General features: G+C 41.6%; 1 protein-coding gene across 3 annotated transcripts; it reads right to left on the bottom strand.

The window, feature by feature from the left end:
* Positions 1–4,189: 4,189 nt before the first annotated feature.
* On the bottom strand, positions 4,190–96,593 carry TRAF3 (TNF receptor associated factor 3). 3 transcript variants are annotated; one of them, XM_019481567.2, is made up of 12 exons: positions 96,303–96,593; positions 77,999–78,146; positions 44,730–44,991; positions 41,789–41,840; positions 39,072–39,176; positions 37,890–38,057; positions 30,491–30,571; positions 27,132–27,206; positions 25,136–25,228; positions 20,528–20,668; positions 14,272–14,446; positions 4,190–12,081 (listed from the first exon to the last, which is right to left on the bottom strand). In XM_019481567.2, exons 3-12 carry the CDS (start codon positions 44,969–44,971, stop codon positions 11,510–11,512), a joined length of 1,704 nt encoding a protein of 567 aa, XP_019337112.1. In that variant the 5' UTR covers positions 44,972–44,991; positions 77,999–78,146; positions 96,303–96,593; the 3' UTR covers positions 4,190–11,509. The 3 variants fall into 3 exon arrangements, with proteins under 3 accessions (XP_019337112.1, XP_006276317.1, XP_006276318.1); XM_006276255.4 differs by lacking the exon at positions 96,303–96,593 and adding an exon at positions 95,866–96,032; XM_006276256.4 differs by lacking the exons at positions 25,136–25,228; positions 27,132–27,206; positions 96,303–96,593 and adding an exon at positions 95,866–96,032.
* Between the last annotated feature and the right edge of the window lie 25,303 nt (positions 96,594–121,896).

The following is a 121,896-nucleotide window of genomic DNA, read 5'->3' as shown; positions in this document are numbered from 1 at the left end:
CCATCCTTTACCTCATCCAGGCAAGCAAAAAACTTCTTTGCCCACTCTGGTCTGAGCAGATGCAGAAATTTGTAGAAGGAACCTGTGCTTGTACTTTTATTCCTTCAGGGGATCTTATGCCTGAGGCTGGCCCATTGGGTTTTACAAGGAGGCAGGTCTGTATGGCTGTTTAGTTAGAAAAGACTTCATGAGGCCATAAAGTCGAGCCCCCTGCTCAAGGCAGGATCATCACTGATTAAGCCATCCCAGCCAAGGGGTCTGTCCAACATGTTTTTGAAAATTTCCAGGAGTTTTCAGAAGAGTCCACAGTTTCTCTAGGCAGCTTGTTCCAATGCTTCATCCCTCTCATAGTCATTAAATTCTTCCTAATCTCCAAACTTTATTTCCTCTGCTGCAGATTGAGGCCATTGCTCCTAGTCCTGTCCCCTACAGCCATGGATAAAAGTCGTTTTTCATCCTCTTTGTAATCAACCTTCAGGTATTCGAAGACTCTTAAATCAATCCCCCATTAGTATTCTCTTTTCGAGACTAAATAACCCTAGTTCTTTCAGCCTTTCAAGTCATACTTTCCACACCTCTAATCATTTTTGTCACTCTGCTGGACTCTTTCCAATCTGTTCAAATCCTTCTTGAAGTCTGAGACCAAAAACTGGCACTTCTCCAGATGAGGCCTTACCAATGCCAAGTAGAGTGGAAGAATCACTTCCCTGGATCGGCAAGTGACACTCCTGTTAATATGCGTATTGCTGGCTTTTTTGCAACAAGAGCACACTGCTTCTTATATTGAGCTTATGGTCCACTGTATCCCCCAGGTCCTTCTCTCCAGTTCTGTAGGCTAGGTAAATCTATTTGAGATAAAATCTATATTTGTGCATGCAATTATTCCATCCCAAGAGCAGGACTTTTCACTTGTCCTTGCCGAATTTCATCTGATTGATTTTTGGACCATGTCTCCAATTTATCCAGGTTGTTCTGGATCCTTGATCAAAGAGCATTCTCCTGGCACATAGACGACTTGCAGGCAGTGAAGATAGTGCTCACTATTAACTGATGGTCTCACTATCGGAGAGGTAAAACTTTAATCTGGGTGACTTCAAGGCAGCCCTTCTGGAGGAATGTTTTAGAAGGAAGGACTCACAAACAATTTAGCTTAGATTTAGTAAAAGTTGACCTAATGTATTTACTAGGAAAAGTGGTAAATGGTAAAAAAGGAAAAACTAGTAAAAAAAACTGGGAAAAGATTAAATAGTAGAACAAGCAGTTTCCTGAGGGGCTGAATACAGACACAGCAAAAGCAGTAGTTACAGAACTGGATCAATGTTAAGCTCCTAAATCCAAAAGTAGGTGCCTAAATAAGTGGCCTGGTTTAAGAGATTAACCAAGGCACTGGTGACCTCTCTGCCAGAACAAAACTAGTCAGGTCAGGCCCTTTCTTCCATCTTGAAGGCTGTGCTTGAACACATATAGCATCCACAATCTCCAGGGCACCAAATGAGCATTCATACCATTCAGCCTCATCTTTTATCCTGGCTTTTAGTTGTTCTACCAATATCTCAACAACAGGCACTAGAAACAGACACAGGTGCAGTTGATGTTGGCTATCCACTTGTGGTATTTCTCTGATAATGCACCTCTTACATGAAGGTCTTGATGCTTCACATTTCTTCAGCAGGACCAACCTCCAGGGAATGAGCATAACTGCTCTTGTAATGAGTATGGTCTACTGAATCAAAAATGCTACCTTGCTCTCTTTCCCCCTTGCACCGTGGAGTGTTTTTTGAAAGGTAGTTGTTAGGGTAGAATTAAAACTAGCCAACTGTCATAAGTTGGTCTCTAAAACAAATGACTGAGTTTTAAGTTAAAAGTAAGCTTTTCGAAGACTGGTAAAACAGAGGAAAGTTGGCTACCTGGGGAAGGCAAAACCTCATTTGTTTAGCTGAACAGTCAAAGGTTTCAGGTATGTACAAAATGAAATAACACAACCGTATTCAATGACACCCATGAGAGCACAACCCAGTGGGGTAAAAGAGAAGTGCAAAATTGAATCAAATAGAACAGACGAACCAGGATGTCATTTCTCGTGTTTGACCAGCAGATATCACCTCCGATTTCTCACTGCTCTGTGATTTTAGAGATGCAGGGGCAACATGCTCTTACATAATATTTTTAAAAAAAATACTCAAGTTTCTCAGAAGTCTGTATTTTCACTAAAACTCAACAAGATACATTAGTTTTTGAAAATATTGCCTTGGATCTTCCAGTCCAGACAAAGTTGAGGGTCCCATCTGCTGGCAGGCTCAAACATGATCTTGTAACTCTTGCAAGGGGGCCCAGTGTCCTGGCCCAATTCTAACTTGAAATAAATTTTGTAGTCAACAAATACCCCACCCACTGAATAAGGTTTTCTTCACTCCCCATTCTAAGCTACTGCTATGTTCTCTATTAGAGAGCTTTCTACTTCTGCCAGGTGAAATTACCTGTAACCCTCCTGGGGGAAGAGACTATATAAAACTAAATTACCTTCTGTGACTGGTCTTGCAGAAGTACTTTCTGGTATAAACACTCACTTCTCACCTGGACCAAAATAATGCATCATTCCAAGTGTGACCTGCTGTTAGGGGAAAAATCCATGTTAGTTTTCATATTTAATAGCCTTTTCTCTACCCACTTCAACATATGGAAGTGATAGAAAGTTAATTCTTTAAGCAGTGCTAAATACAAAACATCCAGAAGAGGCCAGGTCTAGAGAGGGTCCAGAGGCTAGAAGACTACCCTTAGTCAGTGAAGACTCAGCTTCAAGGTAGTTTGTTCCACTGAAGAACAAGAAACAAAAGCATTACTTTCCTTCCCATTTTCTGTCCTGTAAACCAACACACTTGGGGCTTGATCCCACGCAGCATTTGTACCAACTGCCAGACACAGAAATACAAAGAGAGAAGGTGACATGCGGGATAGGGCACACCAGAGTGCCCAGAGTTGCATTTGCAAGTAACAAATCACTCTATATGTGTAACAAAGGAGAAATATCTAGGTCAAGAGTGTTGGAGAAGAACAAGTATTATGTTTCTATCTCCCCCTCCAAACAACCTGCCTTTTCAACCATGCTATTTTTATTAAAAAGAGTTCTCCCTACACTGTGCAGAGGGATGTAGCTAACACTTAACCTTACCCACACCCACAGATAGCCTCTGCTCACATTTCTGGTAAAGCCCAACACCTTCAAATGCCATGTTATGCATCTTGCTGACCTGTTAAGTGCCTTGAATGGCTGGACCACCCTTTGCTTCAGTTGTTGCTTCCTTGACTACCAAGCTAGAGCTGCTTTCATACTCGAGTGAAGAAACCAGGTCCAACGAAGAAGCTCTCAAGACCTGTACCTCTATATATAAAGTGTGCTGCAAGTAGAAATCCTCATATCACTGAAGGACTAAGCATAGAAATTTTGCTTACAAGACATAGCTAAAGAGGCAAACAGCTAGTGTGGTCTGGGGTGGTTCTATCAATGTATTTGTAAGCACAGAAAACATGTTCCTGAGGTCCATAATAAAGAATGTATTAAAGACAGAAGAACAAGGAAGGGGGCAAAATAAAAGCATTCGAGAGAGAAGGGGGAGGGTGGTGGACAGGACTGGAAATGGGGAGACAGCTAAGAGCCAGTACCTTTGTCCTGCTTGACAAAAAAAAAAGAATCACATGCTTGATACCTCACTGTCGATAATCATGGTATTTCACTTGACCGTTACACCGAAACTGAAATGTGGCTGAGCAACAATATAATTTAAGTGGTTTCAAGAGGATGAGTGACTTTGCACAGACTATGCAAATTGGTTGCAGCAGTCACAAATTACCCATGGTTATTTTTGCTTTTGTTCTGATATTCAATTTACCTGTTGGAGAAAAAAGAAAGCTATGTTTTTTGGAAATTCAAGCCATGCTCTCCCCCTTTCATATATTCTACAAAGCAGTATCACACAAATGCATGAAAAAACATCTTAATTACATTGACTCTACCTGCCTAGGGACTATGGCATTTACTCATGCCATTTATTCTAATTGTGATTCATAACATGGAAATTGGGATTCCATTAAAATCCAAAGCAAGCTATTTGAGAGGAATGTGATACATGTCCATCAGCTGCAAGTGTGAACGGAACACTAAAGTGTTGTTATACAAATGAACACACAAAGGTGAAAGAGTAGATGTTTACTCTGTTTATAAGTAAACTGCAGACATTCAAATTCCAACACACTTTTAAAAAAATATGATTTCCTACTTTGATTTATTTTCCTTTAATAACACAGTTTAGCATTTCAAAGTTTTGCATTCTACACTCTTAAATGCTGTCCTTGTTTATTAGCATTTAAAAACACAAAAAAGACATAGCAAGACCTCCAAACACAAATAAATACCAAAACACAATATACAATAAACTGAAATACAACATATAATAATGCTATTGGAAAATTAAGACATGTCGCTAATTTTTTTTCTCATTAGCAACATGGTTATTGCTGAGCAATAAATTACATTTTAAAGGTCTTTTTTTCCTAAAAAAAAAAAGTATGAGAACCACTGGTTACCAGATCACTTGCACTGTATCCGTACAGCTATTGATAATTAAGACAGGCAGAATATACACAATCAAATGAAGTTGGCCTTCTTTGGTCTTTGTTTTTGGATCATAAAACTGAACACAAGAGGTGTACCATTCACTGAAGAGTATGAGACAAAAAGTAGTTACACAAGTTTTTAAAACATTAATTTATACATTATTCTTGATTTCCGATGTATTTCCTATAGGTTTTTTTTTTTTTTAATTTCTTGGAAACAATGTCAGCTTTTTAATTTTCCAATTAGTATGTTATTTTGTGCATCTTAAGGTTATCCTACTTGTCTAAGATAAATGGACTTATCCTGTAGCCCATCATCTCCAAATGGGATGTTCTTCACATTCTCTAGTCAACACTAAGTCATTGGAGTTTTTATATCATCTATAAGAAATCCTGAACTTTCCCTTTTTACTCTATAAAACCCAAAAGTTATGTAATATAAACACAATGCCTACAAGGAAAACATGTGGATCATATGGTGCATCAGCAATGATAAAAGCTGGATTTTTTTTTCCATTCCACAAGTACAGACTATACAACTCTCTGCCAGTGACGCAGGTCATAGTTGGAAAATGTGTCCTTTCATACAAGAGCTATACCTGAATTCAAAGCTCAGAACACTATGCAGGAGGATGACCTTTACAGATGGTAATATGCTGGTTTATCTCAGTAACCCTTAGACAGAGTCAAATTTTATCACTACGCATCACATTGCCAGCAATGGTGCGTGTGGACACTGGCATTGTTAAAGAAGTTAAAAAGTCCTTGCAGAACCGGCTAACCAAATTAAAAGTTTAGTTCCAAAGGACCAAAACATGAACAGCAAACAACAAGAACAGTAAACCCTTCCCTGAAAGGGCAGATAAGTAAGCCACAGAGTTGGAATCCAGATCTAAACTTCACAAACATTTTGAGATGTTTTGATCTGGAATTTCGAGTCAGGTGCACCTTCATGAAAATTTAGATCTTATCTGAACCCTAAGGAACTAATCCTAACTTGGAAAAAACACAGCCTAGTATCAACACTAAGATCATGAAATGGAAGACAAAAGCTGCATTCTTGCTGATAAATTAAAAGAGAAATAGGAATAAACAGACCCCTTGCGTGCTGCATCTCTCAACTCTTCTAAATCTTATAGGATGCTCCTAAACTTGCATCCAAAAATTCTCACTAACCTTCCTTCATCTGGCTCTTCTCAGTTGAAACTTGGATTAGAAGGCAGGAAATAAGAATAGTTAAGCCCTCTTTTTTTTTGGCTGAACAAAATAGATTTAGAAAGGGTCACAGTATAGGCCAAGAGAACCAAAATTAATTCACTTTACAAAGTTGCCCAGATGTGAGCAACATCAAAAGAAAAAAAAAAAACTTGACTTACTCTACTGGGTTATCCTATATAAACAGAAACCGGAAGTTGAGTTTGTCTGCTATTACGTACACGAGTGCTGTACTGTCCCTCCAATCCACCAGTTGTTAGTCCTGTGAAGCAGAGAATTGGTACGGTGTGGACAAGTGGGCTGTTCCATACGCATGCCCCCAAGTCATGACGGATTGTGTGTTTAAGTCTAGCCCTTTCAGTCTTGACTATGGGTTTTCAAGATGTGTCACTTCACTTGTCTCTCAGCTCCATTTAGAGATTACATGCAGTCCAGTGGTTTGAGCACAGCACTAGGAAACTGGAACCTCTGATGTCATCCTGGCTCCAACAGAAACCCTGTTTATGGCTCTAAGCAAGTGATTTAAACTCTCTCATCCTCAATTACCCATCTGTAGAATAGGAGTAAGGATTAGTTACTTTAGTTACACTAAAAGAGCCTGGTAGATGAAAAGTGCTCACTGTACCGGACAAAGCACTAAGAATCAAAAATTGAGACTAACTTTTACCAAAGTAACCAGGAATTTAAATCAACCAGAGCCAAGGGGTATTGGCTGAAGTAGCTATAAGAAAGCCAGGAACGAGTCCAGCTGCTTTACCACTGTTTTCGGTTTTCAAATTATAAAACAAATCCTTTCCAACAAAGTGTCCACCACCAATTTTTCTTTAAAGGAGAATGAACTAAGTGAAAGGAAGGACATGTGACCTAGTTGTCACTCCACAGAACTTTCCAATAAGGTTTTCAGGAGGACTCTGTAAGCTCCATTGGTGAGACGAGGCAGCTTTGATGGGCAGTGGGCTAGCTAGGTCTACAAACCTGGAAAGGAAATCCAAGGTTTGCAATTATCCACAATTCTCCCGTAACAGCAGCAAAATATATTTGGCACCACTAGACCAGGAATAATTGGAGGGCTGGAGTTATTTTAATAATTTCTACACAAAGAAATGACTCTTTGCCTGATGGACAAACCTGGAATATATTTATATATATATATATATAAACATTTTTAAAACAGTGAAAACTAAGAGATTAGGTTTATAATATTTTTTTTCTTTCCACCTATTTATATATTTGCATAGTTAACACAGATCAAGGCATCAAGACTGCAGTAACGTTTTATACTATCACGAGGTACAGACTGCTACTTTTCTGATAATTCCCTGCAAACTTCTGCCTAGCATTGGACAGAACCAATACTCCTAGAAACTGCATTATTTGTGAAACGCCTATTCCACATGATGGGATATAGATACAAATAGGTGGTTTTTAAACTCAGTCCCAACATGCCATAATCAGGGCAGGTTGAGCAACTTGAGCACTACAATCATAACCTAACATGCATGGGGTTCAGTACCTGCTAAAACTGACACAAATCTCCATTATCCTTTATTTGAGAGATTCACCAGGCACAGAAACAGGCACATTTCATATCTTCATCTTTCCTTTTCCAAACAGAAAAATCAATTTGGAAAAGGAATTAAACTGCATCTCATATGTATAAGATAGCTAGCATGTCACCCATTAAATGTCACTATTGTTAAATGTATGCCATCCTTTTCTGTTTTCCTATTGCACATTCTCTTTGAGAAGAACAACAAAGTTACAGTACAAGGCTGAAATCAACATTGCATATTTAAGTCAGCTTCGACTTAAAAGTTGCGAAGGTGTACCATGTCAACAATAGCTGAAACAAGATTCCTCTACTAAGATTAAAGAAGCAATGCAGGCATGGTCATGCATAAGGATCTCAGATTAGTCCTTAAACATTGAAGTCGTTTCATCCTGTTTAAAATATGAGACTGTAAATAACATGTGTATTATTGGTAATATACAGCCACACGGGCAACCTTCAACTTACAGTATATAAGAACCTTTCACTAGATGTAAAGATAGCCGTGGGAGATGCTTATACATCAAGTTGGAGAGTCACTAGTATGAAACAAACAGCAATTGCACTTGGCTGTGCATTGCTAAGGAGAACTAAACAGTGGATAATGACAGGATGCTACTGAAGAATCCTTCTCTACGGTTATTATAAACATTGTCACACGAATGCGATGGCACCCCTCTAGTACACTCATGCAACTCCAGAAGTTAATGGGGTTTCATGGGTGTACTTGAGGGCAGATTATACACGGTCCCCAAAAGATTTCTAAATACCTGGGACAGAAATGTATTTTTAAAAGGCGTATTTGGGGAAAAAACGTTGAATAATTTTACCCAGTCCCCAGGAGTGAAGTACAATGTATCTTTTCACCTCTGTTTAGACTATAAAGAATGGTCTTATTTTCACTAAATGCTACATGCTCATTACTGGAAAGCTGAGGGAATGCATTTCTGAATATGCAATATAAGTCTCACAGCTTAGGGATATTCAGTGGGTTTTGCAATGAAAGATTTTAGTCAAGGCCTTGCGTATTCCATAAGAGGCTACATGGAAAATTGAACTAAGATTCCTGGGTTCTGCAGTAGGCAGGAGGCCTGAAGATCTTCTGCCAGCTTCACAGAGTTTTTAAAATTACTAATAAACCCTAGTAGGCCTCCATTTTATTTATTTTGATATCAAGCAATGCACATGCCAAAATATGTTTGTACTGACAGCAGGTTACAGCATTATAGAAGCTGTGAGAGTGAACCTAGCTGTTTTGACAGATGGGGCTTTTGGCACTTGGGGAGGCACGAAAAGCAGTTTGGGATCTGCAGTTCACCAATGCTGGCTGATGTTTCGGCTGCAGTGATCAGCAGTCAAATATTAACCATGTTGACATTTAATCTTCATCAGAAGATTCCAAGTGAATATCCCACTGAGATATGGTATTCAGACCTTTTAGAGCTATTGTTTTAGGCTTTCTGCAGACTCAGGAAGACTAAATTATTATTTTGCACTTTGCTCATATTTTCAAATTCTCTAACAACCACAATGGTTAGAAGCCATTAAAATACAAGCCTGGATTCAGGAGCACAATTCTATTGCAAAAGTGAGAGTCTGCAGCCACAGATATGCAGAACACACTGGGCCCAGATTATAATACCCATCTCTCCAGTCCCAAATTCAAAACAGGATATAAACTGTCTTCACATGGCCATATGATCTCATTTAAATTTTGCAGTACATGCATTCGCAATGGGAGAAGAGTCCTTTGGACATTTCCACTTGGGAATCCTGTTTTCAGTAAAATTCTGTGATGCACATACACAAAAGCTCGGCTGCCTACAGTCGCTGCTACTGAATGATACACAAGTCAAGTAAATCCTTACCCTAAAGCATAAGTGATGGGTTTACATATGCAGCCTGCGTGAAACTGCAAGTGCCATAAGTTTTTTTTTTCTGCAGAAGTCCTCCTTCTGTGCCAGAAATTAAGTACTAGCACATGCCTCCATATAGTAGGTTGCACCTGTTGACACCTTTGTACCATAAAGGGAATACAGTACCTGGACAATGGAAGGCAAGAAAAGGAAGACGAGTTGCTACTGAATGTTTTGGCTGCCAAGAAGCAGGCAGTATTGTGGCAGGTGCCTGGAAAACCCATGAAGACCACTCAGCATGCACTGTATATTTGTAAGAACTTCTTGCAGGCACTGCGTGTGAAGGCACAGCCATAAAAGACAATGGCAACAAAGACAAAGCTGAACTACAAAGGCATGAATTCAACTGAGCCCTCAATGAAAATTGTGGCTATGCCCCCAGAAGTGGAAAACTGAATGGACACAACCTGACAGCCAAGAATGAGGTGTGCAATTCCCTTTCAAGGTTCACAAAAAAGGGACAAGAGAACATATTTGTCTCCGCTGAGGCATACCTCGGATATTAAGAAGCACCAAATGGCTGATATATAGTCAGGTTATGCCACTAGGCTGACTTGTCTCAGACTATTAAAAAAGGAAGAATCAGCCAGCATGATTCAGGGCTGGGAAATGCTTTCCACTAAAACTCAGGCAGTTATGATGAAGGAACTTGTGCTACGACACTTGTCAGCACTACCATCTGTGAGTGTTTTCAGTAACAGCCTCTTAGCATTCTCAGATGGGCCATTTCAAAGTACAACCACCTTTCATACACAGGCATGGGAGGAAGCATCACTCCTTCCTTCACGTTAGCCTGCGGGGGCGCTCTCAAAGTCCAAGCTCCATAGGAGCACTGTGCATAAAGTTTTGGCACCTGAGTAAGATGGATTCCACCATGGTCAAGCCATAGAAGCTCCGGTAGCCAAAAATGGACTTTGGCTTCTATTTTACATGTTGAAAACTCTAAGGGCTCTGAAGACAAGGCTACACATTATGTCTGAAGTCCAGTTAAGCTACCATTTCAGATATTAGAATTAATCTGAATAAAAAGCTATGGTTTATAAGCAGCACATCACACCTAAGGCACATGTATGCATGCAAGCCACCATCTCTCCATTAAGACATTGCTAATTATGTCCTCAATAAGAAGCAATGACTGCTAGTACAAAATGAACATACAGGATCATGAGTGGCTTTTTTTTCTTTTTTAAACATTACACCTCCTCCCCAATACTGCAAATACTATGTGTTGCACATTTATGCTGTCAGCAATATATATAGCTTGATTGGAAAGCATGGGGCAGAACTTTAAAAAATGTACAGGATTCCGTTTAGAACTCCAAAGTTCAACAAATGCCCTAGTTTAGGGTGAAAACAATTATAAATCTGATAATGATGCACAGCATCCATGAGTGATTTTTCCTTAATTTTGAAATAGTGTCATTAACTACGACATATATTGTAGGTTTACATTTCTAAAGAGAAATAACAGCAATAGTTGAATAGTTTCGTTTCCTATCACAAGTGATAACCAGTGTTTTGATATCTTCTATTTTTCTTCCAAGAAATATCAGTCTATCAACAGTTTTAAAATAAAATGTTTTCTGTAACAATAGAACTTTAAATAAAAATATGATTCTGATTTAGATACTTTAAGAAGACATGGATATTTGTCAAGGTCTTCTGACAAAGTAATTATTAAAACAGAGACCAGGTGAGGCCTTAAAAAGACAATATACTATATTTCAGACAAGATTGCACTTAGTTTTTCAAAGTGATAATATCATAATTGAAACATTACTTCATCATTTCTTCTTTTACTTAACATGCTGACATTTTCCCTCTAGCCCACATGTGAACTTTTTTTGTATTCTAGCTTAAAGGAAGAAAAGTCAAGTAATTTATTCAGCATATACTGTATGTGTCTTTTCACTTCCAATTGACTAGATCATTAATAATTAAAAAAAAAAGCCTCTCTGACCGCAATCATTATCCTCACGAGGAATAAACGATTCTTCAGAGTTTAAGTGTTGCTAGTTCTATTAAAAAATATACCATGGTATGATTTCTTAATGTGTTGCTACTTTCGCCATTGGACCCTAAGCAGTTATGCCTTCAAACTCTTCCTTCTGTTCCACAAAGTGGTTCTCTGAGCTTTAGGACGGCTGATTGAAGACAAACTGATATAAAACCCCCAAATGGAGTTGTCTTCTCTTTAATCTGTCTCCCTGGCTATATGTCAGGGGTCTGGTAGATCCGATGTATCCACTATGACTTTAATAAAAATAGTATCATCTTTAATATACGTTCCATTTTCTAGAACAGTTTGAGCCACAAAGACTGGGCAACCAGATGCAATGTTCATTTCTCCAGTAGGCTTCTTGAAACTACTGCTGTTTGGGTCTGGCTTGAAAGCATCTCCTAAGTGACGGCGAGACGGTCCTTGATCCATTAGCATGAGAGTCACTTTCTGTTTGAATGGCCAAGGAAGCAATGCATCATATTCTCCACGCATTATGACAAAAAACAATGACAAGTGCGTCCCTTTTCCCATGCCATCACCATTAAGGTAAACTCTGGCACACATTTTATAGCCGAAGTATCCAGTATAAAAGGGCTGGCTGTACAAGGACAGTGTCTTTCCCATCACGGCCTCTTGCTTTCGACGTTTATAATCTCGAATTTTCCAAATTAATACTCCATTGTAACTGGCAGTTTCTAAAACTTGGAATCGAAGGTCCATGTCAGCCAGCCGAATATCATGAACACTCAGCATTTGATCGTGTCGAGTTAGCTGTGTCTCCAGCAGACCTAACAGAACATGGGAAATGTGTGTAAGGGGGGAAAAAAAGAAAAATACATAGTTATAAATCAGTATCACCAGCGCTCTTATTGCATATAGTAAAATCTTGTTTTAAGAACCAAATCATGGTTAATCACCTTTGTGACAATTTCCACTGATAATAATTCTGCCATAAAATAAGTAACAATGTTATTTGGGTCTTTAACGTAATAGAGGAAATTGAGGTCACACACCCAGTAAAAATTTCAAGAATTCAAATGATCCAATACAAACACTGTTCAAAGCACTGTGCCATAAAGCCATAGATATCGCCACCTAAATCAGTTTTTATCAATGTTTACTAGCAAAGATTGCTACTGCAGAAGCCTTCAGAAATTACTATTAAACGTATGTGATCCCATCTTAATGTAGGAACATCCTGAATTGCACAGAATCTTTTCTTTTTCTTCTTTTTTTTTTGTTGCTATTAATCCTGGATGAAAGATCAGACAATGTTATATTATGAGCTAAAAGTGAAAAGTGAGGCTATGCTCATAGTTTCATAATGCTTAGGGTCAGAAGGTACCTAAACAGATCATCAGGTCTGACCCCCTGCCCGGGCAGAAATGAGTGCTGGGGTCATAACACTGCAGCCAAATATCTATCCAGCCTCCTCTTGAAGACCCCCAAGGTAGGAGAGAGCACCACCTCCCTTGGGAGCCCATTCCAGAGCCTGGCCGCCTTAACCGTGAAGTAATGTCTCCTGATGTCCAGCCTGAACCTTCTCTCTAACAATTTGTGACCATTATTCTTAGTAACCCCGGTGGTGCCTGGGGGGAGCAAAGCCTCAACCAATTTCCGCTGATCACCCCTGGTGAGTTTGTAAACAGCCACCAGGGTCCCCTTCTCAGCCTTCTCTTGTGGAGACTGAATAGATTCAGGCCCTTTAGCCTCTCCTCATACGGCCTGCCCTGCTGCACCTGAACCATGCGAGTGGCCCTCCTCTGGACCCTCTCAAGGTTAGCCAGATCCCTCTTGAAGTGCCTTGCCCAGAACTGGACGCAGTACTCCAACTGCGACCTGACCAACGCTGCATAGAGGGGAAGGGTCACCTCCCTGGACCTGCCTGTGTTGTATCTGCGGATGCACAACAAGGTGCGCCTTAGCCTTACTGACCGCTTCCTCACATTGGCAGCACATGTTCATCCTGGAGTCAACAATGACTCCAAGGTCCCTTTCTGCCACTGTGTTGCTGAGAAGGGTGTTCCTCCAGTCTATAGGTGTGTTGCTGGTTCCTTCTCCCTAGATACAGCACCCTGCACTTGTCTGTGTTGAACTCCATCCTATTCTCATCTGCCCACCTCTGTAACCAGTCTAGATCTAGCTGGATTCTGTCCCTCTCCTCCAGCGTACCCACCTCGACCCACATCTTGCTCTATTGTGACTAAATATTCTTCTGCAACTGTGGCTGAGCGCTTTTTTATTTGCAGGTTCTTTTTATTGGCTCTTTTGTTCTCTTCTCATGGAAAATAGTATTTGTCACTTTTTTCCTTTGTATTTTCCTACTCTGTCAAAGTTAACAAAAGCAGGGAATGTAGAGAACTAAATGTACTCACAAGCAGCAGACTTTTTACTAAAATTATCTTTACAAAATAACTTCCTTTTGACCCAAACAATATTGTCTGAACTCTTAAGAGCAATCTACACTGTACTGCTAACTTCTGGTTTTCACCACCCTGTTCAAAAAGTAACAATTGACATTATTACTCAAACAGATCTCATTCAGCTTCTTGAATCAAACATTCACCTTTATTGGGATATAAAAGAGTGTCAGCCTATACCTAGAAACACATTTTCAAGTGAATAAGTATAGTAGTGATCTATTAAGGGCAGAACATTAACCAAAAAAAACCCAAAAAAACGACTTGTCAATACTTTAAAATCAGCAGAGAAAATACTTGCAATTAAGTTCCAAGTGTAATCAAGGTCATAGTCACAAGAAAGTAAGATGGGAGTCAAGTCTAAGAAATAGCCTGTAAAGCAGGGTTGTGCCATTAAGAAAAAGATTAGGCACATAATTCCCTTTCAAGATACTGAAGGGTCAACATTATTGATGTTTTCAACAGAGAAATCACAAGAGCAACAAAAATTGCTCATTTGCCTTTCTTTTAAAGTAAAGGCTGCTGGGTCATCCTTCGCTCCATCATCCTTATACTTACTAGTATTTCGTGCTCCTTGCCCTGTGGTTTTATCAACGCTCTCCAGCTCCGTCACTCTGTTCTGAAGGGACTCCACACTGCTCTTCATGCTGTCAGCCTCTTCCCAGTTCTGTCGGAAGGGACGGATTTCTTTGTCCAGTTCTTTCAATTTCTCTGCTTGACTGTCAATCACTCGCTTTATGAAACAGTAAATTAGAATCAAAAGAAAAGACAACTACCATGAAAAGCTCGAAAGAATGAAAGTTATACAAGGTTATGTATGAATGACGAAAGTCACTTACACACACAGGTTGTAGCCATGTTGGTCTAAGGACATAGGCAGGCAAGGTTCTTTGGGTAGATGTGAAATATCATTAGACCATCTAAATAGCTGGAAAAAATGTTATTTGCAAGCTGTTGGGTAAAAGCTTGCAAAGAACTTTTTTCCCAACTATTTAGTTGATCTAATAAAAGATCTTGGATCTACCCTGTGACTTACTCGCACTCACACTCACTTGTGGGTCAAGCATTATAAAAAAGCCAAAATAAACCTTGGTATATAATCTAGAAGAACAGGATTAAAACAAGAACTCACAACTTTTACTATTGGTTCTGCCATACTGAACAGCTGTACAGATTTGGTAAGACACTTAACCTCTCAGGTTTCCACAAGTTGTGAAATGGAGATAACTTACTTCACAAGAAATAAGCCTCAATGTTTGCATACTGCTTTAGAAACCAAACACATGATAGAAGTGCTAAGAATTCTTATGAGACCACTGTAAGGATCTCCAATGAAAGAATCATTTAAAGAAAAAAGTAAATTTCTTTATTTTGGCCCCTAGCTACAGAAGCTCATTTTAACTTAAGTGTAATATACAAGGATATTATAGGCCTCAAAGAAAGTCTGTCAAGTTTGATTTGGGCGATATCTTCACAAGTGCTTTGAGCTTAGGTGTCCAAGGCCTGTTAAATGTCAGGACTCATGCTCCTACTCCCTTAGGCTCTTTGAAAATCCCACCCTTTCTTCCTAAATATAAGGAGTCCAGGCATCCTGAAGGTGCCCACTGGTTCAACAACTTTTTTCTTAAGTTATGCTTAAGAAATGCAAAAAAGTCTTCTATGCCTTGGTAGGCATCTCATCTGATTCTTAATACCCTGGTAAGTATGTTAATGGAAAAAAACCTAGGAAAGAAACAAACCTCCACTACATGGATTTAAATCCAATGCAAGAATAGCAAAATAGTTTATACTGGCAAACTAATTTAGAGCAGCAGGAATTTTAGCAAGAACCCCATATTTAATCAGCAAGTTTAATTGACAGTAAAAGTATCTGAGACAAGAAACTATTTTTGCTACCAGCTACAGTTAAAATTTTCAAACTGACTTTCCAGTTTATCAGCTCCAGCAAATTTAAAAATATTTTTTCACTTCTAAAAAAATGTCATTTAGGAAGATGACAAAAAATGACCAAGTTGGCTCAATTTAATTTTTGTTTGCCTTCTAGATAACTCCATCATTAATTCAATATTCTTTATAGGGAAAACCCTTCCACCTCAGATTGCCTTCTCTCCTCCTGTAGGATTTGTTTTTAATCATTCACTTTCATTATAGACTGCAAATCTGTAATGATTAAGCAAGTTTCTAAGTTTGACAGCCTGCTAACTATCACATTTTATAAGTGTGGGGTTTTTTTTCCTGCTCCAAGTTTTCTAGAATAACCTTTTTTTTTTTTAAATGCCAATGCTTCAAAACAGGTATGTACCAACCTCGAAATTACAGTTCTGTGAAGCAAAGCTATGTCCTGAATCAAAAATGCATGCGTTGTGATCTCATCAAACAGACTGATATTATGGTGCCTGGGGATGCTAATCACAAACCACAAATACACAGCTTTACTTCATCCTCTGTTCTAGGATGAAGGTAGTAGGGGAATAAAGTAGAGACCAGTCATAAGCAGTTAGTGTAAAAAGGAGCACAAGCCAGATGGTTTGCATTCATTTTATAAGAACAACCAATAGGCTGTGGCCAGGAGTTTGCAGACTGAGAGGTGTACTTAAATGTAAAGGGTACCTAGGCCTCCTGCACACATGCAGGTAAAGGCACCATGGGATCTAAGACACGATTCACACAATCACACCTCCTGACATGCTGCACGTTCATGACAGGAGGTACGATTGTGGGATCACACATTAGATCCCATTAAGCCTTATTGCCAGTGCAGGGGGAGCCGATCCCAAGCTCCTCCAGCACCAGCAAAAAGCAAGCTCCCACAACTGGGAGAGACATGCACCCTGGTGGAGGGGCTTCCAGCTGTGGGGGCACCTCATACATACCCAGGACCGGACAATCCCTGCTGCAACATTTTCCCTGACCCAGGAGTGCATGAAACCCCCAGGGCCCAGAGGATCACTTCAGCAATGATCCCTTGACCCCAGTGGTGCAGGGAACCACCAGGGCCAGAGGATTCTTAGGGCTGGGGGAGGAGATGAAACCCCCAGACCCTGGGGACCATGGCTGCCATGATCTTTAGGGCTTGGGGGCACAGAAAACCCCCAGACCCTATGGACTGCAGTTGCCACGATTCCTAGGGCTCAGGGGTTCCATACTGGACATGGTGCACTCCTACTGCTGGAAGCCTGGTCAGCTGATGGGGCTCCTAGCCACAGGGGAGACCCACCTACACATGCAAATTAAAGGTGTATAGAAACCAGCTATAAAGTTAGTACACTTTTTGCAGTCTAACTTTATACCTAGCTAGAGCTTTTTATTGTGTGAAGGCTACTTTGCACAAATAACTGGTCTCCAGGTAACTGCACAATTAACCAGTTAATTGCACAATACCTGTAACATGTAGCGGGGGCTGTAGAAGCTACCCCTTTTTATACTTACACACACTATCATTGGCAGAACCTATCTTTTTGTTAGTGTTTGTACAGACCTGTGGCAGGCAGCCTTGATCTCTGACTGACGCCAGTTGGCACTAAACGTTATATCAACCAACAAGCAAAACAAAGAGCAACTGTCAGATGAATTAAGTGCCAAAAGAACAAAAATACGGAAAAGCTACAAGCAAGGTTTTTTCCTAGAAGAAAAGGGACAAAATGAAAGAACTTTTTTTTAATACTGCTATTTAGAAGCAACTTTTTTCCCTTACCAAGCTATTTTTAATACCCTATTCTTGTCCAAAATATGATCAGGTTTAAAAAAGAACTACAGCTTTGTTTGTTGCCAGACAGTGGATTATATTTTATCTCCCAAAATTGTTCCTGAGAATACCAGACACAAGGAGTCATCAGAAATCAGTCTATATTCCACTGAAAAAGGCACTGGGATCTATATAATTTTTCACTTACAGGGAGGCAGAGGCATCTCACACTAGGAAATACTGACGTACTAAATCTGAATTTAATGCAGCAGGGAGAATTTTATTCTCTCTAATTACGCTATTAAAAGCACGCAGATGTCTCACATTGTACTCATAAATTTTCAAGTAGGTATCAATTTTCTGTATGGGACTTTCTATTCCAGCAACTGACCTCTCTAGATTATTAACCCACACAGCTACGTTTGTGCAGTAAACCATACATGCTGCTTCCAGATACTGATTTTTGTCTGGTTGTTATTGTGTTGTTGATACTCATTTGCTATGCGTTCTGTTATATTAAAAAAAATCTTATATATTATTTTTGGGCCAGCCCCATTCCTATCTACTAAAACATTCTCCAAAACTTTGGAAGCAGGATTCCAAAGGGTTCTTAATATTTCATAAGAAAGGAAAGACATATGTTTTTAATTTATGACATCAAGAAGAGATAACTCACTTTGCCGTTATGACTAGTTTTTTTTCCCTTCTAAATATGGTACTGTTGGATTGAAAGATATATAAAGAATTCCCCAACACAGGAAGGAAAGGGTAAGTCAACAGACAAGTGACTATATACCACACAAGTGGGATTTAGTGTTTCCTAAAAAGTATTACAGGAGGCAAGTAACATTGCTCAGTATCCCAGTGAAGATTATTCTTGTTCTCTGGCTATTTTAACACAGCCATATTGTACACAAATTGCCTCTCCACTCTGCCTAGAGAAATTCTTCTCCCTTAAAAGAAAGCTACTGTAGTAGGAAGGTAATTAACTCAGTGTAGAAAAAAACTTCAAGAAAAGTAGTATTTTGTTACCCAACTAGGCCTAAAGCTCTGGAGAGGCTTTAGGTCACTACCATGTACTGATAATGGAGACTCAACTCCATATGTACAGGCTTCTTTCTAGGAAAAGGTAGCTGACAAATTATTTTATGCCCCCCTCAGCTAGCTGATGAAACTGAACTTGAAGAAGCAGTAAAAATTACCTGGGAGGCCAGATAATTGTTCAGAAAATTAGTTTGAACCAAAAGGTCCTGAAAGCCAAGGTTCTTGTTACTGCCTAAATGCCTTTGATGATTTCATGCTCAGAATTAGGGTTGAGATTGATATTGCTAATGTGCCTTCCAGTGCAGACAATACCAACATCCATTATGATCAATGACACAGCTGTTCCCAAGCTAAGGAAGGTTGTATGGCAGCTGATAATGGAACTGTATCAGAAATTAAATCAGCATTTATAGGGCTTGGAGGCCCAAGCATTTAATGCCCAGCCAGACACAAACTATCTGGGACTATGCTGGAAGTATTTGTGGCTTTGCTACAATGGCTGTTCAACACTTGGGAAAAGAATAGCTCGCAACTGGGAATTAACTTCTTCAGCTCCTACTGAACTACAGACTGGCCAAAAAACTCATAGGAGACCAAACTAGGAGACCAAGCTCAAAGGTTATATTTACTGAATGTTCTTACCAATTCCGATTGAGAAAAGGGCATTAGCAACAGGGAAAGACCAGAGCAAAATAGTGGTATGGACACATTTGGCCTAGGTATGGACAAGTAAGGGACGGAAACATTGTCCAACACCTTTCTAATTCCAAAGAGTAATTAATTTGATTCTGTTAACATGGATTTAAAAATATAAGCCACTTTTAAATACACTCTGGAACCACTGCCACAGTTTAGGGAAGTTTGAAAACTTACAGTAATTTGCCAAAACTTCATGAAACACTGCCATACCTTTTCTGTATTTCCTTTCCTGTCATTATATATTGGAGAGAGAACCACATGCAAGAAGCTACTCTTCCAAGTTAACTTACCTCATGCTAGATTTATGGAGCAATGCCTTTACCCTGAATTGCTTCCGCAGTGGTGGAATTCAATATTGCAGGTGTTGCAGCCATAGCTTGCACCAAATGCTAAAAGCTAAGCAAGGGAAGGCTGGGTCACTTGGAAAGGAGATGCCAAGAAACAGTTCTGAAGGATATGGTGCTGCTGTTCCAAGTAAGTATTCTTCTCGAGTCAGCAAGGGTCCTAGCATGGTAGTGTGAAAGGACAGTGCTGCTAGTCATGGCCCCCCCCCGCCCCACCAGGGAATACAAATCTAATGCCAGTTGCATTCTAGTCCGTACGTTTCCATTCTGCCTAAAACACCTACATTTATTTGGCAATGTTGATTCAATACGGTGTTTCTACATACAGCCTTCTTAAAATTAATATAAACAATTGTACTGTTTTGTTGAAACAGCTCTCCTAGAGGTGGATGCATCAGAACAATGCTTAAAAGAATGGTATTGTAACAGTTTGGAAAGATATTCTTGGGGATGAAAGGCGCTTCAGAGAGATTTTCTCTGAAAGGCTCAGGGACAAGAACGCTGAATATGTTGGAGAAAAAAAATTATTCAAATGTACTGCAGAGAACCCATGCTGACCTGCTGAATTTTACCCATGATGAATACCTTCCCAAATACCAATAAGGAAATACAGAATGAGTATAGGACAAGTTAATGAGTTTTGGCAATAGATTTTCCTTCCAGCGTAGCAGTGGTTGGTCAAGCAGATTTTTTGTTTTCTGGAGCAGCAAATTATAATTATAGGTTTAGGATTAAAGGTGTATTTTAGCTTTTAACTTTTTTCTTTAAAATGCAGAATTGCAGGCATCACTGTTTTATGGTGGGGTGGGTTAGTCCATTTTAATATTTTAGTGAAAATTATTTAAAAACCATCCAAGACATTTCCATATGAAGAACCAGATACTGAGCAAAACAAAATGCTTTACTTCAAAATTTTATGATGTTGTGAATGCCTCCATTTGAATGAAAGTGATATTAATAAAAAAAAAAATCTCATTTGGCAAGTGTAAAGGTACAGAAGTGATTGTCATTTTTGTTTTAATGGGAAGAGTAAATTTCTTACCTGTAAATGAAGTATTTTAGATTCATTATTCCGCAGCATTTCCTTCTGTCTTTCAATTTCTATTTCAAAGCTACAAATCTGATTATGTAAAGTTTGTATACTCTTGTTCTTTTCCAAACTTTCATTCTGGAGCATGGCAACCTGGAAAAAATGCTACAATTACTCCCGCCAGAGTTTATGAAAAAGATCTGAAACTTCATTTGTTTAAACTACCTTAGAGATGTCCCATGAGCCCAGAAGCGAGATCCTAGCAAAATCCCTCTCCATACCTATAACATATCTATAACATTGCAAGAAAATGTGAAAGTTCTAATACCTATTTTTCCACTCCCACCGTGTTGTACTTAGCCTAGGTAATTGAGAAAATGGTATCTACAAGAGCAGCAATTAATCTTAATTCTAAACACAGTGGCTTTTTTTATTTAGTTGCTGTTTAACAGGTCAGCTTCCAAGATTCAACTCACTAACTTAAGTGTGGCATATAGTTCAAGAGCAGCCTATTTAGTTCCCAAGTGCTGACAGGAGGGTTAGAACTGCAAAGAGGAATGCCAGAGAAAGGGAGCATTGAAAAGGCCTAGGTAGGAAAGACAGAGATTAGTGAAAACTGCTCCTCCATGTATGGTCCAATTGAAAAGAGTTAACAAGGTAATTGCATGGGATTGAAATGGCCTCATACTAAGAAAGGTTGTCAAAGCAGCTCAGTTGATATAACTGCAGATGAAGTCTGTGCATTCTAGAAAATCTAAAAAAACTCCCAGCCCCCAAAGAGGAAGGAAGCACTGAACATCACTGTATTTTCTCCCTCTTTGAACCCATCTTTTTATCATTACACATTAGTGACTGTTTTTTGTTTAAAAATACCAATCATGCTATTAGACTATTACATGCAACCTCTATTTGGAGCCATGAAGATAGACTCAGCATTCCCATCACTGTATATAACAGTGCAAACAATCTTTACAAATTGTATGCAAAATGTATGCATTAACTATATGATATTCAGCAGTGCTCTAGAAAGAGCCCAACTGATCTAAGTATCTCACCTCTTACATGGACAAAACCCTACTTTTGACCATTAAAAGTGAAAATTGTTCATTTGCGCTAATTATTCTACATCACATTCAAACAATAAAATGGCACTCAAAGCAACCTTTATGTGCCAAGATAAAGTTTGTTTTCCATCTCCCCCCAAATGGAACAATAGTTGCTGAAGACCCAAACAGGTTGACGATGCTCAATGGGGCAAAAGCCTAACAGAAAGACATGGATATTGAAACAACACCTATATAAACTGTATAGACAAGGGCCTTAAAAAAGAGCTGGTGGAAATAACACAATGTTCTTTTTTTTTCCCCCCCTTGCATTACAGAGAGAACTGTGCCTGTCACTGAAACAATGCATGCCTGATGTACTGGAGATAATTTTCAAGTACAGAGTTAGCCTGACAGTCTCCTAGTTCTACTCTTGCCTCCCACATATATCAGTTCTGCTGAGCAGCTACTCTTAACATGCGTATCAATCTTTTCCTTAATGAATCGGAGTTCTTTACTTAATTGTGACGTTTACATTCTTTCTTTTCCCTCTTGCTATCTCCTGACAAGCAGGACCTGATCACAAGCCAACCTTGCTCTGAATTGTTGATGTTAGTTTCCCGTTTTTGTGGATGTTACAGTCAGTGGGGCCTGTCTTGTGCTGAGATTTTCCACCAAGTTTACAAAATACAAAAGAGGGCTACATGCTGTAATCCCCAATCAGACAAAACTCTCATTGATAACACACCACTCAACCTGAAAATAACAGGCACAAGGAGAGGACCCTAATAAAATAAATATACAAGGTTATAATTTTATTTGGTGTACTCATTTTAAATTCAACTAAACTAGTTTTAAAATTAGGACAAAAGACTACCTGTATTTTGCATAATGTACCTCAATTCAAGAGTCCATGAAAAAAAGCATGTTAAGTCATATTTCAAATATTCAAGTGCAATCTTCTTAGCTGTTTTCCAATAGTACTAAATCTAATTGTTATTTTACTATTTGAAAATTAACACAAACCAAATTAAGAGTGAAAAATTCTTTGGGTGCTTGTACATGAGCATGGAGGCTCCAGGACGCTGATACACAAGATGCTGCAGCACTTTAATTAAAGCTGCTTTTAGAGTGGCTCTAATTAAAAGCACCATCCCATTCTCCCCCCTTCCCTCTGTCCCTCCCAAAGCACATGTAAAAGCATAGGCGACTGGTAAGGGGGGGCACAGGGGGACATGTGCCCCCCCCCCCCGACAGGGCCATCCCTGCCGGTGCCACCGCTGGCAGCTTCTGCAGGTGCTCACAACCCCATCCCCGGCGCCAATGCCTCTGCCAGCTTCTGTGGGTGCCCCCTCAAGACTCAGGAGGTACCAGTTACCCATGTGTAAAAGTTCCCTTTCATCCCAGACAGAACAGCCATTTGCCTGTTTAACTCATGTCAATTACTTTTGTTTTGAAACATACATGGTAGGTTTCGGGAGATAAGACCAAGCCATGAAAGTCTGGATTGAGTCATAGTTGCCAAAACCCCAAATTCCAGATGTTCAGATTCAGGTGCTTAGTCTGGCCCAGCAGGAGGATGCTCTCAAAATCATGATTTTTTTTTTTTTTATTTTAATTTTCCAACCTCAAAATAACCTTCCGTTTAAATATTAAGACTGGGGCTCTTCAGTCTGTTTTTTGTAATGTAATAAATTAATACACACCTAATCTGAAGACTTAGTTTTCACAACCTTTGAGTGCTGTGTTAAAGACCCAAAGTGATGGGGGGAGAATGAACTTCTCTTTTTCCCTTCCATACAAATCAACTTGAATATACAGGGTGCATTAAGATGACACTTATTGCCCTCAATGATATCAGGATTTCTCCTACATTTTTAAGTAGAAGCAACCTTTCTGCAATAATTTAATTCAGGGCATATTTCACTTTAATGCCTAGAAAAGGATACCTACTAAGTTGCAAATAATTTTATCACACCTCTCTAGAATAGAATTACTGACATATGACGTCTGGTTAATTATTCTGGTAACTTGGCACTTTCCTGCAATTTCCAGTAATGCAACTCTATTATGAATTGGAAGAAGTCTACAAAGCAGAAGGTGAAAAGAGAGACAATGATAAGCCCTAAAACAAGGAAAACTACTAAGGGGTTTATTCTTTTAGCATTAAGAGGGAGTTTCAGAACTGCTGAGCACCTTTCAGGATGATTTTAACTCTGCTCTTAAGCACACTAAAGAAAACTGGAAAAGAAGATGACAGGTGGTCCTTAGTTCAAACAACATGCTTTATTTTGCATCAAGAGACTATTGAAAAAGGAACCAAGAATATGAAATTGGATTCATTAAAACTGAAATATTTCATCTACCTACACGGTCACTATCTTATGACAATTTTTGCTAGCTTGACATGTGAGTGTAAAGAGCAGCACTGTTTGTCTACAGTGAAACTATAAGATATAATTAATAGATTTGTAAGAGAATTTTGCTGGAAGAATTCTCCCACATACAAAAAAATATTTTCTTATTGGGTTCCGAGCTAAAACACTTGCATAATGGGAAACTTAGTCTCCAGACTGTGCTCTAAGCTCCAACAAATAAACTTCTGTACAAAGACTGAAACCACAAAGTTACTTCTCTGTTTGTCAGTAGGCTAACATCTACATTGTTTTATTTTGCTGGTACACTAATATTACACCTCTGCTTGAACACACTACAATACAACTTAAAAGGGCTCCTGACTTTTCTGTTTTTAGATTTTGGGCAATTTGTTGAGAAACAAAGTATTTAATTAAGCCATCCAAACTTGTATTCACGTTAAAATGCATACAGACTCTCAAAATGGTTTAAAATATACTGAATCTTTAAAAAAAACAAAAAACAAAAACCTGGATGCAATATTTTAAAGCCAAAGCTTCTAAAGGATCTACTCTCTAAATAAAAACAAAGGGCTTTACTTTAAATTAAACAAAGGACTTTATTAAGGCAATCTTCAGTACCTAGGTTCTCAGTAAATTCTCTCAAATTCCAAAAATACATTCTGTAAAACACAGGAGTCCCAGGGGAGCGTTGCAAATCCAACTTCAATTAGATCCAGCACCAAACCAGAAAGCAGAGGGCTTCAGAGTAACAGTATGTTCATTTAGTTACATTCTCTTCAAATCAAAAAGCTTGGAGAGCTTTGGATAATTAAAATTTAAAAAAAAATAAAGCTGGGTCATTAAGTGGAGTTTTGCAGGATCTTATTTCCAGAAAAACAGAGGCTGGTGCAGCTCCCAACACTGCAGGACCTTGCCTAAATCTCCTGCCTAAAAAGAGGGACTTGAAACTTATTGTTTGTCTACTTGACAGCTTAAATATTAACATACCCTCTCACAACAACCAATGAAAAAAATTTATGTATTTAATTGTGAAGCCAAGTTTCTTATGGCGTTCTACTACAATGAAGAGGCGAGCACACTGATGATTTGATTAATTTTTGAGCCTCGGACATTTTAGCTGTATTTCCAAACAGCTATGGGAAAAAAAAAAATCAGAATTTAAAGAAATGAATGAAAATTAAAGCGAGTAGAAGATATACCTTATTTTCTAGAGCATTACTCCACTCTTTCAATAAGTTAACATGCTGCACTGCCGAGCTGGCTTCATGTGCTTTAATTTGCTGATTTGTTCCCTGTGACAACAAAGAATTTATACATTTTAGCCAATTTTGCTTTTAAAAAAACCTAAAAAGAAAGAATATAACAAGAACATAAAACCAGCACTATGCATGTTGGTACATGGATGCATGTTGCAAGAATGTGGAGAGAGGGAAATCTAGCTGGGAACCTATAAAAGTCAAAAATTAATTAAAGAACAAGTGTTCCATGTAACTGCTGTACATTTCCATACTGATCAACTAATGCAACTTGATATATCAGAGGAAATAAAGAGGAAGTAATTTACACAAATGAACTGTGTTTTAGAATTATCTGTATAGCCTTTAAGCTAAGGAAAGCACAATAACACACTCAAATTGTACAATCACTAATGTCCAATTCCCCAAAGAGTAATTTAAACATATGTTGCATTTTATGGATTATTATGAAATTCCCTTAGTGAGAATATAGTGAGACTAGTAAGGGAAATGGTTAAGATAAATTCTCATAACTAAACTGCCAGCTTTGTTATATCTGTCAAAGGAGTTTGCAGAAGCTAATTTGCCATTATAAGAAGTTAGCAAGATACTTCCATGTCTGCTTTATGATGTTCAGATTAGCTGCCCCTGCACAATCTGCAAATGTTGTTACAAATAACCACTATATAAATTTACAAACACACATAGATATTATATAGAGTACATAAGATGCAGACCATAATTACCTCTACATCATTTATAATATACTGCAATACAGTTATTTTTTGTAAATGTTTTGCAATGCAGATTACATTAGTTTTAATGCTAGACATGCTGCAAAGCAACTGAAAAAGTTTCAATGATCTTCAATGTATGCACTCTATATAAAATATTCAAAATATATATGTGAATATATGTACATATATGCACACATATACATACAAAAAAGAATGAATGGCATACATAAGACATAACAATGGGCAGTGCTAGATCATTGATTACTTTACATGTAAGAGCAAAATTGTTTTTTTGGTTTAAACTGTTGAATGCTTTCCTTATTTTTATGGGCAGAACATTAAGGGCCTCATCTAGGTCACTTAGGGACAACTGGAAAGACTTTTGATTTCTTCAGGGTTAAGAAGATCAGGCCCCAAAACTCCAGGGGGGAAAAAGTTTATTTAAAAGTGCTGTTTCTTATAATCCTGATCTCTTAGGTCATCATGGATTTACGAATCTATGATGTTTTATTTGATAAACTCCCTTTTTTCCTGTCAGCAGTTTTTTTTAATTCTCCAAGATACCTCTTTACTGGAAAGCTGTCAAAAATACATTGACAGTCTCAGTAAGAAAGGCATAATAGTGCAAAATACAGCAATAATACCATTAAAACTATCCTCAAGGGATTTTTTTTAGTGCTGGGGTGACCTTTCAGATTTAAATAGCCATTCTTTTATTAAATGTGGCACTGTAGTTTGACTCTACACCTCTCTGCACACACATGTATCCGAATGCACATAAAATACACATTTAAAATGGGCCAACCTATTTCTAAATCATATGGTAGATACACAGACATGAGAAAGTATAAACAAGTTTCATTCAGGAACATAAATGAGTACTTTCATAGACACTACTGACATTACTAGTCTACCATTTTGGAGAGCAAAAAATGACATTTTCTTTTATTTCTAAGAAAAGTTAAAGTTCTTGACATAATATATTCAGATTTCACAGAGATGTATCTGGCTAACTGACATCCCCAAACACTGCTAGAGGGTGTTTTTTAATATTATATTTAATAAATGCAAAAATGAACACCTGCTGCATAATCACTCATGCAACTAGATGAATGTTTCTTAACCAAGACTAGAAAAGTCAAAAACTTTCAAGTCAAAGTTTATTTAAGTTTTATTTATTGCAGACTTTCATCAACTGGGAATCATAATTGTTATATACTGACCTGAAAAGTGCAGCCATAACGCTTAAAACTACAGGTACTTGGGGCATTAATACATTCTGACAAATGTGCATTCAACTGCAATAGGAAAAAAATATGAGTTTTGGCAAAAACGTTTGCATGATAATGCTCAAAACATAAAGAGCACATATTATTGGATTTCTATTATTTGTGCAATTTGTAGAACATACAATATGTGTGTATATTTTCTACAATCTGACCCAGAGTCCATATACTGTATATACACATGTAACCACACACACATGCCAGTACAATATACAGAATGACACATTTAATATACAGTGAAACTTCCAATAAAGACCATTTCAATAAGCAGTCTAATTGGGGACAAAACACTTAGAAGAAACTTAAGTGTTGCTGTACGTTTTCAACTTACTTTAATTAAAAGCTATTTTTTCCTTGAGCAATTATTTTTGCTGGTCCCCTGGGTGGTCACTTAGGACCAGTTTCACTGTAGTAACATACATCTTTTCTGACTCTCATTTCGTTGGGAACAGATTGTTCAAAACATAGCATGCAATTCTCAATGCCAAAATTTAAAATTAAACTACACAACCAAGACTCTAAACAAATAGTGAGTGAAACAGACAAATAGTTTATAATAGGGTGCAGTTGAGTCACATTTATTATGCAGTGCACAATTAAATGTTTAAGTAGTAAAATGCCTGCATTTTGTACAGATTGAGATGTATGTTTTCTCCAATATTCTGGATTATGATGACCACAGGAGTGTCTCTAAAAAAAAAAGTCATAGAAGTATATACACACAGCCCTATTGACATTCAGCCATCTTTGGTATAAAGAGTAGGAGCAAGATGCAAACTGCTTAAGAATTGGAGCGAAAGGACGTTCTTGGAAAGGACATGACGACAAGCCTCATTTCTTCTGAAAACTACCTTAGTCTATTTTCACACAGAGCAGGCAGGACCTAGGGGCCGACCTTCAGCTGACAAATTCATACTCATATCAAGTTCAAAATATTTAATGTGTCATTTAAAAGACACTCCCCCCAGCAAAATAAGCCCCAAGGTACTCCATTCATCCATCTCTACAAAACGGGCAACAATGGAATCAAAGGCTCTAAGGAAACACGGATTTTCTAAGTTTAATGTTGAGGTGATTAAAGTCATCTACTTCTGATATATACCTACTTTGTTTTATCTCAGCAGGAACATGTCATTTGAAAAAAATACAAACAGCAGCAAGTCAGGAACAGCACATGTATCATAAGAGGGCTTCACTAGGGCACTAATCCTTCCATCTTCTCAATGCTAAACAGTCACAATTTCCACATATTAAGAGTTGTTGTTCTCCTACAATAAGATATTGCATTTTCTTCATTTCTATACTATAGAATTTTCCTCAAACTGTTAGGCAGGCATTTTCCTATGTCATATTATAATTGCTGTCCCTAATCATGCAATTATGCTTCAATTATAATTTTCACAACATTAGAAGCAAGATTAAACAAACAAATAACAAAATGATGATGCAGGGCAAGATGGTGGTTGGTTAAGTTCCAACTCTACCAACAATTTCAGAACTCAATTCTGCCAACACTTACTATTAAGTTCAATGCTTACTAATGTAAGTTGAGCTATTGTCTTTAATGGAGAGAACAACCAAAAGTAAGGGCTAAGTGAAGGATGTACTTATGGTCCATCCCTACTCAGAGTGGCATTGAAATCAGGACTTGGGAACATGCAGAAGCACTGCTCTTACAGGGATCAGGAGCTAATCTCAGTAGTCAGTGTTGGCAGCATGGGCCCCCAAGGCTGGCTTTTCTGTATGTCATTATCAACAGTACCTATGTTTCAATTACAAAAGGATAATGTATATTATTATGCGCAATGCCTCGTGTACTTTTTAGACTACATGTTCCTTAGGGTAGAGGTGACCTTCTATGGTTGGAAGGTGCCTAGCACACTTTGGGCAGTATCAATTATCAATCATACCATAACAATAAAAGGATTTATGCATACACGAAGAAGAGTGTCCAACCCAGAAAATCTAATGGACTACCTATGAAAAAGGAAAGTTCACTCAGATGCTTCAAAGTAATGAATCTAAAAGCAGAAACAAGTGCTGGGGACAAATATGCTCTCCTCCATCTCAGACAATATAATAAGACTGACTGTTTTTTTGTTAAGGAAGAATATGCACATGTGCAGCTGTTGTTCAGATCCATATAAACACAGGAATAGTCACACAGAGACCACATGGTACAAAAAATAAAAAAAAATCCATCTGCCTGAAGTACTAACTGAAGCTTTTACACAAGTTAAATCCATTTTAGTAGCTCATCACACCTGATCACAGGTTGATGCCACACTGGAAAAGACCAACGGCCCAGCCATTCATTCTCTGAAAGCAATCAACTCTGGAGGTTTCAAGGAAAGGTTACAACTTTCTATACCACAAGCAATACCAGGAGCAAGTTTCTTCTTTGTTTTGGGGTAAACAGTTACCATCAATTGAAACAAGGAGATTGATAGCTTTTGAAATTTTATCCCAGTAATATGAAATACACAAGATAACATTATTCATAAAAAGGATCCAACATTTAAATTATATACTTAATATTTATCCTGTGGCAGTACATTTCATAGGTTAATTATCTATTGCATACATGTTTTCTTTCTCCAATTTATAATCAAGGCCTATCAAGTTCATTATAATTTGAACAGCCTTCTACATACCATTCACCATTGTGTATTGGCTTAGTTACTGTTTATGTAAAATACTGCCAACGGTCCAACACTAGTGTAGTATCTGAATATCAGACAGCATCTCTCCCTTCTTTCCAAGTTTAGCAGTCTCATTTTTAATATTTTTCATGGTCTGGCTCTACGTGACAACTATTCTTTTAACAAATTCTCTACTCCCTTTGTCAGCTCCAGTGTTAGTATATGCTACTAGTGTTTGAGATTTCTTCATTTATACTGACACTTCCTTCACTGAATACTGACAAAAATACCCATGACCTAACATTATCCCAACAGACTGCTCTACTGTCTTCAATAAATGCACAGAACTCCATTTTTATGAAGAGTGAAAGCAGAGAAGATAAGATAATCATTCACAAGCCATGTGTAATAAACATAGAAAATTAGGAAATTAATTTCTGCAGATAATTTTCCAAGAAATCATTAAAACTACTGAAGAAGTAATCACACAACTGTGTGGGAGAAAAAGCTTTTCTTTAGCTCTCACATATTAATAAGGAAATGGCTTCTGGCAAAATTCTTGCAAGATCTTACTAATAACAAAGTTTGATGCTGAACACTATTGAATAGACTGCTATTGAATTTTTTAGTGAGGTTCTAGGCATGACTTCTTACCTCGCTTCTCATGAGTGTCTTAACACTACATTTATGAGGACATGAAACCATGACACATGGGCAGTCTGTATCTTCATGTTTCTAAAGAGACAAAAAACTGCAATTAGCTATCCACATGTGAAATAAGCCATTGTTTAATGAGAAGACTTACCTGCCTAAAAAAGGTATCCAGCCATGCTACAATTAAAAAACAAATTACATATATAACAAACAGTAAATAATGAAACTTTGTTTCTGCAATATTTGGAAGAGTTGAACATAAAAGTCATGCTTTCACTAGATACGTATTTCTCAATTGTTTTTGTTTCAGAAAATAAGGAATCTATTGTGCTTTCCTGTGCAGGAAAATCAGTTTGCCTCAAGTTGTATCATGTTCTTACTTATAACAAGAAAACGTCATCATAAAATAAAAGACTTATCCCCATGAATCATTCAAGAGGACGCACATCATTAAGAGTGAATAGAACTATCCGAGACAGCATTCCTTCCATTATCAGCATAGGGTAGACAGGAAAGCTATACGGGCATTTATGCTGCTAATAATCAAAGAAGTCTGCATTCCCATATACAGTACATGCATTCTCTCTTTTAATTCTCTTCAGACTTTGGGTACTGAATTTTTGCACTCTACATCAAGCTACTGCAAGAGGAGCTTTAATTGTATCAAACTGCCATGCATTTTTACTTCATTTGAGCTAACAACTGACTTTTCAGCTAAGCAATTACAAGAAAAAATAAATGGGAAACAGTTCTGTTCAAACTGAACTGAGTTTAAATTTTAATTTTTTCTTTTCCATTCTTCCCACCACAACAAAAACCCAAAACTTTTCATTGCACGTCAAATGCACCATTCAACTCAAAGCAAAATGTTCAATTTTGAGCACTTACAGAAAGTGAAGGAAATAAAGGACTACATTTATTCACAAAACTGCCAGAGGAGGAAAGGGAAATAGTGTCTCCCTTAAACACAAAACTCAATTGTCAGGTCACTTACCTAGAATATGAGAGACCTTGGTTAAAATCCTTTCTCTGAATAAGTGAGTATATATATCACTGAGACCTCTCCTGTGAGCTTTCCAGACACCACACTACAGGTGTTCTATGGTGGCACTCTCTCAGGTCCTCCAGGTGACAGTTTCACTCTGTATAAAACACCAGGATTCATTGATATAGCAAGGGAGAGAGGATTGGCTAGCCTGGTAGCTAGGGGACTCACTTGGAAGGTGATACACTGGGGTCCAGCCATCCCCCAGTTGGTCAGCATGTGCATAATTGCGGAGCCATGCGATAGCATCCTCAGTGGCCATGTACCGTTCCTGGAGACCTCCACTGAACATAGTAAGCAGACAGTCAATCAACCATACGAGACATGGTGTGTGTTTTGCCACAGCTACGGTCTGGATTGTCGTGAAGACCCCAGTGGTGGGGGCTGGCCGCAAACTCTGTCCAGAACTTATTCAGCAAGGCCCACTGATGGCGTGGCAGGTTGAAGCCAGGTGGACAGACTGTAGGATCTGTGATAAGGAATTAGTTTGCTGGTAATGTCGACCTCCATTCCTCGCACCAGAGGGTCTCTGCTATGCAGTCCTGGTGCAGCAGTTGAGACCATGCTGGGTGTCATGATGGTAAATGTGCAGCAGGTGGATTTAAAAGACTGTTGTGCAGCAGCAGACTTGGATTAGCATAGATCTTCTCCAGTAGCTTGCTAGCTGCAACTTTCCATCAGATAAGAGGGGGAACAATGTTGCTCAGGACTGGGAGCCATGTTAGAGGGGTCAGTTGAAGGGTTCAAGATGATAAGCATTGTCAAATGTAGCTGCACGTCAACAAGTTTGGTGTGTGATGACTGGTCCCAGACTGGTACACGGTACTCTGCTGCAGAGTACAAGATGACAAGAGCTGACATCCTTAGGGTTGAGGATCTTGCACCCCAAGGTGACTCAGCCACTTTAAAGAGATTGAGGCACAAAGCATAACCCATCTATCTTAGGCATGATGCTAGACTGAACGTTGAGCTACCATAAATACTTGAAAAAAAACAGCAATGAGAGTTAAAATGCAACAGCCTCTGACCATTCAGGTAGATGCTCAGCTCCCAGGCAACACTGGCACTCTGTAGGTGGAAAAAGCTGGAAGCCTTCTTACTGATGCTTGGCTGGAAGCACCAAATCTTGTCGTAGTCAGCCAGCTTTGCAACATCACTTTTCAGACTGTGTTCTAGCTCAGAGAAAGTCCGAGCCTGTAATTCACAGCAGATGTCATGAGCATAGACGAATTTCTGTGACTGGGTTTGTGCCAGGTTATGGGTACAGATGTTGTACAAGGTTGGAGCAAGCACAAATCCCTGAGGCAGTCTCTTAGACTGTCTTCCCCAAGTTCTTGTCTTCTCACCCATGTGCACCCTGAACCATCTACTGTGAAAGAGCAGTTCAATGTCAGTCAACCATGCAGGTAGGACAGGGAGGATTCTTACTATTTTTTCAAGCAGACCGGTGTGCCAAAAAGTATCGTATGCTGCTGCGGGGTCAAGGAAAACAGTGCCTGTCTTGAGGGCCCTTTGAAAAGTGTTTTCAATAAATGTTGTTAGCGCAAGTACTTGGTCACACATACTTCAACCTTGTTGGAATCCCGCTTGATCGATACTCAGGATGTTCTCTGCCTCGGAGTATGCACTGTAAAATCAGGCACTCCAGAACTTTAAAGCAGACCAACGGCAGTGATATCGGGTGGTAGCTTGACACCTGGCTTAGATCTTTTCCTGGTTTGGGAGGCCAATGACTTTTGACATGAGCCAGATCTTTGACAGCTTTCCCTCGCATTTGACCCTTGTAAAGAATTGACCAAGAATGAGCATGTGGGCCAAGATTCTTCAGGGGAGATGTTGTCATAGCCTGGGGCTGCGCCAGACTTAAATGCTGTCCAAAAGCTTGTTAAGTTTAAAAAGTGCCCAGACAGGTCTGAAAGATGATGGGATGGGCTGAGAGTTCACTCACAGTAATGATATAATTCTCTTTCCGATTCTCCTCTTTGCTTCAGAAGGTGAGTGATCTGCTATTTGTACAAAGTCTACTTCATCTGCAATGAAATCAATAGGAGCCTTTCCAATGACATCGTACACTGGATTAGACCCTATTCCAGTAGCAGAACACTTCTATCTACCACACTGACCAGCAAGGCTCACTCCTTGGCCCTGACCACCTGCTCTTCAAGGATGTTGCTCTCACTCCTGCAGAATAATCTACAGTTTTTTGGTATAATAGTGTAATTGATTCTTTAACTGTCATAATTCAAGTAAATTTTTTGCACAAACGTAGACAAATAGAGGTGGATAGCCAGGCTGGCTTGAAGTGAGGCAGAAGAGTGTCTAAGGTGCCACCATGACCAACAACTGTTTCAGAGAGGCATAAGCTTTCATTGGCCACAACTTACTTAGTCAGATAGCCTTACAGCATAAGCTAAAAATACCCATCTTTTTTTTAAATTTTAAATGCAAGTCCATATTACTGAATAGGCTGTCTGCTGCAAAGGGGATTCCCTACTTTGTAAGGCAACACTCTATGAAGACATGAGCCCATACAACTATTTTTATTTCTATTTGCATATCCTTGGCTTACTTCTCAGTACAATCTAGTAATACATCTGCACATCCCTCTCCATCTTCTGTTCAAGCCTCTGAAAAACTTTCCCAACTTATTCTCACACTGCAAAAACTGAAGACTACAAAGGCCAAAAAGGAATCTGAGCTCTATATGAGCAACTGGATTGTACAAATCAAAAGAGACAATCGCTCTTTCATCTGGTTTTGTGGACCAGTTACAGACTCTTTAATTCCCACTGATAGCATACAATCAGGTATCTTCATCAGCATTTGTGTAACTGCAGCCATTATAGCCATTCCAGCTTTAAAAAAATGTAGGTACAAAAGCATTAGCTATTTGATCAGCAACTGTTCTCAGCTATTCTAACAACATATACTGTAGGATCCTAAATGCATCCAAAAACCACCATGACTAGAAGGAAGCTGTCCTGACTGACCAACTTCTTTCACTGATATTCTGAATGCAAGAAAACCTAATGTTTCTGATTTACTTAACTTCTATTAGCAGGCATTACTGCAAGTCTTCACAGGCTGTTGCTCTCTCCTTTATTTTTTGCCGAAGTGACTCATTATAAAACTTTCTGACAGAACTCAAAATTTTTGCTTTCCCTCCTACTTAAACCAAGTACATTTGCTTAGAGACTATAACCTCACGTACTACATCAGAACCTCTTACAGCTGCTCTTTAGCCCTTGTATAGCCTTTCATTCTGTAGAATAAAGAACACAGAATGGGAAGAAGCTTCCAGTCTTGTTCCCTTGTTATCACAAGTGACCAGGTCATTTAATCCAATTCATAGTTTAATAAGCTCCATCGGCGTTTAAGTTTTTAAATACTGAGTTGTTAAGCCCCATCCAGTGTTTTCCGATTCAAAAGCTGCTTTGCAACCTCACTGCTTGATATTAGTAACTTTCTGCTAATTTTTAGACTGACCTTACTGATGGCCAATGTCTATTCATTTGTTCTTCTGCCAGTATTATCCTTTTTGCTTAAACAATGATTTTTTTTCCCTGGTGCTCAACCTCTAATATGTTTATTTTGCTTAGTTAAGCAAATCAAACTCTCCTAAAACAGGCACTCAATTTTCCTGACCATTTTAGTAGCCCTTCTTTGCACTTCTTCCACTGTAAGTTCAGTTCCTTTTTCTTGAACAGGAACAAACAGAATTGTACCCACTATTCCAGACAAAGTCTCACTAGTGCCTTATCTGATGACACTGACACCGCCTCATGTCTAGTGGAAATACTGCACCTGATACATATTTGCTTTTCTTCAGAGCCACATCACGCTGATGGCTCAGAGTCTTCCTGTGTTTGATTAGTAAACCACATCTTTCTTTTCCAATTGTTTCCAACAGAAATTCCAGTTGTTTCATAGCAGAAATTCTTGCTGTTAGTGTCTAAGTGCATGACTTTGCACTCTGTACAACTGAACTTCATTCCATTTCTGTTCCTGTAGTTTTCAAGATCATCCAGCTCTCTCTGGATATTCTGCCTCCTCTGTACTGATGACTCCTCCCAATTTTGTATCAATAGCAAGTTTGAGTCAATAACAAATTAGTTCGTATCTACTCTGTGGTCCAAGGTCACTAAGGAAACATATTGGCCCCAAGGAAACCTCTGAGAAGCTCTTGTTGCAACCCCTTCCAGCCTGATATTTTCTCTTTCAGCAAAAAGCCTCTACCCATTAACCAGGTCTTTCCCTAACAACTCTTCTGCAAGGTCCCATTTTCTCCAGCTTGTCTAATACTGTTCCACATGGCTCCACATAAAGTGCTGTACTGAAGTTTAGATAGATTAGATCTACTGCATTTTCTTTGTCTTGAATGTTGATTATCTTGTTAAAGGAAGAGGCTGTTTTGATCCAGCACATCTTTGGTAAACTCATACCAAATTTTATCTAATTTTTCTTTTACCTTCCAAAGCTTGCCCTATACATTCATTCAAAATTCTGTTCTAAAGTCTTGTCATCTGTGCCAGATTTAACTTAAGCTACAGTTTAGGGCTTCACAATACAAGGGGTCTCTATATAAGGAAAAAAACTTGATGTTTTCGTTCTAATATGACAAAAATATACATATATATGGTTCACAGTTATTATTCATATTGAGTTCATAAATTTGTACAGAAATAACATCTTCATTTTAAATATTCATCTCAAAATTTCATGAAAATCCATTTTCATGGATTATTTTTATTGTACGAGGTCTCTTAAACTGGGAATAGTTTAGGGCCTCAGCATGTCATAATCTGGCACTGCTTGTCATCAAGGCTACTACCATCAAATTAACAGGCCTGTAGTCACCCTGATGACTTATTCCCCTCTTTCAAATGCGGGTACCACATTTGCTATTCTGCTATCACCCATGTAAACATTCTTGCTCTGTCACCTCGCATGCAACTTTCAGAATCCTGAGATGAAGATTGTGTCCCCCCCAGTTTGAGCACAATGGGCATTTTCACATGTGCTCTGGGACACGGAGCTTGGTGCTTTAATTAGCAAGCCATGCTAATTAAAAGGGCCTGAGCATCATGAGTATCAGCATCCCCATGCATCCTTGCACTGAAAAAATGGTTACAGGGCGTTTTGAACTAAAGCTCATTGAACAGGTTTTATTTCAATGCGCCCCACTGCCATTTTTTCAGTACAGGGATGCTGATGCACATGACACAGAAGGCTGATGGAGCGCATCCATTTCTGTGCTCCAGCAGACTCGATTAATTGATTCTGCTCCAATGCACTGGATTCTCTCTCTCTCAGCATATCAGATTCTAGCATCTCTATAGAGGCACATATAGAATCGCTTTGGACTGGGATGTAATCTTAGTCTTACAAATGTGAGAAAATCTCCATCCACATACACACACACATATATATATATGGATGAAGAGACTCCAAGAAATCTGGGAAGTCAGAGAAAAAGAAACACTGCGCAAGTATGATTTAAAAAAAAAAAAAAAAACACACACAGAGCAAGAAATTATATGAGAATGGCTTCAAAACCATGTGATGCAATGTGGGATGATTCAGAAAAACCACAGCTATACAGAGTCCATATTTTTTTCCATATACAACTAGAATTGAATCCCCCATTTCTAATCCATAGTTCTATCCAGCTTATAATATGCTGCTTACCAGTTATCTTATCATTAGGTGAAAAATAATAATGCTCTGTCAGTACCTAAAACCAATGGGTCACATATGATGTGCAAAGATAATAGGTAGTGTTGGTTTTGATGCTATGATCATTTTCCCCCCCTTTTTCCCCCCATACCAGTTTATACAATTCTCTGTCATGAATGCAGAAGGGTACACTGCTGTTTTGGAATGATATGAACATCTCAAAGAGAAATGAACGATAATGCACTTTTCCTCAGAAACACCTAGTCCAGCATAAGGATGTATTGTTAAGATGGTAACTTTATGCAATGTGCCAATTTAAATGTTGGCGTTCATTTTTCTATTCCACTTATATTTAACTTCAGCACTGAGATTTTTCACTGGAAGATCTGAAAATTCTATATTTTTTAAACAATAATTCTTTGCATTTCTGACACTAACACATTTCCCACTCAATCCAATGGATGGTGAAAGCTTACTCAGCAAGTCTATTTTGACAGCGAGCAGTAAATAATAAATAACTCTTGAAAAAAAGGCAGAAGCAAATTTGGTCTAATTAATATTGAAAGCCCACTACTCTGATATTTCTGATAGCTGCCAAAATAGAAGCCTGCAAAAGGTTAGTTGTTATTCTACATCACATGCAGTAACTGGTTTCAGGAATAGAAAAAAACACTGTACCTGTAATGTAATCATTGCAACTTGGCTTTTACAGTATTTACATGTCGTCTCTCGATATTTACAGGTCTTTTCTACATGGTCTGGCAAGTCTTTTCTCAGTATTTTTTCTTTACAATCAGCACGAGGACATGAAAGTTCTTCGAATTGGCAGTCATTTTTCAAATGCATCTGTAAGATAAAAATAATTGAGTGATCTAAATGTTATGTTTCTTCTCATCATATCTTATTGCATCTCATTAAGCAGATTAACCTTAGATGTACAGCCTATTATACCTCAGACCTATGCATAACTATGGAGAAGTAGATTTACTGAGATGCATGTTCTCAAGTTAGGGTAAGTCTATAAAACGAACTGCAAGGTAGTGTAGAGGCACCCAAGCTAGTCTGCATACCAGGAGTCTAGCTGCAGCAGGATAAACTTCCCCACGGGCTAATTTATCTCCTCACTGTCGTAAACCAGTTGGCATGAAGATCTGTGTAGGTGCAGCCAGAATTGCTTCCAACACCCAAATAAACTTGGCTATATCTAACATTATATAGCAGACAGCCACATAGACATATCCTCTGACTCTCAGATTTCTGGTACTTCATGCCTGAGAGAGCAAAGATTAAAGTTTTTCTTAAGTATCAGGAGATTTCAGACGCTTGACAACTTACAATAACTTTCAAGAACTTTTGTAAAAGAAGTTCAAACCCTACAATAATGAAAAACCAAAATAACTTTTTAAAAGCAAAAATTTCTAAAGCATTTTAAGTGTTTGATAACAGGATGGTAAATTAAAACACAAAACAAATGTTTACTACCTAGAGATATTTGGGAAGTTAAGGCATATTAAAGATTCTCCAAATGGGCAGCTCAGATTCTCTCTTACAAGTTTTGAACATTATGAGCAACTGTTCAAAACCTTTTAGGCACCTAAATAAGTGGTCTGATGTTCACATAGACCGAAGTGCCTGAAACTTTTACTGAGTAGGTAGATACCATAAACTGCTTCTTTACGTGTCAATTAAAAGCAGAATATCACAAATTCTACTCCACTGTAACAGCTATAACCAATCAAATTTCCTCACAACAATGACTTAATCAGGAAGTAAATAAAATGTAATTGAATTCTAGATTCAATTCTGATTTTTCTTCCATTCTCTACCTTGAAAGTAAATGTATTAGGTCATGTTACTTACCAGTAACTGGCCCAGGGTTAATTGTTCTTTGCAGCCCTTGTTTTCATTTCTGCAATATATCTGAAGGGCAAGAAGCTCCCTCCTACAGCAATTATCCTTAAATACCTGCAAATTGAAAAACACTTTTTTTTTTCCAAAGAGACATTTAAAACCGTTAAGAACATAGAAAAATATAAAAACTGAAGACATACAACCCCGTAATACCAACGCTGGTAAATGCTGACTTTAAGCAAAATAGTTAACTGAATGTGTAAGTCAGAAAAACAAACTTTCTTTCTTGATTATGCACAGCAAGGAGACACTTCTGCCATGAAACATGTTTAAAGCAACCTAATGAAAGAGAAACAATCGGGTTTGTGCCTCTCTCAAGTCTTTCTGGAATATAAAAGAAACCTGAAAACCTCCTTCACTCTCCCTTTGGATTTTACAGGACTTTTCTGCTTGTTGTTACAGCAATAACCGAGATCCTGTACCAAACTGGAATACCCATGACAAACAGAGAACTAGCTCATCAGAAATGACACCATAAGACGCAAAAGAGCAGAATGTCAGCTATTCAGAAGGGGACGATATTTTTGTCATTACGTTCAAAATTCTGGTGATTCTTTGACATTTAACATCCTATCTAAACTTCAACAATTAACTTGCATTCAGTGGAAAGAGACTGCATGAAATATTTAAGTATTCACCAGATCTTCAAGTAAAAGCTCAAAGTAAATGGCCTCACACATCTTAAGTTTGTCTTCATATAAAATTAGAGATAACTAGATTTTGAATTGCTTAGTTTAAAAAAAACAAACAAACCACAAAACAAAACAAAAAACAAAAGAAAACCTGTTCAGCAACAAAAATCACAAGTTTCTTTTAAAGTCCCACAGCACTGTAGATGTAGCTTTACAGTGAAGCAGTCAGGGGTATGACGCAAAGTCCTTTGGAGTTTGCAGGTATAATGGGTAACCAAACAGTCACTTTGGCAAGCTACAACTGACTACAGGTTTACACTTCTCTATAAGATTCAAAATTAGTTAGAAAGATCCAGGCGGGTCCAGATCTTTAGCGCAATTCTTACCAAGAAATAACGCCCTGCATTTCATTTGTTTTCTTTAAAATAGATTCTGCAGTACATGTAAAATCCTCTCATAAATGGAGATTTATCTGTGAGTATATACTTTGGTGCTTTTCTTCCTGCACTGTCATCCCAAGGACTAGAGTTTGCCTCATAGTCTCTGCCCTGTACTTCAAAATCCTGAATGAAATTGTTCCTGGTGGAGATTCATTTCTTCCTACATGACTACCTAAAACAGGTACAATCCACAAAAATTGTCACCCCAGAAGTGAAGGGTTGCAAATGTAAGAAAAGAGCTTTCAGAGGAGCCAACCAAAATTTAAAAAGCTAATTCTGGCAAGAAACAAGGTAAATATTGACCTCAGTGTTAGACAGATCATTTCAAGATCTTTTTGACCAGATAACTTGTTTTGGGGTCCTCCCTTTCCATAAGAAGTGCATCACTGGAAGGATGAGGTACCAAAATGAACTGTTTAATTCAGAGGCAGAAACTGTTATTTTTATAATAGAAGTTGTCTTAGGAACTAAAGAAAATGTATCTCCAGGTCCTGCAGAGGGGGAAGCAGCTGCAGAAGACAACCATGACACAAAAAAAGAGTTTGTGTTAAATGGAAAAGGACAGACAGACAAGGAAATCCTAAAAGGGAGGCTACACCCACCACTTAAACACAGCTTTTTTTGTGTGGCATGTGGCAGATCGTGGGGAGTGCAGGGGGCATGGTGACAGATAGGGCACAAAGCAGATTGGCATACGGGACAAAGAGCACAGGGCAGGAAACTGAAAGCAGAGCAGTGTATCAGGTAGGGCTAGGGGTCAGCAAAACAGAGCCCTGGGCCAGACGCAGGCCGAGAGGGGCTTTGTCCAGCCTGTGGCAGGTCCTTCGATCCCACCTGGCCCAGGCACTGTCTGGCCATGGCGCGTCCTGCCACCCCTCTGCACGTAGTGGGGCTGGAGCAGCTGGACTGCCTTTCTAGGCAGCCCAGGCAGCAGCAGCTCCTTCTAGCTGCCACCCCTGCTGACCCCAGCCCTGCAGTACCAGTGGGGACCCACACACACAGCCCCAACCTGGCCTGCCCTGCCCTGTACCTACTCCAGACTGGCCTGCCCAGGCTGAGCAGCAGCAGTGGGGGCAGCAGCCACGCAGAAACTGTTGCTCAGCACTAGGGGAAAGCAGGCCCTTCCCCTCACCACTGCCAGGCCTTTCCTGCTGCAGCTGCCCAGAGCCCACATAGGGCTGCCCTGCGGCTCCTCTGCTACCTCGCAGGGCAGCCCAGAGGCAGCAGTGATGGCAGTGGAGACCCAGGGGAGCCAGGCATGGGCTCCGGGCAGCTGCAGCTCATTTTGACAGCTCGCCAAAGCTTGTTAAGCAGCCCTACAGCCAAAATAATTGCCGATGCCTGAGGTAGGGGAAGGGCATCGGAGTGGCACCCAGGGAAAGCATGGAGCTTAAGTTGTGGCTTGCCTGCTAAAAAGGTTGGCCCCCAATGCTGTATGGTGAACAGGTATACAATAAAACTGTCATCCCAAGAAAAAATTTCAATAAAATCAAACAATAAAAATGACTAAGTTTAAGGGGGTGGAAAAGTTCAATTAAAATAAATTATTCCAAAATACTGAATATGCCACACGACAAATTTTAAATAACAATACCTTGTCTTTAGCTATGTTTTCTTGACACGCTGCACATTTTGGAGTAGAAGAACTGTAAAAATAAATAAATACATGAATGAATTATATTTATCCTGTTTTGAATTTCCAGATTATAGCAGGATTCTGAGTCCTTTGCAAAAATGAAAGGCCCTCTGCTCAAAAAAAAAAAAAAGATTAAAATAATTTAAAATAGTTTTGATTAAGTATATATACACATACACAGTTCACTACAGTGAACTTAGAATAGAATGAAATGGAACAAAATGGGCTAACATTCAGAAAATAACCATTTTTTCAAGAAAATTTCAAAATTGAGGAAACAGTTTAATTCAAACTTAACATACCGTGGAAGTTTAATTTTTACCTGTTAACAATCAATTAACTTTCAGCTGCATGAAACTGAACACACTCTCCCTTTGCCATGGGTTTTAATCTTTCAGAAAAAGTATTATGCATTAATATTATGTGTTCATATATATTCAGTTGTGATGGTTTTGAATGCAAAATATTTAGGTCTTCTTTTTTCTTCATAAAAAGAGCTGAAACTTTTAGATATGTTCATCCACCAGAAGACATGAAGAAATATGAACAGCTATGTTTGCTAAAACCATTCATCCCCTTTATCTGGTGTTGCAGAGGAAAGGGAAGTGGAGAAAAAACCCATATCATAATGTCTCTAGCCAACTCCGCAATGCTTTACATGGAGAAATGCCTAATTTCTGCATCAGATGCCTGATCTATGGCATTCTGGTTACTTCTCAGCATGCAAAATTATTACTGGCATCTATTAAATTATCCAACACTTTTTCTAACGCAGAAGTAATTTCACTAAATCTCCTAAAACAGTGAATTCTACAACATTATTAACAGCATTAAATATTTATTTTAAAAAAATCTAAATTCACCTCATTATCCTTTGCCTCTCACTTTTCCATATAAACTTTTCTGGTGGATCAATCCCTACTCCTTCCCTTAGATGAACTGTTGTGCTGTATCTGTCTACTCTTTGACTTGTAATCCCTTAGGTAAATGAGGAGGCAGAGTAGCCCAGTAGATAAAGAACTGAACACAAAAGTCCTTGGTTCTAGGGCAGTGCTTTCCCCTGGGTGCCCATGAGCAAATTCTTATCCTTCTGTTCTGCACTTTCTTAGTCTATAAGATGGGGCCAATGACACCAGCATCCACTGTAAAGTGCTCTGAGCTGCATGGAGGAAGAGCACTGGATAAGAGCCATCAATTATTTTTGTAAAATGACTCATTACTAACAGTGTGGGTCAGTGGAAAGGCCCGACTGTCACACTGCCATTCACAGCCTTTTACTTCAATCAAATCCTCTCCCTGACCAACACTACTCCTTGAAATTGTTCACTGTATGTAAATCTCAACGTACTGCTGAACATCTTCATTGTCTCACAACTTCCAACCTCTTTGATATTTTTCTTAAGAAGAGGCAAACAACTGTGGATACTGTATTCTACTGGAGGGCATATACAGTTTAATACAATGTCATCATTCTCTAGCTTTTACCGAATGCTCTCAGGCATTCGACTTGCTCTTTTAACTGCTGCTGCATACTGAGCAGACATCTTCACTGAGTTATCTACAACGACTCGCAGCGCCTTGTCCTCAGATGAACCTGACAGTGCAAAAGCTGCTGGCACATAATCAATGTGTACTTAGTAATACATGGGCACTGGATAGGAAATACCTATCAACATTTTAAATTACATTTTAATACCCATTTCATGACACATTTCATTCATATATTTCAAAAGCCGATGTAAACCTGAATTTTAATAAAGTCTCCAATGACCACTTAAACAACCACTTCAGGAAAAGACACGCTGAGAATAAATAATAGAACAACAGAATATTTCTAAATAGAAAATTAATGTATAAAAAAGACCAATGTTTGGTTTATCCATCCCAAAAAGAGGTTTTTACAAATTTGATTGGAAAGATAAAATTGCATATATATTAAAGCTGCATTATAATAGGCACATATGTGCACATTTCACAGCGGGAAAGGAAATTTGCCCAGATAGATCTCTGCCATGCCAGAATCATTACTGCTTCAATTGCTAAGGGTTTGCTTCTTCCATCTGTACAAATTCAAGCATGCTGCATATTTGCCTTTCTATTCTTTCTGTGCTCAGTTATTAACCACAGCAGATGAATGCACATTCGGAAAGAAATACTAGATTTTACAGCACATGCTACACTTTATCAAAAAATATACAGACAATGAAAGACCCTGTTTCTTATTTATTTTAAATCTGATGCACTAAAATCGGGGGGGGAGAAATGATCATTTAAATGCAATTAAATGCAGTAGCATGTGATTTACAATGTATAAACTAATGCTGTATTCCCAAAATGAAACAGTCAGAATCATCACTGGGAACAAACAGAAGGTTCAGAACTCCCAAAAATCAAATCTCAGCTCCCTTACCGCTATAGCAGATTGCCCTCAGCAAGCCCTTTTCCTTCTGTAAAGCATTCGCATCAATAAAAGATGGATATCACTGTTTACTTTCTCTCTCACAACACTTTGGTCAGGATCAAAATTTATACAGTACCCTGAGTAGGATAACTCATATTCTTTGCATCAGATAAAGTTAGAAGTAATACCAAATACAATCAGATCTGGGAGGCAAGTAAGTATCTTTAAACTGTTCCTCAGATATTTCTTAAAAAGCTGGAATTTTTTTGGCTTTCTATTGTTGTTGGTATTACCAGGAGCATCTCTCAGTTGCATCTCTCATAACGTTCAAATAAAAATAAAATCAAGAGCATTCACTGTTACCTCACTCCCTCACACTACACTCTTCATCGTATAAATTCTTTTCCATGTCTCACAAGATGGCAATACAGGCACTCATTCGTACTACTTTCCATTTCAGTAACTTTCAAGCATATTAGTGTAAGAAGCAGCACGCACCTTAACAAGGCATTCATGCAGGTTTCACAGTATCTGTGTCCACATTCAGTCTGTTTGGGATTGCACAAAATGAGGCGACACTTTTCACATTTGTACTTCTCCTCCACTACATTTACAAATTTCTCTTTGTAACCACCTTGTTCTGGAACGTAAATCGATGCTGCAGGGCTACGATCAGGATTTGCCCTTTGTTGGACCATTTCTACTGATATAGGGGGGTCAGGTTTTTTACTGGTGTCCATGCTCTGAGAGAGAGAAAAATCTGTGAAAGGAAAAAGGAAAAAAAGCATGAGAAACTGCTCTAAAAATTACTCTGTGTACACTCACACACATCTTGCTCTTTCTATAAACATGTTAAATTAGTTTCCCTTGATGCATTTACAAACATAAATAAAAAATTCACACCACCATAATATGTATGCAGTGTTAATATATTTGCATAATGTGTTAAAATGGGATAAATCTGTAAAACTACTTTTCTTTTTGCAAGGGAGCTACAAAAATTCTGATCCAGTAAGTAAAGCCTTAATTAAATGTGGAGACCACAATGAAATTGGATGAAGGAAGTGATGAAAGATACATATTCCTCCTCAGTCTACAATGAAGTGTACTGGTACTGGCACAGCTGGCCCTCAGGTACTACTCTTAGTTTCGGCCAGCAATGGACACAGCCTTCTGCTACCCTTTATGCAGCAGCTTAGGTACAGAAGAATCAGTGTGCGCAGAACCACATGGCCATACCCCTAAGCCTATTAACACTCCATCCCCTCCATGGCAAGATGAACATAATGACTGCAGAGCTCTACTGTAGGTGGTACAGCTTGTGAGAAAGCCATACAACTTCTCCACTGCTTGCCTTTTTTGCCATCGTTGTAACCTTTTTCCATCTATTAAACACCTTCCAAGTTTCAAAGATCAGGTTGCATCAAGTCTAGTCCCTGGGGAAGGTAAATCCACATAACATGACTCAAGGTTAATTTCAGCAGGATCTAGCACAACTAACAGGTGGTTAGGAAAGAATTAATGCGGTTGAAGATCGAACTGCAGTCCCTATTATGGGTGACTTGACACTACTTTCAGGTCAATGGACAAAGATATGGCAGAGTCACAGAAGAAAGGATACCCAAAGTTCAATTAATAAAAAGGCTGTAAATAAATTTCCCTACTGCATGAAAAACCAAGAGTTCTTAATGGAACATGTATGTGAATCCAGGAGCCTACATAGCTGGAGGACAGAATCAAATAGATACACAAAAGGGAAACACCTACTTGTTTACAAGAATAATCTCTAGAGGTATCAACACAGCAGCTTTCTTCAATATAACTGGTGCTTGAAGTAGTGCAGTTTTTGAGGTACACATGTACCAGCTAACCCCTACTTTTAGCAGTCACATCTTATACACACCAACTTCTCCATTGACTACAGTAGGAGTCGCATACACAGCAGCCCAGATGCAGCACACTAAACAGAAATGCAACCACAATCTATTTTCTTGTTGCATATACTTCTTGCACTGGACTAGCTTCTTGTGAATCCAATCTCCATATTTGAAACAGCAAAAGGTTCCTCATGGCCCTTTTTTGTATTTACAGTTGCAACCTCACAATTTATATGGCAATACTATGAAGCAGCAGCCACCAATACATTCTTCATTGTAGAATTCAGCAGGAGATTGTGCATCATGGCTAGGTATGGGAAGTCATAGAGCATGAGGCTGAATCAATTTAGTCTTTGCAGGTTAGTCTAAACTGCAGAGATTAAACTGAGAAAGAACTGGACATGCATATTTACTTTTGATTCAGGGAATATAGCCACATGCCTGCAGTGGCTCAGGCCAGATGCCAGGGGCCACTAGAGCATGCCACTCCAGCATGAAGCCAGCATGGGCTGTGTGTTCACTTCCTCTTCCTGCTGCCCAAGACATCTCTGGGATTTGCAGTCCAGAGTCACAACAGCAGAATTCTCCAGGGCTGTTCATCATTTCTTCTTCCTGCTTCCAGGTGCCTCTGGGATTTGTAGTCCAGTCACAGACCGCAGTAACTTTCAGTAAGTTTAGCAGCAGGGCAGCTCTACTCAGGGGAAAAGTGGGTTTAACCCCCTCCTTGGTCCTTAACAGGGTTTGCCTGGGGGGCACAGTCTCTGCCTCTCCCCACTCACCCCCCCCCCCCAGCCCCCAACCCTTCTCTGCTGGAGCAGACACAGCCCAGCCCAGTGCTGGAAAGCATACTGGGATGCTGGGGAACTTTGATTTAATCTGAATTTAGGAAGGGGTCTGGGACAGAAGTTTTATAAACCAGTTTGACCCAAATCATTTAAGTCTACATTCAACCAGGTTTATCTTAAACCTGTTTTAGCCATTTTAAAACTGGTTTATGTGCACTGAGCTTCTGTTCTGCAACAGGTTTTAATCAGTTTCTGATTACTTAAACCAGTTTGTGCGTAACTTCTGTTCCTAGCCCATGAGAGCATACTTCTAGTCAAACATGAGTTTCTACATAAATCAGAAAGGAAAAAAAAATAAAGCAGCCAGATTTGTGTTTATGCACCCCCCTGCCTTCCCACCCTCCAAGTGTGCTCTACTGAAGTGTTCTGCGGCAATCAGAGGGTCTACTACCTTGGTAGACCATAATCTGAAGAGACAGGAAAGAGGGGAAAGGAGAAAGTGAGGAGATATACACCAGCTCTGTGATAAACAAGTAGATCAACAAGGCCTGGCCTAAAAATCTCAGCACTCCACCTAACAAAGCAGCTTACAGGTCATGGCAAAGTAGAAGAGGAAGAGTACCAGAACCTAGTGATCTTGGTTATTTTGAGGAGGGAAGAATAAGAAGGAATTTGGGAGTGACACTGTAATTACAAACCTAGAAGAGAAGTACAAAGGAGTGACAAGGAAGGAAGAGAGTGAAAGCAGCTCCATCTTGGAGATCATGAAATGTATCCATAAAAGAAAATGAAAGGGCTTGGGAAGAGTAGCCACAAAAGGAGATACTAAAAAGCAACTAGAAATCAGGAGATCAGAGTTCCATTAACTGGATGTAAATATTAAAAGAAGAATCTTACTGCAAAAAAATAAAATAAAAGTGACCAGGTTTTAATGGACAAAATGTCGCCCCACAGAAATGGAAAGACACTAAACTTCCTGAAAATGCTTCAAAACCTCTTAATAGTACTTTTTCTTTCTCTAAGAGCTAAGCAATTAGTCACAATTGGAGGAAAAGATAATACTCAAGATTCAACTGAGAACAAGTACTGAATACAGAATGAGCAGCAGGTGAGAGTTTCATAGAGATATGAAACTGCTAGGGGGCTGGATTGTCAGCTGGCAAATGAGATTTCATACTGATATAGCTACACAAGGCTCCACAGGACTCCACTTTCTGAAATGACATATATTGGACATCTATTCGCAGAAAACAGCCAGAAACATACTGGTAAATAATAGCCAACTACGTAACATTCCTCACAGCAAGATTATGGTGTTTTGTTTTAAAGAAAGTTTGTCATATAAGAAAAGCTCAGGACCAGCATACTGTAGCCAATTGGGTGAGGAATTCTCTTTTATAACATCCTGAACTAGGCTGTTCTTAAAAACCAAACATTTGATGCCATTCACAAAGCAACATGGTAAAAAGAAAAAACACAACACTTGCAAAGTATTTTATTATAGCTTAAAGGCCATATTTCAAAAAAGGTATAGAACTCCATGCATATGTATACTTCAGACTGCATGCACAAGCCAACCAAATGCATGCATGTGAAGTTAATCTGCATACGTATGTGTGAGATGTCTACGTGTACTACTAAGCAGGGACACAAATTTGGGCAGCATAAGAGAGCTCAGTTTCCACTCTATTGAAGGTCCAAGCATTATGTTTTTGCTTACGTATCACCACAGATTGTTGTCTGCAGCACCCTTTTTCATTGCAGCCAACCTCAAAAGTAGGAGCTGGGTTTCACCCCCATAAGTGAATTTAAAACTGCCAAAGAGATGTGATTTTAAGTCACAGTCAAACACCTAAGTTATTACTGCACTATAGTGTTAACAATAAACAGCGCAAGAAACACACACTTCCTCAAGTCAAGAACAGCCATGTACCAAATGTTATTTCGGTTTTCATTTACATTTGCCATCTTATACAGTCAATTAAAGGTATTGCTCTTCAATTAGAGTAACTGCATGCCCCAGTTCTGGTGCGAATCAGTGGATCTGCTGAAAAAGAGGACAAGCTGCCAACAAATCAAGGACTATGGTTCCTATTCAAGAAAACATCTCTTGACACATACATCATTAAGATCTGCTAGTCTGACTTCACAGTCATCACAATGAAAAGTCATAGAGAAACAAGCTTTCATTTTAACATTAATCAATCAAGTCAGGGCAAAGTTTGGAAAGAGGAGCTGTCTCCAGAACCAGATACATCTACTGTTTCTGTTATCTCAGGTTTCATTGTTCAATCACCTTTTATAGCATCAGTTATAAAAAGAAGAACAAAATCAGTTTGCACCTCCGCAAAATCTGGCAAAGGAAATAGCTATCCATTTGTTCCTGCCATAGAACAGAAGAGAATGATCTTTTGACTTGATGATTCGTATAGGTGCTGGACACTAACTTGCACCCTGTCTCTTGCTCAACACAGAGATGAACCTACTGGGAAAGGTCATAAAACATCATCTACCGCAGTATAGGCCAACCTTTTTGGCTGGCGTGCCACAAATTTGCACCCCCAACCAAGTACAACCCCAATCCCCTCCCCATCCCCGAACTGCTGCTCAGCTTTCTGCTCCCTTCCCTGGGCTCCCTGACTGACTTGCTGTTTTGCTTTGTGCTTCCATCTCTATCTGCCATAGTGCTCCTTCCATCCCAATCTGCCATGTGTCACAGACAGAGGATGCCCATGTCACTTGCAGCACCACAGGTTGGCCACCCCTGAGCTACAGCATCTTCAGTGTAGTGAAAAGTTGAGACCCTCCTGATTAAATTTAGATGGTTTTCATGGTTTAAAAACCAAGTTTTAAGGAGTGGATAAGAGCTGACAAATAGCAGAGACTCTGAGGAGAAAAAGGGGGCAAGAATTAACCCTAAAGCACTTTGATTTCTATATGCAAATCCATAATTATGGTGCTTTCCAAAAAAAAGAAATAGCAGCAGCTTTCAGATAACAACTTTTAATCATTTAATGCTCTAATTTGCAAGTTTCTATTCCTAAGATAATTGCCAATTGAAATAATTATATTTCTCAAAACTCTGCTTCACAAGACTGGTACCACAACCCCTAATTTGAATCTAGCTCAATAAGAACATAGTATATGCTCATTCTAAGCAAGGAGCTGAGCTGCAGATTCTTCAGGCCATCTATTCTCTCTTCTTTTAAAAATTCCAATGTGAAATAAATTATCCTCCCGAGTACATTTAAATCATAGAATTGTAGAAACGTAGGGCTGGAAGGACCCTCAGTAGGTCATTTACTCCAGCTCCCTGCTCAACATAGGATCATCCGTATCAAAAGCCATTCCATGCAAGTGCTTGTCTAACCTATTTTTTAAAACTCTGAGAACAACTCTCCCACACAACTGCCATATACAATACCCAAAACATTAAAAATACCCTTTTACTTGCCACAGATAAACGGAGGATGGGGGCTCGTCAGTGTCCTGCTATTGCAAGTTTTGGAATGTAATTCAAACAGTGGATCAGCTAACAGGGTTAGAAACTGGAAGCAAAAGCAAAATCTGCTGACAAGTTTGTTCCAAGAACTGGAAAGCACAGGGGATTCCCAGATGAGGAACAATGATGTAAACAAGGAAAACAGTTCTTACCTTAAAGCTGAGGAGGTTTTATAAATATAAATTCACTTGGTTTTTGGGGGATTTGGAGGGGGAGAGGGTAGTTATCATCAACATCCACTAAAAGGAAGAAAACAAAATTTCCAAAACGGAAACTGTTCTTAAAATAAGAAAACTGAACTTTGATCTTTGAACAAAACTATAAGTCAGCAGGCAAATGCTATAACCCCTTCATGAGCTAACATCCAAATCACTACATAATGACTGCATGATCTGAAGATGTGTTCTACATGAGGACTGCAGAAAGAACATATTTCAACTACTGAAGAGGCAGGTTTCTGTTCAAAATCTACTTTAAGATAAACAAATACATTTTTTTTAAATCAAGTAGCTGCCACAATATATTATCATTTTAAGCAACCAAAGCCGAGTGTTCATCTGAAGATGACATCACATTTTATGAATTTATTAAGGCAAAGGAAAGTTATCTGATCAAAATCTTAACATATGGGCTTGAAACACAATGCATGCTTCTCTATCAGAGCTGTGTACAAACCTATATGTCAGAACAACAAAAAAAATCTAAGTTTGAACAGGGAGTAAAAGATTGCAATAGAAAAAATGAGCAGTGGAGCAGTTTCAACAATTCCTCTCCAAACAATGAAGGTTGTTGATCCCTTTATCTAGGAAAGAAGCCAAATGCACACCAGCATAACTCCTTGTCCAAAAGGAGGTGTTTACAGTGCGTTTTGTTTGTTTGTTTTTTAAATTGATAAGATGTTTTCAGAGGATCAGATAAGCAGAGAGAGTTGGAATAGCTCTTTCTAGCTTTTTAATTTTGTTTAGAGACATGCCTCATTACTCTTCCAAGAGTCACAGAAGTCAGTGCAAGTCTACTGTGTAGTAAGAACATTTTCAAACAAATAAATTTAAGAATATCCTTCTGGAAAAAGCCTCAGCTATTTTTGTCGCCTCAGACTTCAGAGTGCTCATATTCAGTGTTAGCACTCCTTCGCAATATTAGTGAAGGGGTGGGGGAAAACCAGGGAAAAAAAAAATGAAGCAAACAGATCAGTTTTAAAACCAGAAACACTGACAGTTTTCCACAACTTCCACTCTAAAGAAAAGGATAAAGGATTAAGCTAAGGAAGGAAAACTTCCCAAGGGAGAATTCTTCAAAACCTATTTGCCTTGCAGAAGCACATTCACTATATCAAATCTATGGAAGCAAGCAATCAAAACCGATACATCTGCAGCAAGTCCTCCATAAAGTAATCATATTTTGCCTCTGGTTTCCAGCCATCAATACTGGATATTAATTCATTTTACACTGAAACACAGGCTGGGCTATTTCTATCTTCCTGTATATAAACCATTAACTCAAAGTCCTATACAAAGATTAAAAGAATGCTAACATTTATCATCGGATTCCCTGTTTTGGGAGTGTTCTTGCAGAATAAACAATTTAAGGTGTTATTTTATGGAGAGCCTATAAACTTCTATGGGTTTCCAAATCCCACTGATATCTTACAGAGCTCAAACACCAAAGGGTTATGAGATAGGACTGACAATTTCTGAAAAGTAACCAATCAATATTAAAGTATAATATTTTGCTATTACCAGACATGAAGGATAACTTATGATATAGAGAATTAGCTGTCTTTTGTAAGAAAAATATTTCCTCTATGGGCAGGTTATTACATAACTGCCTGCTGGTTCCTCAGTGGCCCACTGCAGGGGTGTCAAACTCAGCCTGGGACTGGAGGAGTCCTCATGGACTGTATCAAGCCCAGGATGAGGGGGCAGCTGCCATGGCCACCACAGTGGTGGCAAGTCCAAAAGCAGTGAGGTGTGTGGCAACAGGAATCCTGCAGCAGCAGAAGAGGTCCAGCAGCAGCAAGCCTAGCTTGCCACAGAGAGCCACAACATTTTTGGTGACCCACTAGTAGTGGCTTCCCACAGAATGACTCCACAAGCCATGTTTGACATCCCTGGTTTACTGGTACCAGTTACTGTTTGAGACTGGCGATTTCCCTATATGTTCTCAAGTGACCAGATTGCTTCACTACAATATTTAAGGTTTCTCTTGAACTTAAGACTAGTTACTAAATTTCTATTGGCTTGAAGGGTACAAGCTCTTCCTCATTTTTTTGGATGACTTGAAAACCACAAATTTAACTAAGCAATTCCGGACAGCTCAATGCTTTTGCAAGGAAACACCAACCAAGTTAAAAATGGCAGACGCTGAAACATTACAGCATTCCTATATTGTAAATGAAAGGATTAGCATAACGCAGAAATCTGACTAGTAAAGTTTGTTGAGCTAAGCTTTGGCAGAGAACTGTTTTTGGTATATATTTGCTTGATTTTCTTGGCTAACAAGAGGTTCTCTTTTGCATAATAAATCTGTATGTGAAGGATCTTAAGCGGCTTAAGTAGTATTAAATAAAACAACATCGTACTGTGAGGAGCTAAATTGGGCAAGCTTACTAAACTGGATTGTGCATTGATCATGGAAACTCATTTTCAAACATATGTATGGCTAACATGTTAATTGATCATTTTTATACTGCTCAGGAAAGAAAAACATAGCACCAGGCTACTCAGCTAATATTACATCATTGCATTAGGAAGAATACAAATAGTATTTCTATTTTGTACTTTACATTTATTTATATACTATATATTTATTCACTATATTATTCATTCGATCTGGATCATCCACTGAACAAACGCTAAACTTAATATCAGAGCAAATGGCTCTTAAAAACGTAAATGAAACTATGTCAAATTGAAAGAATTTCTTATCTCTTTTCTAGTTTAAGGGTGAAATAAACAATGGTAGATGGACAGGCAATTCAATATGATTTAAGAAAGATCAGTTTAAAATAATGTCAGCTTTTAAAAAACTGTCTCCATTTCTTTTATACTGTTGCATACTCAATGCCACAATAGTTTTTAAAGATTCAGCCTGAGGCAACAGTAAAAAGAAAATGTTTGTATTTCAAGTTATCTGTGCCACCAATAGACTTTATTAATTACACTGTAAATACACAAAGAGCTGCCAAAACACACTATAAAATGTGACATAAAATGCAGGAAATAAAAGTGTACTTTAAAAATTGTATCATGTAAGCTTTGAAAGCCTGGTAAGGGTAGAAATGCTAACAGATAAAAAATAGTATGTCCTTGCAAAAATAGCTGGCAGCTAGTGTTTTGCCCACTATTATGTATTTCAGGTCCACACTCTCATTAGTAAAGGGGGCAGTGTGTGAGGTTACTTCAATTCAACCTACAAAATTAAGCCAGATCTGTCAGAATACTTATGGAAGATATTAATCTGAAACGTTTGCCTAAAGAACAGGAGAAGAGAGATTAAAAGATGTTCAGGTGATAACAGGACCAGAGGCACTTTAATCTCCCCCCTGCTGCCTGGGGGGGAAATCCATGATTGAGCCATGTCTGCCAGTATCATACTGAGGAAAGGACAAACACATCTAGTTTTCTAATCTTCTTGCCTTTCACTCAAAGAGGAATACTTCATCACTGCAAAGAGGAAGATTAATCTTTTTTTTTTTTTTTTTTTTAAATGAAGACATTCCTGAAATATTTGAACACCAGAATAGTCCAATGGTAGGATGACCATTAGGGGTGTGTGAAGTGGGCCGTATTCGATTCAGATTCAGATTCAGCCCTATTCAGAGGACAGAGACGCAATTTGTTGATTCAAATCTCTATCCTGATTTCATACAGCCAAATCCAAATCTGAAGATTTAATGCCAATTCGGAGAATCAGCAATTCAACCATAGACACAAGTGTAAATGTTTTTTCTACATACCTCGAGGTACTGGGCACAGCTCATGAATGCTGAGATGGTGAGATGCATGGAGCGTCCCACAGGGTTCCCCATATGCCTGGCAGCGGACCTGGAAGAGGACCAGAAGTATTTCCGGTCCACTTCTGGGTCCACTGTTGATCACGCTGGTAACCCCCCCCCCCCCCCCCCCCCCCGCCCCCATGTGGGATGCTCCATCCGCCCCACCATCACAGCATTCACAAGCCGTCTGGTATCTTGAGGTATGTAGAAAAAACATTTAAACCTGTGTCAATGTCCAAATCATCGAATGTCTCTGAATCGATTCGGAGGGTTCCGATTCGATTCAGAGAGCTTAAAGGGTCTCCTGATTCGATTTGGACTCGGAGATTCGGCCACCGAATTGGGCCAAAACTCCACCAAATCGAATCAGCAACTGAAGTTTTGCGCAGCCTTAGTGACCATTAGGGCTGTGCAAAGCTTCAGTAGCCAATTCAGGGCCTCTGGGGGCTCGTGTCAGAGCCCCACCCCACAACACAGGGCAGCGGGGATTCCCCCTCCCCCCCACCTGGCACCCACGTGGCAGCTGTCACATTGCGCAGGTGCAGTGTGGCTCGACAGGGCACCGCATGCTGTCCGAGAGCTGGGGCATCTTCAGCAATCACCCAGAGCCTGGCAGAGCTCAGCCCAAGCAGCCCCAGCTCCCAGACAGTGTGCAGAGCCCCATGGCACCTTTCCAAGCTGCACTGCACCCACATGATACAACAGCTGCTACGCGGGTGCCAGGTGGGGAGGCCGATCCCACTGCTCCCCATGGGGGCTCTGCCACGAGCCCCCAGATATCCCAAACACCGCTGCATCAGCTGGTGAGAGTGTGGGGCTTCTTTTTTTCTTTAAAGTGCCAGGATGCTGAGGCCAGGCGGGGCAGACATAGGGGGAGGCTGGGGGAGCAGGCAGGGGGTGGAGCCTTGCTCACCACGCCCCTGCCACTGACACTGCTGCCCGTCTGTTTGATTTAGAGGAAATTCGTCCCAATTCGGCAGCCAAATCTCCGAATCCGAATCAGCCAAACTGAATCAGGACAGTGATTCAAATCACCAAATCTAATCACTATCCCTCTGAATCGCCAAATCCGAAGCCAAAATTGAATACTTGCTGCCTCACACAGGCCTAGTAACCATACATCCTAGTTTGGCTGGGACAGTCCTGGATTTTGTAGGCCAGCCCTGTGCCCAGCTGGTTGGTGAAAATTGAAACAAAAGTCCCGGAATCAGTCGCCTAACATGATCCCTTCTTTCTCTACTGACTCTACTGCATATGAGTATATGGCAGCAGAGCCGGCCTTAAGGGAAAATGGCACTCTGGGCAAACTTGTATGTTGGTGCCCCACAAGTCAGTGGCACTCCTGCAAGCAGAGGCAGCAGTCAGGCATGGAGGTGAAGCAGCATGATGCACCAGGCAGGCAGGTACCACCGCTGCCGTGTAGGAACAAGGCAGATGGACTGGGGTAGGTATCACCCCACCAACACGTGCCCAGCCCACCTCCTCCTGAGCAGTGGCTGGAGGTGGGAAGCAGGCGAGCTGGGCACCGCTCCAATCTGCCTGCCTTGCTGCCACATAGAAGCAGCAGTGCCCACCAACCCGCCTGCCTGGAGCACCATGCTGCTCTGTCTTCACTTGAAACAGTGTCCTGGATTTCCTTAAAAATATGGCCATCACATTCAGTGACTCTTTCAAGCTGAAAAGTTTTCTGTTACAGAAGTATTAATGCAACATTTCAAAAAGAAGAAGAAAAAAATCTAGTGACTGCTGGAAAGTACAAATAGTCCTTGAGTTCTGCTGGAAACAACTTACTGCAATTCAGTCTCCATCAATTTTCTTTCAAATCTAATCAGACAGCAAGTTTGTTTTCACTATTTTTATTGTACAAAATACAAGTTATTAGATGCTGTGTCACAGAAGGGCAGATTCAAATGACACACAATACAGAAAGCTGATTGACAAATTGGTTGTGTGGCAGTTGCATGGGGGAGGAGGGAGTTGGCCTACTGTGCCTGAGACAGTATTTACATTTGGACTATTGATGAAATTAGATGACCAGCAGGGATCCGGGTTTTCCATTTCCCATGGAAAAACACAGATTTTCCCTCTTAAAGGAGAAAAACATGGATGTTCCCCTTTGAAGAGGGAAACCATGGGTTTCCCCATTTGCAAACAGCTCTCTGCAGGCTGACAGAGTTCCAGCCTGCTGGAGCTACTTGCAGAAGGGCAGAAGACCCTAAGCCCTGTCCAAAAGGGGCAGAGGCAAGGCCTGAGAATCCGAGTCAGCCAGGCTGGCTCGGACTCGCATTTCCTTCTGCGTCCTTTGGGGTAAATGTGGCCTCTGGGGCCAGCAATGAGAAGCAGCTGGGGGCCCCCTCCAGCAGGGCTGGGGAGGCCCTCTAGGTCACGTGAGAGCCACACTACCAGGGGACCAGGGCCTGTGTGGACGAGCCAGCAGTGGGGGCAGGGCAAGGGTGTGTGGATAGCGTTCACCCTGTCCCACACTGCAGGCCAGGGCAGGTGCAGTTTGCCTCATCCCTGGCCACACTGCCTCTTCCTGCTGTGGCTCACCCCGGGTTGGGGCTGGGGGCACTGCACAGCCATGGTAGAAGTAGTGCCGGCAGTGGCTCAATACAGAAGGGAGGGAGTGTGCACTGAACCCCTGCCCACCAGGCTGTGTGCCCTCAGGGCAGGGTTAGGGGCGCTGCCCAGCCAGGACAGTGCCCAGGGCCAGGGCCACAGCACTAGGGGTGAGCATTACCCATTCTCATCCCCATAGCTGCTGCCCCACTGCTCACCATGCTGTCGCGCCACATCCCACCAACCAGCAGCTGCTGACGGCTCTGCCAGGGCTATCACTGAAGGTACACGGCAGGCTGCACAGCAGAGAGGGGAGAGGAGAAGCAGTGTGACGCAGCCAGCCCACATGCTGCTCTTCCCAGCCCGGGATCCCAACAGTCTCGCCAGCCCCAGAGGAGCATGGCTCCTGTGTGCAGCCTGGCCCCAAGCCCACACCAGGACACGAGGCAGGGGGATGCTGGTCCTGGGAACCACTCACAGAGGGTGAGATGGTCTGGGGGTGGTGCAAGGAGATTGGAGGTGTTAGCAGGGGCGATTTTGTGTGTGTGTGTGTGTGTGTGTGTGTGTGTGTGGGTCCAGGGGTGGGGAGGGCAGGGGGCCATCTCCAGGTAGAAGCAGTCACCAGAGCCAGCCCTGGAGCTCCCCACCCCCTTGGACCAGCCTGTGCAGGGGGAGGCTGGCCTGGAAGAGAAAGGGTTTGCCCAGACAGAATTAGGCTCAGCCCAGTCCCTGAGCCCCAGTCAAGGGCTTCCCAAGAAGGTCATGGGGACTGCTGGGGCCTGGGCACAGGCACAGGGAGCAGAACAGCAGGGGCTGGCACTGCTCAGAGACACAAAGCGGGGGGGGGGGGGGGGGAGCCGCAGTTGGACTCGTATCCTGTTGCGCGGGGGGGGGGGGGGGAATGCTTCTGGGAGGGACCCAATGGGGTGTGGGCAAGGTCTGTGGGTCAGGAGTGAGTGACACTGGGGGGCTATGGCTTGGAGGTGAGGGGCAATGGCATGGGCAGGGCATCACGAAGCAGCAGGGGAGGGGAGGAAATGGGGGGGGGGGTCACAGGGCACTCACAGCTGGACCTGCATCCTAGTGAGCAAGGAGGGCAGGGGGAGCTCTGATTTTCTGATAAAGAAACCAAAATCAAATGCCAAAATATGTGTTTAGAATTTATTTTATTGTAATGATTGAGGCACTGGTAGGCTTCTGAATTGCTTTAAATTATAAATATATCAATAAAACACATACACGTACATACATACACACACAAAATGTTTTAATATATTTATAATTTTAAAGCAGTTCAGAAGCATTATATCCACACACACACACACACACACAAATAATGTGGCATTTCATTTTAATTGTGGAAAAACATGGATTTGGGGGGGGGTTTAAGTCAGAGAATTTGGGATTTTTAAACAGAGAAAGCCAGGATCCCTGATGAGCAGTCTCAGTAACATCACATTCTGACAGAAGCAGCAAAGCAAAATTTCTTTGCTAGAGATCCAGAAAAGGTTGAGAAAACCAAGCATCTGTCTCTTAATGGTCTTTAATGGAGAACAGGGAAGTTCTCATCCAAGTGATAAGAGGAAAGTAACTCTTACACTGGTGGAGGTTCTCCCAGACAGAGATTTTGTGCTGGATTTATAGCAAACTCACTCATTAAACCAGATTAACCAATGGTATCAGAGTCCATGGAGCTACATCCTTGCATTGCCATGAAATCTTCACATGACAGGGTAGTTACAAATTCCTGCTCAGTTCTGATGTTATAAATCTGAGTATATCTTACTCATAAAGCAGTGATTTTCTCACTCATGGGCAGTGATTTTCCACTCAGTAAATTGGCTTTTAAGTTCTCAGTCTTTAAGAATGAAGAGAATTGATTGAATGATGCATCTGTACAGTTGAATAGTAACTGAGATTTCTTGATCAGGTCCTGCTGTCTATATGGCCTAATGGTAAACCCAGGCAGCTCTCTTTGCATCATCAGTTTGTAAAAGGAGGCATCAGCGCTGATAGCAGAGCAGAAAAATCCAGCTGAAGAGCCTAGTCCAGCACATCTCCAAATTCTTTACCTTTGTACTTACAGAGATTTTAGAAATGCAAATAACAGACAAAGTACTTGAAAGAGTAAAGTCATATATTAACACCACAAAAACATACTGCAGACATCCACACAACTCTCTAAATAATTATAAGAAAACACTCTTCCTGTCAAGTAATTAATAAATTCTATTAAAAATGCAGGTGATGTTTAACAGACCTGTCCTTCTAGGAGAACTGAAATATACCATACAGGGGAAGTCGAAAAGTGAAATAAATATTTTCACTACATATCTTTGCTTGTTTAAATTCAAAGGTTAGATGAAGTACTATGTGCTAGAAGCACCCATGTAAAAACCTAAAGTGACATCTGACTTGCACAATTAATTACCATCAAAAGTTATAAGCAGAAGCTTTCTATACCTACATTCAGTGATCAAAAACACGGCGATGCAGTTCTGCAAGGGAGAATAACTGCCCCCATGAAAGATTATCTTACTTGGCTCTGGTCTTCTCACTGAAATGGTTGACTATTGAACACCATAAACAGAGGATCAGCAAAAAGAAATATACAAGTTAAAGCTGTCATTTTTAATGCAAATATTATATGCATGCTCACACTATTTACTATTTATTTTACTACTTAAACACACACACACACACACACACACACACTAGCAAGTACAGGAAAAAAACAATTACTGAAATATGTTCTTATTATTAACTTGGCTTGAGGAAATTCTTGTACCTTTTGCAGGATCTTTCAGATGTTCTATGTTATGTTTCACAGATTATAAAGGGGACTTTCAACTTTACCCACAATAATTGCTAGAGTGCACTGAAGGTGCCTGCCATGACTCCTAGTCTTGATCAGAAAAAGAATGAGCAAGATGACTTCCAGTTTAACTGTCTGAAAAAGATCAATAATGAAAATGTTTTTCTACTACTTTGATGCAGTAACGGTATTCTGTTACTGAATTTCAAATTTTCAAGAGCAAACAATGCCTTATCATCTTTCTAAACACTGAATTATGAATAGACCTTTCAGAAGACTCCATGCTGCCTGTGTCAAGTTTTTCAGTGACCATTTTTTCTATAAGATTTAAATTTAGAAAATATGGCTTTGAATAGAAACAAAGAAGAGAAGTGTTATTTTTTGGTTTACTCACTTGAAAACATACTGTTGGAGGTCACATTTTTATTACTAGTAGAGATAAACTCCTCAAGAAAAAGAAGAAAGCTAATCTTATTCACATTTCTGGAAGTAAAGCTTCAGTCAAAAGAGCCTTCTACCTGGATTGTGCATGCATGTTTGCCTCCCTTCTCAGATACTGACCATTTTATTGTGTGGATTTCCCTAGTCTGAGACCTGTGTTAGCTTTGCGTGCTCTCAGCCTTTAAAGAGGCAAAGCTGTGGTGACATTCCTGCCATATCCACAAAATGGCATTTTCAAGGTGTGGTATGATAATGGCAGGGTCATCTCTACTGTCAACCTATTAGTTTAAGACCAGCTGATACTGCTGGATTTCAAAGATTCAGCTGCATTCATATTACCAGTTTTGAAAGATTATTTTTAGGGACACAAGAACTGGTATCTTTGAAGGTCTCTGTCTCATTCTATTTGGGGAGTTATCTGCAAAATAATATTCCTTAGCATTTTAAGCCATAAGGAACGGCTGCACTTAAAGGCTTAACATCTGAACATCAAAGTGTTTTACAAATTTAAATGACTTAAACCTCACAATATCCCCAGCCAGGCAAATAGCTTCAGTAGAGAGGAATGCACAGAACAGGTAAGTGACTAGTGTAGGTTGACACAGTCATGGAAAGGACTGTTGAATCCCTGTCTTTAGATTTAACCACAAGACCAACCTTACTACACTTGAAGTTCTACATGCTGACAGATGCACAAGACTTTTTGGGAAGTCTACCAGCGTATTAGATGGGTGACTTCCCAGATGTTGCAGAGAAGCCTTTCTTCTTCCAGTTACCAAGAACTCAGTGAAATATCACTCTCTCTCAAGACTGGGTTTGTGGTTTTCTCAAGGGTTCTAGATCTTATGAGCTAGTTGTCCACATAAAAGCTTACATAAATATCCTCCCAGAGCTGCTGCTATCACCATTAAGACTAAGTATTATATAGCTGCATAATCCAAAAGGAAAAGAATGGTTGTTTAAAAGACAGAGAGAAAGAGAGACCCAAGACATGCACACTGATCTTGAATTGTGGGAATGTACACCTCCGTACATAAATGCCAAGTGTCCACTTGGTGGATGGCTGTTTGCATAAGAAAAAAAAAATCATCTTGATGCGACTATGTTCTATTTGAGGGAATCACAGAATTTGGCAACAATAGGGGAAATTTTAACTACCTTGAAAAGCAGGAAGGAAAGTAGCAGCCAGCTAGAGGGAGGAACCTCTCGATTTGTTTCTTACTAAAAGGGAGGAATGAGCTAAGCATCTGATGGTAGACAACTTGGGCAAAAGCTGAAATGAAATGACAGTATTCACAACAAAGAGCAAGCTAAAAACATCAGATATTATAATAACTTGACTTTATGGAACTCAAATAACCAAGAGGCAAGATCCCTGAAAGGCAAGGTCTAAGCAAAATAAGGAGTTCAGAAAAGCTGGCTGTTCCTTACAGAGACACAATTAAGACCACAAGAGCATGTTATCTTGATGTGAAGGAAGGATAAGAAGTATGGCAAGAGACTTGCAGGCTAACCAGGGGCCCTTCAGTGACTTGAAACTTAAAAGGAAAAAATGGCCAGATTACTAAAGCCTAATATGAGTAAAAGAGTACAGAATAGGTGCTCTTATACTGTAACAATAAAAAGGAGAAAGGCAAAAGCACAAATCAAGATACAAATAACAAAGGATGTCAAAGCAGCATTAGAAGTAAGAAGAGGAGCAAGGTAAGCACAGGTCTTTTACTGAATTGAGAGGGGAAAATAATAATGGATGAGGTGGGACGGCTGATGAGTTTAATCCTTGCTTCAGCCTTCAAAAAAAAAAAAAAAGGTCAACTCTCAGACAACTGGCACAATTTGTGTCACAGACAGAGGAGACAGCCAAAAGTAGGAGAAAACAAAAAGTTAAGGATTACCTAGATAAATGAAATGTTCTCATAAAAGTACAGCTTTTGGCTGAAATAACCACAGAGCCAGTGACTATTATAGGCTATAATCTGACCAATGTAATATTGGTCAGATGATTTGCCAGAAAACCGGAAAAAGGCCAAATGTAGTGTCCATCATAAAAAAAAAAGGAACAAGGATGATTTAGGGAATCACAGACCAGCAAGTTGAACTCCAATAACTTGGGGTTATGGTGGATCACAAACTAAATATAACAATATCAACAGTGTAGCATTTTGCAAAAGAAATGAATAGCATACTAAGACATACTAACAAAGATACAGACCTAGTAGAGAGTCCAGAGAAGACATCCTTTCCAGTCTTATTTTCCTATGGTTCTAACTAGTATAATGCACTTTAGAAAGTAAAGCCAATGATTTCATTTGCGGTATTCCTAGTCCACACCTAAAAATCAGACCGCTCATCTAGCTAATACTGAGGAGATAGTGGTATTCATTGCCAAATACATATGGAATGGAATAAAATTGCCATTAAAATATATTAAGACAAAATTACATTTAATAATGCATATTATTTTTAAAAATCTGAAACCTGAAAGTCTACAAGTGCTAAAGGATGTGGAGAAGCTTGAGAGAGTTCAGAGGAGAGCCACACACATGATCCAGGGTCAGGAAAACAGACCTTAAGATGAGAGGCTGAGAGCCATGGGACTCTTCAGCCTGGAAAAGCGCAGGCTCAGGGGTGATCTGGTGGCCACCTATAAGTTTATCAGGGGTGCTTACCAGGATCTAGAGGAACATCTGTTCACCAGATCGCCCCAAGGGATGACAAGGTCAAACGGTCACAAACTCCTCCATGACCGTTTCAGGCTGGACATAAGGAAGAACTTCTTTACTGTCTGAGCCCCCAAGGTTTGGAATAGACTGCTGCCGGAGGTGGTTCAAGCACCTACTTTGAACATCTTCAAGAGACATTTGGATGTTTATCATGCTGGGATCCTATGATCCTTGCTGACTTCCTGCCCCTGGGGCAGGGAGCTGGACTTAATGATCTTCCAAGGTCCCTTCTGGCCCTAATGTCTATGAAATATCTATGCTGCACTAGCAATTAAGTTTGAATACTCTTGAGATGCCTTGGGGATTTATGCTGACATGGATTGTCTGCTTACATGGCAAAGATCCACTGAAGCATGCTGCAGGTATGCAGGATGTATACAGATTACAGTTTCCAACTGAGCAAAGGCCAAATTAGAAGGTCTTTAGAGGACTCTCGCCATTTCTTACCTTGTAGATCTTTAAAGCAAGACTTTAGAATCTACCAAAACAGAGGATTTAGCAGATGCGAATGCAGCCACATTTATCCTACTGCTAACCATGACTCCCAATTTTCTCCAGATAATCTACATTATGATCTAGACAGAAGCAGTGTCCAGTGTCACAGGAGTATTACCAATTGTACTGACTCATCATGTGACCTTCAGTCTTCCGTACTTCATTTTGCCCCTATGTGCAAAACAGGAACAATAATGCTCCTCTTTTATAATATCCTTGTCTGAAATGGAATTTGCACTCGCATAGTGCTATAAATTACTTCTGTCATGTTCTCCTCATGAGACTTTCATCTGGGAATGCCAAGCTAAAGCCACATTCTTCTTGAATTGAAACTTGGATAATAAGGATTTCCCCCCTCCTCCTCTCAGGAAAATAAGTAATCTTCCATCATAATACTTCTGAACACAAGGCTGCATCCTGAAGCAATACAAGTGTGGTAACACCACAGCTTTTGCCAGTATTTAATGGGATGAATCTGGTAGATCAGAAACAAATCAAGCACTCTCTCTCTCTTATGGTAGGGAGGGAGAAAGAGAAAGATATAAAAATGGAAGTCTTAAGTTTAAGAGAATACACATACAAATATTTTTAAACTCCTTGGTCCCAGCTGGTTTCCCTGGTTTAGAATCTCTTTCAGTATCATTTAAAAGCAAAAATCTATGATACAACTCCCAAATGAAGAACATTTAACCAAAACTATTTCTTTGCCAGCTGTTTGAGATTCCACTTCATAGAAATTACTAAATACTGGGAACACCTATAGCCCTGAGCTACCCCACCCCAGAGAAAGCACAGGCCTTTGTAATGACAAGTACTAAAAACTGCCATATATCACATGCTGACCTTGTTCCTGAAGATAAAATCCTAGAAGGGCCAGCTCAGTTCTTCATAGGTCAGGTTGCTAATTTTTATTCACAAGATAATAGACAATGTTTTTTTGTTTCACTTTAAATAGTAGAGACCAGGGTCTATGAACACTAGCATTCAATGTTACTGGAGCAATGCTGAAGCATTAACCAGACAAATCTGGATACCTGTGAAAAAGCTTCTTTCCACCATGACCCTTGATTGTTCTGGAAGGATGCCCCCCATTCCCTCCAAAAAAAAATGGTGCTGATGTGATTGATGTCTTTAGAGAGTCTGATAATAACTACCATACTGGAGAAAACCAATTTTGTGTGAAACAGTAACCAGTACCAAATGCTTCAGAAGATGTCAGCATTTACATAGTGGAAAATTTTGAAACAACCCATCCACAGGAGATGTTTCTTTCTGACTGCTGTCCTCCACAAGTTAAATGATTGCCTTACGGCCCAAAGCACAAGGAAATATATCACACATATGGTTTTATTCAATTAATGAAACACTGAATGTTTGCATGCATTAGAGCTCCTTGAAAGTTCCAGCAAAAAGAAATACATGAAAAACTGTGGGGGGAAGGGGGCATAAGACTTACAAAAATGCTCATCTAAACAGCTCTATTATTCACATAGGGGCCTAATTGTTGTATATCCTACTGCTCTTGACCTCCATGCTATCTTGGAATAGCACCTACCATACTGCAATCATGCATCATATAAAACAGCTTGTCCTTAGGGTTTTACAATCTCTCTCTTCTGAAGCCATACCTCCCTGTTTTGTAAACAATGTGACCAATTCAATGGAAGTACACCAGTTTCACATTGTCTCCAGCAACATAGCTCTGCTAGCAAAGGGGGCCACACAAATGTCTTCATTTTGCGTCCTTTGTGCCAACAGTACCAAGAGAATTGAAGATTACAAATAACCTGATGGAACTCATGATAAACTAAGCTTCTTTCATGGGTTTGACAGAGGGAGAATTGCTCAAGATCACAGAGGATACTGATGGCAGGCAGAGAATAGAAACAAACAGTCTCTCCAAGATCCCAGCGTAGCACCTGAGCCAGCCTCTCACCCACCTGCTATTTGAATTTGGGGTATGTTCTCTCAGCACAAAGAGCAGTCTTGCCTGTCTGCAATAGGGAGTGTTATACCAGAGCAGCTACACATGGTGTTACACCAACAACTACTGTAATAAGTGCAAATGCATAATGTAGACAAAACTAATTTAGCCCCACCCTGACCTAAGCAACCCTGGTCTTTTCAACTCTTTATACCAAACTCCCTCCCCTTGCCTCTCGTTACTCATCTCTGGAACTCCCTTTATTTCTACTACATCTTTAAAACAAAAGGTCAGTATTACACATAACATACAGTAGACATCATCTCTTTATACACATGATTTGTTTATTTATTAGTATTTCCCTGTCTAATCTTCATGAACCCGAACTATTTTGTTTGCTTTATCTGAACTCATTGTACCTGGGCCAGGTATTTCCATTAAGCTGGCCAACATGACACAGAGTTCTCCTCTAAAACACCTCAGAGAACTGCAAACATGTGACCCGAATGTAATGCAACAACCTCTTAGGTAAGAGGTAGTCTCCCAGTAAACAACTGACACTGCAAAACTATGGCAAAAGGGGAGATTTGCTCAAAGAGAGCAAAATGTGTTTGACTAGCTGCCAAAGGAAAAAAACACAGGAACTTTTTTAGGGAAGCAACTTTTAACCAGTGTTAGGCAGTTAACTGACATTTGGGTCTTTGAAAAAGTCCCCCAAGGAGTTCAAACCACTGACTCAAGTTCAGTAAAAAGATTTCTCTAGTACAACCCGCAGGTCATTTCATATCAGATCCCATCAAAAGTCCACCCTAAGAAGTCCATATTACTCCCAGCAACTGATCCTATATATTCTCATAAGAAACAGGCAAACTCCAGACTCCCCTGGTGGAAGCAGTGTTCATTTCAGGACACACCTTTACATAAATGGAAAGGCAAGTATTCACCCCAAGGACTGACAGGACATTCCATAACTCCCAGTGCTACCACACCCTAAATACATGCCTAAATTCATCACCAGGACATGCTTTAGTCCGACGTAATGAAGGGGTAAAGCAACAACAGAGAACTCCACCCTATCGCACCACAAAACAGAGATTAAAAAAAAAATAAGCCATGCCATAATGGATCAGACCAGTGTCTACAACAGCAGCAAAAGTGGGTGCTAAAGGGAAAGCGCTGAACTAGATAAAGAGTGATCTAAACACTATTTATTACTTTCCGCGGCATCCACAATTACTGGTTTAGAAATGTCAAAGGAAACATCTCAAATAATTCTGTTCGATATTAATAGATCTATCATCCATGAATCTGTCTAGTCCCTTTTTGGACTTGGCTAAGCTATCTGCCTCTACCACCTGTGGCAAAGAATTCAACAAATTTACTACACATTGCATAAAAAAGTACTTTCTCTAGTTAGTTTTATACCCGTCTCCTACTAATTTCAGCATGTGTCCCCTAGATCTGGTATTCTGGAACATGGTGAACAACAGTTCCCTGTCAACTTGGTCCACACCCTTCATAAGTGAGCAGTTGAAGAGAATGCTGTGAATATAGCGTATCTGGACTTCAACAAGGCTATTGATAAGGTCCCGTATGACCTTCTCTAAAACAAGTTGAAGAAATGTGGGCTGGACAAAACTACTATAAGGTAGACAGACAATTGGCTCAGTAGCCTCAAGCAAAGTATAATTATTAATGGGTCCATGTCAGAATGGCAGGAGGTTTTGAGTGGAGCCCCCAGGGGTCTGTCCTGGGCCCAGGGCTGTTCAATGAATTCATTATTTATTTGGATGCTTGCAAAGAAAGCAAGTTTGTAGATGACTTGAAACTGGGAAGGACTGTGAATACATTGGAGGATGGGAATACAATTCAGAAGGATCTTGAGAGGTGGGAAAACTGGGCTGAAGATAACAGAATGAAATTCAGTGTAGACAAGTGCAACGTGATATACCCTGGGAAGAATAATAAGAAACACAAATACAAAATGGGTGATACCTAGCTGGATGGCAGCCTTCTGGAGAAGGATCTGGAAGTCTTGGTAGACCATGGACTCAAGGTGAGCCTGCAGCACAATGCAGCTGCACAAAAGGCAAATGTCCTTTTTTGCAACTGTAGAATGCATCAGTAGAAGCATTAGGCGCATGATGCAGGAAGTGATAGTCCCTCTATTTGGTAGTGGTTAGGCCTCTACAGAATTGTGTGCAATTTTGGGCTTCACATTTTGAAAAGGATGTAGAGAAGTTAGCAAGGGTCCAGAGGCAGGTGACAAAGATGATGACGGGCTGGGAAAGCAAGTCATACTAGGACAGGCTAATGGAGCCAGGCATGTTCAGCTTGCAGAAAAGACACTTAAGACAGGACATGATAGCAGTCTTCAAATACTTGCATGTCTGCCATAAAGAAGAGGGAAATCACCTTGCTGCAGCGACTAGAATGCAGACCAATGGCTAAAAGTTGCAGTATCGTAGATTTAGACTGGGTAACAGGAAAAATTTCCTCACTGTTAGAAAGTGAGAGAGTGGAATAGACTGCCTAGAGAAGTTGTGGACTCTTCATCACTGCAGGTGTTCAAGAAGAGGTTGCACAGCCACTGTTTGGAGATGATATAGGCATAGTAATGCCTATGTTCTACTATAGGTAGGCTTGGAGAATTTATTTTTTCAATTTTTATATGTGTGTGTGTGTGTGTGTGTGTGTCACCCGATTTTTTTTAAGCATTTATTTTGCTTTTTAATCGATTTAAATTTTCAGGATTGTGCAAAGTTAGAGATGTGGGGGCCACACAATTTATTAATGACAGTATACTATTATTACAGTGCAGTTTAACCATCTGCCACAACAAACATAACTACTGTAGGACTGCCACCATCTGAGCAGCAGAGCTACCATCAGTCCCAGCTCCGCTCGCCCGTAGCTCCCTCGTCCGCTTTGTCACTTCCTATTCCTTTGGGGAGTTGCAGTCCAAACTACAGTCAGCACAGTTCTATAGAACTGCTCTCCCTGTCATCACACACTCCATCAATCACCATTTTTCTTACGTCCCCTTTGTATAAATTGTGATTATTAACGATAGAAATATTTTTGTTGGTCTGCAAGTTCAATGCACAATCAACATTTATCAATGTTTACCAATAAAAATCCTGCCAAACCTAACTATGGGTATTTCCATGCTTCTGGGCTTTGCTGGTTGTCCCCTCCCCACTTTCTGCTACATGTGTCAGGTTGTTTTTAAGCCTCCTTCAAAGGCACTGGGTGTTGGCTGCAGTCAAAGCTAGAGATTTTGACTGGGGTGTACCAGTTCTCCAACTGGGACTTAAAGCTGGAGGTTCCTGGCTAGAGGGTCTTGCTCCTCTGCTCAGGGTCAGGCCAATCACCATATTTGGGGTCAGGAAGGAATTCTGCCCCATGGACAGGCTGGTATAGACTGTGGGGTTTTTTGTCTACCTCTGTAGTGGGGAACGTGGCCCTCTACTTGGGATCTCTTGAGTATATATTAACCACCAGGACGTTGGCCACTGTGGTTCCCCTTCTTTACCTGTGTCAGGTTAGGGTGTTAGGTCTTGCGTCATGTCAGAGTTGGCAGTAGTTTTACTAAGAGTTTAGATTACTGATTTGTATAAGATGGTTTAGCTAGGGATGATTCCTTTGTCAGACAGGAAGTTGGACTAAATGACCTCTGGCAGTTCCTTCCAGCCCTACTCTCTAGGGTTCTATGATTCTGTAGACCTCAATCATAACCCTCCTCAGCCTTCTCCTTTTGCAACTGATGAGTCCTGGCCATTGCAGTAACTCCTAGTATGTTGACTGCTCCATACTACTGGTCATTTTGGTTGCCCTTCTTTGTCCCTTTTCCAATTCTAACAACCCACTTTGAGATGTGGAAACCAGAACTGCACACAGTATTCAAGATCGCTTAGTTCTAAGAGTTATCCCCAAGACCCCATCAAGCAAACTCACTACCTTTTTTTTTTTTTTCCAAGGCAGAGTATTTTACTGCAATATGAACACAAAGTTCTACGGAGTCCACATATAAGCTGCAAGGCTTCTCTTCAGCATAGGTTCGCCTTAAGAGCAAGACTGTAAAACAGGCTTTTTAACCATTTGACCTTAAATATCCTTAGTAGAAATATCACGGCAACTGTTAAACTATTACAGTGCTCTCCTCAGTGCTGCAATCTTTGATAGGATTGGTCTCAGCCAACCCTTTTCTAATTCTTGCCAGTTTCTCCTCACCCCAAGGAGAGTCTCCTCCTCAGCACTGTCCCTCATGATCTCATTCCTCCCTCAAATCAGCACATACCCACCTCAGATCTCAGGGCAGAATCCACTCAGCTTTAAAAAGAATCAATATTAAAATGAATTCAATGATTCATTCTATATTTAAAAGTTTTTACATTATTTTTTAAACAAACTTGCATGGGGGTACTGATCTTCATGACATGTACCTTCTCTCCCTCCATCTGAAAAATTTTCCTGATTGCTTTTATTTCCCTCATTTTTTTTAATTTAAATTTAATTTGATCTTAACTGCTTGCTGAAGCCTTTCTAAATATTCCCTTTAAGTTTACCAATAATTAGAGCTTTCCTTTATTTTTTCATTTTACATTAATAATATCAAAAATATTAATATCACTTTGGTTTACATAGATCTGACAAGACTTTTCAAGATATTTGAAAGGTAGGGTAATGTAACTGGAGAAATAACAGAAGTCAAGTTTTTTTAATTGATAATCTAAAACAAAAGCAGATACTGCATATTCTCTATTCTAAATAGCAGGTACTGCATATTCTCTTAAAAACTGGTTTTCTGTTTCCTTGTTAATGGCTAAAGACGTCTTTTCAATAAAATAAAAAATGATGAAGAAAGGAAAATGAGGCTGAATATATACAGCAGTCATGTACACAAGGTAAAAAATGAGGAATGTTTCCCTTACTTTCCATTTAAAAAAGACTAAAAATGTTTATTATCAATACAGATGGTATACAATTTTCAAAGAAATATGTTTTTCCTGTACTATCTGGAATTCTCAGCTCTTGACTACAGGAACCAGAGTAATTGTTTCTACACATTATTTCCCATAAAATTCCCTGCAAGAAAACTGTGTCAAAGCATACAGATGAAGTATCCAAACTTGTGGAAGCTCATTTGATGGAAATCTGTGTGGTCATCCTTTACTCTGATTACTGTAACCACTAAGTGCAAGGTTAAGGAAGCCAACAGGAAAGTTTCTGACATCATAAGTCTCCCATTCAGTTTTTGTTTTTCATACCCACCTCTCCAGCTCTTTGGTCAAGCTAGGCCTACTACCAGTTGCCTTATCAATCATGTCCCAGTAGAGAAGTCTCCTAAAACCTATGTACATTTTAAAGATAGCTGTGTTTTGTGGCCATGCCGTAATCATCCAATGTGAACCTGTCACAGGGCACAGAGGTGCCCTGCTCCTGAAGAGGGGAAACTACTAGGGAGGGAGCCCTAGCAGTGACTAAGAAGCCCAGCTGTGGGTTGCCGGGGCAACCAGGAGGTCAGCTGACTGAAAGGGGCAGGGCCTGGCTCCTATATAAAGCACAGACAGGAGGCCAGAGGCAGTTGGGCTCCCAGCGGCCCAAGGGGAAGGAACTCTCTCAGGGAAGAAGGGCGAGGCCTGACTATAGGAGCAGCGTTTTGACACTGCTGAAGGAAGGCGTGTTCCCCGGTAGGCCAGACTGATGTTTTAGCCAGGCGGCTTCAATTTATGGTACAGCCCAGGGGCTTGTGTTTTGTTGTTTGTTACACCAGTGGTTTGGGTGAGGCTATTAGGGGTTGGAGGAGGCCTCATAGGGGACCCACAGTAGTGTGGGGACCCCAGCACCAGTAAGGGCGTGGCATACAGGGTGCATAGACCCCAGCCCCAGAGAGGGGACGCTATTGAGAAGCCCCAGGGCGGGCGTGGCGAGCCCCAGAGAGGGGGCAGCATTATTGAGGAGCCCAAGTGTGGGCACTGCGAGCCCCGGATAGGGGGCAGCATTATTGGGAAGCCCAAGTTGGGCGCTGTGAGCCCCAGATAGGGGGCAGCATTATTGAGGAGCCCAAGTGTGGGCACTGCGAGCCCCAGAAAGGGGGCAGCATTACTGGGAAGCCCAAGTTAGGCATGGCAAGCCCCAGAAAGGGGGCAGCGTTATTAGGAAGACCAAGTTGGGCACCGTGAGCCCCAGATAGGGGGCAGCATTACCAAGGGGAAGCCGAAGTGTGGGCACGGAGAGCCCCAGGAGGGAGTGGCATTGTAGATAAGGCCCCAGAGAAGAGGGCACAGAGCGAGATAAGGGCCAGAGAGAGCCGTAGCACCAGAAGGAGTCTGCATCAAAGGAAGAAAGGCCCAGGGAGAATAGGAAGGGGCCAGATAGTGGTAGAGCTGAGACAACAGCTATTCCATCGGTGATGTGTGGACTGCGGTGTAGGGGAGGAAATGGAGCCGCAGATAGCGCCCCCTAGCAGCGGGGCAGTACAAGGGCAGCCTCCCGCTAATTAACACCAGTTAATCAAGTAAGAACAAGGCATGGCAGGCGAGTAGGCGGGCGGTTGCCTCAGGAACAGGTGTGCAGGCCACATTAAGGTCGGCCCAGAGTGGCTACCTGTCACAGAACCATTATAGCATACATGATTAAGCCATGTCCTTTCAGCATCCTTTGCCTCCCCAACAGACATGTCAAAAATGTTTGTCTTCACCTACCACAGAGCCTAAACATGTCAGTGTATTCTGAAAATCTGAGCAGCTATCCCAGAGTGGCATCGTAGCGAAGTTCCCAGATGACATATAGATAGGCTGGCACCAAGAGCCTAGCAGGAAATGGATTCCAGGATGTCATCCTGCACAGTGCTGTGAAGGACCAACCCACAGCAGTTACATAGAACTGATGAAGGGATGCCACACACAGAAAAGAGCACCCTAACAGTATTACAAGAAGACAGCCATGTAGCAGCCAAGGCTGCTGGTCAGGATAGTGCATGGTCAGCAGCCACCACACCACTTCTCAAAGCCTTCCTATTCCCAAGGGCATCAATCATGTGAGTCACAAACATCATTCCATCCCACTCAAATGTGGCATCCTTTCACACACTGCATTATAAAATCATTTTCATCAAAATGAGTATGAAATTAAGGTTTTAAGAAGTATTAGTTAGCCTGAAGGAATCCCACAGCATTCTGCGAGTCTTAAATGAATAATTAGTGACCTTCATATCTTGGGTCTTTGTCATACAGAATAAGTCACATGTGGACCCCAGTACACTGAAATACACAATTACCTCAACTGAAACAGTATCAATGATGTCGTGTTTGGACCAGGACTATGTTTGCTGCCAGCCATGCCAGTAACTGATTACAAACTCAGTTAAATGTATTAGCTTAGACATGGCATAATAATGTGAAACACATTACCAGTTTCATAGTGGGAGCAAAATGTCTTTAAAATAGCCAAGCACACCAATTTAGTGAGATTTAAAACAACGTTCTGTAAATGTAAGACGACATGCACCTATGTGAGTTTTGTTTCCAGGCCCAGGGTAGAATTTTCCTGCACAAAATTCAGTATCTGGACTGGAAATCCCAGATCTGAGCAGTTTAACCCCATGGACAAGTTCCGAGTCACAGATGTATTTTGTGCCTATTGTACATTTAAATTCTCAGGTGCATCACTAGACATTTAACACAGGGTTTTTGTTTCTTTCCCTAATTTATTCATGTAAAGATTGAACCCTCCAAGTTTGAACACTCCCATTATCAGCACTTTGAGCTATGCAGCAGCATTCTGTGGTAGTGCTGTCAGACGCACAGGGCGCATCTACACGTCGCTGTACAGCATGCTACAGCAATGTAGAGATCATGTGCGTCTACATGTGACCACCAGCTACACAGCCAGAGCAACACACTCTCCGGGTATAGTGCACAGCTACGGCAATGTAGAAGCAAAATTTAACCATGCACCTCATGCACAGCACAGTAACCACTTGTACCGCACCAAGCTTTAGTACCTCCAAAAGTACTAAAGCATGGCACTGGAGCAACGCTGCCATACGGTGACATGTAAACATGCCCACAGATAGCTATACATACTTAAACATAAAAGCAAGTAAACAAAAAAATAATCTAGCTAGAAAATTTAGAGACCCGCTCACTGACTTTGAAGATTTAAAAAATGTTTCCAGACTTTATGAGAATCATTCATTATCATGTACTTAGTAAAATAACAGAAAGTATTACATTATATTCAACTGTGAAGTCCAAGTACACTTGGATAATGAAAATAAAAATGATTAAAATAAAACATTTTAGGGTACATGCAAGATAACTAGCAACAGCTGTCAAAGATAAAGTTCACTATCATAAGTTCCCTACATTTTCTAATACTTTAAATGGGCTACAATCCATTCTGTTGCCAATACAAACCGATTAAAAGTAAAATATAGTGTTCTATAATAAAAAGGTATAATAAATTGCTTCCATCACCATTATAAAAATTGTACACAAGAAGTACCTTACCTTGTTATCCACTGTCTGAGCACAGAGAATTAAAAAACAAAGTATTGTTAAACATAAAGTATGAAAGTTTCATATCAATGGAAATCTGTTGCATCAATATCTTGAATAAATATTCTGCATGGCATGCACACATTAGCAATGCTTCAGAGACATATTCAGGTTCTTTTTGGTCGACAGCCAAACCTCAAAACTTTGAACCTGGAGGCATCAATTCATTATCTCCTACTCCACAACCCAGAGTTCAGGTCACAATTGTAAGAGGGGAGTTTTACCACAGCTTGGTTTTCCCTCCTAATAACAACCCTTTCCAATTACTGCAATGCAGACCTTCTGAAGACTACATGTGGAAGAGAGCGAGCAAAAAAAAAAAAAATCACTCAGGAAAGAAACACAAAAAGTTACAATAAATTTTGTTCAAGTCACATCTGAACAGAAATGATTGAGTGGAAGGAACAAGGCATGCAGTTCAGTAGGATCGCCATGATTCTCCCTCCTACTCTTCCTTCCAGGCTCTACCCCTCATCCTCAACGTCTCAGAGGACTGACTGTAGTGGCAAAATAGCAATCAATTTGAAGGCGAAAGTAATGTGTGCATGTGTTTGCACCAGTTTTCATACAAGATAGTTATTTTAAAAGCATGCATAATGCAAGCCACCTATAATCAAGGAAAAAGGCAGTCAGCTGGCATCCTTATTACTACTAAGCCTTCAGACTATTAAAACAAAATTTTTCAAGGTCAAGTCAGCAACAAGTGAGTGTTAATAAGATCAGCTGGCATCTTGTCTATCTTACCATTACTACTCAGATACATGCTCCCTCCCCACTAGCCCCAAACTTATTTGTCAACTGGATTTCAAGGAAAACTTCCAGCACCATAGCACAGACATCTGTTTGAGTTACAGGCATTCAGTCCTGACTGGCTGAAAAAACCACAACAGTCAGCGTTAACCAAAGGGCCATAACAACTTCTGCACCCCTAGATGACTTGTGGCAAACGTGGCAGTTGAAAAGAAAAAAAAAATACAGCAATCTTAGTTAATGTCTGACATTACTTGAGATTGCAGGAAATACAAGCCTAATGCATGCAGTAACAACCAAACAAAACAAAACAACTCATATTTTCTGCAAAGAGCTCCAGGTGAGAAGTTGAAGAGCCACTTGTGGCTTGAGAGTCACATCTGAGTAGCACCAAGTTAAAGCAATAACTCCTTTAGCTAGCAAAAATCAGCAGACTATTATCCTCTAGTCAATCATATGCAAGAAGATGTGACACCTGGCCAGTGTGTTACACTACCACTGCAGGTTTTGGGGGTTTTTTTAACAGAAGAAACAGGACTGGCATAGGCATACATTCAGATAAAAAAGGTGGCCGACGTAACTATAAACATTTTCTTACCCATATAAACAAGAAAAAGAAATCCAAGGTAAAAGACTACTTACAACCCTACTGTAAGTTACCTGTGTACTGCCTGCTGAACTACAGCATTCCCAAGTACCAAGACACTATTTTAAGGTCTGAACAACTAATAATACAATAACATTTTTTAAACATTTCTGTAGCAATTCTTTTTCATATTAAGTTTCAGTCTCTTTCAAAGAACAATTTAAAACTAGCCTACAGGCAGTTTAGGTCCCAGATGGGAGTTGAGGGTTTGTTTTTGTTTTATTTTGTTTTGGGTTGTTTGGGGGGGGGGGGGTGTTAAAGAAAACTTTGTCTAATGCTGAAGAACACTATTTTGTTTCGAAGCAAATATTCTGCCATAGGGTTTGCAGCCCAAACACTGTAACATTTTGTTATGCAAGAGGAGAAAGCCGTTTTGAAAAGAAGCAAAGGCCTGTGATTAAGGAACAGGAGTCTCATGAGAACTACTACAGACTTCCTGCATGTACTTGGGCACTGTGTTATGCCTTCGTTCCCCCCATCTGTGAAAGGTGGATAACACTTTCTTGCTCCAACCTTTTATCTTGTCTCTTTATGCTACAACCTCATCAAGGTGCAGACATGCCTCTCAACAGACATGCATATATACATCCTAGCACAAAGCAGACCCGGTCTTGGTCAGGTCCTCTAGATCAGCGGTTCTCAACCTTTTTAAATTCAAGGGACCCCTCAAAGTGATAGCTGTTAGTTTTCACTTTTTTTTTTTTTTTTTTTTTTACACTATAGAATAGAGCAATTCTTCTGTTACAAGGAACTCAAAAAAGACCACAATAGGTCACAAAGTTTTTAACATTATGGATTCCTATTTGAAATCTATCTCTAGGTATAACTTGTGAATTATGTTTGCATACCTAACAGTGCTAACATTGCACAGCCTCCTGGTTGAAAAAAAATCACTGCTCTAGGTACTATTGCAGTAATCAGAAACCAAACACCTCTCTGGCTGATTAGGGGGAAGTAGACAAAAAAATTACAACCGTCTGATCTACATCTATGGTATAAGGTGAGTAAACAAGAACAAAAAAGTAAACTGCATGAATGGGAAGGAACAGAAGTTTTAAATTCTTTCCAAAATCAGCATCAGGAGGAATTGGTAAGACAAAAGAGTGTTTCAGATGCTTCAATCCATTTATACTAATGGCATTCATAGGCAATTGAGAAGACAGCCAGGCAAAACGTGAGACCAACAGGTTCCAAACTGTAGTCTGTGTACCACCAACTGCACACAGCAACATTGTGAGAAGAAAGCCTCAAGGATTCTGTTGGGGCCTTACCTTCATTCCTGATACCCTCTCAAATACCTTTCCATTCTGCTAAGCAAAGAACCCAGGATCCTCTGCCCACTCTCTAGAAAACAAAGTGCAAAAAAGGAACTGACCGTTCTAACAGGAAGAGACTCTGTCTGGCTCTTCCCACACATGCCACCTCCTCCAGTGGCACATCTAGATCATGACCTTCCAAGGACTCGAAATAACATTCAGCCTATGAGTCTATAAAAAGGACTCTCCTAACTGCAGGAGTGAGGACCTTGAGCATATTAAGATAACAACAGCTTCTATGTTAAAAAGTTTTCTCCTATCAAAAACTCATGTTTTTGCTAGAGCAACTTTAAACTAGTACAAGCCAGACTTGCTTTTTAGAAAAAGGATTTATTTTTTAACTTTTACAAAGGTGTTTCTACTCCTCCACTGGTTTTAAGTGTCTTATCTGCTCCCGAGGTTCATGCTTTGGAACTGCAAGGTAATTATTTCATCATCCTAGGGCACTACCTGCTGGTGCCATATGGCTATACAAATAATCTAAAATTTTCAGCAATGCACAACATGTGTAGGCATCTCCCTGTGATGCTGATCTGAAGTTGAGAGGTACATGTGTTTCACTACTATTGTCAAACCATATTTTAGAGTTGCTATAATAGACAAATAGGAGCAGTGATTCTCTAGAAGAAATGGCTGCTCAAAGTGCCGAAAAAGTAAACTAAGACCAGAACGAGGTAAGTGTCACTGAATAGTTCTGCCTTCAAAAATTCAAAGTACCTCCTCCTCCCTCCAGTCTTGCTAGGATATTACAAAGTTCTCCAATCTGGTCATCTCTTAGTTTACTTAAGTAATAGAAACTATTACATAGATGCCAACAACCAAACTGCTGAATGGTGTCTGCAAAATCTATTTTTTCACCCTCGGTTACTTAATGAGATGCCTACTTACCTTGCTGCAGAGAGAACACAGACAGTTTATTTAGAAATTATTTATAAGCTACTATATCTCCATTCATTTGCAGGAAGGAATAGCTTACAACTGTTGAATTGTTAATGCAGGCAAGCAGAAGATTATATACTTACTAAATACTCAGGTCTTTTTGGGTAGAGAATAAAACGGTCAGATTACAAAATGACTTAACAATAGGAAGAAGTATGAAACTTACTGAGTTTTAAGACCACTGTCCTTGGTAAACAAGGTGTGAACATGAACATTAAGTTAACTTGCAATAAAAGCTTTCAGTTAGCATACAAAAGGAAACAACAGAACAAGCTCAACGTAATTTTATTGCATAAAGGTGTGTGGAACAATAAGACAGCAATATACAACAGATACCAAAAATGCTTTGTCTGTCATGAGATTCTTAAATATGCACAACAAGAAAACAGCACGCACACACATACACACATCAAAAGAATTCTGTTAGTACCTACCTTTTTACATGAAAAAGCCAATTCACAACACAAACCGCAAAGTAATATGTGAGACTTCACTCTGTGCTTCCAATGGATTAATACATTATCTCCCACTGCTGAGCGCCGGTCTTGATACAGCTAAAGCATAAGCACTCAGGTCTTCCTGCTGGGAAACAAACAAGTAAAGTCAGTTTTAAGTGTCTTCTATTAATATGCAGAAACAATTCTAACAAGCCTGAAGGCAGAAAAGATAAATAGTATTAAGTCATGCCCAAATATACCAAAATAACAGGCCATACAGCAATTTACCAATTCATTAGAAACTTCATTGTAAAAATCTACTTCATGCAGGAAGGCACTTCTGCTTGCCACTGCTCAGTGAGTCAAACTAATCTGCAAGATGTTTTACATAATGGGAAAATTTGTATTGGCCAAAAGGTTCAAAATGTTCTTGTTAAGTTTCCAGAAACTGCAGATGTAGAGATACTTCTGTTAACCTGAACCAAAACCAAGAAAAGAAACCATTTGAGATATATGCTCCATTTCACAGCACAGCAGATCTAATTTTACCAGCAACTGTACTTCAACTTACTCAGAGTAGGAAAGATTCATGTTTTCTCCATTTGCTCTTAAAATACAAATTTTGAAAATACAGGTAATTTTAATACTATCAGCACATACTGGCTAGCATGATACAGCTATTTCCAGAATAAAATGCTGAAAATTGAAGTAGGTGAATGATCGCTTCTATTCTTGTAAAACAGTAGTATGAGTGAAACATGTGGAATGGATTTTCCAATATAATCAAATAGCATAGTGATACTATCTTAATTCTTCCCTTTGCATTTTACTATGAAAGAAACAGCAATCAAAAAGAGCCACAAATTCCTACAAAGAGTTGGTAACACTGAAAAGGTTATTCCCCACCCCCCCACCCCCAAAAAAACAACCTAAACTAATATATATCTATAAAGAAAAAAAAAATAGCTCAAACTAAACAAGCCAGCCTGAAAACTGGAATCTATACTCAATACTTTTTAAAATCAACCATATCTTTGCAATTACATTTCTAAATTAGCAAGAAAGAGGGAGAAAAAAAAAGGGAAATGTAACAAAATGAAATCTAAGGGCGCATCCAGATGTGTGTGGACGTTTGGTTCCCTGGGGACAAGTAGCAGTGGCACACCTTGCACCACAGCTACCTGTCCCTGGGGAATGCCTGTGCCACACGCACTTTGGCATGTGGCAAGTTGCCCTGGATGGGGTAGGGGAGGCTGGGGCAAAGACTGCTGGCCCCAGCAGCCTTACCTAGGGTCCTGGGGACCTCCCAGGGCTGCAGTCACAGTGATTCTGCCATGCGAAGCCTAGCCAGGAGCCGCAGCACAGCTCTGAGCTTCCTGGCTCCACTTTTCAGCACCACATGCTGCCCAAACGTGCGCTGCACCAGGGTTTTTTTCTGCAGATTTTTTTGACCCCTGGATATCCAGGGTCAAAAAAACCCGGGGGGGGGGGGGGAGAAGAGGCACAGCGCAAACTCGGGTAGTACACCCTTGAAGCATGGAGAACACCGGACTGTGCAGTATGTGGTGCTGCAAACATGTCTGCAGCGCCACATGCTGCATGACCGCACTCGTCCGGACGCACCCTAGGAGTTCAATTCTCATATATAACCCCACGTTATGGAATTTTGTACAAGCAGAAATGCTTCCCATGTCAAATTATTCTGCTACAAACATTATACATTTTGGAACACTGCTGGTTCAGAACACTATTTTACTGATGCCGCTAAAATAAATACAATCTTGAAAATCCTGTGCATGAACAATTTTTTTTTTTTTTAAATAGCAGTACTCATAGCTAGAAAATGCAAAAACAGTTTGGCATAATTTTGCAGATCAATTACTAGGAAGTAGTACTAGTTAAGCTAAACATGTGTCTAAAATTATGTCTCAAAAATCTAAATTTGAACACTAAAGTTTGCACATGAAGCTTAATTCTATTGTGCATAATTTCATAAACTCCCCCCCCGCAAAAGGTTGCATAATTAAAAAATAGTCCCACCACTATTACAATAGTGCCTGAGGTTCCTGAGATTCCAGAAAGTGTTAGATAAACAGATTCAAAAGTTCCAACCTCAAAACCATGTTAAACCTTATCAAGTCCTCCTAGTCTTCATTTATTTGCATATATGGTATAGCAAACCTGTTCTGTAGAACCTAATGAACTTCATGTTGTGTCCCTCGTTCACCTCTCAATTTCTACCATTCACCCTTTATAAGAGCTTAGTTACCCCATTTGCTCTGTTAATTTCCAATCTGAGAATTTTCTTGTCTCCACCTACTTCTATTTTGTAATGAAAATTGCATTCACGTGCATCAGAATTGGATTTACTTTGAAGGCCACTTTGGCACAACCTGTACAAGGACTTCTAAGGACACAATTTCTTCAAGAGTCACCCCAAGTCTACCTGATAAGTTCTCACATCAAGAAAGAGATCCTCCACACAGGGGCCTTCTCCACTCTGAAAAAGCAGAGACCCCCTCAATTTTAAGGTTTTCCTTCAGGTTACAGACCTACAAACTGCTTTCTCAGCTGAAGAAACCCAAGAATGCCTCCCTGCTCACTATAAAGAAGGCAACATTTTATCTTTGCAGTGGTATTTGGGGCTAGAACTACAGAGCAGGCAGGCCTGGCTGGGCAATCAGAGGCATTACTAGAACTCAACATTCCTCTCTACCAGGACCAAAACTGCCTCTCCTGTAAGACCCCGAATTGTCTAACAGTTGTATAATAGCAGTCAGATTGTATCACAGTTCTCCTCAATTCTCTGGGGATAACCAGTTACTGTCTCTCTCTGCCCCCACCTAGATTACTACCCACAATAAAGCACACTTCCTCTTAATTCTAAGATACCTCACTGTGTCTCTGCTTGCTATATCAGCACCAATCTACAGAGCTTCCAGGATATATTTTTTTCAGTGAACTAGCAGGCCATACATCTCTTATGCCTTTTGAGAAATGTGTTGTCAGTAGTTTATCAGTTACCAAAGGGTGCCCATGGAGGCAATAGCTGCCCTTCAGCTACAAGATACAAGCCTGGTTCTTCCCAAGTCAGTGGAAACTGGAAATCTTTGGTTTTGTGAAGCCAGTAGTTCTTGCCCCACAATACAGCACAGGTATAAAAAGCACATCACAAACACAGGAAATAACAGCTAACAGAACAAAAATGGGAAAGGAATTTTAGAAAAGCAAGGCAGCTTACTAATAAAACATAAAGGACTTGTGAAGAGTAAAAATGGCTGAAAAATTGAGATCAGTTTGGTCTTCTTTACTTTACATTTGTATTCAAAATAAATCCAAGCAACTTAGTGCTTTTATTATAAAGCAGGCATGGTTAAAAATGTGCACTCCAATCTGATCAGTTTTGAATGCTGTTACTCAGAAGCCTGACTCAGGAGTTAAAACTGACAAGGATCTGTTCACCTTCAGCTGCTCTGGAAAACTATGAGAAGCAGGAGAAATCAAAGACAGAAGAGGGAAGCAAGGCAGCATGAACAAAAGCAAGGAAGATGAACAGCAAAACCCCCTATCTGGGAACAGAAAGCTGAGAGATGGGGAAGAGCAAAGATGCTCAACATTTCAGCACCCAATCTAACTCATGGAGTGAGTGAAGAAAGGAAGAAATAATAAATGTGACAACATGTTTGGCTCTCTTGTAACGGGAAGGCTCCCCCACCCCTTTCAGCATCCAGATACACTAGTGCTTGAGGAAGGAAGGAGCAGATAATCCAGTGGCCCATCAGGATTCCCAGAGAGTATGCATGTAATCTTGCATTGAGACTGCTGGATAATAAAGCTGGCAATATTCTTGAAACCTGTTAGACTTAAATGAGCAGTAGGAATCTTTGTATTTAAAGTGAACATTTCCAGATCCCTTGGAGAACTACTTAACTTCAGTATGTGTATCTGACGGCAGAGCTTGTCCTTACAATTCCCGGCTGTGGAATTTAAGATGCATCATGTTCCTGGGGCTATTTTCTCAGTGCACCAAGCATTAACTTATGTATTCATGCCACCTTTGCCATTTGTAATACCTGACAATATCATACGGTATCTTGCAGTGCCTTACAAATTTACATAAATAAGTCTAATGTAGATTCTATCCACTGTTAATTCCCACAAGAAAGGAAACGGCTCTTGGTGTTTTTTTGTTTTGTTTGTTGTTGTTATTGCTATTTAGTATCCCCACCATGGACATATCTTGCATAATATATCCTGAAAACACCAAGACTTTTGTTCATTTTTGTTTTTTGTGGAAGCGTGTTCCAAAGCCATGGACCAGCCACTGAGAAGTCTGTCTCCAGATCTGAGGAGCCTTACATGAACTACCAAAATAATCCTGATCATCTCAGCGTAATGGACATTGAGATGGTCTGTAAGATGACCTGCTTATAAAGGTGCTTACTATATGATCATATTTGCTTTCCTTGTAGCCCCAATGAAGATAAATCATCAGGTAGGAAACAAAGTAATCTAAGACAAGCACAACTGTGTAAAAAGAAAATCCCATTTCAGGAAAAGGCCTAGGAACCAGAAGATCAAAAGAACAGCAGCAATTTAGAGCGAGAATCTACCCAGGGAGAAGAGAGTTAGTTCCTTAAAGCTTTTTGTGGGGGAATGACTGATGCTACTTCAGGGGTGGGCAAAATGCAGCCCGTTACCCAGATGCGGCCCGCCAGGCCATTCTATCCGGCCTGCGAGGCCCTTAAAAAAGATTTAGAAAATGAATATTTATCTGCCCCTAGCTGCCTGTCATGCAGCCCTCGATGGCTTGCCAAAACTCAGTAAGCATCCCTCCGCCCAAAATGATTGCCTACCCCTGTGCTACTTGCTATTGCATACATTATGTGCCTCAGACTTTCAAAGAGAACCACTGCATGTGCCAAATCCAAATGAGCCTGCTAGATATTCTGTTCATACACAGGGCATTTTAGCCATGAGCCTGCTCTGAGAAGGGGAGAACTGCAGACTGCTGCCCCAGCACAGGTACAAGCATGAGGTCTGACACCTCAGAGGTGCCCCCGGACTAAAAAGGAGACACAACTGGGCTCTGTAGCCATGACGCTCAGGACTAGTACTTGGTCTTTTTCTGTTCTTGGTTGTGGAATGTGTCACTGCTTCTACAACACTCTAAAGCTCAATAAGTTCAAGAGGTTCAAGCATGGTAGCTTGAAGTGGATTCAGCATGTGACAAGTAGCCAAGTCTGGAGCACTAGAATGGAAAAATGCTGTTTCCATGTGGAGTACAGGAATACCGTCAGCTGTTGTACCAGTTGGAAATACGATGAAGGAACTTCAAGTCCTGTGCAATGCCATAACAAATCCTGAACATCAGAAGTTCATTTGTGTTATGGCCAAGTCTCAGTATCTCAAGATTGGAATAGGCCTTAAACCAGATGAAAGTCAGAGGGAAGTAAAAGGGCACATTTTGTTACTTTTCCTCTTCAAGCACCTGGCAGCAGAAAATTCAGAAGCACTGCTACTCCTGCACCTCAGCCTGCCCACCATGACAGTGCTAGGACCCATGCTCTTTGTCTAAAACAGTGGTTTTCAACCTGTGGTCCATGGACCCTAGGGGTCTATAGACTATATCCAAGTGATTTGTGAAAGATGACTATGATCATTCAAAAGTATGTGAATACCCACACTTACAACTCAAAGGGGTCCACATCTCCATTTGAAATTTTTTAAGGGTCCACAACTGAAAAAAGGTCTATGATAAAATACTGATTACTTCTAGTATTTCTTTCTGCCCAGTAGAATCGCAAACGTCTTTAACCTTGAAACTTAATTCTGATAAATGAAGGATGGTGTAAAGATGTACAATAGGATGACATCAACATATAGCTGACATTTAAACCATTTTATGGGTCTGATGCAGATCTGAATAGGGAAGGTGAGCAAGAAAAGAAGCATATGAAACATCTAAAGTTAAGCAGCAACTACACACTTTCAGATCACTTAGTTAGTGTGTGAGGACTCAAAGGGATCCTGAGTCATCACATCTAGTTCCCTGCTGTCAGACACAATGACACCACAGAGCCCTTTTATAGATTTAAACTTCACCTCAAAACTAGTTGGTTTTCTTGCTCCACTCCACCTATTGGGAAGTTGTTCCAAAATGTCACTGCTCTGAGGGTCAGCAACCTTTTCCTAACTTCCAGGCTAAATTTACTGAAGAGAGGCTGAAAGTCATTCATTCTTGGGTTACTATTGTTTTTCATTTCCCCTGATGTTTACTCCACAGTGTATATCTAGGCAGCAATAGGATCTCCTCTCAGCCTTCATTTTGCTAAACAAACCAAGCATTTTGCTAAATAAACCAAGAGCTAAACAAACCAAGAAAGCTCTTTTAGTCTCCTCTTCTATGCAGGCTCTCCATTAACCCAATTTTCCTAAAAGCTCCTTTTTGCACTCATTGTAAATTAAGTTAATTCTGCTTCAATAAAGGTGACCAGGCCTGTCAGGCAGAAAACCACCTCCTGCCCTAGCGCCTTGCTTCGTAAACCTGATCGAATTCCATGAAGAATTAACTGCACCTTGTGATCAAAAAGTGAATATTCTAACTCTGCCTGTGGCTGGAAAGCAGTCCTCTACTAATGCCACGATTTTTTTCCTAGGTTTTATTCCACTCAACTAGGAAATTAGTACTAAAAGTTCTGTTGACTTCTTTATCTAGCTTCTCAGTTTGTGCAAGAACAGAAAAATCAGACTGAGTAGTAATGCAACAGGTTGACTGCATCATTTCCTGAATACCACCTGGACAACTGCAGTTCTAAGAAGTAGACAGCAGTCTTCCCTGGAGTTACTGACAAAAACTCTCGATTCATTGCTTTCATCTGAGTAAACCCCTTATTTTTTTTCACTCTATGTAACACATATCCTCTCCCAACAATGGAAGCTACTATCAGGGTAGTCTATCTATACAGTAATTCTCAGTCTCTGATGATTTTGGTACTTGTCTTTCTTCAAAATGAAACTGTTTGCCAGAAATGTTAGTTCTTTTACCAAACTGCCATCCAAAAGGAGTAGTTAGTTGAAGTGAAACTGCTCCGCTCTATTGCTAATAATTTCAGTTGGACTAAGCAGGGCTGAGATTTGCAGCTAGACAGGGAGTTTTTCATCAGCTGAAGTATACTGGTTAAACTCTAGATATGCACACAGACTTCAGCAGGTTACCCAACTGTAGCAGACTCTGGGTTAGATATCTCCTTGGAAACCTTTATCTGCTAGATCCATGGTTCTGACTGCTGTATTCTCAGCTCATTTTAAGATACCTTTTAAAACAGACTTCCAAGCTACAAGACAAATAGTGCCAGCTCTACTTACCCCTTTAAAAAACTTCTGTTAGTTTGCCATGGGGACTGACAAGCTAAATTAAGCTAAAAGGCATGAAACCTGCAACTGCACTGTGGGAAAGGCTGTGGTTCAACCAGGGTGAGCTAATCCCAACAAATTTCTCTCTTTTCCTTGACAAGCACCCTTTGAAAACCTAGTATGTTTTCAAAGGTCTCCCAACAAGCTAACACATTTCAAACTCCACTCCACCCCAAAAAGGACAACAGTGATTTTAATCAGTCACTTTAGTTGATAGTTGAAGCCAGTTAACTTTTTAGGGTTAAACCCTGGCTACACTACCTGCTAAATGCTGGGGAGGGGTGGGTTGTTTGTCTGTTTTAAAAGGCAACTGTGTTCAAACATGCAAGGCAACATGTTTTTTTAAAAAAATACCTGCCCCTCCCCTCTGTATTCAAGGGCCTCAGCTATTTTGGGGATAGGGCCATTATTAAGCATCCGGGGTTTCCCATGTTACAGTATATGTATGCTGAAGATCGCATTGTAGGAATGCAACACAAAAACCATTCAGACCAGCAGTGCTCAACTCATACAGCCCTGCAGACCAGATGTGGAGTGCAGAACCTCATTATCTATGCAGGGAGACTGGAATCTGGCGGCTGCAGAATTAATCACTGTGGCTCCAAGAGCCATGGCACCCGCTGCTCTTCCTACTACCCGATTTCTGGCCCCAGAGGGAGCTCTGTGGGACAGATACCACAGACTGAATTTGGTTCATGGGCTGTACCTTGATCACCCTGACTTATGAAATCCAAAGTAGAAAGGCAGCTGCTAAGACCCAAGATCATCCGTGTGTGAAACATCTGGTATATTTTTCCTCCCTTCAGACAGACCATCTTTTCAACATCTGACTTACTGAAACGCTTTCTCAAAACATAACACACAAATTGTTTGCAAGTCTGTCTACCCATTAACAATATTTTTATAAATAAAAATCCTTAATAAAACACACGCTATGAAAAAAACCCCAAGCAGAGACCCATTTCCATTAGGCTGTACAAGTATTTGAATCCCTGCAGCACCATCTAATGGAGAGCTCACCATTTTATTCCTCTGTATGTGACAAATATATTTTGGAGGTGTCAGCAAGTGATAAAATTGAATACAGCTTATTTAATGCACCATGAATTAAAAAGAGATTAGTTGCAAGACCCGACAGGTCATTTCTCCATGGAGAAATGTAGAATACAACCTGATGATTATATTTCATAAACATTATATTCATGTGCAGATTTATTAAATACAACAGGAAGTTTTATTTGCTAAGAGATAAATAATAAGGCTCTAGTTGGAGCTGTTTTACAATGTCTAAAATGTAAAAAAACCTAATTTAAAAAATACAGCAAACTTCCTTCCCTCCACAAGCATGCAGGAAGTCTAATTTCTCTCTTAAGCAGTAACAATCAGAGCAGATCTAGACAGCAACAAACCTGGATCTTATCCATAGCAACGAAGGTCCTTACCCGCAGCCTTATTTTCATTTTTTTTTTTTTTTTTTAAGAGTTCATAGCTGTAACCTAGAACTGCTCTCCCCAGCTACACTACATACAATAGAAGATCAGCAGCAGCACACAAGATCAATAACAGCAATGCAACCTTTAATAAGATGGCCGACTGTGACTTCCAATATTTCTCATTCGTTATTTTTCTTATAAAAACAAATCTGACCTGAACCATGTAGCTGCACACAGTTGACCTATTATAATGTTTTCACATTGAATTTTACCTTCATTTTACCTCCTTTTTTCCACCCTATTTATTGTTTGTTATATCCAATATTATGGTTTGAGGGTTCATGCATCCACGGTTAATCAAGAACAACTCTATTCATGGACACTTATTCCAATATTTGTTCTTGCTAAGCTCAGCCTACTTTCAAACCGTAGTTTCCCAATTTGGTTTCAGTACAGTCACCAACACACTTAGGAAGTCTCACAAGAATTTAGTTCCTAGGCAGTGGTTCTCAATCGGGATGCCACAGGTATCGCTCAAGAATGTCTCAGTGGCAACAGCCAGGTAAAACTGCTCTTCGTGCTCCCCCTGCATTACAACTTTCTAATCAGCCTAAAGCAGGCAGCAAGGATGTCTCGTGCTGTGCAGCTGCTCCTGGACCAGCTGTCTCCCTATGTTCCTCCTGGAAACAGGTGAAGTAGAACTGTCCCGTCCGCTTCTATTTCCAGGAGAAGCACTGGGGATGCCTAACCAACAACGGCTGCATAGCATGAGACATCTCCTTCCTACGTTAGGCTGATCAGTGCTCTACCATGTAAGTGCACTCCTGAATTATCCCCCTTTCCCGGTTGGCTGTGCAGTGGGGGCCCTTCCTGGCAGCAGAACCCGGCTAAGACGCACCCAGGTAAGCTGAGGTGGCATCAACAGTGGATCTCAGCCAGGGGTGCAGCTGCATTAAAAAAAAAGGGTGATGGGGTGCCATGACCCTGAAAAGGTTGAGAACCACTGTTCATAGCTCTCTAAACTACTGTTCTCCAAAGAAACGGGCAAGAACATAACATGCCTATTCAGACAAATTCAAACAAAAACACAAAAAACCCACCTTAGGATGAATAAAATAGTCCTAGAAACTCCCTCAGGAATTCTCAACAAAAATACTAGAAGTTAAAGATACCAACAGACCTTTTTCAAAATGAAAGTGAAGGTTTCAGACATCTGCAAAAAGGAAACAACCAGACAGGGGGAATTTATGGGCCTAAGTCCCAGATATCACAGAACAGCTGACATAAATTACAATGTGTGATTAACTAAAGAAGCTGATTAGGAAAATAAAGCAAATTTATCATAGAGATTGCCAAGGGCACTTTTCTGCATATGTTCCAAAAGAAAATGTCAAAATATCTCAAAATGTTGCTATAGCACAGATGAAACAACTGCCAAATGGTAACGGCAGCATGGCAGCAACCGCCACCAGCAGAATTACAGTAAAGGATCTACTGGCATTTCTATGGTAAATCTGCACCTGCAGTAAGAACCAGGGGATTTTTACCATTCAAATTCTTGCTGAGCAGAAGTTTAGTTTATTCACATTCTCTAGCTAAAGTCATGATCCAACTCCCATTGAAGTCAACAACAGTCCTTCCAGTGGTAATTTCAATGGGAGCTGCATCACACCCTTGGGTTTTGGGGTTTGTTTGGGGGCTTTTTTTGGAGGAAGACACTTATTTAAACCAAAGTGATATTTTTTTTCTTAAGGGAACCCTACAAAACACACCTCATATACAAAACTAGGGGGATGCCGCTGCTTCAACATGTAGTTACAAGACAGAGAGATGCAAGCTAGAAGATGCTATCGCCTTCAGCTAGTTAGGTAGCTGATTACTTTCCAGCACCCCAATCTATCAATCAAATGCAAACATGCTATGCTTGCCAGCACCACAACTGAGACACCTAGGTGTCGTGATAGACCACAAAATGAAAATGAGCCACCAACACAATGCCATAGCTGGCAGAGAGAATCAAACATTTGGCGTGCATCTACTGATGCATCTTGGGCAAGACTAAGCATGTCACACTCTCTCTACTTGGCCCTGGTGACAGCGTAGCTGGAGTACTGCATCCAGTTCTGGGTGCCACACTTCAGGAAGGATGTGCAGAAGCTCAAGTCCAAAGGAGGGCCACACGCAAGATTAAAGGTCTGGAGAGCAGGTCATATGAGAAGAGGCTGAAAGACTTGGGATTATTCAGACTGGAGAAGACTCAGAGAGGACTTGGTGGCAGCCTGTAAGTATATTAGGGGCATACCTCAGGGCCCAGGGGAGCATCTATTCACCAAGGCACCCAAGGGGAAGACAAGAAACAATGGGCACAAACTCACTGAAGATCGCTTCAGATTGGACATAAGGAAAAACTTCTTTACAAGTTGAATACCGAGGGTTTGGAAAAGTTTCCCCAAAAAGGGGGTACAGTCACCCAGCCTGGCAATCTTCAAAAACTGTCTTGACACCCACCAGCTCAGCAACTGGTGCCTCCTGGGGCTGGGTGGGCACTCAGGGTCCCCCATGGTCAATCGCCGAGCCGGGGAGGTGTGTGTTTGGGGGGGCGCGGTGAGGGGAGGCTCCCACACGCTCAGCAGCAGACCCAGAAGTGACCAGAAGTACTCCTGTGGAATGAAAGCTCCATCCTCCCCATCATCTCAGCGTTCACGAGCCGTGCCTGGTACCTTGAGGTATGCAGACACAGCTTTAAATGTTTTTGATATGTCCAAATCAGCATCGAATCTTTAGATTCACTGCTGACCAAACTGAAATCGGACAGTGATCCAAATCAACAAATCGAATCACTGTCCCCCCAAATCGGGTCGCATCCGAATCGAATACGGCCCGCTTCACACACCCCTAGTAATTACCACACTTCAGCAGACTCAATTAATCAAGTCTGCTCCCAGTTTGTGTATAGACACCCTAGATTTGTAATTAGTTTCAGTCAAAGCAGATGTAGCACCAGTATTACCAAAAAACATATTGTTCCTTTACCAAGAGTGTTGGAATAAATGTAAAAAAAGTGTGGGGGGCTTGGAGGAAAGATAAAAGACAGGCAAGAAAGCATAGGAAAAACAGCGAATTACGTGTTTAGAGAAAGAGGTCCAATGGATGAGCAGGACCCGATTTGGATTCAGATTGTATTCACATCGTTAATGATCTAAAGAAGGTAGAAGCATATTAATTAACTTTGAAAATGACACCCAACAGACAGACAGAGAGAATACCAGAGGAAAAAGGGCCTAGAGGTTAGAGATCTCAGCAGAAAAAAAGTAAATATATCTGGAGAAAAATAACCCAACATATAGAAACAAAACAAACAGTGTACAGAAATGACAACAGACACCAAACAAGTGGTGCTATATATGAACAGTTAACACAGCAAGACAACAGTGCAAAAAACATCAGTTGTTTTCTAGAAGTAAAAGTCGCTTTTTTAGACAGCAGAAATAAGGGCATTCCAAGACTGCTACATTCAGCAGTTCAAACCAAAAAAGAGGTTAATTGATTATAGGCAATTCTGAGAAAAGCAGCAAAAGCTGTTTAAACAGCTGTGGGAACCAAGATGGAAGTTAAGAGCATTTATATTGTTTGGCCAAATTAAAACTTAAGGGAGGAGAGTGAAATAAGGGAGCTACTTGTAGAATGCTACTGTATCTGAAGAGCTTAAACACCAGAGTGAAGGGATGTTATTTAAAATAGTTCATAGATCCACTGAAGTTTAAGGATGAAAGGGACCTTGTGAGATCATCAGGTCCAGCCCCCCTGCTCTAGGCAGGAAAGACTTTGGGGGTCAAATAACCCCAGCAAGGTGTGCATTCAGTCTCATTTTGATCTTGTTCTCATGCCTTGCTGTCCTCAGCATTCTTTAATTTCTGCCATATCTTCTTTGTTTGGAAATTAGGCAACATTCTGGGATATGCTCTTACATTCAAAGGAGATTAAAACTAATAATAATAATAATAATAAGAATAATTCATTAGCCTTTAAGTAAAAAGAAAACATAGGCTTAAAACCGAGTCTCAACAGTAGGGTTGCAGAACAGGAGGTGAAGGCTCAGAAGTCCCATCATGCAAGAGAACCTACAGCAAAGGAGTTCCTTCAGTGGCAAAGGGACAGAAAATGATCTAAAAAGCTACAGTTTAAAAAAATCTATTATAACATAATTGCATTTTAACTACCCCAAGTCCTCACGCAAATGGATGCGCATGCACAACTATCAAACTTTATTATGCGTTTTCAGAATGTTTCATAATAGGAAATGAAAATGTGTTCTGGCTCTAGAACATTCTCCCCTCAAAGAGTCGAGATCTGCAGTTTAAGAACCAAAACAGCTAGCATTTGGGCAAATGGTATTACACAAGCAGTTAAGCATTCCATAGCACACCATGAACAATGAAAGAGGTGCGAAGCACAGATCAGGTTTCCTGTCCCAACGGGTTTACAATTCAGAGGCAGACTGGTACAGTACCATTAAAAAAAGTGGCAGGCTGTCTCTATAAATGAACTGAATTAGAGGGAAGCTCTCTCTGTGTAAAGCACATACGCAGCCCCCATAGTATCGGAGCATCTCACAGTTTTTCATGTCTTCAGCTTACCTACTACACAGGAAATAAGACACAGGAAGACCAAGGTCAAGATCTACAAAAGAACTTAGGCAGGATTTATGCAACCAAATCCAAAGCTATGATCCGTAAAACTCCCACTAAACTGGTAACCAACCCTAAAGGACCCGAGTTAACATTACATTTTTCTAGTCACCTGAAGTTCCACATGTCCAGAAGCATCTCAGTCTCTCTCAATGCCAAAGCCACACAATGCATAAACAGTCACTGGGGGGAGGGGGGGGGGAGGAGACTGAAGGGGGAACTGTTCCCCCTTTCATGGGCCTACCCTAACCACTTAACTAAAGAAATCAACTCACTCTTGCTCCCGCATTCCAATTAAACTTAGATTAGGCAATCCAAAAAGTGCCCTCAACAAAAGACTAACCATAAGCAGAAGACATGAGTTATGAAACACTAAAATTTGATTGTCCACACACTGAGATACTACTTCAACCACCGTGCTTCTGGATAAGAAGTGCCACCAACCAGCAGCACCTCTTCCTTTGGCCAAGTTTCAAAAGAAAGAATGAACTTCCCTCTACTTTTTTTTTTTTTTTTTTTTCGGGGGGGGGGGGGAAGTGGGGGGAGAACATAGGAAAGGTTCTGGACTCTGAATATTAAGAGTACAGAGGCACCTCCTAGTGGTGCCAAGTAAGGTGCCCAAGACCTAGAAAGAGATGGCATCTAAAACACAACCCTGTCAAATACCTTATGCAGCTTCTCACTCAGCATGCTGATTTTGTGACTCCCATTCCAAGGTTCCTAACCTTCTCTGTGTATAGTTTAGCTGCCTAACTCAGGGCTGAATCCTACTCAGGAGACTAAAAGATAGGCACCCTGGCCCTGAACGATAGCACCCAAGTCCCTTTGAGGATGGGGGCTTAAGTGGCTTGCTCAAAATCAAATAGGAAGTCTGACAGAGCATGGAACTGGATCTATGTCTCCCAGTTTTTAAGCCTGAGACAGGACTATAAACAGACCATCTTTCCTCTCATGATGCATATCAAGGCACTTTGCGTGTGTTCATTTACAATCTGCTGCAGGCATGAGGTGGCAACATGGAAGAGGTTGTGTGTCGATGTCTTCCAAATTGTGATCTAGACAGAACCAAAAAAGGCAAATAAGTTTGGTAAATGCCTAAAGATACCATTGACATGAGCAATAACCTTGGAATGCCTATACAGCAGTGAGGCACGTTCTACTTATAATATTCACTATACCCTGATTTTTATATTAAAGAAGAAACTCTAAAAAGACACAGTTCAGTATTTGAATGCTGAACTTGTACTGAAATGCTGGCGCAGCTGTACAGGCCACGCTACAGCGTGTAAATGGAGGTTTCAGAGTTTCTTTCTTAACTGTCTGGTCTGGATCATCTGATACACAGATTCTACATCAACGGACTCATCCATTCAGAGTTCACATGACAAAATTGTAATCAACGTTTTGTTCTTGTTGCACATAGCCAAGAGAACCTCCTACCCTAATGCAGTAAAAACACCTGTTTGTTGAACAATCATCTAATGTTAATACTGAAATTTTAAAAACACTAGAGTTAAAATTTTAACTTAAAGACCTTCAACTACACCTCAAATGCTAGAGTAACCAGTCACAAAAGCTTGAGAACATAGCCCAAGATGTCTTAGGGCATCACAATGTAAGTGGAAGGAGGACATTACCCATCTACCTTCCATACAGGATTTCCGGGTCCACCACTGTATTAAAGGTTTTGCCATTCCTTTGCTGTCTCTTGCTGCATTCCTTTCCATCCTTCTGCTTCAGAGCATAGGATTCTAGTCATATTATACTTTTATTCCACACACACACACACACACACACGAGCAGCAGGGAACAGCAACAGCATGGAAATCAAAGGCTTAACATTTTGGGGGGTGGAGAGGATTAGTGACCTATAGTTGTAGCATATAATTTTTTAAAATTCTTGCCCCGTTAACCTAGTTACAAATCCATTAGTAAGCAGCAATCCAACACAAGTCACAACAGCAAAGATTCTGCCACCAGTGTTCAACCTCAAAAGTATAAAGGAAAAGGGGAATAGAAAAATATATGGAGGAAATTTAACAGGGGGGGAGAAATCAGTTTTCAAAACTAATGCCTTCTTTAGTATCATTCTCTGCCCTACACTCTCCCTCTGGGGACTCTCTTCCCTTTCTTTCTTTTCTAGATGCATTTCCTATGACTTTCATTAATTTTCTTTTTTCTTCTGTCCTGCAGGTCAGCACAAGACCCCCTTCACATTTCATGGTCTCCCCCAACCTTCATTTTTGATGGTTGCTCCCTTTCTGGTTCACACTATTTCCATTTCTTTCTTTGCCTTTTCTTGGGTTTTGTCTACATAGCAAAATAAAGGATGAATTGCAACATAGAGGTAGCTAGCACAAATAACAATAGCAGCTAACAGTGTGGCAAGGGCATAAGTATAAGCTCACAAAGAGCCACGGGCACATCCTGTGGTTGCTAGACCATGCCACCACAACTTCAATGCCAATTAAAGCTGTGCTAGCAGTGGATCCCTAACAGTGGATAAGTCTTCCCATGCTACAGTCTCTCTACCATTCTTCTGTGCAGACATATTCTTACTTTCATCTCCTTGCTTCTCATCTCTTGATATTTCCAGTTTCCACCTGCCCCAGTTTTTCGACCACGGTCACAGGCCACAATTGCTGGAAGGTTACAAGTATGGGTACCAAGCTCAAGAAGTACCCACTTACAGGCATCAAAAGAAGAATGCAATCCTTTAAAAGAAGTGTGCAGAGGAATGCTGGCATTTGAAACTGAAGTGTACTGAGCAGTCTTCAGATATCATATAGCTGAACAGCTTGAGTAAATCAACAAAACCAGAGAAATTCAGTTATTGCATCACACAAGAGGTAAGAGATCACAACATCCTGCTACCCTGCAATAGCTATTCAGAACAGAACCAGTTAAGGACAAAGGATCGGCTTCAGCATGTTCCACTGCTTCAGCAATTTAATCACAATCAACTACGGTCATTTTTTTTTTTTTTTTTGTATTTTGTCTGGTGACTTCAGTGTCTAAAATGTCCCTCTTCCCTCACTGAAACTTTCTGACTGCAGTCACAAATAAGAGAAAAGATAATGCAGCAGGATTTAAAAGCTATTTAGAAGGTCAAAGAAATTATTTTAATTAGCGTGGGCTAGTGAGATGTCAAAGAATTTAGCATCAGTGAAAAGAACTCAGTGGGTTTATATTATTCCAAGAGATCATTAGCAAAAGATGTTCAGAAGACAATTCAAACTGTTGAGCTATTCCACTGTCTAGATGCTCTGGAAGGCTCTCTCTCTCAGACTGGTTTAAATAGCAATTTCAGGAGGGCTTCAGAGAAGCGTAAGAACAGAGTCCTTCAGCGTTCACTTTTGATAAGGATTCATCTGCTTTGCTGTTGCACACACGGCTGCTGTCCTACGTTCTAGATCCAGTTCCAACTGAAGCTCCCCATCAAGTAGCAACCCCTGTTTTCAAGTAGCAAACCCTGTATTTTAATATCTGAGCAAGGTCCCTTTTGTAACATCTGGCGACGTCTGGGTGCAGCGTCCGAGCTCCCGATATATCAATATTTCCATTACAGACCTGTATTATAAGGGGTTTCCCAACCCAAATCGTAAAAATCCCAATTCAATCCGAAACCTGGCACATTCGGTCTCTAGCTAGAAACCCGCTTCTCTCAACGCGCTCCCAATCCCTAGCATGCAGACGCTGTCGTTTCTGCATTACCGGCAGTAAACAGCACGGTACACGAACGGCCACTTTTGGACATGTTCAGCCTCCTGTCGATTTAAAATGGCTCGTTTCAACAAAACAGGATTGCGTGCATCGCTCCGAATCCTTAACCACCTGCCCGAGCGCGGGCCAGCACAAGTCCCCGACGGCGCGGACCAGCCTGCCGCCGACCCTGGACGTGGACCCAACGTCCAGCCTTACCGTGAGCAGGCGCCGGGGCTGGGGCTGCGAATGTGCAGTCCCAGCCTGGGGACAACAACCCGAGGGACACATGCGGGCTCCCCTCGCCTGCTCCGCCGCACCGGGAATGAATCAAGAGCGGCGCCTGCTCAGGCTGAGGGGACCAGAAACACAAACAAAAAAAAACAACAAACCCGGCAACCGTGCCCGGCTGCGCTGTGTGCGCGCAGCCCGAGTGGCTTCAAAACAAGGCAGGATGCGGATAAATCTTGACAGCCGAGAGCAGGCACGGGCTCCCCCGCATCCCCCGGGTCGGCGCGAGAGGATGGCGACGGAAGCGAGGGGAGCCGCGGGCACATCCAGCCCCTCGCCCCCAGCGCCCCGCAGCGGGGCCGGCCGGGCCGGGCCGGGCCGGGGGACCCCTTACCTTGCCTGTGGCCGGGCCCCGCGGCTGGCAGCGAATGAGTCAGTGGCGGGTTCATCTGCAGAGGAATGACTCAGGATCAACTTTTACCCGCGGGCGGCGCGCGGCTGCCGGGGCCCCGCTGCCCCCGTGCCCGGCGCGGACAGGGATGCGCCGCCGCCGCCGCCGCCGCCGCCGCCGCCCCCCGGCCCGGCGCGTCCCCGCACCATGGTGCCCGCCGGCCCCGCTGCGCTGCGCTGCGCTCGGCCCGGCGGGGAGGCGCGATGGAGCGCGGAGGCGCCCGGCGCGGCCCCTTTAAAGGCTGCGGCCCGCCCACCCCCCGCCCGCCCGCCAGCCCGCACCGAGCTGTCCGCATCCACCGGCGCCGCCATCGCGTCGCCCCTGCCCGCCCGCCCGCCCGCCCGCCCGGCCGGGCCTCGCCTCGCCTCCCCCCGCCCTACCTGCAGCCCCGGCGCCGCCGCCGCCTCCCGCCCGCCTGGAAAGTCCCTGCCGCTGCGCCCGGCCTGGCCCGGCCCGGCCCGGCCCCCCGCACTTCCTCTCCCGCCCGCCCAGCCTGGAAATCCCCGTTGTGGCAGCGGCTCCTCCTCGCACACGCAGGGGCGGGCCCGGCCCGGCAGCGCAGGCCGCAGCGGGCGACTGCCCCCGAGCCCGGCCCAGCCCCGCGCCGGGTCTCTGTGCCAGCGGCTCCCTCCCTCACGGCCGGGCTGCGGGAGCCGCCGCCGCCATGCCTCTGCCCCCCCTTGAAGCCCCCTGGAAATGTGCGGGGCCGACTCTCCACAGGGGGCACCGCGGAGCCGCGCGGCAGGGGAAGGACGGGGGGGCTTTGTGCTCGGGCGTGGGGGAGAGGGGACGCGGGAGCCAGGGGGAAGATGGCAGCGAGAGCCTGGCGGGATTCAAGGCACCTGTCACTGCTGGCGGAGGAGAAATATGTGCATGGTGTTCAAGCCCCCTTCTCCTTTCTCTTGGCAGCTGCCTGAGGCTTCCCGCAGCCCCCCTTGTGGCAGGATCTCTCAGCTAGCTGCCTGCTGCCCCCGAGACCGTCTCCCCTCCGCCGCGCTTCAGTTCTCGTGCTCGGCTTCCCGTGTTCAGAGACCCGAGGAAGAGCATCTCGTGTGTCCGACTTTTCTCCCAACCGCGTAGTCAGTCTGATAGGAGAGACCACCCGAAGACGTCCTTGCCTCAACGAGGCATCCCAGCTACATCGCTCTCACGCTCCCTTTTCACCTGGGTCGCGTTTGTCATATCACATATGGGAAGAAGGGAGAGGAGGTTGCGTGTGGCCTGAGGTGACCCCAGGCTCTGCGAGAGCTCCTTCGCTGCTTCACTAGCAGCAGGTCCAAAGGGCATCCTGGTGCAAACCAGCCACCGGCAATTTTGCCTCTTTAGCTTTGGTTAGATGATCCAGAGGTAAAAATGCCAGCTGTCCATCTCCACTAATTGGAGGGGCAGCTGTTATGCCATGAACTGTAATCTGTACCTTGTCCAAGGCAACTGCAGTCCCGTTCAGCCAGTTCCATAGAAGTGTTGACCGAGATCAGTGAAAGTGGGAAACAAACTGGCATAACCTGGATGGTTTGGGGGCTATGGGGCCTTTGAGGTAAAAGTAGGGATTGGCATGAGAATGAGCTGAGAGAGTCTAGAACTAGGAGGACACTTTTATATTTGAAAGCACTGAAAGATGTAGGGCTTGTTTAATTTAATTGACATAAGATATTACCCCTTCTTGGACACTATCTGGGATCCTTAGATGGAAACAACGGAGCAAGTAGACAGGACATGCAAGTTTTACCACCATGGCAGCCTCCTAGATCATTTCCTGGGACCTTGAAATCCACCATAACAGGCTTGGGTCTTAACCATCCCGATCCTGAAAGACATCTTGTCTCCACAGGCAAAGCTTGAGATCGGGAAATATATGGCATCACCCCCTCCTCTGCCTTCTGCTAAATCCTGATCGCCACCTGACATGTGAAGCTTGGTTCCTGTTGTAGCTTCCTTTCTTTTTGCCTTTCCTGTCACATTTCTCCTCTTTCCTTTCTCCTTTTACTTCTGCCTAATAGGAGTCTGGCTTAGCTGCCAAGACAACTATACGTTTGCAATACCACTGCAAGCCTGTGTTCAGAAAAGCAAGCTGAAAGCAGCACCTTACACAGCCCCAACACAAGCACAAGATTGCCAAGTTTGGGAATGACTGATAAGACATGGCTGAGGCCAGGGTTTCTTCAGCAGCAAGGCTGCAAGTAACCCAGCACCAGAGGCAGAGCTGCCTTTTTTTACCCCATCTGCTCTTCTCCCTTTCCTTTTGCATGTAGGATACTTTGTTTGGTCTTAAAGAAAACAGGATTGGGTTCCAGTCACACCAACTTTAGCCCACTAACTTTTTCTCTTTCCCCTCAGAAGGACAGCTTATCCCCCCAACTAACACTGAAAGCCTGTCAGAGGGAAAGGGGGAAAAGATATTGTTGAAATGAAAGCCAAAGAATACAATCTACATAAACAATATAATATTTCACATGCTTTAAATGATTTTCCTTTTTCTCTGTCATTCATAAAGGGTTTAGAAAAATTGAATGGTGGTTGTTACAATGGAAAGAATCTAGCAAAAACTTGGCAGTAAACCTAAAACCAACTTTTACTGTTACAACAGCAAGCCCGGTTTTCATTAGCATCTCATCCCTTGCTAGGCCTGCGATTACCCTTTATCAACACAAGACAACACTGTACAAGTGCAACAATACATGATTCTTCTTTCAGAAGTTCCCAGTAGGCTGCAGCCTGTGAGAAAAAGAGAGGCAGGGAAACCTCATCTCCCATACAAATTGAATTGTTGCACTTTACAACAATTCAGCTCGCTGTGGTAACATCAAGCAAGGCACTAGGTCCAGGCTATTCCTGCTGTAGTGGGTGAACTCCTGCCTTGCTTCTATATACAAGGCTACTAGAACCATTATAGTTTCAGTGAACTTGGTATGCTTGTTCCACAGTTTCTCGCACATACTCTCAAATAAAATGTGTAAGTTTATATTCCTATTACCTGGATAGGTAACTGACGATCCAGTTTCTGCATTTTTCTTACTACAAAGACTTAAGGCTTGCCTTGCTCTTAGGGTCCCTCATGCTAATTGACACTAAGGGATTGGATTGTACATTTCCCTCCAGCTGGATAATTTTTGACTGAAGATGGTGTCTACAAACCTTTTTCTCTAAGGTGGTGGCAGAAGTGCAGTATTGTTTCTGAGGCAATCAACTTCAGGAGCCTCATAACTTTCTATTTCACCTCCCTGATATCTTTTCTGAGGAATGACTCCCACTGTAAACACCATATTCTTTGAGCTCTTACAAAGTTGCAGCTTATACTCCTTCCTTAATGAGAGAGAGCCTAGCATAGCCTGGAAGGAACTGCTTCTTCCCTATACACTGGGAATGTACGTGCATTCACTTATTGCATTCCAGGGATGATAAAGGCTTCCTATGTGTACCCCCTCTCTAGATAGGATATATACATTCATTTTCAGAAGTTTCATATAATACTCTGGTATAATAGCCCTTTCTAGATGAAAGAAAGATCTCCCACATTCCATTGTATTCTGGTTTGAATTCTTTGCAAGTGATGGCTTTTTAGGTGGCAAGAGTATTGGAAACAAAACATTCCTATAGTTTTCTGGAGGTGAGTTATTTAAGTAGCTGGAGGGGTATATTACATAAGGATTCCCCTTATTTGAAGTTAATTCTTAACTCCAGAATTAACCTTATAGTTCTCCTTTGTGAATACGGTTGTCAGCCTGCAAAGGTGCGAACAATGTACATTGAGACTATACCTCAGCCATCTTCAGCCCCTGCATTGCTTAAAGCAATAATATTACTTTAATGAGTAATAAAGAGACTTATGTGAGAGATAACAGGTCAGCTCCCCAGCTCTCCCAGTCAGCTGGGTGGACAGGCTTGGGTCAGCTACCAGCATAAGTTAGTATCTGATCCAAGGCCCTTTGAAGTGAAAGGACATATTTCAGCTTATTCCAATGGATTTTGGATCAGGCCCAGGAAGAAGCTCAAGTCTGAATTAAATGATGCCTGGCTGCGGCAACCTTATGATGCAGTTCCCTAGCAAGGGATTCCACAGCAATGCTCCAGCCACGCATACCTCCCAATTCTCAGCTATCTCCTAAACTCGGCTGAGACGTGTAGAACCAGCCACACCAAATTTCTGCCATCTGGAGATTTCCCACTGGCAGTTGAATCTGTATGTACCTGGTAAAGGTAATTTTAAGACAGCTTTGTGTCACTGAACCAGCACAAAACAGCCTCATTAGGAACCAGGATCTGGTCCAATAGCTCTCCCTAGCTGTAACATGTTGTCTGTAGTTATACTAGTGTGTAACTAACAACTGCAATGATTACTAAAGTAAAATAGGTGGCAAGAGATAAAGGCTGAACTGAATCTAATAGTCCTCTTGATTCTAATTTCTTCACTGTATGGATAATAAGCATTCCTGAACAAATAGATTTTCTGTCAATCAGGAATGACAAGGCTTTATCAACTCTTCCCTGAAGAAAGACAGACAAGTGGTTCTACCTGGGTATGCATGCAGCATTGAGAGTGTTGTTATCAATAACAATACTTCACCATGGAAGAGTTTTTCCTAGATAGCCAGGATGAAAGTTGTCTGCTCCTCTTTTCTTCTCAATGTAATGCCCTGAGAGTGACAGAATATTTTTCACAGTGAAACCTACGCTGCCCCTGTGAATTGCACAGAACTTGACTCACATCTACCTAGAGGTCATCATCCTGTGGGTTGACCTTCTGTTCTTAGATTAGTTTTGCAGAGAAACTAGTCTCAGAACCTCTTTATTAAAACTAGCTTTACCCTAACAACTTTTACTGTGTCTAGTCATCACACACACGGCCATTTTGCAGCATCTCATCCTAAACTTCCATCTGTGCTAATACAAAGGAATACATTTCCTTCTGCATCACTGCTTGGTAATATAAAGCTTATTTTGTCTTCTTTTGGGGGACTATGGGGCACCCGTCTCTGACTGCTCACTACCTTTTCAGGATTTGCACATGCCCAGTAACTTCCTGCAGTGGGTCGCAATTCAGAAAGCTCCACAGTTCTTCTCAAGAGAGCCTCGGACAGCTTTATAAACTGAATCCATGTCTCTTGCAGAGACATTTCTTGAGTTTTTTAGTCACCCAACCATACAGATGTTTCAACGGAGGTTTACGTTTCTCAGGTGTAACTCAGTTTCTCTGAAGACACCTTTTATCTGCATTCTAACCCAGCTATTTTTCCTTAGCAACTGCGGGAAAAGGAGGTTAATATTTACATCGACTGATATTTTTGGACAGTTTCATCCTACCGTATAGATGTTTTGTGACAGAGTCTGGGGAGCTTCCTGCACAGTGAGAAACTGAAACAGTATTCTCGAGAGCACTGACAGTTGGTTTCAGAACAAACCTGGTGGCCGCCCTGTTTCTAAGGGCTAAAGACTATGGAGAGCTAAAGTTTTGCCTGTTCCTTATTAGGGAGCTCAGGCCTAAGAATAGGAATCCAGCCAAATGATGTCTTCAGAGAAGCAGGGCCACAGGTTAATAATTATTCCTCGTTTAGTTTCAATGCTATGTCAAATGCACTCATATTGCAAGAAGCAAGATGCATTTTTTTTAATCTGTCAGCCTTTCGAATTGAACCTTGGGGCTGAGAGCCGGGCCAGCTTCCTTCCTTTTCACGCCTCATCACCAGTAACAAACATTCAGCAGGTCAGACTGCACCACCCGTGACACTGGCACAACAACACTGCCACCATTATTATACTTTCACTGATACCAGGTCTGCCCTGCAAATAGTTGTGAAGGCTGAACAACCAGAATCCAGCACATCATCACGCAAAACAAAATCTGCTTTTTCTCCCAGTATTTATCCAGAGTTAGTTTTGAAATCAGCCATGTCCACTGACTTTGATGAGGTCACTCCAGATTTAAACCAGTTTACTCGAAAGCAGAATTAGAACCCCGAATCTGGACTAACCTCTGAGAGAGAGCAAACAGCCCTAGAGCAACAACAGCGTCCCTAGTCTCTCCCTTAGGCTTCTGAGATTCTCATCCCAGTCACCTAGTAGAAGAAAGTTGTAGTGTCTTCAGTGACTTTCATGGAGTTACTCCCAATTTATATGGTGATAATAAGAAATCAACATCACCACTGAGATCAAGATCTGTTCTCTTTAGCTGGGCTTCTCATCACAGCAGAGAGATGACAGTCATTTAGGTTTTTTACTGAATAAAAAAATTTCCAGTGTTACTGTAATGGAATAATAACGCCTTTCTAATACCTCAAGAATTTTTTTCAAGAAACAAGAAGGAAAAATCTTAAGATTGGAGCACCTTTAGCTACAGATAGAGCAAGTTGCCAATTCTCATGATTTTCTTATGAAATTTTCAATATTTGATGCTTTTCCTCCAAGTCCCAGCTTCTGGAGTGATATGATTATGTGAGATACTTCCTTTTTAATGAAAGAAAAATAAAAATCAGTCTCTCTCTCACCCTCATAGTTGAAGAGAAATGCTTGAAAATTTGACTCAAGAATGCCCTGAAGGCTCAGAATCAGAAGAAAAGGAAAAAGAAACCAGTATATATTGCGTTCTAAACCTTTTGATTTTAAGCCAATTTCATGAAGTTTTGGGGCCTGACTCATGATTTTTAAGTGCTCTGGATTGTCAACACTGTATAGATTACCTTTCCTCTTGGATGAGGCTCTTTAGCACAGTAAAAAACTAAAGCCAAAAGTCAGTTCACTAAAAACAACTACATCTACTGTATCCTCTTGGCTGATATAAAATATCATTTGCTGTTAACTGACTTTCTAAAACGCAGTCAAGACTATTAGGAAATCTTACTTTTTATCCCTGCCAAGACCCAGTATGTGACAAATATAAAAACTGAAGGACAAAAATAAATAGAAATTAATGAAGCTTGAAATAGGTGGGATTTATTTCTCTAATGTAAAACTTTTTCAGTCTCCACAGGGCCACATTCCGTTCTCTGCTACACGATAGTAAACCCAGAGTAAACCACTCAGATCAATAGACTGCTGACTTCAGTGGTGGATATACTCCGGAGAGAACTATTTATCTAGTTGATGGAGCAACTTTGTCCCTCCATTTCAAGATCTAGCATCTTTTAAATCCAAATCTAACTATGGAATCTGAGAAAAATAATGCTGTAACAAAATTTAGAGGCAAGGACTGTGTTTTATATTTAATCTGGAGAGCACCATGTTAGCGTAAATTGGCAAGTAACTGTTTTAGAATAACAAACCCCCCCAGATATGTACAAACATGAATCTGGATGGGTTTATACCAGTAAATGAATGATTTGGCATGTATATTATTTTATCTAATTTATTTTATTGAAATGGAAACTTGGAGAAATGACTAGGGAGGAGTATAAGAGTATTGCTCAGGCATGCCGGGGTGAAATCAGGAAGGTCAACACACATTTGGGGTTGTAACTAGCAAAGGACATGAAGGGTAATGAGAAGGGTTTCTACAAGTATGTCAGCAACAGGAGGAAAATCAGGGAAAGTGTGGGTCAAGTACTGAATGGGGGAGGCAACCTAGAGATGATGCGGAAAAGGCTGAAGTACTCAATGCCTTTTTCACCTCAGTCTTCACAGGCAAGGTCCACTCCCAGACTACTGCACCTGGCAGCACAGTTTGGGGAGAAGGTGAGGAGCCAACAGTGGTGAAAGAAGAGATTGAGGACTATTTAGAAAAGCTGAATGTATACATGTCCATCAGGCTGAATGTGACGAGCTTTGGTTGAAGCACCTCCACCACCATTTTGAAATGCAGGGACGCTGAATACACGATGCGGAAGCTGTTCAAGTGTGCTAATTAGCGCACTCCAGCAGACTCGATTAATTGAATCTGCTCCAATGCATGCTAATTAGCACACGTCAGAGCAGAGGTCTGTCATGTGTATAGGTTCCCCTAGATTCTATCACTGCTCTCCTGCTATAGACAGTATATTATATCTATATTGTCCAGGTCTGTGCTGCAACGAGATACTTGTTAAGCTGCTCATTTACATCGCAGTTTTCCAAGGTTTCTTACTAACTGCATGTTCCTCATTTTCTGGGTTCCTGACATGAGACATTGAGAATTTGGAGCTGTTGAGCTGAGCATACACCCATGAAACTGAAATTAAGAAGAGCTGTGCTTTGAACATATAGGCTGGGGACAGACATTACACATAAACCAGTTTAAGTGATCAGAAGCTGGTTTGAACCTGTAACAGAATAGATGTTCAGTGCACATAAACCAGTTTCAAAATGGCTGAAACTGGTTTAAGATAAACCTGGTTGAATGTAGTATCAGACTTAACTGATTTGGGTCAAAACAGTTTAAGCAATGTCTGCCCCAGACCCCTTCCTGGTTTCAGTTAAACCAGAATCCCTCAGCATCTCAGATGCTTTGCAGCCCTGGGCTGGGCTGTCTGCTTCAGACAATAGGGCTGGCCCTGCCCCCCTGCTCCCTAGCCAGAGTCCCAGAGGAGACTGCAGGTACAGCAGGGTCGGCCTGGCTTCCACCTTCCCCAACCCCCCTTGCAACTCGCTGCTCAACGAGGGATCCCTCCCCTCCCTCCATACCATCTCCCACAGCATGGATTCCAGCTCCATGTACCCTAGGCTGAGAGGTGTCTGTATGTGTGTGTCTCCAATTTCACTGGGACAGGACAAAGGCAGACAGGACAGTGTCCGCTTAGGGCTTTTTGAAGCTAATCAACAGGTCAGGTAGTAATGTCCCTCCATGTCTTCCTTGGAAAAAGCTGTTTAAGAATAGCTTGAACTAATAACAGAGGCTTTTGTTTTCTTGATGGGCTGCTAAACACTGTATTATCAGCACCCTGCTGGCTCCCTCACCTGTCAGGTTTACAGATAGTATGAAAAAGCAGGGAGAGAGAAATTGAAAAGCCCAGTATCATCAACAGATGCATGCACTGCACACCCCACCTTTGCCTCAGAGTGCTAGCAAGGGCCTGGGGTCTGGCAATATTCCCATCCCTTGAGCAGCAAGTGGGGAAAAGCCTGGAACTGTGCGGATAGGATTGGGGTTTAAACCTTGCCCTAATCAGAGCATCCTGTTAGACATGCCCCACTTCAGCTCAGCACTATGGAAGGGAAGGCAGGGATGCTTTAGCACCCCCCAGCTTCTAGCCTGAGCCACTACAGGCATATGCCTGCATTTCCTCAGTCCAGAGGGAATGTCTGTACACGTGCAAATTGGTTCAACCTAGGCATGTTAGACTAGCCTGCAAAGTTTGAATCAATTCAGGCTCAGACTTTTTGAATGTCAGTCCCTAGCCACAAACTGCTTTTCTAAAGCTAAGTACTCTGGAAAAGGAGGTCTACACCTCTCCAATTAGGTACCCAAAATTAGTGGATGCTTTCAGCCTTAATCTCTCCATGGTTCAATTTCCCACCTAGGAAAATTCATCACTTGTCTTCATAAAAGCGTTTCAATAAACAATACTGTTCAAGAAATAAGGCATGGAAACATACATGGAATAATACGAATAACATTATAAGTAGCTGCTCATTACTTGAGCTCTGTCCAACCTCTGCACTGAATGAGGCAAGGATCCCTTGGAAAAAAAATTGCATGTACTCATGTAGTTAGAGGGAGTTGGAATAAATGACCATTAAAGTCCCTTCCAGACCTATGATTCCATGATAAGACTGTACCATAAGGCACCAACCACTTCAGTCCCAACACTCTTACATTTGTGAATGCTTCGTTTTGCAACCTTAATTTACTTTTAAGTTTGGAGGAGGGGAAAGGGGGGAGTGTGTGTGCACATATGTTGGGGAAAGAATGAGGGGGGTGTATATGAAATAGTATGTGTGTACATTTTCTATGCTTTTTTAAAAAAGGGAAGCTGCAACAAAATGCAGATTTCATCATATGGCACCAGATTGCCATCCACATGGTTTATCAACATGGTAGGAATTTTCTGATTCACCTCACAGACTACAGCCACTATTATGTGGGGTATCAGTATGGGATCACTGGACAGCACAGGAAAGATATGCTCTGTGCTCTAATTTCCAGAGCCCAGATCCACCCAGAGCAGCCCAGGACATACTTAGTCACTGCTGGGATGGCAAATGTACAATCCAGCCAACACTGGAGGCTGAGAGAGGAGTGGACAATAGAGTCTATCCAGGGAAGATACAGTATTTGGAGGTTTAAGCTGGTAAACACTAACAAGTTGCTACCCAACAGGAGTGAGCTGAGATTTTTCAAAGGCTTATAGCTGGGCCAAATTTGGGTGGACTTGCTCAAGGACAGCACCTGACAGATTCCTGACACAAAGCCTCATCTCTGCCAGATATGAAATCTGTCCTTTACAGCATGAGATCAGTAAAGCATCTCAAAGAAAGGGTCACCCAAATGATTTTGAACTTCACAACATCATGGGTTTTTTCCCCCTGACCTTGTTCTCAGAAATGGTTGAACCATTTTGCTGAAACTTTCCAGAAAAAAAAAGGAAAATCAACCTGGGACAGACACCAAGGAAAATATTGACCCAAACACTTAAAGTCTCACCCTTATTTTACGCCTTCACATACTTGTATAACTTGGCCATCTGACAGTTGCTGAGGGAACAATAACTTTGAATTAATTAACATTTTAATTTAAAATCTCAGTCATAGTATCCCATTAACAAAATTTTAACTTGATGGGTACGTTGATAAGTACAGGTATTCGGTGCAGTATCTAGGAGACAAAGCATGTGATCCTTGGTTTCTATTCCATAGTGTGTCACTGACTCACAGACAAATAGAAAAGGGGGCAAAATAAGGTTATGTGAAAGACAGGTTGCTATATGGCTTCTAATACCTCATTAAAATATTGTGGGATTTAATTAACTATATTTGACATCTTCTAGTGCCAGGATACATGTAGTGTAAAGTACTGAAATGCCATTAAAAATACCTAGAGAGAAGGGCTAGCACGTGTGACTGTAATTCAATTCAAATTTCATGCACTCTGGAGCCTTATGATTTAGAACAAATAAGTAGGCGTAGACATTAGAGGCCATCCTGAGCTCCTCCAAAGACCCTTCTTAAGGCAGAATCAAGAAATAAGGATTGTAATGCTACCCCCGTCCCCAAATTCTCCTGAAGACAGCTAAAGGGGCTCAGCATGTTTGACAGCCTTTCTCCTGCCCTTACTAAGCTGTAACTTCCACATTTCATGTATTCTTAAGGTTGATGTCCCTTGACAAGCAAAACACAGCATGATTATATAACCGCATAGTTAAATTAAAATAAATAGGAAAGGAGGACTTGTTCAGGATATGTATCAGAACACTGGAAGTTGAAAATGGAGTAGTTAAAGTTGAATTATGCACGCATCTATCGGGAGGTTAATTCTACTTGCATCATTAAAACATTAAGCAAAAATCACTTATGGTATCTCTTGAAACATATCTGAGGTCACAATCTTGTTGAGGAAAATGTCCTCAGCCAGCATGAAGTTCTAAAATTCATCCATTTGCAGTTCAGCAAGTGAAAAGCAGATCAGATTTTTTTTCCCCCCTGAAGCATTAAAGCTGTACACATTTGCCTCTGGATGATTCTGAATAAATATGCTGTGCATTGATGCCTTTCAAAGCAATGGCAATAATGTATTTAATATATTAGTGTCAAACTCTTTCACAATTGATGTCTTCCAGTAATAATAACCTGGAACATGTTTAATAAAGCTGATTTTTGTCTTGGTCTTGTGTCACTTTCCCCCATTTCAGAGAAATATGTTAAAATCCTTCCACTTTTCATGGAATATTTAAAAATTCACTGGGCTGGAAAGAGACAAAAGATGAGCGTAACTCTCCAGACTAGGAATTATGGCGGGGGCTGGAATCCAGGATTCTTCCCTCTCACAAGTGCCCTAACTATTAGGCTCCATTTACATTTGCTCTGTGGCTCCATGATGCTTCAATTATTCCATGGAAAGTGGCAGGTCCAGCTGGTGGGACTAAGAGTGCCCTCACCCTTGAATAACATAGAGCCTGGGGGTTAAGGGTCCTCCATTGTTGAGAGGCATGCCTTTGAATCTTCTCAGGTAGAAGAGGGAACTGAACTCAGGTCTCCCACTTCCTGGGAAAGTGCTCTAACCATTGCCATCAGCAACTGTGAGGGGAGGTGGAGAAAGACTGAAATGCCCCTGGGTTGTTTTTTGGGGGGATACGGGGGTTAAAGAAAAAAAACTTTGGGCACCTGACTCCTGGGCTAGGGACAGATATTACACATAAACCGATTTAAGTGATCAGAAACTGGTTTAAATGTGTAACAGAACAGATGTTCAGTGCACATAAACCAGTTTGAAAATGGCTGAAACTGGTTTGAGATAAACCTGGTTGCATGTAGTACCAGACTTAACTGATTTGGCCCAAACCCATTTATGCAATGTCTGTCCCAGACCCCTTGCTGATTTAAAATTAAATCAGAGTCCCGCAGCATCCTGGCATGCTCTCTGGGCTGGGCAGGGCTCTCTGCTCCAGAGCAGGGCTGGACCCTCCCCACTGCTCCCTGGCTAGAGCTCGGCACAGACTTGCAAGCACAGCAGGGTCTGCTGGCTTCCTCATGTGCCCCTCTCCCCACATCTCATTACTCACTGCCTAAGCAGAGATCCCTTTCTCCTCTCTGCCACAGCATGGACTGTAGCCAGCATGTGGTATGCTAGCTAATGCCAAGAGGTGTCTGTGTGCATCTCTCTCTCCAATTTCACTGGAAAAGGCAGACAGAACAGTGACCACTTAGGGCTTTTGGAGCTAATCAACAGGTCAGCCGGTAAGCTGTTTAAAAAGTTTGAAGTAATGTGGAGAAAGGCTATTGTGATAAAATCTGTTATCATTATCAGCTCCCAGCTGGCTTGCTTGCCTATCAGTTTGCTACAGACAGTATGACGAAGCAGGGAGGGAGATTGAAAAGCTCCGTATCATCAACAGATGCATGCATTGCACGCACACCCTTGCCTCAGAGCACAAGCCTGGGGCTGGGGGCTGGCAACACTCCCACCCCTTGAGTAGCCATCAGGAAAAAGCCTGGGACAGTGCAGGCAGACATCCCTAATAAGAGAGTCCAGCGAGGGGCTGGCCACACACCCCCTCAGCTCAGCACTGTAAAAGGGAAGGGAGGGCTGCTCTAGCACCCCCCAGCTTCTAGCCTGAGCCACTGCAGACATGTGCCTGAAATTCCTCAGTCCAGAGAGAATGTCTGTCCAGTTTCAAACCAGTTCAGCCTAGACTGACCTGCAAAGATTGAATCAATTCAGGCTTAGGCTTTTTGAATGTCTGTCACTAGCCCTGGAGAGCATTCCAGGCTGTGAAGCCCAAGGGAATAGAGGCTCCTCCTTGTAGCCCAGATAAGGATGCCTGAGTCCTTTGCCCTCCTACTAGTAGCTGCTCACTCCTTGTATTGGCATTTGTTAACCCATTTAGAGAGGCCTTTCTGTTCCCAGGAATTGTATATGAAGCCCAGGCATCCAACTCAGGGCAGATCAGACCTTTAGCCTTTGTGGGATAGCTAGCAGCCCTTTATTCTCTTACAGGAATGTTCCTAAAGGGCACATCCTTTATCTAAGACTTCATTGTCAGTATTATGCACTGTAGCTTGCAAGGCCTGGCCCAAAGAGGATTTTAGACTTATCTTTATTAAATTAGACTCAACAGCACTGTCAGGGCAGGCAAAAGCCAGCTGTTGCCTCTCCAGACCTTCAGAACCAAACGGCAATGTCATCAGAACCCACTTCCAGTTTGAAACATAGATTCTTTCTCTCTACTGACTATATTTTTGTCCCCACCATCTCCAGTATCTCCTCCTTGTACTCCATCTTTCCCTTGCTGCTGCTGGCCTCAGTCTCTCTGCCTTCCATTTACCACTTCCTCTCTCCCATCCATTTATTCCTCCCCCTTAATATCTCTTTCCCACTCCTTCCTCCTATTCTTTTCCTATTCTTATCCCTTCCTAGCAGTCCTTCTCACCCCAATCCTGCCCCCATTTAAATAAGCACATGCAGAAAAAAAATGACAAAAATGCAAGATGCCTGCCTGTGATTCTCCCTTTCAGTTTGCTGGTCTGTCATACCCTTCTCCTGGTCTTTTTAGCTGGTAAGCTCTTCAGGAAAGAGATTACATTTTCCTTTCTGTCTGTGCAGCAGCCAGTACAATAGCAACAGAGGAAGGAATAGCCAGTAGTCAGGACACAAGGTATTAAGCTTGATGAAATAAATAGGTCAAGACTGTCAAAGGGGTTAACATGACCCTGTCGCTGTGCAGTATTAAAGAGTTAAACTAGAAGCATTGAAGCATTTGGCATACAGGGGCCATCCATTGATTAGTCCCAAAGTAAACAATTACTATTAAAATCGTTTTAACCTTTTATTAAGAGATACAGAAAAAAAGGTGAAATGGGAGGAAAAAACATTTGAAATATGAAATACCAGTTAAGATTTTAATTTGAACAATATCACTTTAGCTGCAAAGAAATCATATAAGGAACATCTAATTTTTGACACTCTTTTAGATGGGACTTGAAGGTGATGGTAACAGTCTTTTCTGGGGAAAAAACAAAAAGTCAACATGGGCTGAAGCAGATGTCATTGTTTTTGTTACTGGAAACAGTGCTGAATCCTTGAAGACAAAACAAAACATGCACACACAATAAGAGAAAAAAGAACAGCAACGATAGAAAATGCAGCTTCTGGCTTTGGTGCCAATCCTTACTTGTACCTTTGCTGCTAGGGAAAAACAGGCATGGCATATAGTCTTAGCAACCACTCTGAGTCCTGACAAATTTGTCCCAGCCATCTGATAATCTGATCCCCACCTTTCTGGTCACCACACATAGCATTGTTGCAAAAAATGTAATATTGACTTATGAAGCCAGACCCTTGTTAAACAGATAGCTACATTCCGCATTTTCAGAACTTAGTCAAAGTTGGAGGAGATGGCAATATCATTTGGGTCCCTCTCTGAACTGGTCTGGCCAGGTTGTCTCTCAGGATCAGGACACTGAAGGTCCAAAGTTTTCACAAGAGATACCAGAATGTAAGGAGATGATGGGCATCCAGCTATGATTATAAAGTTCATTCCTTTCAGTTCCTACCTCATTGTCAAAATGAGCATCCCAAGGGGGTTATCAGTAAAATAGCCTTGTGTCTTATATGTTTATCGACTTATTAAGTCTAATGCCCAATCTAATCATTCATTTCTGCTCTCACACTCTTCTTGTTTATCACATGAGGTCAACACAGTCCCTGGGTTGCAGCAATAGATTTTTTTGTTTGAACTAATTCATTTTTCTCTCCCTAACTTCTGCTGCCTTTCCTTAACAATCACATGTAACAGGCAGAGTTGAACTTCTGTTACCTTGGACAATTTGGCTAAGTACAAAGAGTCAAAAAGTCCTAAGCTGAATTAATTCAGTCTTTGCAAGTTAAGTCTGAGCTGCACAGATTAAATTGAAACAGAAGTGAACAGACATTTACCTTTTGATTCAGGTAATGCAGCCACATGCCTGCAGTGGCTCAGGCCAGCTGCCAGGGGGTGCTAGAGCATGGCTCTCTGGCTGTGTTCACTTCCTCTTCCTGCTGCCCCTGAGGTCTCTGGGATTTACAGTCCAGAATCACAACAACAGGACTCTGCAGGGTTGCTGATCACTTCCTCTTCCTGCTTCCAGGTGCCTCTGGGATTTGTAGTCCACAGTTGCAGCCAGCAGTAAGTTTAAGTGGGGGAAGGGGTGTTTAACACCCCCCCCCCCACAACACATACCCCAGACCCCAGCCAGGGTTTGCCTGGGGTGGGGGGCAGTCCCCCTCTATAGACTGGGCTGCATCCCCAGTCCAGCTTGCCTCCCTCATCCCCTTGTCAGCCAGCCCTCACTCCTCCAGCTAGGGAGCAGAGGGGTGGGGCCAGCTCTGCTCTCTGGAGCAGACAGCCCAGCCCAGGGATGGACAGAATCCTGCAGGACTGTGATTTAAATTAAACCAGGAAGGGATCTGGGACAGAAGTTTCATGAAATGGTTTGACCCAAATCAGTTAAGTCTGATACTACATTCAACCAGGTTTATCTTAAACTAGTTTTAGCCATTTTAAAATTCATGTGCACTGAGCTTCTGCTCTGTTATAGGTTTAAACCAGTTTCTGATGACTTAAATTGAGTTATGTGTAACTTCTTTTCCTATCCCTTAGGGATTAGGCCTCAACATAATCAAGAACTGCACTGAGACTTGGGAGATTTGGATTTAATTCCCTATGGCCGTTTATAGATTTTCCATATTTCTAGGTTTAATCTGGACTACAGTCATCACTATATACATGTGGACATTTGTAGTCCAAATTAAAATTGGCTCCAGTCCAAATCAATTAATCCTCACTGAGTGAGAATTAAAGTTAATGCTGACTAGGGCAGTCCAAACTAGGCAATTTTAACTACAGTAAGTAACATGTATATATGGCATTTCTTTTAGGAAAGACAGTCCTTAGGAACTCAGATAAGCATTGCAAATATCAATCCCCTCAAGGGAAACTCAGTTGGGCTATTGCAACACAACAGAGGCTATCAGGAATAAAATAACACCTTTACAAAGTCAATGTGTCAACAGAACCTATAGTGACTAAGTACATGGACAGTTGGTGCTGCCTTAGTGGGGGGGGGGGGCACGTGTCCCCCCCAAGAGCAGTCCCACTGACCCCACAGCCAATCTCATTGTCCAGGGCGACCCCTGCAGCCAATCCCGCTTCTGGGAGTGGCTGTGTCCACTTCTGGGTGCAGCTGCAGTGATCAGCCGGTGCTTGCAGGGGAGGCACTGGGGCTCCTGCCTGCCCCCCCGCCCATTGCCCAAGTGGTGAGCGCGGCCGGTCAGGGGGTACACCAGTGCTCTCAGGGGGTGCACATGCACTCCCTACATGTCACCACTGACTAAGCATCTGTATCCTAAACCCCCAACCCTGCCCAAGCACAGGGCTACTGGGCTGTGAAGAACCCCTTGATCGTCTGTTAACCTTAATTTGATTGAAATTTGATTTGAACTGTGCGATGCAAATCAGTTAACATGATTTGGAAAATGGTGAGCACATCTATAACATTTATGTCTACAACATTTATTGTACCACAGACTTGCTCTGCAGCCTTAGGGAAATCACTTAGGCTTAGGCTCAAAAAGGGACTTGGATGCTGCAAAGCTGAGCAATTTCCAGGCACTTTTCTTGCTAAAGGAATCCAGAACTCTGTGAAGTCACTTTGGCTCCCTCTACACCTCATGGAGAGGGACCAATGTACAGTTTAGTGCTCTCGAAGGAGAGGAGGAGCTGCTGCTTGGGAGTACACAGCAGCTGTTGCCCATTCTTATGTCTGCATGATCCTACAATGATACAAGTGAGCTAAACACCCTAGCTTTGACCCTATGTGAGGCAGGGTTAAAGCTGAGGCAGTTTGCTTCACTTCTACATCTGCAGAATCAAGTAAAGGGATCTATTGCATCATTCCAGATTGCATGAGTAACCTCCAATAACAATATGAATGCTATGGCCGTCTACCCGCTCAGAATGGGATTCACAAAAGCCAGCATGCTACCTGGGGAGATGCCAAAAGTCAGTACACTGGGCAAGGAGCCACTCAGATTTACAGGCTCTGAAGGGAAAACACCAAGAAGCAGCCAATTGCACTGAGTCACTGCCCCCAGGGGGAAATTAGTCAGCCCTCTGGTGGCCAGTCATTGGTGGCTGTGTGGGAAGGAAGACCCCACCCAAAAGACAACCTTCAAACTAGCAGGGCAGACAGTGATGAAGCCTCTGCCCAATCCTCCTGATAAGCCTATGGTCTGCTCTGATCCCAGCATTTCACCTTGATTCTGGTCCCCTCTTTTGTTCTGTGGTCCTGAGCGCTGGGTATCCATGTTTGGCTTCTGGCCTTTGGCTTACCCTGGAATAGGACACAAGCCTGGTTCTGCCCTTGGGTAGTCTCCCATTTCCTGACTCTGGCTCCTGGTCGTGGTGCTAGCCATAGGGGATGACTGCCCAAATCCTTGTCTCTGGCATCTATATGGAAACTCCAAGGATAGAGGTATATTATAAATCCTCTTCAGGGCTTGAGCTCCCTACTGAGGGCTGCAAAGAGGCATCTCTGTTTTATCCAACAGGTTGTTGGATAGACCAGGGTTTGGTTCCTTTCCATGCCAGAGGGGTTAAAACCCACAACTTCTACCACCCTGGGGAGTGCTGAGCCCCAAGCAATTAGCTATTCAGAGGTGGGAGCATTTGTCACTAATGCTGTGCCACTGAGAAGCAGAGAATTCAGGACTCACTGGGAACCGAGAGAGGAACTGCCAAGGAGCAGGACTCTGTAGCCCAGTGGTCAGGACATTCACCTGGGGAGGGGATTCCTTGTATTCAGGGACTGCTGCAAGTAAATAGCACAGACCACTGAAAGGAACTGCAGCTGCCAGCTAATTCTTTGCAGAACCAAATCCTGCACTAAATGTTTTCAGGAAACACCTCCCAGACTGGCCCCCTCTGGAGAAATAGGTGAAAGAGCCCTAGCTTCTGGGTCCTGAGCAGGTTGGAGAGTACGGTAGGGGCCAGGCTTCTCAACCCCGCCAAGGCTGAGATACTTCTTGGCAAGCGCAAAAACAGAACGTTTGGTGCGTGTGTAATTCCACTGTTGAAAACTGAGGTCGTTTTGGGGTCAGGCGGCAGGCAACCTGAGATTTTCAGGATCACCTTTTCTCATGTACATACCTAAAGAGGGACTTGGATGAAATTGGGCTTTCAAGTTCTTGGACCTGGGCTTTACTTTCTCTGGGCCTCAGTTCCCCATTATAAAGATAACACTACTTGAAACACTGCCTAATTGCCACCTGTGTTCTCCTAAACAGCCCCAAAATAGGTTTTGTAAATACAGTGTTTTTCTAATGTTGCTCATTCTATTATGGGATGGGCTAAGTTGTTAAAATGTTTACCTTGAAATAGTTACTAAGCTAACAAGAGATGCCTGACACAGCTGGACCCCACCTGTATTCAAAACAGAAGAACTTTGAAACTCAAAAGAGTACATTGCCTGTCTAGACCCCAGTCCTGCCAGGCAGACCTGTCCCCTAGCGATGGAGTCCGTGGGGTTTTACTTGGGCAGGCGTGTGAAGCCGAATGGAGGTTTGCAGTTTCAGAATGTAAGCTTTCCAGTAGGCTTCATGTATTTTGTTTTATGAAAAAAACCCTCAAAAGCAGCTGAACAGATATTTCGTCCCATAAACTTAAGAAAGAATCATCTTTGGACTGGAAGGAAGGAAAATTTCTTCCTAGAAGTGATTTTGTTTCAGTGGATTGTTATAGGCCGTGGAAGCTGAATGAAAGCAGCTCTTCAATCATAAATATACCGGCATTACAGTAAACAGGTATCTGACTTGTGTGGGACAATGGGAAATCTGGATCTAAAGTGAGCCATACATTGTTCCTTGCAGTAAAACAAAACTGAAAGTTACAGCAAACATACTTTACTCTACATTCTGCTTACCCAGTGATTTGCTGACACCACCATGAAAAAGTCAGTGAAAAAAGTAAATAAAGATAGATGGATACATTTAAAAGCTTCTGAAGTATGGCCTGGACAGAACTGTTTCAATATACTACACCTGTGATGTACTTTACAACAGTGGGTTGTTGCTTTTAGAGAAAACCAATGTCCTTGAAAACAGGGCATAAGTAGTAAAACAGCAGGCTGACCCCAGAACAGGATCAATGACCCTGGGAGAAAAGCAGCTGTAACTGGAGCAGAAGCTGAGGGAAGGGTATAAAGCAGGTTTTGATTTAATGTTCCCTGTGTATACTGCTCCAGACCTAAGCTCCACAGATGTGGCTTATTGTCGTCTTTAGGCTTTCCCCAACCTAGCACAGAAAACACAGAGATCTTGGGATTTTAACTCTGAGCTCTCACAAGAAAACATTAGTTTCTCCTTCATTCACCAAGGAGGGTTCTTCATTCACAACATAATCATGTGATTACATGTCTCAAGCAACCCCTACACCCACTCCCAAAGACAAGGAACATTGTAAAGGTGCATAAGCCTTCTCCTTAGATTGCCCATCATTGCCAGGACTTCTTTGTGGCTAAGCTAGCATGAAAGGACTGCAAAGCAGCCATAAAGCCTCTGTGCAAAATAACCCCTTTCCCACCAGGTGCACAGCTGTTATAGCCAGATCTATGAGAGCTCCTGGCACAGAAAGCAGGAAGAAATATGACTAGACATTTCTAAGGCCTTGTTATTCCTCAGTTGTTGCACTACCCACAGGGGACACAGCAGATGAGGTGTAAAATACAGCAGCTCTCAAGACTAAGCTAAACTATATTGCTGCACCAGCCCCTCCACATCCGCAGAACAGAAGAGCAAGCTTCCAGTCTCTGCACCCAGAGATAGACTCAAACTGACTCTTTATAACAACAGATCTGCATGTAACAGAGGTGTTGGGAGACAGCACAGAGGACAAGGTAGCCAGCCCACTGGCTCTCAGTACAATCCTCCAAATCGAGGTAATTCTTTAAGACGATCAGGAGCACAAGAGCTTTGAAACCCCCAAATAGTCTAAGACTGAAGTTCTACATTGTGACATGGCATTGCCTGTCTCATATTTCCTAGATCAAACAACATCACTGAAACTACCCTTGTGGGGTTCCACATTTGTTAAGTTTCAGCAACTTGAGGTGAGGTTTGCTTAGTTTTTAAGTAGAAAAAGTGTTTCAAACGATCAACACTGCGCGCACAACCTGCTATCTGAGGATTAAGCTGGATCTCTCTCACAAATCCAGCCCCCCCCCCCCCCCCGCTGCAGCTGTTCAACTGAACTACTTGGTTGTATAGGGAGAAATGAAAGCACAGCGGCCCTCTTGTTTTCTTATCTTCTTCTTTAGCTTTCAGTAATAAAGATTCTATGACATGACCTTACCTTTCCTTATGAAGAAAGGACAGAGAACAACATACCTATTATGAGATCAAACATAATATTTTCTCATTTTTCAAAGAGGCCAAATTATTTTTGAGATTGAGGGGGGGAAATGTATTTTTGTTCTGAGTTCTGTGCTGATCTTGCTATCCTTATTTACAAGAGTAAGCCTTACATGTCTGAGTAAACTGAAATCAGTGGAGCTGTTGAAAGAATCACTCCCCAGCTCTTACAAATTGTTTGTGTATATTTTCTGTTTGTAGACTGACACCAGATGAAATTTTGAAACAGAACAGCTTTGAAAGTCTGAGACAGACATATGTTTCAAGAAGGGAAAAAAAATCTATGAGCCATGCACAGCGCTTTCTGGGAAGAGACATTCTCTTCTGCCCCAACTCCAAAAATCCAAATTGATTCTGCCATTTCTGTGTTGGTTTCAATACATCTGACATTTTAAACTTGTTTTTAAAATTAAATTGGAAAAATAATTGAATGCTTGCAAAAGCAAGAGAGCCATCTTCCTGGCTTAAGCCAAGAGGCATTAAACTCTAGAGAAAAGCCTTCACACACTCTTCAGCCAGTGCCGATCAACAACCACTCACAACCCCCCTTCCTTTACCACTACAATGGGCAAGTAGGATTCAGATGGGATTACCATGGGCATCCAGGCCAGATTCTGAATACATTTTAAATACTGAACTTATAGAATAGCCAAACTACCACCGATTGTGAATGTCACATTATTTGTTAGAACAAGTTTTCCAAAACATTTCCTAATTTTGATGCACAGAAAGTCCATTTGACAATTTCGTCTTCTCCCCATTCTACATATATAAAGGGCTTAGTCTGTCTGTCTGTGTGTCCGTAATGCTCTTGGGGGCAGAGGGGGTGGCTGCCGGCGGGGCGTAGCTCCAGCCAGCGCTGTGTCAAGAATGATGGGTGGGGCATGGCTCCACCGCAGCAGGCCAGGCGGACGTGGAGCGGGGGGCAGAGGGCAGGGATGATGCAGGGCTGGATGCAGAATTGGGGGGAGCCAAATGTGGAGCGGGGAGCGGAGTGTGGCACGCAGCCGGATGTGGAGCAGCGGCAGCACAGGGCGGTGAGTGGTAGCGGACACCCACTGCCCTGCACGGCGGGACGCAGGGCCAGACACAAAGTGGGGGGGGGTGGCATGGGGCCGGATATGGAGCATGGGGTGAGGGGGGGTGCTGCACAGCCAGACATGGAGCAGCACCAAGCACCAGTGCAGGACGTTGGGTGGCAGCGACAGCCACCATGTGCAAGCTTCCCTCCATCTCCACCCACCCCCCACCCCCATCATTCTTGATGGGCAATTTGCTAGTGTGTGTGTGTGTGTGTGTGTGTGTATTAATATATATATTAGGGCTATGTGAAGCTTCAGTTGCTGATTCAATTCGGCAAAGATTCGGCCCAATTCAGAGGCTGAATCTCCAAATCCAAATCAAATCAGGAGACCGTTTAACCTCTCCAAATTGAATTGGAACCCTCCAAATTGATTTGGACAGATTCAATGATTCGGACATAGACATGGCTTTAAATGTTTTTTCTATGTACCTCAAGGTAGCAGGCGGCTTGTGAATGCTGCGATGGTCGGGCGGATGGAGCATCCCACAGGAGCATTTGGGGGGGGGGGGTCACCAGTGGGCTCAGTAGCAGACTCGGAAGTGGACCAAAGCACTTCCAGTTCACTTCCAGGTCCACCGTGGAGTGCGCAGGCACACCCTGCCCCCCGCCCACCTGCCCCCTGGCTCAGTGACTGTTGCCCTCTGGGCCTGGGGGGGCACCTGGGGTCTCCCCGCAGCTGATCACTGATCTGATCGGGCGTTGCTCAGTGGCAGATCCGGAAGTGGACTGGAAGTACTTCCGGTCCACTTCTGGGTCCCCTGTCAAGCACACAGGGGGGGCCCCCCACACTCCTGTGGGATGCTCCATCCACCTCACCATTGCAACATTCATGAGCCATGCCTGATACCTTGAGGTATGTAGAAAAGACATTTAAAGCTATGTCTATGGCCAAATTGCTGATTCTCCAAATCAGCATCAAATCTTCAGATTCAGCTGAATTGAATCGGGACAGTGATCCGAATCAACAAATCAAATCACTGTCCCCAATTTGGGCCGAATCCGAATCTGAATCGAATATGACCCATTTCACACACCCCTAATATATATCTCCAAATCCTGGGGAGAAATGCTAGTGTGAAATTATAATAGGAAATTAGTTTAATGCAAATCAGTATTAACGTTATCACAGAATGTTAAAGTGTAAGATTGACATTGACCAACAATCTCCATCTGAGTCTTAAAAGCCCTCTTTTGGGGGTGCATAAAAATGTAAGATTTCCCATCTAGGAAAGACTGTGATGATGTGATTACAATTCTAAGGCAAATAGGAGAAAATGTGGAGATGAATTTGGTAATAATAAAGTAAAATCAAAGCAAATTAAATTACTTTTAGCACAAATTAAACTAAACAGAAATGAGAATGAAGTAACAGCATTAAGCCATAACTCCCCAAAAATGAGGGAAAACCTGAGTTAACACAACTGTTTGCCAAATACAATTGTAAAAAATGTCACTGTACAGAGGAAAAAAGAAACATCCCTTATTCCTTGATATATTTGCTCCCTATGTGTCAATAAGTCAAAGCATACGAACAAATAAGTCATCTAGATGAATACTGCAGTTTGCTTGGTTACTACGTGTTTCACTTTAAGATAAATTAAATATGAACAAGTGTTTTGAACAGGCTAGTCCATCTAATCACTGTGGGACTGCATTTATCACACTCAGTCTCTCCTCCCTATCATTCCTCCTCCTTTTCCCCACATACTCACCTGCAGGGAAACAGGATCACAACCCTTTTTCTTGTGCTTCTGATGTTCCTGACCCCTGCTCTCCCAAGAAGCAAGAGCAAAAAATAACAGAAAGTGAGGATTTTGTCAATCTCACTTTGCTTTTCCTCTTGGATAGAGAAAAGATATGATGATGTGTTACACTGGGGGTCATTCATTTTTCTTTCCTCCACACCTCTGTCTTTTTCTTTGCTGCCCACACCCATCAATAGTAACAGAGGGTCTCGTTTAACCTGTTCTGTACAAGGTGAATCTCTAACAGGTGGGTGGAACTAGCAAGGACTGTGTTAGTCATTCTTCTGCTCCTGCTGGCATGCTTCATAAAAAAACATGTGCAGCAAGAGGAACAGGTCAGGTGAGAACCTGGAGGAAGGAACATCCCAGAACAACTGAGCCACGGGGCTAAAGGCATCATAATGGTCTAGTGCTAGAACAGACACATCCAGGATAGTTACTTTGTTGCTTGGGTCAGCAGAACTAGGAAGGTGAAGAAGCATCCTGCACCCGCCTCTAGTGCCCCTTTTGTTCCAGTTCAAGAACATCACTGTCCAGTAGGGGCAGGAGACCTAACTGGGTTGGAACGATGGATACATTTACAGAAGGGATTACCATAGATTCAGGGTCATCTTAGATTTGAGGAAATAAGATGACCTCCCCCCATAATTAGATTGTACACATAATTATACATTTATTTTAATTTTCCACATCTAGAATCTAGTTACTGGAGGGTTGTCTTCAATTCTTCCCTCCTACCACTGCCACAGGGAAAACAGTAGCAGGGAAAGCAATGGCTGGGGGGCAGGCAGCCTGCCCCATGTCCTTTGTCCCCCCGCCTTGCCACTTGCCTCCTGTGCCTGCCCCTGGTCCCTCCCAGTGTGTTCCCTCTCTTGCTACTTGTCCCCCTTTTTTACTTATTCTCCCTCCCCTTTGCTTCTGCAGCTGTTTTTGCTCAGTTTCCCCTGGGGGATGGAGCACCTGGGTCAGGCAGTAGCAGTGGCTCTGGCTTTAGCCTCCAGCCCCCATGGGTGTTGGGGCTGGAGCTGCAGCAGCTTTCCTGGCCCTCCACACACCCCTTCCCCACACTCTGCCTGCTCTACACATACTTTTCCCTGTGCTTCCCCTGCACCACTGCCCCTTGCCTGTACCCTTTCCCTGTGCTTTTCTTGCTGTGCCCCACTTCCCCTGCTCCCGATATGTACCTTTCCCCACTCCCCTTCCCTGCACTCCCTCACTCCATGTATCCCTTCACCCATGCTCCCCTGTTCCCTCCTTCCTGTGCCTTCCCCAGCACTATAAGCCCTTTCCCCCACACCCACCCTTGCGCTGCACATCATCTCTGCATCCTCCCCGCACTCTGCGTGCCGCTTCACCCATGCTCCCCTCTGTACCAAGCACCCTTTCCCCATGCTCCCCCCACACCCTTTCCCCTTGTTTCTCCTGCATTGCCCACTCTTGCCCCATGCTTCTCCCTGCACTGTGGGCCCCATCCCTTCGTGGGGCAAAAGGCACATGTTGCAGGGGAAAATATGGGGGAGCACCGCACAGTGAGGGTAATGTGGGGAAAGGGCGCAGGGGAAAGGGTGCTCCACGTGTCCCTTCCTCCGCTCTGTTTCCCCAGACTCCACATGTCCCTTTCCTCATGTCCCCCTTGCTCTGCTCATCCTTCCCCCCACAATCCCCCCTCTACCCTTTCCCCTGTGCTCCCCCCCACACCACACACTCCCTCCCCATGTTGTGCCCCTGCCAGCCACATGAGCCCCCTGGCTCCTCCAGAGGCACAGTAGCTGCTCGCTTGGCCCATGCTTAAGTATAAGATGAGAGGTTTCCCCCCATGCTGAATGGAGAAGGAAAACCTCATCTTATATTTGAGTAAAAACAATATACGACATTGTTGTCTTAAGAAAGCAGGAGTGGGGATAACCCAGAGCATACCTTCCAGCCCCATGTTCCTGTATTACCAGTAGACTCCAACTGACCTTTCTGCATCTCCCTCAGGCACTTGCTGCAGTCCCATGACCTGAGTGGTCCTGACAACCTGGTACTAAAGGACAAAAGACATGGGAGCACATGCAATAACATTACCTAGCTTAATTTTAACTTCAAATACACTTACATCGATAGAACTGACTCTTTCTCTTGTGGCTTTCAGGCCCATG

Source organism: Alligator mississippiensis, chromosome 2 (genome assembly GCF_030867095.1).
Source record: "Alligator mississippiensis isolate rAllMis1 chromosome 2, rAllMis1, whole genome shotgun sequence".
NCBI lineage: Eukaryota > Metazoa > Chordata > Crocodylia > Alligatoridae > Alligator > Alligator mississippiensis.
The sequence above is the reverse complement of the archived record's forward strand: the minus strand, read 5'-3'. Positions and strand labels throughout refer to the sequence as shown.

Bases quoted from the DNA above. Each gene is read 5' to 3' on its own strand.
- TRAF3 (XM_019481567.2), bottom strand. From the start codon at position 44,971: ATGGACACCAGTAAAAAACCTGACCCCCCTATATCAGTAGAAATGGTC. The intron at 30,572-37,889 runs GTACAGTGTTTT...TTGTCTCTTTAG, and splicing joins TTGCAATGATTACATTACAG to AAACATGAAGATACAGACTG. The intron at 20,669-25,135 runs GTATATCTTCTA...CATTTTTTCCAG, and splicing joins GTAATGCTCTAGAAAATAAG to GTTGCCATGCTCCAGAATGA.